General features: G+C 41.6%; 1 protein-coding gene across 5 annotated transcripts; it reads left to right on the forward strand.

Annotated features, from left to right (window-relative positions):
• The first annotated feature begins 8,428 nt into the window (after window positions 1-8,428).
• nfyc (nuclear transcription factor Y, gamma) lies at window positions 8,429-106,405 on the forward strand. Of its 5 annotated transcripts, none has more exons than XM_059954277.1 (11): window positions 8,429-8,582; window positions 37,243-37,367; window positions 41,929-42,000; window positions 54,513-54,626; window positions 60,236-60,331; window positions 76,532-76,699; window positions 77,890-77,967; window positions 82,061-82,213; window positions 89,632-89,742; window positions 92,556-92,627; window positions 101,607-106,405. In XM_059954277.1, the coding sequence occupies exons 2-11, from the start codon at window positions 37,245-37,247 to the stop codon at window positions 101,721-101,723; spliced, it is 1,104 nt and encodes a 367-aa protein (XP_059810260.1). In that variant the 5' UTR covers window positions 8,429-8,582; window positions 37,243-37,244; the 3' UTR covers window positions 101,724-106,405. The 5 variants fall into 5 exon arrangements, with proteins under 5 accessions (XP_059810260.1, XP_059810261.1, XP_059810262.1 ...); XM_059954278.1 differs by lacking the exon at window positions 8,429-8,582 and adding an exon at window positions 9,024-9,169; XM_059954279.1 differs by lacking the exon at window positions 8,429-8,582 and adding an exon at window positions 19,343-19,488.
• Window positions 106,406-144,179: the final 37,774 nt, after the last annotated feature.

The raw sequence follows: 144,179 nt of genomic DNA on the forward strand, positions 1-144,179 counted from the left end.
GCAGTCAGCAACCAGAACAAGCACCTCTGCTGGCAGGATCAGCAAGGTGATATTGTTTAAGTAGAGACATTACAGTCACAGGGAAGCCCTCTGACCCAACAAACCTGCAGCAACCATCAAACACTCAGTTTTACACAAATCCTTTCCAACATATTCCATAGAATTTCCAACAACTCCTTCAGAGTCGACCATACATATTTTCAAGAAGGCAATTTGCAGTGTCCATTTAACCAAACAGCCTCCACATCTTTGGGATATGGATGGAGACCAGAGCACTTGAAGGTAAACCCATATAGTCCCATATGCGAGTTGACTCAATGCCTGTCACTGGCAGACACTGTCAACAGAGATGGCACATCCTGATGTTTACCAACCAGCGTGCATGACATGCTCTTGATTTAGCCAACATGCTGGAGTCCTAATTCATCACCTGAGAGTGGTAATCAAGAGGTTTTCATCCCAATGCCCTGAGACATTATGGGGTCTGGAGTCAAAATTGAGAAGTCCCCAGTGCCACACACTCCCACCATATCATCCCCAGGATGTTTATCCTACCAATAGGACTGGACACATCCAGTGACTGTGGTATGCTGCTCAGTTGGCTGGCCAGTCTGTGGGAACTGATCCCCCAACCCAGGCATCAGTCCCCACGTGTTTATGAGCAGGTCTTTGCAAGGCCAAGAGGAAGGGCATTGACATATTGCAATCCAGCATCTGGCTGAATGCAGAAACTCTCTTTAGCGTAACCATCCATTTTGGTGCAATTGAATGCGGGGGGGGGAGGGGGGTGCTATCAATCACATGACGTAATGATGAGTGAGGTAACAGAATCAGGAAAGAATGTAGATTTCCTTTTCTAAAGATTACAGAGCCAGTCATAGCTGGGGTCATAGAGCCCTTCAGCACAATAACAGCACTTTGGCCCATCTAGTCCATGCCAAACTATTATTCTGCCGAGTCCCATTGACCTGCACCTGAACCTTACCTCCTTACCCCTCTCACTCATGTATCGAATTCCCCTAACTGCTGAAATCGAACCCACATCCACCACTTCTGCTGGCAGCTCGTTCAACACTCTCACCATCTCTAAATGATGCTCCCCATCATGGTCCTCTTAAAGATTTCAGCTTTCATCCTTAACCCATGCTGTCTAGGTTTGTCTTACTGTCTGTTGGTTTTCTGGTCACCACTTCTGAGACAAGCTCCCTCTTCTCACCTTTTAATTTTCAATTATTTAATTAACTGAATTAAATTTCTACAGCTGCTGCGATGGGATTTGAACTCAACTGTGAGTTTAAGCTCTCTTAATTCACAGACCCAACACCACAACCCCTCCACCCCGGCAATTGTAAATCATGGAACATTTATCAGACAAGAACAAGGAACAGGCCATTTGATCTATCACATCCAAGCAAGCAGGAAACAAGCCCCTCAGCTATCCTTTCTGCACAGGATCTGTAGCCTTACTGGTCAATGCCCTTCAAGTATATACCTAGATACTATTTAAAAGCAAGAAGAACTTCTGGAGCAGAATTAGAGCATTTGGCCCAAAGAGTCTGCTCCATTTCATCATGGCTGGAATTTCCCTCTCAACCCTATACACCTGCCTTCTTCCAAACCCCTTCATACCCTGAATAATCAAAGATCTATCAAGCTCTGCCTTAAATACACCCACAAAGCCTTTGCCTCCACGGCCATCTGTGGCAATGAATTCCACAGATTCACCACATTGGTAAATAAATTCCTTCTTATCTCTGTTCTAAATGGAAATACCTCTACTCTAAGGCTGTGGTCTTTGGACTTAGACTCCCACACCATAAGAAATATCCTCTTCACATCCACTCTATCGAGGCTTTTCAACATTGGATAGGTTTCAATGAGAACCCTCCCTCCCATTCTTCTGAATTCTAGTGAGTACGGACCCAGAGCGTCGAAGGTTCCTCATATGATAAGCCTTTCAATCCCGAAATCACTTTTTGTGAAATGTCCATTAAGGTACTATTGCAAAAACAAAACAACCTAGCTTTACCAATCCCTCCACATAGCTACTGCTTTCCAATCCTGGTAGATCTCTTTGGCAACATCTCCATTATAAAAATATCTTTCCTTTGAAGTCTTCAAGCTGTAATAATCAACCTGTATATTATTCTAATATAACTCTGATATTCTTTGCCTCAGTCTGTAATGGAAACCTTATCCCTTTCTAACCACCTTAATGACTTATCCTGTTGCCTTTACAGATCTGTAGGTATACAATACAAATTCTTCCTTTCCTTAACTTGGCTCATTATGCTTCCATTTATTGTATATTATTTTGACACTTATTATCTCACACATCTCTAAATTAAGGCAAATTTTTCATTGTTTTGCCTAACCAATCATATAGTCTGTAAACAACAACACACAAAATGCTGGTGGAACACAGCAGGCTAGGCAGCATCTATAGGGAGAAGCACTGTCGACGTTTCGGGCCAAGACCCTTCATCAGGACTAACCGAAAGGAAAGATAGTAAGAGATTTGAAAGTAGTGGGGGGGGGGGGAATGTGAAATGATAGGAGAAGACCGGAGGGGGTGGGATGAAGCTAAGAGCTGGAAAGGTGATTGGCGAAAGTGATACAGAGCTGGAGAAGGGAAAGGATCATGGGACGGGAGGCCTTGGGAGAAAGAGAGGAGGTGGGGGGAAGCACCAGAGGGAGATGGAGAACAGGCAAACAACTAAGTATGTCAGGGATGGGGTAAGAAGGGGAGGAGGGGCATTAACAGAAGTTAGAGAAGTCAATGTTCATGCCATCAGGTTGGAGGCTACCCAGCCGGTATATAAGGTGTCATTTCTCCAACCTGAGTTTGGGTTCATCTTGACAATAGAGGAGGCCATGGATAGATATATCATAATGGGAATGGGATGTGAAATTAAAATGTGTGGCCACTGGGAGATCCTGCTTTTTCTGGCGGACCGAACGTAGGTATTCAGCGAAACGGTCTCCCAGTCTGCGTCGGGTCTCACCAATATATAAAAGGCCACACCGGGAGCACCAGACGCAGTAAACCACACCAGCCGACTCACAGGTGAAGTGTCGCCTCACCTGGAAGGACTGTCTGGGGCCCTGAATGGTGGTGAGGGAGGAAGTGTAAGGGCAGGTGTAGCACTTGTTCCGTGTACAAGGATAAGTGCCAGAAAGGAGATCGGTGGGAAGGGATGGTGGGGGGGGGGGGTGGAATGAGTGGACAATGGAGTCGCTTAGGGAGCGATCCCTGCGAAAAGCAGAAAGGGTGGGGGGAGGGAAAAATATGTTTGGTAGTGGGATCCCGTTGGAGTTGGCGGAAGTTATGGAGAATTATATGTTGGACCTGGAGGCTGGTGGGGTGGTAGGTGAGGACAAGGGAAACCCTATCCCAAGTGGGGTTGCGGGTGGATGGGGTGAGGGCAGATGTGCAGGAAATGGGAGAGATGCGTTTGAATCAGTCTGTATCTTCTTGAATTTCAAAACTATTCACTCAACAGTCACATAGGGAATCTCAGAATCAGGTTTAATATGCTGTTTTGCGAAAGCAGTACACAACACATTAAAAATCAAAAAATTACTATTAGAAGTATATGTACATGAAAACATAAATTAAATAAGTAATACAAAAAGGGAGCAAAAATAGTGTTCATGGCTTGCTTCCTTTTCCATTCAGATGGCGGAGTGGAAGAAGCTATCCCTCAACAGTTGAGTCTGTGTCTTTGGGCTCTTGCATCTCCTCTTTGATGGAAGCAATCAAAAGAGGGCATGTCCTGGGTGATGGGGAACCTCAGCAATGGATGCCGCCTTTTTGAAGCATTGCCATTTGAAGAGATCCACAATGCTCGGGAGGCTAGAGCCCATGATGGAGCTGGCTGAGCTTTCACCCTTCCCCGGCTTTTTCCGATTGTGCAGTGCCCCCTCCGTACCAGACGGTGATCCAACCAGTTAGAATGCTTTCCATGGCACACCTGTAAAAATTTGGTAGAGTCTTTAGCGACATACCAAATCTTCTCAAATTCCAAATGAAATATAGCTTTCTTTGTAATTACATCAATATGTTGGGCACAGATTAGACTGTCAGAGATATTGACACCAGAAACTTCAATCTGCTCACCCATTCCACTGCTAATCCCTCGATGAGGACTGGTGTGTGTTCCCTCAACCTCCCTTCCTGAAGTCCACATAAATTCCCTGGTCTTACTGATGTGAGACCACGCGACCAACTGACCTATCTCAGTTATCGTCACCATCTGAGATTCCGCCAACAGCAGTTGTGTCATCAGCAAAGTTATAGATCTGCCTGCCTCTGCCGTCCCTAATCCACCCCTAAGTAATCTGGTGAGCTATCCACACTGGCCTAGCTTGACTTCTAGCCTGCAACTTCTGAGGCTATCTATCGGAAAGAAGAACCATCCTGGTCATTTTTGCTTTTGGAAATACACACCACTCAGTCAATTACCGTCAGATCTTTGGGTCTAGAGCCCAGCCAAAGTTTTTTTTTTGTGAATAATAGTCACTGGAATCCAACAATACAATTTTCAGGCAAGAATTCTTTCTTTCATCTCTGGCTTTTTGATCATCCCTGAATTAATCATGAACATTCAGCCATCTATGGTTTAAGCTGTGGAATTTTCACTTTAAAGCTCCATCTATCACTCTTTTCATTCCAGAGTAATCTCCTTAAAATTTATCAGCATTGACTGAGAAAACTTGTGGTTATATCGTATTTAAGGTCTCCCCAAAGCACTTTACTGCCCATAGAGTACCTTTGAAGTGTGACTACTGTTATGTGGGCCAATTTGTACACATTAAGTCCTGTAAAAACCAACGTAGAAGAAATGAGCGATCTATTATTAACATGGAGCAGTTAATCTATTATTAATGTGGGTGCTGAGTATTAAAAAATAAGGATTCATAATTAATTACAGTTTTGAGGACAATGACAAAAGATGGCAGATTATCTCAACTTTTAAATGATCTTTAAAATTTTAAGCAATGATTCAGTGTATATGTTTAAGCGATGAGAATTTCTACTATCACCCATTCAGATATTAAGTTCCGTACTCTTCCTGCTTCTGGGTGAAATGGTCATCTCTTGTCTAATCCTGCTATCAATTGCTTTGAATATATGCCCCTTGTTATAGATCATGATCAGGTGATTAGAATGTACATGCAGTACTAAATAACTCCTTTAAACAAAACAGAATGCAATCAACAAATATACTGCAGGATATATAGTAAATCAGCAATGAATTTAGAACGTTCCACTAACAAAGTGTAGCAGAAGTCTAGAAAGCCCTGCTTCAAACACCAATTGAAGGAAGGGGAATTGTTAATATGACAGCGCCCAGATTAAAAGTCTCAGTCCAAAACATTGACTGTTTATTCTTCCTTGACCTGCTGAATTCCACCAGCATTTTGTGTTAATGCTAAAGATGGGTTTTGTAGATTTAGATTAATGAAAGGAAGTATGAGAGACAAATGGCTTGGAATGTGAAATTAGGTCACAGATCCTCTTGAAAGCTTTTGGAGCACAAAATCTACACAGCTTGATGCAGTCAGATTCAGAGATAGCCTGCAGGAACAACAAAAAAAGAAGATTTTGGAAGTATAAAGCCAAAATATAACATGCTAGGCCAGGTAGGATCTGTGTGTTGTGAAAGTGAGGGGCAAAAACCCTTCGGCACAAATGGTGATTGTTTTTATTGTCATATGAATGAAAACCTTTGGTTTGCATGTCATCAAAACAGATGATGCAATGAAGCAATGTAAAAAGAAAACCGAATGCAGTATATAGTGTTACAGCTACAGAGGACTTGCAATGCAGGTAGATGAATGGAATGCAAGTGCAATGAGTACAAGCAGTATCAAGAGTTCATGTTTTAGCACAGAGGGGTCCATTCAAGACTCTGGTGAGAGCTGCCCTTGTGCTGTAGTATGTACAGTACTGTGCAAAAGTCATAGGCACGTGTAAAACATTCTGAAAAGTGAAGATGCTTTTGAAAATAATTAAATGAAAAGCTTCTCAAAACAAAGTCAAAAACATTTACTATAAAGAGTAGTAAACAGTAAAAAAAACTAAATCAAATTAATATTTAATGTAACCATCCTTTGTCTTTAAAACAACATCAGTTTTCTTATTACACTGTTGTGCAGTTTTTTAAGAAAGTTGACTGGTAGGTGTTCTTGGGGATCTTGTCACGGTTCTTCTGCAGAATCTCATTTGCTTCCAGGTTATCCAAGACAGTCTCGATGATGCTGCGATCAGGGCTCTGTGGAGGTCGTACCATCTGTTGTAAAACTCATTGTTCTTTCTCTCGCTGAAGGTAGTTCTTTATGACCTTGGCTGTGTGTTTGGGGTACAACTTTTAACAACTGTCTGCCGCAAAATTTCTGCTCCCGAAAGAGCTCGCTAATGCAGGTTAACCAGGTTGTGTCTTGTTGCTAAACTCAATCTTGCCATGGTGTAAGGACTGATGATTTGAACGTTATGCGACATCCTCACCTTTTAGTTTGGTGGTCCTCTGTCTAGTTTGATTCTTTCTGCACCCATTTCTGTTTCAGTTAATCAGACTAGTTCATTCAACTCATTATGTCATGCACCTTTGTTTAATCATGCACTGGGCTACATACCTACAAAGTAATTAATTTTTTATTTGAAAATTATTTTCTTTAACAAAATAAAAAAAAATTCCTTGTAACTTTATTTTGGAAAATTAATGTTTGGATCTCTAAAATGTGTTCTTTTATACTGATACTCTAATAATACAGAGGATAATGAATAAACATATAAAACAAAATTTATATAAAAGTCTAGGGTGCCCAAGACTCTTGCATAGCACTGTATCCTCTGCCCAACAGGAGATGGGAGAAGAGAGAAATGCTGGGATGATAGGGGTCCTGAGACCATGGGGTTTCCTCACTGGAACAAACACAAAACCACAGGGACTGGAAAATAAAACAAAAAAAAACAATGCTGTAAGCACTCAGCAGGTCGGTCAGCGCCTGTGAAGAAACAGAACTTCTGTTTCCCTCCACACAGATTCTGCCTAATGCACTAAGTGCATCTAACATTTTACATTCTTTTTTTTCAACCTTCCTTATTTGTTTCTGAGTGGACTTTTCACCTCAATAATAAGCAAATGCTTTGAGAGGCTGGACAAGGACTATATCTGCAGCATGCTACCACCCAAACTGGACTCCCTATGATTCACCTACTGACACAACTGACCGACAATTGACGCAATAGCCGCAGCTCTACACACCATCCTCACACATCTGGAGAAGAAGGATGCTTATGTGAGAATGCTGTCCTTGTACTACGGTTCAGCATTCAACACCTTAATTCCATCCAGGCTCAACAGGAAGCTCAGAAACCTCGGCCTTCACCCTGTCTTGTACAGCTGGATCCTGGACTTCCTGTCAGATTGCCAGCAGGTGGTAAGAGTGGGTTCCCTCACCTCTGCCACTCTGACCCTCAACACAGGAGCCCCTCAAGGCTGTGTGCTAAGCCCCCTCCTTTACTCCCTGTATGCCCATGACTGTATTGCCACCCACACAGCTCCAATCTGCTTATTAAATTTGCTGATGACACTACATTGATTGGCCTAATCTCAAATAATAACGAGGCAGCCTATAGAGAAATAGAAACAGTTAACCGCTATTGACATCATTGGATCTGGGGTTGAGTGGGTGAACAGCTATAAGTTCCTTGGCATCCACATTATTGAGGATCTCATGTGGACTGTGCGGTGAAAAAAACACAACAGTGCCTCTTTCACCTCAGATGGTTGAGGAAGTTGGTTTGGGTCCCTAAATACTAAGGACTTTCTGCAGGGGCACAACTGAGAGCAGCCTGATTGGCTGCATCACTGCCTGGTATGGGAGCTGTACTTCCCTCAATCGCAGGACTCTGCAGAGAGTGGTGCTGACAGCCCAGCACATCTGTGGATGTGAACTTCCCACTATTCAAACATTTACAGAGATAGGTGTGTAAAAAGGGCCCCAAGAATCACTGAGGCCCTGAGTCACCCCATCCACAAACTGTTCCAGATGCTACCAACCGGGAAACGGTACCGCAGCATAAAAGACAGGACCAACAGGTTCCGGGACAGCTTCTTCCACCAGGCTGATTAAATCATGCTGATGCAATTGTATTTCTATGTTAAATTGACTGTCCTGTTGTACATACTGTTTACTACAAATTACTATACATTGCACATTTAGACAGAGACGTGACGTAAAGATTTTTACTCCTCATGTATGTGAACGATGCAAGTAATAAAGTCAATTCAATTCAATATTGCCAGAGGGCAGAGGTCAGGACTTGCAGAGATATGAAGCTTTGGCCAAACATTGCCTTTAATGTGCCAGGAAGCGTCTTTAAGAAATACGCGAGAACGACGAGTTATCGCGAGATGTGATCCCCTCCTCCCTGAAGCGGCGCGGGAGCCATCTTGTTTGAGGACGGTATTTCCGAGCGGGGGGGCAAAAAGGCGAGTCAGGCCGGAGAAGAACGGCGGCGGCTGGCTGGAAGGAGGCAAGTGTCGGGTAGGCGGCACGCCACAGACCAGCAGGTGAGTGTGGTGCAGGACCGGGGCCGGCCGGCGACGGGAGGATATGGGGACATGGCGCCATCTTGAGCCTGCGCCTCCCGCCACTCTCATTGGTGGACACGGGTCAGAGGTGTGATTGGTCTGAGGGCCGTGGCCGCTATTGGTTCGCGGCTCCGAGCTCCGTGCACTGCCTGGCGACCGGGTGGCTGCCCACCATCCTGGGGACTGAAGGTCCCCGCCGCTGGCCGGCCCTGCCTGGCGCCGTGGGCCATGGGCCATGGGCCTTGGGCCTTGGCTAATAGCCGCGCGTCTCACTCAAACCCGCCCGAGCACCCTTAATGGGCGTGCAGCTGGGCCAATCACCAGGCACAGACCGTGGGATAGTTGGCGCGGACTCGTCTAGCCACCAATCGGTGGACTCGGGGGGCGGGTACAGTGCTGCAAGCAGGTTGGATTGTATCTTGTCCGTCTCCTAGTTGCCAACATTGTGCTTGTTGTGCGAAGTTGAGTTGTTCGCTGTCGGGGAGTTTTGTAACTGATCCTCTGCCCTGGTGGGGGAGAGATGGTCGGGTCGGGTCGGTCTTCCGTCCCGGGGAGCTGGGGCTGAGGTGGGTGCTCTGTCCTGGAGTTCGGACTGGGATTTTGGATTGTTGATGGATACTCTGGGCTGCAAGGAGCTTTGACTGGATCTTTGTAACTTCATGCTACTCTCTTTTTTTTACCTAATCGCGAGTTTGATTTAGTCTTAATAGCCTATGCCTCTCTTGCTCTGCACCCTATTTGAGTGCTGTTACAGCCACAAACTGACTCTACTTATTTTCTAACGCTGCTAATAGCATGCAATGGTCTTGAAGATAGATTGTTTCAGGCCCCATACCAGAACTTCCCGGAAACTTTATCAGTGTCAATCTGTTGGAGGAAGTCAGCGGGTGGAGTAGCATCTGTGGGGGAAAATGAATTGTAGCTGTTTTAGTTAAAACTTTAGAAAACTACCCACCAGGGATTAGAACTGAAGAAGCCTCTTGGATGAGTGGTGAAATGTTTTCTAGACAACACAGCAAGGCCAGTTACCTTGATTCACAACTGCTTGATACGGAATGACCTGGATGACTGAGGACCTTCATAGACTTCTTTCAGATGCTGCTCTACCCCAACCTCCTCCCCACACCTTGATATACAATCTCTTGTGCCTCCATTTTACTGTTCTGTAATCTTTGCAGAATGCAAATTTATTCTCATGATGGCCTACAAAAATAACAATGATCTCGTTTCAAAATGAACTTGGTGTGCAAATGAGGAAATTCTTAAAGTGGGAATTGAAAATAATACACACATACAGTAAATCATATAGTAACCAGTTGATGTTTCAACGTGCTGTTCCATAAATGCTGCCTGGCCTGCTGAGTTCCTGCGGCATTTTGTGTGTGTTACTTGGTGTGTAAATTTACAAATTAACCTGATCTATTTCTGACACCTCCCACCTCTTTCTTGATCTTTCTGTCTCCATCTCTGGAGACGGCCTATTGACTGATATCTACTATAAGCCTACAGACTCACAGCTACCTGGACTATTCCTCTTCCCACCCTGTCTCTTGCAAAAATGCTATCCCCTTCTCACAATTCCTCTGTCTCCGCCGCATCTGCTCTCAGGATGAGGCTTTTCATTCCAGAATGAAGGAGATGTCTTACTTTTTTTAAACAAAGGGACTTCCCTTCTTTCACTATCAACTCTGCTGTCAAATGCATCCCTCCCATTTCCTGCACATCTGCCCTCACCCCTTCCGCCTACCACCCCACTCGGGATAGGATTCCCCTTGTCTTCACCTACCACCCCACCAGCCTCCGGATCCGACGTATAATTCTCCGTAACTTCTGCCACCTTCAATGGGATCCCACTACCAAGCACATCTTTCCCTCCCCCCCCCCCCCCACCCCTTCCTGCTTTCTGCAGGGATCGCTCCCTACGCGACTCTCTTGTCCATTCACCCCCCCCCCCCCCCATCCCTTCCCACCGATCTCCCTCCTGGCACTTATCCTTGCAAGCAGAACAAGTGCTACACCTGTCCTTACACTTCCTCCCTCACCACCATTCAGGCCCCAGCCAGTCCTTCCAGGTGAGGCGACACTTCACCTGTGAGTCGGCTGGTGTGGTATACTGCGTCTGGTGCTCCTGGTGTGGCCTTTTATATATTGGTGAGACCCGACGCAGACTGGGAGACCATTTCGCTGAACACCTACGCTCTGTCCGCCAGAGAAAGCAGGATCTCCCAGTGGCCACACATTTTAGTTCCACGTCCCATTCCCATTCTGATACGTCTATCCATGGCCTCCTCCACTGTCAAGATGAAGCCACACTCAGGTTGGAGGAACAACACCTTATATACCAACTGGGTAGCCTCCAACCTGATGGTATGAACATTGACTTCTCTAACTTTTGTTAATGCCCTCCCCTTCTTACCCCATCCCTGATATATTTAGTTTTTCTCTCTCTGCCTGTTCTCCATCTCCCCCTGGTGCTCCCCTCCCCCTTTCTTTCTCCCTAGGCCTCCCGTCCCATGATCCTTTCCCTTCTGTAGCTCTGTATCCCTTTTGCCAATCACCTGTCTGGCTCTTAGCTTCATCCTACCCCCTCCGGTCTTCTATCATTTTGCAGTTTCCCCTCCTACTTTCAAATCTCTTACTATCTTTTCTTTCAGTTAGTCCTGATGAAGGGTCTCGGCCCGAAACGTCGACAGTGCTTCTCCCTCTAGATGCTGCCTAGCCTGCTGCGTTCCACCAGCATTTTGTGTGTGTTGCTTGAATTTCCAGCATCTGCAGATTTCCTTGTGTTTTACTTGGTGTGTGACGGATTGAGTTCTAAATGGCTATTGGTATGTTTCAGGGGATCACATTCTTGCCTCAGTTTGAATGGTGCGTTCTCAAGAAAGTAACTTAAATTGTCTAGTCAGGAAGGAATTTGCACATTAAGCTTGGTGCACCGACATCTCTCTTCCCAATTCCCGCAACTACCTTAGTTGATGTAAAATCTATCATTTTTCTTTCAAGATTACTGTATTTCTCTTTGGCGTCTAATCAATATTTTCCAGCTAATATGCTAACGATTTTCAGTTAATTTAGAGACACACTACCCATATGTCTTTAAGATGTTGGAGAAAACTCATAATCACAGAGAGAACATGCAAACTTCACATGAGGTTAACACCAAACCTGTGAGGAGGTACCTTTACAAGTAGAATCATTGTGCGGCCCTTTATAGCAGTGTAATAAAAAAAATAGTCTGGGGTGCCACAGTAGTAGCGGCCAGTGCGACACTGTTACATCTCTGGATGTTCCAGAGTTGAACTTTAATTCCAGTGCTGCTCTGTATGTCCTCCCTGTGGAGTATGTGGGTTTTCTCTGGGTCCTCTGATTTCCTCCCACTCCAGTAGGTTAATTGTCATTGTAAAAGCCAAAGTAAAAGCAAAAGAGAGGGCATACAAGGAAGCCAGAGCTAGTAGAAAGATGGAGGATTGGGAAGCTTTTAAAAACTTGCAGAAGGAAACTAAGAAGGTCATTGGGAGGGAAAAGATGATTTATGAAAGGAAGCTGGTGACTAGTATCAAAGAAGATACCAGGAGCTGTTTTAAGTATATTAAGGGTAAAGGAGAGTTGAGGCTAGATATAGGACCAATACAAAATGACGCTGGAGATATTGTAATGAGAGATGCTGAGATGGCAGAGGAGCTGAATGCATATTTTGCATCAGTCTTCACAGTGGAAGACTTCTGCCGTATACCGGACGTTCAAGAGTGTCAGGGAAGTGAAGTATGTGCCGTGAAAATTACAACTGAGAAGGTGCCCAGGAAGCTGTGGATGGATAAATCTCCTGGACCTGATGGAATGCACCCTCAGGCTCTGAAGGAGTTAGCTGTAGAGATTGCGGAGGCACTAATGATCTTTCAAGAATCAATAGATTCTGGCATTGTACCGGATGACTGGAAAATTGCAACTATTACTCTGCTATTTAAGAAAGGTGGGAGGCTGCAGAAAGGAAACTATACACTGACATTGGAGAGGGTTCAGAAAAGGTTCGGGAGAATGATTCCATGAATGAAAGGGTTACCGTATGAAGAATGTCTGGCAGCTCTTGGGCTGTATTCCTTGGAGTTCAGGAGAATGAGGGGGGATCTCATAGAAACATTCCAAAAGTTAAAAGGCCTGGACAGATTAGATATGGCATACAACACACACAAAATGCTGGTGGAACGCAGCAGGCCAGGCAGCATCTCTAGGAAGAAGTACAGTTGAGGTTTTGGGCCGACACCCTTCGTCAGGACTAACGGAAAAAAGATAGAGATTTGAAAGTGGGAGGGAGAGGAGGAGACCCGAAATGATACGAGAAGACAGGAGGGGAGGGATGAAGCTAAGAGCTGGGAAGTTGATTGGCAAAAGGGATACGGGGGGGGGGGGGGGGGGGGAGGGGAGAGAGTATCATAGGATGGAAGGCTTTGGAAGAAAGCTTTGCAGCACCATAGGAAGATGGAGAACAGGCAAGGAGTTATTGTGAGAGGGAAAGAGAGAAAATAAAATTTAAAAATTAAGGATGGGATAAGAAGGGGAGAAGAGGCATTAATGGAAGTTAGAGGAACCAATGTTCATGCCATCAGGTTGAAGGCTACCCAGATGGAATTTTAGGTGTTGTTCCTTCAACCTGAGTGTGGCTTCATCTCGACAGTAGAGGAGGCCATGGATTGACGAATGGGAATGGGACGTGAATTGAAATGTGTGGCCACTGGGAGATCTTGCTTCCTCTGACGGACAGAGCGTAGGTGTTCAGCGAAACAATCTCCCAGTCTGCGTCAGGTCTCACCAATATATAGAAGGCCACACCAGGAGCTGTGTGTCCCTCCCACTTTAAAATCTCTTACCATCTATTTTTTCCGTTAGTCCTGACGAAGGGTATTGACCCGAAACATCGACTGTACTTCTTCCTATAGATGCTGCCTGGCCTGCTGTTCCACCAGCATTTTGTGTGTATTGCTTGAATTTCCAGCATCTGCAGATTTTCTTGTGTTTAGATATGGCAAAGTTATTTTCCGTGGTAGGGGAGTCCAGGGCAAGAGGGCATGATTTAAGGATTGAAGGACGTCAAATTAGAACAGAGATGTGGAGAAATTACTTTAGTCAGAGGGTGGTAAACCCGTGAATTTGTTGCCACAAGCGGCTGTGGAGGCCAAGTCATTGGTTGCATTTAAGGCAGAGATAGATTGGTTGATTAGCCAGGGCATAAAAGGGTATGGGATAAGGCAGGGGAGTGGAGATGACTGGAAGAATTGGATCAGACCATGATTGAATGGTAGAGCAGACTTGATGGGCTGAATGGCCTACTTCTGCTCTTGTATCTTATGAGGTTAATCAGATCTGTCAGGTGTTGCTGGGGCAGTGTCGCTGAAAGGGTTGGAAGTCCCTACTCAGTGCTGTAATCACTAAATGAATAAATAAAACTGTAAATCTGAGACACATGAGGTAGTTATTTTGTAAAGAAGCAATAAGACAATACAATAAACAAGACAATATGGAATGTAAATCTTGAAATGTACCTGTACAGATCTATAGGTTTAGGACAGTATTGTTCAAAGTGACTTGTGGTTTTAGCTAGGTATATAAGAGCAGGGAGATTGTACTAAATTGGTTTACAATATTTGTTGGGCCAAGCCTAAAGTGCTGTACTTTATAATATACACTGCTCCATTCCCTCTACACTTTTGATTGGATGGGTTAGTAAAGCTCAAATGACATCATTAAATTTGCTGGTGACACCATTATTGTAGGCAGAATCTCAGATGGTGTCAAGGAGGTATACAGGAGCAAAATAGATTGCCGGGCAAGTTTTGTCTCAGTAACATTCTTGCACCAAATCTCAGTTACATAAATTGTTGAAGAATAGATTGTAGACTTCTGGAAGAAGTTGGAAGAACACTCACTGAGGAGACAGATTCTTGCATTAATACCCTGAAGCAGATGGTTGGGCAACTAAAACTTCCTTTATGATTGGCGTGACAGTGGACAATTTTCCCTCACATTTCCAGTTTTATTTTTACTTGATTTTGAACTTACTCAAGTGCTGCCTGCTATCATGGGCAGTCTTGTACCTCCCACTAGAATTCAGTTTTCTCGTCCATGTCCCAACATACCCCAACCTATAATGCCCACAGTCACGCATCAGCCACAAAATATGAGGAATTCACAATATTTTTTATCAACAAAATCTCTTTTATAGGAGAGAGTATTGCTACAGGTACTGGTACCTCTGCAGTCAATCCTATTATAAAGGTGGCAAACATGACAAAATATACAAGTATTTCTGGTTCAGATTGTAACAGGGTAAGCTATCTACTTGCTATTTCAACCCTGTTCCTCCCACATCTTTTAATAACTTTTTAGTTGTGTTTTTAATTCTGGTAGGAAAATTATTAATATATCCCTTGATACTGGAGATGCCTTCAGATGCCTTCAAACCCCTATTTAAAAAGTCACCCCTTGATAGTGAAGTACTAGCTAACTACAGGGCTATATCAAATCTTCCCTTCCTGGGCAAGATTGTTAAGAAAGTAATTTTCAACCAATTCAACAACTTTCTGAATTAGAACAATATATCTAGCAAAGTTTCAGTTAAGTTTTAGAGCAAACCACAGGACAAAACATGGCCCTTACTAAAATGCATCAGTGACCTTGAGCTTGGCACAGATGCCTACAATCTCTGTTCTAGTTCTTCTATTATTTAAGTGCTGCCTTCAACAACTGAGCACAACATTCTCCTAGATTGCCTTGAGAACTGGGTTGGCAATGCCCTTCACTTAAATATCTGGGAAATTTTTTTTGTCTGTCATGGAGACCTGTTTTCTAAGAGCTATGATGTACATTTTGGTGTTGCTCAAGGAAGCTGTCTTGGTCCCCCACTCTTCTCCTTACACGTGTTCTTGCGAGACATTAGTGAGCATAAACAGTTATGCAGGTGATCCACAGTTGTATAGCTCAGTTGATCCTGATGGTGATAACACTCTTGTCTGGCATCTGTTGTGGCTGCAATGAATAAATGGATGAGCAATAATTTCTTAAAATAAAATGAAGATAAAACTAAAGTACTTTTGGTTGGTCACAAAGCCAAAAGAGTTAAGTAATATAATGATGCTGAAAAACTAATTCACACCTTCATATCAAATAGACTAGATTGCTGCAATGCACTTTGTACTGGCATTCCAAAGCAATCTATTGACAAACTTCAACTTATTCAGAATGCTGCTGCTAGACTCTTAACTAAAACCAGGATGAAAGAGCATCTTATTCCCATCCTAGCTACTCTGCATTGGCTTCTTGTATCTTTTAGAATTGATATTAAAGTTGTCTTACTTTAAAGCTCTTAATGATCCAGGACCAGTGACTATTACATAATGGGTTTTGTTTTATAATCCTGCTCAAGCTCTCAGGTCTTCTTCCATTAGTCTCTTAAATTTAAACAATTTTCTTCAGCAGATAAATGGTGGTTCAGATTTTCTTTTAACAAAACTGTGGAATTCAATACCAAAACTAAAAGTATGTGGAGTCAGTTGACACCTTTAAACATCAACACAAAGCCCATTTATTTAACTGTTTAACTAACATCTATTTGCTTTTTATTTTCATTGTTTTTATTTTTAATTTAATTTTCATGTTTGCACTTGATCACATTGTAAAGCACTCTGAACTACATTGACTGTATTGAAAGTGCTCTTTAAATGAGTTGCTGTTATTATTGAGACCTGGAGTCATTATTATTATTATTATTATTATTATTATTATTATTATTATTGTCATTATTGACCTGGACTCATCTAGATTTGGCAAAACCCAATATGAATTTACAGTGTCTTGAAAAAGTATTTGGTGCCCGCAACTATTTTCGTATTAAAAGAAAAATTCCAAAGCATGTCAACAATTTACTAAAAATTAAAAACCAAAATTGAGGCCGAGAAAAGTATTCACTCCCTTGTAATTTCTACACCAAATTTCCTCAGGTGCAATGCTATATATTACCTTACCAATTCACCCAATTTGTTGTTGTAGAAAATTGGAGGATCACCTGTTTTCAATGAATTCATAAGAATAATTGCTCCCTCTCTCTAAGGTCCAACAATATGGTAGATTTTGAACAGACCAAACCAGAATGAAGAGGAGCATTCAAGACAAGTCAGGGAAATGATAATAGAGAAGCAAAGATCTGAGGAAGGATACAAGATCATTTCAAAGGCACGGAACATACCTCAGAGCTCAGTGCAGTCCATCATGAAAATGATGAAACCACAGCCACACTGCCTAGTTAGAGTGGTTTAAACTTTAAACCACTCTAACCATTCCCTTTAAACTTGGTTGCCAGAGAAGAATAGCACTTGTAAGATGAGGTTCTGTGATGCCAACAGTCACTGAGTGAGCTGCAGAAGCTGGTGGCTCCATTTGGAGATGAATTTTGTGGCTGCACAATTTCTATATCTTTGCACAGAAAGGATATTTATGGAAGAGTGACAAGGAAGAAGCTCTGGCTAAAAAATTGGCATATCCTTGGCAATAAAGACTTTGCAAAGAATCACTCAGCTGATACTGTTAGGATGCCGAGGAAGTTTATCTTTCAGCAGGACTATGACCCAAAGCACATTGCCATAGCAACCATGGAGTAGCTTTAGATGAAGAAAATTGATGTCCTTCAGTGGCCCAGTCAGAGTCCTGACCTTAACCCAATTGAACGTTTGGCAAGACCTCAAGATTGCTGTCCACCACCTCTTTCCAACTAACATGACACAACTTGAGCAACTTCGCAAGGAGCTATGGGCAGATCTTGCTCCATTACCTTGTGCAAAGCTATTCGAGACTTATCCAAATTGACTACTGGCTGTAATAGTTGTGAGAGCTGGTTTAACTAAGCACTGAACAAAGGTGTGTAACACTTGCCCAACAGGCTGGTAGATGTCTAGGGGAAAAGGAGATCCAGCCACTCACCAATCCCACCGCCCGTACACGCAGGTGCTGTGAGAATCAAGCTTATGCCGCACGTACACACACAATATCAAACTCACACCAAATACCGTTATGGAATACACTTTAAAGATTTTACTAAAACTAAAAGAGTACTATGCAATACAGTATATATGAAGGAAAAGAAAATAAAATAAAAGGTGCCAACTTATCAAAGTTCAGTCAGTTTAGTGCACATCGTTGGAGCTCAACCATCGAACCATTCGACCCCTCGTCACTTTCCTCTGACCTCCACGTCCTCGCACCTGGGACCACCCCAGTGGTCGACTGAGCTGTGCCGCACACGTCCACTTTCTTCGGTGTCTCCTTCCCACCTCCCCTGAAAAGACCACGAAACCCTCAAGCTCCCAGCCTCACAAGACAGAATAACATTCCCCATTGGTTAAAAAATGAATACAATCCCCATATCAGCAAGTCCAAAGCTAAACAACTGTGAGAGAAAACACTTATCAGACATAAAAGCATTCCTACTCTAGCAAACCAAAGAAGCCATTTTAATTACATATACAGTACATTGTACAGGTGGATGAGTACTTTTGAACTGCTGACATTTCAGTTCATTGAGTTTTTTATGCTTTACAATTTTCCCTTTTTTTTGGACTTTACTGTGAAAAAGAAACATGTAACAATTATCAGTTAAATTGATCAAAATCCCTGGTTGTAATACTCATCTGAACAAAAGTTTGGGGTCTGAATACTTTCAAAAGGCACTGTATATTTGGAATTTTTATGAACGTGTTACTTGATAATACTGTTGGCATTTCCTTCCTTTTGGTTGAATTGACTTTCTTTGGATAGGGTATTTTCCTGGCTGATTTTTGAAGTTGTATTGAAACAGCCTAGCATTGTGGCTCTAGAAAAGTATTCATTTCTACAACTCAAATTTGTCAGGAGTCACAGTCATTGCTACATGCAGCATGCTCAAATTTTTCTTGAAATAGTAAATCAAATTTGCTGAAAGCTGTCTCCAGTAATGAGGAGGTTTTGCTGAATTACTCACTTCACATTCTAGCTAAGGACTATTACAATCTCCTTGACTACATCACATTTTCATCCATGTTGGTTCTGTTTGCTATTAAGTACAAAAATGTTCGTCATTATGCACAAATGTATACAATGGTCTTTCAGAGCTTTGATCTGATTCATTGGTTGTAAAACTGCTTAACTTTGTCTTTAGCAAACATGTTGCCTTGCGTTTATGGGTTTGACAGCTTGCTTTTACATTGAATTTGGGTTTTGATGTAGATGGATTGAGGAAAATCAGTGATGATAATTGTGGAGTACATTATAGTTTTTTCACTTAAGAATCCAACATTCATTCGTGAATGCCAGTCTAAAGTGGCATGTATATTCTGAACCTGCCTGATGGAATATGGTATTAGTGCCTCACAAAATGCTTTTTGCTTCTACAATTATATAAACAGGAAGAAAAAAGCTAAGATAAGTCTCTATCCTGGGAATACATAATGTGAAATAGGAAATAGTTGATACTTCAGATAAACATTTTAACTGTTTTCATAGTAGGAAAAATTAAAAACTACCTTGGAATAGTAGAACACCTGAGTGCAACAGCGAGGGATTATTTAAAAGCATTCACACACTGGTGAAAAGTTTCCATGCAAATTAATGGGATTAGAGGGTGACATGTTCTGAATTTGATGAAATGCATCCTTGGGCTGGAAGAGCAATGTATTTATTATCTGTGACCTTCTTGCATTCTGAAAACCTCCCAGCAGATTGGACAACTGGAGCTATAACTCTGTCCATGGAAAGGAGACTGAAAACTGGATAACTGTATGTCAGGAAATGAGAGCCTGAGAGTCAAAGCCCTGGGGAGGAAGGGAGGCCCAGGAGTCAGCGCCCTGGGAGTGTAAACAATCGTGTAAGCAAAAATAATACAAGTTCTTTCTTCCAGGGTAAATGAAACAATAGATAATGTACAAGTATCATTGAGTTAATCAAATAAATCAAGGCAAAGGTATATATGTTTTTGACTCTTGTCTATATACTTGATGTGAGGAAGAAAGGTAGGTAAATTAAACCCTGAGCTACTGGGTGATCAAAATAGGTGTAAAATAAATTGGGGTGGGCGAGAGCACAATCAAAGGTAAAGATAAAAAAATTAATAGAGCAATTAAACAGTGAAAAGACAGGGTCGAACTCTACTATTGAGCTTAATAGCAGGTCAGTAACAAATATAAAATGGAATCAAAAACAGGAAGTGAACAGGAAAACAGCTTGTAGGAGGGGATTGGGTGCTCAGAGACTGGAAGGGAAAAGTCATAGAGGCACAGAAAATGGCTGGAGTTCTGAATGAGGACCTTTCTTTGGTGACAATGGATAGAATTATTGCTGGACTTACAGCAAAGCAAGATGAAGTTAAGATAGGGAATAAAAATTAATAGCTTATGTCCCAAAAAGTCCAGCTGCTCTTAATGGATAAATCATCTGGTACAGATGGGATCCATCTTGGGTTGTTGAGGGAAGAACAGGAGGAAATAGTGGAGCCTCTCTTCCTAAAATCTATAAGTTCATTGGCAATGGCTGAGGGCTGCAAAATTACAAAAGTTTCACCCTTTTGGAAGAAAGAGTATAGGGTAAAAACTGCAATTTGGTGGTGCCTAAAGTTCTAGAGGCATAACCAAGGACAGTTGACAGTCACTTGAACAAGTGTGGTGTGATTAAGGAGAGACCACATGTATTTGTTAAGACAAATCATATCCAATGCTTGATCAATATTATTTTGAACTGATGGAGTGTTAGTGAGGGCCATGTGGTTGATGTGATAAGTAGGGATAAAAGAAGATTGAAAACTGCAGCTTAATTGGCTTCTAATCAAGATTGAAAGCCGTAGAATAAAAGGGAACTGTTATAACAAGAAGAAACATGTAGCTATGAAACGTTGATCTTTTTCCAAATGGATGGGGGGGGGGGGGGGGGGAAGAATGTGGTATAGCAGAGTTCACACAGTTGTTACCTAAACCACTGCTTTTGTAACAGCAAAATGATACAGATTTGCTTTTTAAAAACATGTTTATTTTGGAAATCCGGAGGTGTATTTGGGGAGACAAATTCCAGCTGTTAGAATGGGCAGATAGATGGCAGATGAAATTTTGATACTGCAAAACTGGAGTGTTACCTTTTGATAGGAAGTATGGAAGAGGCAATATAAACTTGAGGGCTCATTTTTAAAAGAGGTAGAAGGAGCTCAATTTCAAGAAAATGGTCGTGAACCCTTTGCAGTTACCTAGTTTTCTATATTATTTGTACATAAAATATGCTCTGATCTTCATCTAAAATCACAATAATAGACAAACACAATCTGCCTAAATTAATAACGCACAACCAATTGTACATCTTCTTGTCAATACTAAGTATACCATTTTAGACAATAAGTCTAGGTTCAAAAAATTGTATGTGAGCCTCCGAAGTAACACCTTCTACAAAAGCCATTTAGAGTCGTGAGGTCCATTCAATAAGATGAGATTGGAGATGGGTTGTGGAGGTGCCTTGCCCTAGAGAAAAGACTCAGTCTGGTTACTGATGAGCCTGCTTTTCTCAAGAAAGACCTGTTTATGTGCACCATGCCTCGATGAAAACAACTTTCAAAGGACCTCAGAAGAAGAATTGTAGAGATACATCAAGCTGAAAAAGGCAACAAAAGGATTTCTAAAGACCTGAGTGTTAACAGTCCACAGTAAGAGAAGTTGTCTACAAATGGAGGAAATTCAGTTGCTACTCTCCCAAGGAGTGGGCATCCTGCAAAGATCACATCAAGAGCACAATGTGCAGTAGTGAAGGAGTTGAGAAAGAACCCAAGGGGAACAGCAAAAGACCTCTAGAACTTGTGAACTGTTCATGTGTAAGAAAAATACTGAATAAGAATGGTGTTCATGGAAGGATGCCACAGAGGAAACCACTGCTTTCCAAAAAAAACGTTGCATGTCTCAAGTTTACAAAAGACCACCTGGATGTTCCACAATGCTTCTGGTTCAATGTTCTGTGGATAGATGAGATGAAAATTGAACTTTCTGGCAGAAATGCACACTATGTTTGGAGGGAAAAGGGCACTGCACACCAACAGCAAAACCTCATTCCAGCTGTGAAGCATGGTGGAAGGAGCATCATGATTTGGGGCTGCTTTGCTGCCTCAGGGCCTGGACAGCTTGTAATCATTGAGGGAACAATGAATTCAAGATAGTATTAAGACATTTTACATAAGAATGTCAGGGTAGCTGTCCATCACCTGAAGCTAAATAGAAGTTGGATGATGCAACAAGACAATGATCCGAAACAGAAGAGTAAGTCAACAACAGAATGGTTTGAAAAGAAGAAAATTTGTTTTGGAATGGTCATCCAGACCATAACCCAATTGAGTTGCTGGGGCATGACCTGAAGAGGGCTGTTATGCAAGCAATCCCAGAAATATTGATAAACTGAAACATCTTTGTTTGGAGGAATGGTCTAAAATTTCTGCTTGTCATTGTGCAAGTCTGATCAGCAGCTACAGGAAACGTTTGGTGGAGGTTATTGCTGCTTAAGGAAGTTCTACTGGTTATTAAATACAGAGGTTCACATGCTTTTTCCAGTCTGGACTGAGAATGATTAAACAATGTGTTCAATAAAGACATGAACAGTACAGTTGTTTGTGTTTTTAGTTTAGGCAGATTGTGTTTGTCTATTATTGTGACTGAGATGAAGGTTAGACCACATTTTATGAGTAATTGATGCAGAAATCAGTAATTGCAAAGGATTCACCAACTTTTTCTTGTATGTGTACAAGTTTATGTGGTTATTAAAAAGTAACAGGAACCCTGAACTTTAAAATAACGGTAGGAAATGGAAGAGAAAAGAAGTGATGATATAACACTGGTATGGGCAGGTGGCTGGTGTAGTGAAGAAGGCATTTGGCATGCATGCCTTCATCAGTCAGTGCACTGAATATGGTAATTGGAGTATTGTGTATATTTTTGTTAATCTGCTTTAAGAAGGACATCATTAACTTAGAAAGTGTGCAGAGGAATTACAGCAAGGATGCCAGGAGTCCAGTGCCTGAGTTATACAGAGAGGTAGTGCAGGCTGGGGCTCTATTCCTTGGAGCACAGGAGGCTGGGCTGTGACCTTATAGATGTGAATAAAATGGTGAGGGGCATAGATAAGGTTGATGCACACGGTCCTTTTCCCTGGGAAAGAGAATCAAAAATCAGAGGGCATAGGTTTGTAAGAGGGGAGAGAGATTTAAAAGGGACCTGAGGGAGAACCCAGGATAGAGGGTGGTATGTATATAAAGGAAGTTATTGAGGCAGGTACAATAACAACTTTTTAAAAACATTTGGATAGGTACATGGATAGGAATGTTTCGACAGATAGGCCGGATGAAGGTAAATGTGTCGGGTGTGAATAGACATTTTGATTGGCAAGGATGAAGTCAGTTGAAGGGCCAGTTTCCATGCCATACAACTGACTCTATGAAATTAGTATCGAGCTTTTCTCTGTGGTCATTATTTATTTGTTGTTTCCATTATCACTTGCATTGAAGTGCAGGGAGTTCATGGATTAAGAATGATATTGTGTGGTCAACTACTTCTGCCATTTCCCTTCCCCTCTCGACCCATTGCTGTTTCGTTGCTTCAATACTGGCTCCAAATTCACACCTCTTCTTGATTTTTTTGCATTACCATCAATGTTTCCCCCCCACTATACGCTTATCTCAGATATCCCTGAAGCATTGTTTTTCACTAAATTTTGCTCCACAGCATTTCATGCCCACTACTTAAGTGCTGAATGAACAGAAATTACTAGTAACTAACTCTGCTCATCATCTTTAGATTTTAGCACAAATTCTGTCTCCCCAAACAACCAACTTATTCCTTGGTAGTCCATGGACTACTTACAACTTAGTTGATGGATGTGAGCTTGAAGAATTTCGTACCACATGTTCATATAGTAAAATGAACATTACTTGTTACCACTCTATAACATTACTATAACTCTTGCCTATGCTAATCTGCTGAAATACTCAGTTGTGCCTTTGTTACCACTAGAATTAACTGTCCCAATGTAATTCTGGCTGGTCCTCATTCTCTACAAACCATGGGTATTTAAAAATACTACCATTTCTTAAATAGCATTAGTTTCTTATTACCATAAATGCCTTGATTTCTTTTAAATGCACACCCCATGGTCTTTCTGAATCATAAACATTTGAGATTCTGGTCATCCCTGAATTTGATCTCTCTTCCAGCCTCCAAGTCCCTAAGCTTTAAAATAAGATTCTTAAGAGTTGTAGAACACTCAGTCCTTTAGCCCGCCAAGTCCATCCATGCAGACTTTTTTTGTTCAACTACTCAATTCCAATTGCCTGTGCTAGGGTTGTATCTGCCATGGCTTCCCTACTTAAGTGTCTGTCTAAATAGTGATTGTATCTGTACGTAGAATACTATCTGAAAATTCCTATTCTAAATCTCTCCTCTTATTACCCTCCTGTAAAGAATGCTTCAGATCAATCTTTTGATCATAACCCCAATAGCTCATGGTTTTTTTGTTTGGAAAATTATCGAGACATCTTGTAATCTACATGGTAGATGCTGGTAGTGTGCTTGTAATTAACGCGTCTGGCCCAGATGTTGGTTGCTCAAACATGCATTCAGGAAGTCAATGGCAAAGTATGGGCTCATATTTGTCTAAGATTAATAAATTGTACTTAAGAACACTAGGCAATATTCGAGATTTTTTTTATGTTTGGGTCACATTATAGGACCTAAGCTGACCGAAAAGTTTAGATTTGCAAAATTGTTGTTGGAGTAACGATAACTTGAAGAGTCTTTGCATATTTGAGAAGGAATCTGACTACAATTGTCAACGGAAAGGATTCTTCGGAATGACGCCAATTGTTTATATGATTGACACTGTGGGTAACCAATTGGACACGAGCGTTGTTCGAATGGAATGTTCGTAAAACAGTTCCGACCTATAGAAATGTCATTGGGGCGGGGAAAATTTGGTGAAAAGCAAAGCGGCGGCAAGTTTGCAGAAAAAGAACCGCATTGCTATTAAATTCAAGAAAAAAAACAAAGCAAGGTTAGAAGGCGGGGTGAACACTGCGATCCAAGCCTGCGCCAAAATATATTCCCAAGGGCAAACGAGTAAATGGATGGACAGAAAGTACAAGGCTTACGGATTGGCTGTATTGTAAAGTGCTACGACCTTTGTTACAATCATTCATGGTTTTTTTACACAATAAATGCTTCTGTTCGGCGCGTCCTGTGTCCAGGCCTCTCCTACTCCTCTGACCCCTGGTGTGCAGGGCAACCTAACCTGAAGCCGGAAGTGTCAAATCACGAGCCGATTGATGTAGCAGTGATCCAATCAGGTTGCTAGCTCTGAGGGAACGATGACGTTGTAGGCCAATTGAAAGATGGCCAGCGTGGGAGGTGGTCCTGTAGCGGGTAGCAGGTTGGGCTGAGTTTCAGCTTTCACTTGCCAGTGGGGGAAAGGCTGCAGGTTTGTTGTAGAGAGTTTATCACTGAGACAGGGGTCAAGTGAAAGACAAAGAAAAATGGCGATTGCGTTCGTTTACGGGGTTCTGAACAGCAAGGCTTATACGTTGCATAGTGTCCTGTCTGCAATGTACTGGAGCTTCCTTTGGGATTCTCTGAATTCGAGGCGCTTTTGATTGTTGGCTTCCTTTTTCGGAGCATAGGAGAGTCTTCCATTTCTCCTTTCCCACTCCTCCCTCCGGAGCAGGAGAGGGAAAAGCATACCGTAAACCTGGATGTTAGGGTAAGTTTGAGATTTATTTCATGCAGGATTGAATTAATGGAAATTATGGCAGTCTTTGCAATGTGTGGGATTTCCTTCTAAAAATCCGGGATTAAGAAAGGAAAGATCCCACTTGTATATTACTCCGTGCAAACATTTTTGTGATGTCCTTCAGCGTCTTGTTTCTTTACAAACCTGATGCAAGCAATCGAAGATTTTGAGACAGCCCTCACAAGTGACTAGTGGATAGGCACTGATTATTAAAGTGGAAGGGAGTACGAGTGTTTTTGACTGCTTCTCTTTTGAAGAATTCCACTTTGATTACATTTATCCGTAGTTCAGAAAAATCAACAACCATTAAACAGTATCGAAGTCCGCTAGTTTGTTGATGGTGGTGCAAATTGGCTGCGGCTTACTTTTTGAATCCTCCTATCTCCCCCTGCCTAAAACAATCTGACTGTGTTTTCAAAACTGCCATGAAAGAAGTTTACGAGGCTCTTGGGCTTGCAGTTGGTTAGAGAGATCGTATAATGTGTTCAGATCAGAGTGGCAAGTTCAACTGTTTTTTTTTCCCAGAGTATACCAAAATTAGTTAAGTCATTTTCATTTGAAATTTATTTATTTGTGAACCAGTCCGTTCAGAAATTGTTATTGTTGCATGACAAAGTCTTTGCCTTTTAGTAGTTTGTGATATTACCATTACTGGCAGTGAAAACTGGTCCTTGGCTTTCATCTTTGTTATGGGATACATTTGTAGCAGTCACCTAGAAGGGAAACAACTTGAAATTTAAATGAGAAAGGACCCAGACTACTGCCCTGTCCTGTATTTTTGGTTAGCTTGAAAATAGTGAAGGTCACTGGAATATTGGATTGAACAGCTCAGTCAGGCAGTGCCTCTCAAAGTGAGTACCGAAGTACTCACTTTGGAACAGATGGTGGGGGAGAGACACTTGCTTTTTGATTTATCTAGAAGTCTATTAGGATTCTTATCAGAAGTGTTATACTACCCATTGGCCTTGCTCCTGTAGTGAGAGGTTTGATATTGGTGTAACTGGGCCTTGAACTAAAAGAAAGTGACCTTGAGACACAGTAGTCTTGTTAGCTGTTCAGAGGGGGTTCTTAATCCATTGGATGGAAACAAGTCCAGGTTATGAAAGTATTCCACTGCGTTTGTTAAGTGTTTATAATTGTTTCAGTAAGAGTTTCCCATTTTGCAGTTTCCAATATTCCTCTGGAATTTTTGAAAAGGCCTCAGTTTAGTAGAATAACAGGATCGATAACACAGCAAATAGTAATTATATTATGATAACTTTTGAACATGTGTATAGCATTTCACAATGAAAAGTTTTGACCATTGCAGAATGAATACAAGTTTGTTTGTTTCTGGCATGATGCAACCAGAATAGTTTCTCTTGCCTTATTTTGATGCAGTAGTGACTCTGTGCAAGGTATAAAATAGTGTAAAAAAAAGTTAATTTGAATTGTTCATTCACCCATTATCAACACCTTTCTACAAGGTTGGATGTGAGAGGTGACATTGAGCCATTTAGTGAACTTGTTTGTGTGATTACAGTACTTCCATGGAATATGTTGCATCATATGTTTCTTCCAATGTAAAGACAGTGTGGTTTATATTGGCACACATATTGGGGATGGCAGCCCTCAACCATAAGACCTAGGAGCAGAATTAGACTATTCGGCCCATCAAGTCTGCTCTGCCATTTCTTTATGGTTGTTTCTTTTCCCTCTCAATACTATTCTCCTGCCTTTTCCCTGTAACCTTTCACATCCTGACTAATCAATAACCTATCAACCTCCTCCTTAAATGCACCCAATGACCTGGCCTCCACAGCTGCCTGTGGCAACAGATTCATCACCCTCTAGTTAAAGAAATTCCTCTTCAACTATTCTGAAACAACATTCCCCCTATTTTGAGGCTGTGCCCTCTGGTCCTTGACGCCGCCTCCAGAAGAAACATTCTCTTGACGTCACTCCATCCAGACCTGTAAAAATGCAATAGGCTTCAATGAGATCCTCTCCCCTCCCCCCCCCCCCCCAATTCTTCTAAATTCTTGTGAGTAAAGGCCGATAACCATCAACCCCTCCCTATAAGATAAGCCTTTCATTCCCAGCTTCCTTATTGTGAGCTTCCTCTGAATCCTTTCCAATGTTAGCACATCCTTTCTTAAATAAAGGGTCCAAAACTGCTCTCAATACTTATCTTTGACATCGAGAAACTGTGTTGTTGCTTCTAGATGGGAGTTGAAGAGCAGCCATTTTGTTAACAGAAACTTGTTACAAATGGGAAAACCACACTTTTTGGGGATAGGAAATGGATCATAATGCTTAATAAGCAATTATTTCAGATCAGCTCAATCTACTAATACTCTTGGTTTATTTTCAAATGTATGTAATCAGTTCAAATCTTTATGTTGATCCTCACTTTTCTCAGAAACCTCCAGGCCTCTTAATGAGAACATCCCACTTGGTTTTACCAACTGTTATTTGCCCACTAGTGTTCCTATTGCTCCATGGCCTTATTTTATACAATGCAAAATTGTTGATACCACTGTGGAACTTCCATTGCTTGCTCTGTAAGGATGTTACCAAAAGTACATTTAATATTTGTGAAATAGAAGTATGTTATCATGTTAGTAGTGCTTACAGTTCTGAAGAAATGCCTTCCTGGTCTGTGCTGAGCATACATCCTCCTTATAGACAGAGTTGTAGATGGTGTCCAGAGGACATGCACAAGTAAAGCTTAATGTATTAGTGTAGTTGAGTTTACTGGTGGTTTTCCATAAGTCATAGTAATTAACAAAACCCATATCTTGCATACATTTTTCAAGGCTTATGAGCAAAGAAAGATTTACTAATATTTGTAGGTTAAGGTTTTACTTTATGGAGTATCTTGTATTTTAAGTATCTAGGTTACTGTTGCATATTTGGAAGGAATAATAGCTCCATTCCTTCCAAAGTATCAAGCCAGTTTTTGTCAGTGTAAGTTAATTGGTGTTGTGGGAGTAAAGATTTGTGCTGTTTTATTGAAAAAGAAGGGGATTATTTTCCATGTGCCGAAGTGTAACCACCTTGCGTGATCTTCCCAGGTCACAGCCCAAGCAGTGTGGAGTTCTTCTTGGTATTGTGTACATTAGATGTGCTAAGTGTTTCAACATTAAATATTGTGAATACACACACTTTGCTGTAAAAATTGTGCTTTCAGGTTTCAGTCTTCAGTCATGTGACATTGATTAACTCTTTCTCCTCCATCCAGTAATGTGAACACTTAAGTAAAATGCAAGCCTGCTGGTTGTAACTGCCATTTGTTTGGGATTTAAAGGGTAAGAATAGCAGTTGTTGTTGAGAGTGGCTGAGATATTTGAAAGTACTCATAATATTTAATTTTACTGGTTTCTCAGTGTTTGACATTGAAATTGGAATGTGGATGCTACATAGTAGTAGAACAAGTAACAGTTTGGTTGTATTGACTAGTGCTTCTGTCTCAGGGGGGATGATAAGTTTCAGACCACATTGTCACCCGAGTCCAAGCATTGACGAAAGAGCTGCCCTTCCTGTTAAAGGCAGTATTTGACCCCAATATGATATCAATGGGAGCCTTGAGCATATCCCGTTGGTTGCTAAATCTTGTAGTCATCGGAGTCACAGGATATCACTGAGTTTTATGATGGACTATGCTGGGTCCCACCATCTTTAGCAGCTTCTTCATTGATCTTTCATCAATAAACCAAAAGCAGTGGTATTCGCTTAATACCACTGTTGTCTGCATGCACAACTTAACAGCATTGAAACAAGTGGCAGGCAGTGTTCATTTCCAATGAGGAAGCTAGAACAGTCACTAAACTACCAGTGGCTTTGTCAGAGGCTGGGCAGTTACAGCGAATGGTCTCCATTGTTATTAAGCATTAACTGGAATACTCCTCAGCTGGATGATTCCAGCTCTAATAATCCCTCAGAGGAAATCTCTTGATTGGCACGTTATGCTATATTCTAAATGCTTACCTTCACCACTGTTGCAAGTGTGTGGCATTGGCATACACTGTCCCCTAACTCCAGGACTTCAGCAGTTAAGAAAGATGAGGGCACAGGCCCTTTGTCACCATTAAATGTAAGGAAACTTGTATCTCCAAATCCAGTAGCACTAATGAGAGTCCCTTCAGAAAATGTGGTGCTTTAAAATGTGGCTCACAGTCATTTTTCACTGCTAGTTAATTTGAACAATAAAGGATCCTGTTGTGCTCTTTGTAGAAAGCAGGAAGTTCTTCTTCTACAAAAGCATTAGGATGCAGTGAATTCTTTAAAAATACAAAAACTGAACATGCCAGCCAACACATGGAAGGACAAATACTTAGTTTATGATGAGACAATTCTGGTGAAAGGTCCTTGATTTAAAGTGAAGATACACTTTGAGATACTTGACACCAAGGTACTACATTTTGGCATTTCATTTTGGGACTAAACAATGAGATCTAATTCATAAGTAAAATAAATTTGCTTCAGTTTCACCCAAGTCCAAGACAGCACAAAATAAATTTCAATTAGGATTGACTTGCTTCTTTTAGGAAGTACAGCAACTAATGTGAAAATGCAACTGTCATAGTGCAAGAAGGGTTAAAGTCCAAGATGGATCTTTGGTATGCAATTATCTGATGGGTGTAATTAACTAGATGCTATATTTAAAACATTATTTACATATTATACACTAGGCAATATGTTTGGATCCAAGATTATTGTATTTATGAAATAGCTTGCTAATGAATATTCTTAATGTATATAGCTATCTTAAAAAGATGAAATTACAGTTAAATGTTTCTAAAGTGGAAAGTTTGATTCACTGAAGTTTTGTCAGAAATTGTTGTCATCATAGCTTTCCAGTCTGACCTTTTTGTTTATATCAGTTTTGTGTTTGATCTACTGAAGGCGGTTAAGTAGCATATTGTATCTTTAACGTGTAAGTATAAAGTTAAATAAGCAGTTACAATTGAGCAGTATGTAACTGAAAGCCTAACTGTGCAGTTGTCAGCCAAGCAGTATAGAATAAATTCTTGTTGGACAGAGCATGAGCAACATCACAGGATATGTTGTGTGACTGAAAACTCAGATATATGTAACAACCTGATGATCGTGTGATATGCTGTCTCACAATACTAAATTTCTAAGAGCACAGACTGAAAGAACCCTACATACAGTTGTAAGAAAGTTTGTGAACACTGCAATTACCTGGTTGTCTTAATTATAAAATGTGTTCTGATCTCAGTCACAATAATAGACAAAGACAATCTGCCTAAACTAATAACACTCAAACAATTATACTTTTCATGTCTTTATTGAACAGATTTTTTAATTCACAGTCCAAGTTGGAAAACGTATGTGAACCCTTGTATTTAACCTCCTTTAGCAGCAATAGCCTTCATCCACCAAACATTTCCTGTAGCTGCTGCTCAGATTGGCACAATGGTAAGGAGGAATTTTAGACCATTCCTCCACAATAAACTGTTTCAGTTTATCAATATTTTTGGGATACTTTGCATGAACAGTACTGTTTAGGTCATGCCACAGCATCTCAATTGGGTTAAGGTCTGAATCATCCAAAACACAAATTTTCTTTCTAAACTGTTGATTTGCCCTTGTGTTTCAGACCATTATCTTGTTGTGTCATCCAGCTTCTGTTAAGCTTAATAACTGTCTTGATACAATTTTGCATTTATTGTTCTTCAGTGATTGCAAGCTGTCCATCCCCTGTGCCAGTAGAGCAGCCTCAAACCATGGTGCGCCTTCCATCATGCTTCACAGCTGGGATGAGGTTTTGGTGCTGGTGTGCTGTGCAGTGCCTTTTTTCCTCCAGAGATAATGGTGTGTATTTCTGCCAAAAAGTTCGACTTTTGTCTGAGCTGTCCACAGAACATTGACCCAGAAGCCTTGTGAAACATCCTGGTGGTCTTTTACAAACTTGACACGTGCAGCAGTGTTTTTATTTTGGGGAGCAGTGGTTTTCTCCCTGGTGTCCTTCCATGAGTACCATTCTTGTGCTGTGCTTTTCTTGTAGTGGGTGCATGAACAGAGACTTTAGCAAGTTCTAGAGATTTCCGCAGGTCTTTTGCTGTTGCACTTGGCTTCTTTTTCACCCCCTTCAGCATACCTGTTTTGCTCTTGGTGTGATCTTTGCTGGGCACCCTCCTTTGGGAGAGTAGCCACAGTACAGAATTTTCTCCATTTGTAGGCAGTTTTTCCTACTGTGGACAGGTGAACACGTGGGGCTTTAGAAATGTTTTTGTAGTACTTTCTAGCTTGATGCATCTCTACAATTTTTCTAAGGTCCTCAAAGTTGTTTGGATTGAGACATGGGGCACACAAACAGATCTGTTTTGCAAAGAGTTGCTTCTGTCTGTTATCTTTGTCTTTTTTATAGGGCAGGGCACTTCTACAACCTATACATCCAATCTCATCTCATTGATTGGAACAATCTAATGTAGAAGGCATTACCCCAGAGGTTCGCATAGTTTTTGGAATTCTGACTGGTTGTATTGATGAGAAGTACAATTATTTGTATGCTATTAGTTAAGGCAGATTGCATTTGTCTATTATGAGTTGGGTGAAGGTCAGACCATGTTTTTGAGTAATTAATGTAGAAAGTCAGGTGATTGCAAAGGGTTCACAAACTTTTTCTTGCAACTGTAGAACACTGGAATTACACTGTGGTTTGGGTCCTATTTGTGATCTGTATCTTGTGAGTGCAGGTTATAAAAGCAACTGTTGTATCTAAACCCTTTTATCATTAGTACTGGGCAGGTAGGATCCCCTTTTATATTAAAAAATGACTCTTAATGTTTCATGTAATGGTAATGTATGTTTGTCCAACTTATTCAAGGTGGATATAAAGATGGAAGTCCATGCCAAGGGTCAAATGTCTTCACAAATTTCTCCATAGCGATAGGTTTGTGATATTTTACAATTCCACTTGCATGTTATAGGAACACTTTCTTGTATCATATTTATATTAGTGCATTATCTCTAGAAGCACTAATGGCCATGAACATGCTTCAGGAAGCATTAATGGTTTGTTTCCGGAATTGTTGTGCAGTCTACTCCCTGGTGCTACGTATCATTGGATATGCAAATAAGCTGCTTTTGATGGCTATCTTGGAATTTGACTTCCCACCCTTAATCTGAATGCTGGGAAGGCAACTTGCCTCCACCTTAAGTGAATATCTATAATAAATATTGCTGAATTCCTGCAAAAGTTATGGAATGAGTATTCTGTGACAGGAGGGTGAGAACAATAAAAGTTATATTTTGACCAGTAATTTGCTGTATTCACCTCAAGTTGTGTACTAGAGTAATCTGTTATATGTAGAACTGTTTCCAAAGCACTGCACTCCCTTAATTTTATTTTCCTTTGAGCATGATCAAGTTAGCTCGGCAAATGTCAGTAGAAGAACTGCACTCATTAAATTTATTAAAGTTATTTTTTAAACTTTCATTTAAAAATCATTTGGTAAGATCTTTGAACCATGATGTGAGATGGGTAGGAGACATTTTAATGACACATTTTCAGATCCAGATCCTATTGTCCACTCTTACAGGAATCTGTCTTAGATTCACAGTATTCAGAGATAAATCCCTCACTTGTACCTTCACTTTTCTAACTAACCTTTTTTCACAATTCACCCTAATTAGTGGTAGTATTTGCACCTTTTATCATTGGTAAGAGATAAAAGATAAAAGTAGAAATGCTGGTATAGTTGCACGAAAAAGTTTGTGAACCCTTTGCAATTACCTGGTTTTCTGCATTAATTACACATTAAAGTATGATCTGATCTTCATCTAAATCAATAATAGACAAACATAATCTGCCTAATCTAATAACACACAGACAATTGTACTTCTCGATAATACGGAGTTATACCATTTAAACAATCACAGTTGAAGTTCAGAAAAGTGTGTGAAGCTCTGCCTTCTACAAAAACTGGTTGGAGTCAGGAGTTCCAGGCAATAAGATGAGTTTGTAGGTATGGGTGTAGAGATGCTCTGCCCTAAAAAAGACGCACACAGTCAGGTTACTGACAGAGAAAGAACTGTTTATGTGCACCATGCCTTGACCAAAGCAACTTTCAGCGGATATTAGAAGAATTGTGGAGATGCATGAAGCTTGAAAAAGCAACAAAAGCATTGCTAAAGACTGTAGTGTTCATCAGTCCACAGTAAGAGAAATTGTCTGTAAATTGGAGAAATTCAGTACTGTTGCTACTCTCGCAAGAAGTGGGTGTCCTGCAAAAATCACATCAAGAGTGCAACATGCAATTGTGAATGAGGTGAAAAAGAACCCAAATATAACAGCAAAAGACCCGCAGAAATCTCTAGAATTTGCTATAGTGGATACGTGAACAGAGACTATAAGAAACACTGAATAAGAATGATGCTCGTAGAAGAACACCACAGAGGAAAGCACAGATCTTCAAAAAAAAACATTGTTGCACATCTCAAGTTTGCAAAAGACCACCTGGATGTTTCACAACGCTTCTGGGACAACGTTCTTGGGACAGATGAGACAAAAGTGGAACTTATTGGCAGAAATGCATGTCACTGTTTGGAGGAAAAAGGGCACTGCACATCAACATCAAAACCTCATTCCAGCTGTGAAGCATGGTGGAAGGAGCATCATGGTTTGTGAACTACTTTGCTACCTCGGGGCCTGGAAAGCCTGCAATTGTTGAGGGAACAATGAATTCAAAAGGGGAGGAGTATGTCAGGGTAGCAGTCCGTCACCTGAAGCATTATAGAAGTTGGATGATGCAACAAGATAACAATCTGTAACAGAAGAGTAATCAACAACAGAATGGTTTGAAAAGAAGAAAATTTGTGCTGAGGAATGGTCTAAACTTTTTGCTTGTCATTGTGCAAGTCTGATCAGCCGCTACAGGAAACGTTTGGTGGAAGTTATTGTTACTAAAGGAGGTTCTACCAGTTATTAAATACAAGGGTTCACATACTTCTCCAGCCTGGAATGTGAATGATTAAACCATATTTTCAATATTGACATGAAAAGTACAATTGTTACTAGTTTAGGCAGATTGTGTCTGTTGTTATGATTTTGATGAAGATCAGAGTTTGTGTAATTAATTCAGAAAGCCAGGTAATTGCAAAGGGCGCAGACTATTTCTTGCATGACAAGAAGAGTCTGATGACTTTAAATCATTGATTTCATGTAAATTTTGGATTTTAAAGTATCCTTGATTCTTGGTGTACGTACCACAAAAAAATTATTTCAGAACTTACTGTATTCTGCCTGTCAGCGTAGCCTTGCAATGCAGTTCCTACTTATTCTGCAAATTAGATTATAGCCTGTGACATTAAAAGCGTTTTAATTGGCAGTTATTAAATAATTATTTTGTTGTTACGAGGAATGGGATTCCCATTTTCTCATTGTAAAGGTTGAGTTGCTTTGGTATATTAGATTAACTAGAAATGAGAATATACTTTCATCTTGTTATCTTTTAATGTAGAAATGTTGCTCACATGCTGAGCCTTGTTAAGGTATAATCAGTCATACTTGCTCAGACACCAACTTCACTAAAGTGTTTGAGGAACCTCGTCATTGTACAAGACATTTGATCACTTTGGGATGATGCACTTGGTTCATTCTAAAAGCACATAAATGGTTCCATTGTATTTTGCCAATATTTCTAGGAGCTGTATAAAGCAGTAGGAAACATTTTTGTTTTGTCTTTTTTTTAAGCATTTACAAATCCAGATTGGAGTTGATTAAATGCATGGCAGGTCAATCAATTGTATTCATTTTCAAGTTCAGTGAGTTGTGATCATTTGCATGATTAAGCAGGTTTGGTTAATATAAATATTTTCATAAAAAACTTGGTCCTTGTGTCCATAAAGCTATTGCTCTTGGAGATAATTCATTACCATGTACTGAATGGTTGGGTAAACTGAGTTAATGCAACACTTCCAGAGTTCAAACTGCCAATTGAATTAGTAACCAGGGATATTTAGAAATTCTAAGATATGACTTTTTAATTAGAATTTCCTGTTCAAAGGTAAATTTTTGGTTTAATTTTGCTGAGTTGGACTGCTGAATGATGTACTTTTACCAAGAAGGTGTTGAGACTTATTGCTTCATCAAAATATTACTTCCACTGTTCAGAATGTATATTTTCTCATTTGAAAATGTTGCCTTCACAGTGGATTTGATCCTGAGAAATGGGATCTGAGCCTTTCTACATTGACATTTACTTGTGATATTGAGTAGTGTCATAAATTTCAATGAAATGTAATGAATCCAAAAGTTTTCGCAATATCTCCCCTTGGATTGTGCATAGCAAGCAGTAACAAAATACAATATTTTTTCCTGGTGAATTTACTTTGTGGGGAGAACTTTGATCCAAGAATAGTGTCCTTCGAAGAACAGGGTAATCTTTGACAGAACTCTTAACAATAACTTTAGGGCAACTTTTTAAAAAGAATTATTCATGTATGAGATATTGACACTAATGGTAGTGTTAGTGTGTAAAAAAAAGTTAGTCCTAACGAAGGGTCTTGGCCCGAAACGTCAACAGTGCTTCTCCCTATAGATGCTGCCTGGCCTGCTGCATTCCACCAGTATTTTGTGAGTGATCTATTGTTTGACTACAATAAGACTTTCCGGTGAAGATGCCATCACAATGTTAATTGAGTAGGAATTTCCAGAATTTGGGATAATGATTATCGGGTTTCAAGTGGAGGTAATGAAGTAGAGAAGTACCTGTGATTCATTTGTTTCAACCTCTAGTTTATACTTGTGATCACTGTAATTATGGGGTTAGTTTCTGGTCACTGGTGATGTACCTTTTGTCTCTGTTCTACCCCCACCCTAAGGACTTCATTTCAGTAATGTGACTAAGTGGCAAGGGCAAATTACCATTTTTTGTAACGCTTATTACCTAGAATTTGTGTGGCATAAATGTCATTTACTGTGGGCTGGGGAATTTCATTTGCTGAGGAGTTGTGTGTACATAATGGAAAACTGTAAACATCAATATTTTTAACCTTTTAGCAGCTAACTGTGTACTCAGAGGGGGTGGTGCGATTTCGCAGAAGAACTCTTGCAATAAATACTTGTCCAAAGATGCCTCGATACTTTATAACTTTTAGAAGCTTTTGATTAGTTATCACTATAAAAGCAAGAATAGTTTTAAGACAAACTTTGAGATATTAAGGGAATCATGGAAAATGGGATTCATGCAGAAGAATGGCAACAAGATTAAAGAAAATCCTATTAATGGATCAGGATGATCATATCTATTTCTGATTCACCTGAATTCTAATATGTACGGGATTAAAATGTTTCCTTTGTATTGAAGCTACAGATCTCTTGCTGAAGTTATTTAGCAAAATTAGTAGTTTTAATTTGGCAGAAACTTTAATGTTATCCTATCTTTGTGCTGATTTCTAATATCTTTTTGATCTGAATAGTGCATCTAAAAGCATTTCCTATCAATTTGGATGGTAAGTCTGCTCCAGCGTAGTACTGAGACACTGCTGCACAGTTAACATCACAGTATTTTAGTTGAGTCACTAAAATTTGAGAATATTTATTCTCGCGGGCAAATATAAATGATGCTGTAATAATATTTAGAAGAAAAGTAATTAATTTTTGGGCTTGTTAATTATTTATACCACAGTTAAAACTTCTGGAAAATAAAGCATCCACTCCTTTTGAAATTGCTGTTTGTGGAGCTTGCATTGTACAAATTGGTTTCCAAGATTTCTACATCCGTGAAGTAATTTAATGGTGATAAGTTGCTGAGGGATATCCTGAAGACATGCTTGGCGCTAAATAAGTAGAATTGTTTTTGTTTTTTTTTAGGAATGTCTGCCACTGCAGATAGTTCATTTAGTACAGCCTCTCAAGGCGGTGGAAACAGTGAAGCCCAACATTTGCTGCAGACATTTTGGCCACGTGTCATGGAAGAGATTCGCAACTTAACACCGGTATGTCTCATTACTTGTTTGAATGTTCACTACAAGTTCATGAAATTCCAACTGGCTGAAATCTGGTTTGTAACTACTTTTCTTAAGGAGAAGAATGTATTGTAAATATGTACGAATAAAATTTCTTAAAGCATCAGGTTGAGCTTTTAGTTGTTAAACCACCAAAACTGGGCTCTACCTAAGTCATTGGTAATGTGGACAGGAATACGACCTGCACCAATCTCTGAGTGTGTCATACACACAATGCAGGAGGAGCTCAGAAATCCAGGCAGCATCTATGGAACAAAGTACAGCTGACATTTCGGGCTGAAACCCTTGGGCAGGATTGGAGAACTGAGTCTGTGTCTGGGATAAGATTAAAAGCATTAGACTTGTGCTTGATAATGTTCAGAATGTTCAATCTATTTCTTCCTTTACACAGTCTCAGCACCTTGTATGAGGGTGATAGTGGAGCCTTTCCCTTATAGGGGCAAAGGCGGGTTACTGGCACCTTAAAACCAGTCGCTTTGGGCAGATGGGGCTCATCAACTGTTGTTGGGTGATCATCTAGAAGGAAAATTCTGACCTCAAACCTCTGCTACCTTGCAGCTCATGTGGAAAGATTAGGGAGTAAACCGGGGGAAAAATCCTGAACTGAAGTCCCCACGGCAGTCCTACGTTGATTTCAACACTGACCGGCAACTCCTGTGATGCTGCTGGTACAAAGCTATATCGGCCTTAGCTAGGACACAACATCCTCAGTCAACCCCTGACCGATTTTGGGGGGTGGGGGCACTCGCCCACTCGCCATTTGATCCTGACCTCTAATATTGCCTTTGTGGAAGTTGTACGTGTCTTTGTAGGTGCATGAACTTTCTGGTGCTCCATTTTCCTGCCACATCCCTAAAATGTGCAAGCTGGAAAGTGCATTGATCTCTGTAAGCTGCCCCAGTATAGATGAATAGAAGGATCTGTGGATTTAGAGTTGATGGGAATCTAGGGAGAAAAAAATGGAAACTAGCTCTATCAGTTCCCCTCAAGCTCAGTCTCTCTGTGATGAAACTCAAACATACTTAGGCTCGTTAGCAAAGTTCAAGGCGCATAGGTTAGGGATCATTCTATTTTGTCCTTCCTGATGAACATCTGGAGTTGAGAGAAGAATCTTTTTCCACATATAACCTCTGAAGCCCTAGATTTTCCATGAATAGTTCAGCAATTTATTATGGCTGGGGCCAAATAGCATAAAACCTTTAAGGCAGCCACCTGTCACCTATCCTACCCATCCAATCCTAAATATTCTGATCATCACATTCATAGTTATTTAGTTATCAACACTGGAGGACATTTGCCAATCAATTAAAGCCAGATGCAATTTGTAACTCCTGGAGGTTCTTGCTGCATTTGTTAGAATTAATAATCACCAACCGAAGAGCACCCAATCTTGTGACAGATCCACTAATGAGAGATTGTCTAATTTTAAATCACAATTTGCTTTCAATGTACAGTTAATTAGTGGCCCATTTTGTGTTATCACCAGTCTTAATGAGTCTTAATTTTTGCACAGTCATTTCAACGATATCTAATGGGAAATGTTTTGATATCAAACAGATTAATTTTTTGAATTTAGTTATTTTGATAGCAAGAAAAATCATACTTGTCAAAACTGTCATCTCTTTTCTGAAGCTGTTGAATATTCTGCTTATGTTTGAAAGTTTGAGATTTGATCTTGTATTTAGTGAAATATACCTTGTGCATGCTTCTCAAACCATCCAGTTTTGAGAGTATTGAGGAAACTGGGATCTTTGAGTTCTGTCACAGATGGACAGGAAGTGGCTGATTGAGTGTCTGGATGTTTTGCTCTGTTCCTGATGAATGCACTCCAACCCATCCTAAATGTTCCTTTTTAACTTGGAGTGACCATGGGCCACTGAAGCCAGTGGGGATTTTACAATTGTTTTGAGTAGCTTTGGAGAACAACAGTATTGTAATCTCTTGCCATGAGAATTTGCAGTATCTGTTTGAGGACTTTGGGCAAATCTTCCCATTGGAGTAGGCTGAATATAATTAAGACTTTTATACTGGGATGTAGATTTGGAAGTGGATACTGACATTGGTTCACTTAGGCTGATTTAGATGATTTTTGCAAGGATGATATTAATGGCATACCTCCGGTGTTTTAATGCTCCTGCTGTAGCTTCTGCACGACTTGTATACCAAAAGGGGGTAGGGAATCATTGTACCCCGTGATATTTGTGCTGGTTTGTTCCTTATTTTTGATCTGTCTTTGAGATGTAAGAAAGTAGTAATGTATTGCAGGACGTTTTCCTAGACCTTTGTTATTTTGTTGTTTGTTATTTGTAGTAGGTTCATCCTCTGTATGCTTCAATGAATGAGTTGACCATTCATTCTCCAAGCAAGCCAAAATGCAAGTGGCATCCTGTGTACAGCAATTTAACTAAAATTTGGAGTGGCTGTAATTCTGACTAGAGGTGACTTGCAGTAGGTTGAAGAATTCTTCCATAGATTGGCTCCATTCTATTGGGTAGTTTGGAGGTGAATTGCCCCATCATGATCAAAAAGACTGGTACAACTTTGAGGTGAAGCTGCTGACTTGAGACCAGTGTAAGCTGAGATCTGAGCTTGTTGCAGGCTTGCTCTTCAGGGTCATGGCGTTCATTTCATTGTGTATACATGCAAGTTGGGAACCTAGAAGTTGCCCTAATTTCTAGTTCTGTAACTTAATGCTAAATTTTATTTGCAAGCTCTGTGTAGTGCCTTAGGGCACTTGACTCCGTTACCATTAAGACCCTATATAAATGCAATTTAGCAAAGAGAGCACATTTGGTTGGGCATTACCAGCTACTGTGTGTAATTTCCTCCCGTGCTCAAGAATGAATTAAATTGGCCTTGGTATTTTTCCCACCTCGAGCTGCTTTGAGCCTAGAGTACACCTCCCTCAAAAACAAACATGCTTTATCTTCATTTGCTCTGCAAAGGGATGATCCAAGCATTTGAACAGACAGAATTACATGCAAAAATAATTACTTTAAAGCTGAGTTCCCAACTTAAACTATATTTGTTTTCTATTCGGTACTGTTTGTGATGTATATAATTGACCTGAATGAAAATGTAGATGTGTGGGTTAATAAGTTTGTAGATGATACAAAGATTGGTGTTGTGGATAATGCAGACAACTGGCAAAAGTACAGTGCGATATAGATCATTTGTGAATATGGGTGGAGAAATGGTAAATGGAGTTTAATCCAGGCAAATGTGAGGTTGCACCTTGGTAGGTCAAATATAAAGAGACAGGACACTTAGGTTAAGACCCTTAACAGTGTTGATCAGAGGGATCTTGGAGTCAAAGTTAATAACTCCCTGAAAGTGATTACATGGTTGAAAGGGTGGTTAAAAAGGCATATGGCATGCTTGCCTTTATTATTTGAGGCATTGAGTTCAAAAGTCAGTAAGTTATGCTGCGGCTTTATAAATCTCTAGGTAGGCTGCACCTGGAGTACTGCATATAGTTCTGGTTGCCCCATTGTAGGAAAGCTGTTGAGACTTTGGAGAGGGTGCAGAAGATGTTTACCAGGATGTTGCCTGGATTAGAGGGCATGTGCTATATAACAAGAGGTTGGCTTGTTTTCTCCAGAGCGGTGGAGGCTGAGTACAGATCTTTTAGAGGATTATGAGAGGCATAGATAGAATAGACAGACAGTATCTTTCTCCCAAAACCAGACTGCATGCATTTAAGGTAGAGGGGGTCATTTCAAAGGAGATGTGAGGGGCAAGTTTTTTTACACTGGACGGTTGGTGCCTGGAGTGGTGGTAGAAGCAGAAATATGAGGGACTTTTAAAATGTGTTGAGATAGGTGTACAAACGAGAGGAAGACTATAGATGTTGTATAGGCAGAAGAGCCATTTGTATACTAATTTAATTGGTTTGTCACAACACTGTGGGCCGAATGGCCTGTTCTTGTACTCTGCTGCTCTTTTTTTTTACAATTTTAAAATGTTTTGTTTCAGTTTGAGAGTTACTAATCTCTGTTCCTCCTTTTCCAATTTATTTTAGCTGTTTTTGTTATTCCCTATGTGGACATTTCTAAATCATTTGCTAAGTGCTAAAATTTACTTCTAAATTATACAGTTGTGATTTCATTTCATTATAAAATGAATCCCTGTGTGTTATGTGCCAATATTTTAAAATGAATTGTCGGAGGGTTTTTAGTGGGTGGCAGATTGTAATTGGGACTAAATAATTCCACAGTTAATTCTGATTTAAGTCCAGAGCAGGGCTTTTAATTTTGGCCCAAATGTGAAAACAGTCCAGAAACAAGGCTTGTGGTCTTATTTCAGTGGTGATTGTGTAATTAAGAATCCAGTTTGGAATGTGCTGTAGTTATTACTCAATGAATTTTAAAAGATTGAGAGCAGTGCACAGGCCACCCATGTAACATTATATCTAGAATAAATGCAGCTAGTAGAATTACTAGATGTCGTGTTCAGTCTGTATGTTTTAAAACCTTTTACATTGTGTTTTAAACCCCTCTTTCTGGCCCTCTTTTCATATTTGACCCAACAGAATGATTTCAAGATGCAGGATCTTCCCTTGGCTCGAATCAAGAAGATTATGAAACTCGATGAAGATGTAAAGGTACTGTGTTCATGCAGTAGTAATAGGCAATCAATGAAGGTTGCACAGGAGCACTGTTTCACTCATGCATTTGGACCCAGAGCTAATATAAGTGGAAAATATTTTTCCAGCAAATTGGAGGGCTTCTGATGACTGGTGGCAATTAACCAATTATAGCTCCACTGTTCCCACAGTGGTTGAAATGCTTTCACTCAGATCTAGCATTGAGCTACCTTAACTGGACAAGGTGTATGTGTATGGGCAGTCGCTCATGCATGTTAATTTTTATAAAGGGATTCAGTATCATTGTTCCCTTTTTAGATATAATTTATCACTTGTTCCAGTGTTGTTATTTTTCTCGGTGTAGGATCTAAGCAACCAAATCAAAATGTCATAGAACTAGGATTTGTATTCTTGCAGTTCAGAGTGTTTTTTAAAAAAAATCAACAGCTGACTGTTACTTATTCTCCTTTAATTCTCCTCAAAAAGTTCATTTTGATTATAAATTAATAATCCAATTATTTAATGTGGTTTTATTAACAAAAGATCTGAGTTAAACTGCAGGGTGTTTTTTTAATAAAGTCGGTGTATATAAAGGTATCTGGGGAAACCTGATACCTTTTGTGGGTTCTTTGGTGCTGCGAATGTCCAAAATGCAGTTTTTAAAAACCATACTGTTCTTCAGATACTCTATGGTGGTGGAGTGGCTGAGACAATACAATGCTGTGAGCATCATTCAGTGATACATTTAAACTGTAAAATACAAGCTGGCCATTGAAGCTGTGAACCTAGACACTTGGGTCAAAGATGGTGGTAATCTGGTGAATTTACCACTTTGTGTTCATGCAAATTCAGAAAAATGGAGTAGAAAACTTTAATACTGTACCTGATGGTGTAGTTGCAGTTATGTTATTGAACTAATCCAGAAGTCCAATCTACAATCTGGGACAGGATTTTTAAATGTTTGAATTTAAATTCAGTTAAACAATTGAACATTATTTTTCCCTGGAATTTTATTCAGAATTAAATAAAACACTGTTGAAAGTGACTCTGAAATTACTTGATTATCGCAAGAATTAATCTGTTTCACTAATGTTCTTATGGTAATCTACCTTGTGATGCCATACACACAGCAATGTCCAGTTTAACTCTTGTATCTTGGAGCAAGCCTGACAGATTCAGAATCAGGTTTATTACCCCCACATGTGTCATGAAATTTATTAACTTAGCAGCAGCAGTTCAATGCAATACATAATACAAAAGAAAAAATAATAAATAAGTATATCAATTATAGTATATGTATATTGAATAGATTAAAATTGTGCAAAAAAACAGTAATGATATATATTAAAAAAGTGAGGTAGTGTTCAAGGGTGCGATGTCCTTTTGGGACTCGGATGGCGGAGGGGAAGAAACAGTTCCTGAATCACTGAGTGTGTGCCTTGAAGCTTCTGCACCTCCTACCTGATGGTAACAGTGAGAAAAGGACATGCCCTGGGTGCTGGGAGTCCTTAATTATGGACGCCACCTTTCTGAGACGCGCTCTTTGAAAATGTCCTGAGTACTTTGTAGGCTAGTACCCAAGATGGAGCTGACTAAATTTATAACCCGCTGCAGTTTCTTTCAGTCCTGTGCAGAAGCGCTCTCTCCTCCCCCCCCCCCCCCCCCCCACACCAGACAGTGATGCAGCCACTAACTTCAAGTTTAATTGGGTATATGTCAGTAAAAGGTGGCCATGAAACATTATTGGCAAAGGATGATATTTACTTCTTCCAAGATAGAAATTCTTTGGTAGGGAAGCAATTTATTGCTCAAAGTATACTAACTTCAGTTCAATTTTTCCTGAAGTCGAAATGCTTGTTATGTCTGTCTATGTAGTTAAGATTGTTTATTAGGGTATTTATATAGCTGCTTAACATTGTAAAACAACCTGCAGGAATTTTACTTCTTTGTGACTAAACTTTGAACCTTTTTATTGCAGCTTCTGTCACCCACTATGTGTAGAAACCAAAATCTGATGTGTCGTTACAAGCACTTTGAATAATAAAGTTTGATACATTGACAACATGGTGTACTTTTACATTGAAAAGTCCTGTTAGTTTGACAACTACAATAACCACTCCTCGGCAGTGGTTAGGGCAAAATCCTAATGCTTCAGTTTTTTAAAGTCTTGGTATACTTGGGGTTTCTCTTGTCCATGTAATTAACATTGCATTCTGGATTAAAAGCATTTTGTTGGAGTTATTCCTATTTTCCCAAAATTTAACTTTGCCGATCTGTTGTCTTCTCAACACCGCACACGTTTTCATTCCATCATCCCACTTTGACACCTCCCTTGCACTTCCATCCAGGTTGTTTAAGTAGATCATTGAATGTATTGACTCAGTATTAATTCCTGTGGGACGCAACTGGTAATCTGGCTCTGAGCTGATCCACATTTGTAAATAATTTACTGCTGAGAAGTTTAGCCAACTGTTATTCTATTGTAGTAGCATCATAGTGGTTCCACTAGATTGTGTCTTGGAGAATATCCTGCGTGATGGTAAAAGAGCAAATGCATACAAGAGTGAATGTTCTCGGACTATTGCACTGTTTTCAATTCTTTCGCACAGACTTTGTGGGCTGATGAGTGGCAACTAATGTTTGTACTACTGAAGTGCCAGACAATATCCTTTTCCAGCAGGACGGCCACCTACCTTTGAATTTCTGTCATTGGGACTTCCTGCATTAATGTACTGGAGGTCAACATTGTTATGGAACTCAGTTGGACTGGCCATATATGTCCTATGGCTGAGAGTTGATCAGAGCTTTGGTATCCTGCAAGAAGTATCTTGCCTCTGTCCAAAAACTTTCCACCATCTATTTATAAGGCATTATTTTGCCTCCTGTGTTTTAAGTGTAAATCACTAATGATTGGAGCAGGGGGCAGGGATTCAGATTTCTGGATCATTGGGATCTCTTCTGGGGCAGGTGTGGCCTGTACAAAAAGGACGGGTTACACTTGAATCCTAGGAGGACCAATGTCCAGGTGGGAAGGTTTGCTAAGGCTACTGGGGAGAGTTTAAACTGGAATTGCTGGAGGGGTGGAACCAAACTGAAGTGAGGGAGCAAAGGGAGGTTGGCTCACAAATAGAGAAAGCTTGGAGACTCCGAAAGGGAGGATTAGCAGGTGATAGAGAAGGGACGAGCTCAGTCCGGTGGTTTGAGGTGTGTATATTTTAATGCGAGGAGTATCAAGAATAAAGCATATGAGCTTAGAGGGTGGATCAGCAATAGACAATATACGCAGGAGTAGGCCATTCGGCCCTTCTAGCCAGCACCACCATTCACTGTGATCATGGCTGATCATACACAATCAGTACTCCGTTCCTGCCCTCTCCCCATATCCCTGGACCCCGCTATCTATAAGAGCTCTATCTGACTCTCTCTTGAATGCATCCAGAGACTTGGCCTCCACTGCCTTCTGGGGCAGAGCATTCCACATATCCACCACTCTCTGGGTGAAAAAGTTTTTCTGCATCTCAGTTCTAAATGGCCTACCCCTTATTTTTAAACTGTAGCCTCTAGTTCTGGACTCACCCATCAGCGGGACCATGCTTCCTGCCTCCAGCGTGTCCAATCCCTTAATAGTCTTATATGTCTCAATCAGATTCCCTCTCATCCTTCTAAATTCCAGTGTATACAAGCCCAGTCCCTCCAATCTTTCAACATATGACAGTTCCGCCATTCCAGGAATTAACCTTGTGAACCTATGCTGCACTCCCTCAATAATAAGAATGTCCTTCCTCAAATTTGGAGACCAAAACTGCACACAATACTCCAGGTGGGGTCTCACCAGGGCCCTGTACAGCTGCAGAAGGACCTCTTTACTCCTATACTCAATTCCTCTTGTTATAAAGGCCAGCATGCCATTAGCTTTCTTCTCTGCCTGCTGTACCTGCATGCTTGCTTTCATTGACTGTTGTACAAGAACACCTAGATCTCGTTGTACTTCCCCTTTTCCTAACTTGACTCCATTTAGATAGTAATTTGCCTTCCTGTTCTTGCCACCAAAGTGGATAACCTCACATTTATCCACATTAAACTGCATCTGCCATACATTTGCCCACTCACCCAACCTGTCTTAAGTCACCCTGCATTCTCAAAACATCCTCCTGACATTTCACACTGCCACCCAGCTTTGTGTCATCAGCAAATTTGCTAATGTTACTTTTAATTCCTTCATCTAAATCATCAATGTATATTGTAAACAGCTGTGGTCCCAGCACCGAACCTTGCGGTGCCCCACTGGTCACAGACTGCCATTCCGAAAGGGACCAGTTAATCGCTACTCTTTGTTTCCTGTCAGCCAGCCAATTTTCAATCCATGTCAGTACTCTGCCCCCAATACCATATGCCCTAATTTTGCCCACTAATCTCCTATGTGGGACTTTATCAAAAGCTTTCTGGAAGTCCAGGTACACTACATCCACTGGCTCTCCCTTGTCCATTTTCATAGTTACTTCCTCAAAAAAACTCCAGAAGATTAGTCAAGGATGATTTTCCCTTCGTAAATCCATGCTGACTAAGACTGATCCTTCTACTGCTATCCAAATATGTCATAATTTCATCTTTTATAATTGACTCCAGCACCTTTCCCACCACTGATGTCAGGCTAACCGGTCTATAATTCCCTGTTTTCTCTCTCCCTCCTTTCTTGAAAAGTGGGACAACACTAGCCACCCTCCAGTTAGCAGGAACTGTTCCTGAAGGAAAATGATTACCAATGCATCCACGACTTCTAGAGCCACCTCTTTAAGTACCCTGGGATACAGACCATCAGGTCCCGGGGACTTATCAGCTTTCAGACTCAACAGTCTATACAACACTGTTTCTTGCCTAATATAACTTTCCTTCAGATCATCCTTTACCCTAGTTCCTTTGACCACTATTACATCTGGGAGATTGTTTGTGTCTTCCCTAGTGAAGACAGATCCAAAGTACTCGTTCAACTCATCTGCCATTTCCTTGTTCCCCATAATAAATTCACCCGTTTCTGTCTTCAATGGTCCAATTTTAGTCTTAACTATTTTTTAGCTATTCACATACCTAAGAAGCTTTTACTATCGTCCTTTATATTCTTGGCTAGTTTACCTTCGTACCTCATTTTTTCTTGGCGTATTGCCTTTTTTGTTATCTTCTGTTGCTCTTTAAAAACTTCCCAGTCCTCTGGTTTCCCGCTCATCTTTGCTATGTTATACTTCTCGTTTATTTTTATACTGCCCTTTACTTCCTTCGTCAGCCACGGCCGCCTTTTACTCCCCTTAGGATCTTTCTTCCTCTTTGGAATGAACCGATCCTGCACCTTCTGCATTATTCCCAGAAATACCTGCCATTGTTGTTCCACTGTCTTCCCTGCTAGGGTACTGTTCCATTGAACTTTGGCCAGCTCCTCCCTCATAGCTCCATAGTTCCCTTTGTTCAACTGTAATACTGACACATCCGATTTTTCCCTTCTCCGTCTCAAATTGTAGGTTAAAACATAACATATTATGGTCACTAACTCCTAATGGTTCCTTTACCTCGAGGTCCCTGATCAAATCCGGTTCATTGCACAACACTAAATCTAGGATTGCCTTCTCCCTGGTAGGCTCCAGTACAAGCTGTTCTAAGAATCCATCTCGGAGGCACTCCACAAACTCCCTTTCTTGGGGTCCAGTACCATTCTGATTCTCCCAGTCTACCTGCATGTTGAAATCCCCCATGACAACTGTATCATTACCTTTGCGACATGCCAATTTTAACTCTTCATTCAACTTACACCCTACATCCAGACTGCTGTTTGGGGGCCTGTAGATAACTCCCATTAGGGTCTTTCTACCCTTAGAATTTCTCAGTTCTATCCATACTGACTCCATCCCCTGATTCTATGCCCCCCCCACGCAAGGGACTGAATATCGTTCCTCACTAACAGAGCTACCCCACCCCCTCTGCCAGTCAGTCTGTCCTTTCGATAAGATGTATATACTTGAATATTCATTTCCCAGGCCCTGTCCGCTTGAAGCCATGTCTCTGTTATTCCCACATTGTACTTGCCAATTTCCAACTGAGCCTCAAGCTCATCTACTTTATTCCTTATACTTCGTGCATTCATATATAATACTTATAATTCATTACTCACCTCTCCTTTCATATCAATTCCTATTTCACTTGGCCATACTGTATGATCTCTTCTTGAGCTTTCTACTCCATTGATTGGAGATAGACTTGGAGCTATGATGTTGTGGCCATTACCGAGACGGATGGTGCAGGGGCAGGAATGGCTACTTCTAGTGCCAGGCTTTAGATGTTTCAGAAGGGACAGGGAGGGAGGCAAAAGAGGTTGGGGGTGTGGCACTGCTGATCAGAGATAGTGTCATGGCTGCAGCAAAGGAGGAGGTCATGGAGGGGTTGTCTATGGAGTCTCTGTGGGTGCAAGTTAGGAACAGGAAGGGGTCAATAACTGTACTGACTTTTTAATAGACCACCCAATAGTAACAGGGACATCGAGGAGCAGATAGGGAGACAGATTCTGGAAAGGAGTAATAAGAACAGGGTTGTCATGGGAGATTTTAATTTCCCAAATATTGATTGACATCTCCCTAGAATGAGGGTTTAGATGGGGTGGACTTTGTTAGGTGTGTTCAGGAAGGTTTTTTGACACAATATGTAGTTAAGCCTACAAGAGGAGAGGCTGCACTTGATCTGGTATTGGGAAATGAACCTGGTCAGGTGTCTGGTCTCACAGTGGGAGAGCATTTTGGAGATAGTGATCACAATTCTATCTCCTTTACCATAGCATTGGAGAGGGATAGGAACAGACAAGTTAGGGAAATGTTTAATTGGAGTAAGGGGAAATATGAGGCTATCAGGCAGAAACTTGGAAGCATAGATTGGAAACAGATGTTCTCAGAGAAACATATGGAAGAAATGTTGCAAATGTTCAGGGGGTACTAGCATGGGGTTCTGGGTAGGTACATTCCAATGAGACATGGAAAGGATGGTAGGGTATAAGATCGGTGGTGTACAAAGACTGTTGTAAATCTAGTCAAGAAGAAAAGAGCTTAAGAAAGGTTCAAAAAACTAGGTAATGATGGAATCTAGAAGATTATAAGGCTAGCAGGAAGCTTAATGAAATTAGGAGAGCCAGAAGGAGCCATGAGAAGGCATTGGTGGACAGGATTAAGTTAAACCCCAAGGCACTCTACAAGTATGTGAAGCACAAGAGGATAAGATGTGAGAGAATCAAGTGTGACAATGCAAAAGTGTGTATGGAACCAGATGAAATAGCGGAGGTACTTTGCTTCAGTATTAACTACGGAAAAGGATTATGGTGATTGTAGGGATGACTTGCAGCGGACTGAAAAGCTTGGGAATGTAGATATTAAGGAAGAGGATGTGCTGGAGATTTTGGAAAGCGTCAAGTTGGATAAGTCGCTGGGACCGGATGGGATGTGCCCCAGGCTACTGTGGGAAGCGAGGGAGGAGATTGCTGAGCCTCTAGCAATGATCTTTGCATCATTAGTAAGGACAGGAGAGGTTCCGGAGGATTGGAAGGTTGCGACTGTTGTTCCCTTATTCAAGAAAGGGATAGTTCAGAAAATTATAGGCCAGTGAGTCTTACTTCAGTGGTTGGTACGTTGATGGAGAAGATCCTGAGAGGCAGGATTTATGAACATTTGGTGAGGCATAATATAATTAAGAATATTCAGCATGGCTTTGTCAAAGGCAGGTCATTTGTGCCTTATGAGCCTGATTGAATTTTTTGAGGATGTGACTAAACAGATGGATGAAGATCGAGCCATAGATACAGTGTATATGGATTTTAGCAAGGCATTTGATAAGGTACCCCATGCAACTTATTATTGAGAAAGTAAGGAGGCATGGGATCCAAGGGGACATTGTTTTGTGGATCCAGAACTGGCTTGCCCACAGAAGGCAAAGAGTGGTTGTACATGGGTCATATTCTGCATGGTGACCAGTGGTGTGCCTCAGGGATCTGTTCTGGGACCCCTACTCTTCGTGATTTTTATAAATGACCTGGATGAAGAAGTGGAGGGATGGGTTAGTAAGTTTGCTGATGACACAAAGGTTGGAGGTGTTGTGGATTGTGTGGAGGGCTGTCAGAATTTACAGCGGGACATTGATAGGATACAAAACTGGGCTGAGAAGTGGTAGAGTTCAACCCAGATAAGTGTGAGGTGGTTCATTTTGGTAGGTCAAATATGATCGCAGAATATAGCATTAATGGCAAGACTCTTGGCAGTGTGGAGGATCAGAGGGATCTTGGGGTCCGAGTCCATAGGACACTCAAAAGTTGCTGCACAGGTTGACTCTGTGGTTAAGGCATACGGTGTATTGGCCTTCATCAATCGTGGAATTGAAGTTAGGGGCCGAGAGGAAATGTTGCAGCTATATAGGACCCTGGTCAGACCCCAGTTGGAGTACTGTGCTCGGTTCTGGTTGCCTCACTACAGGAAGGACGTGGAAACTATAGAAAGGGTGCAGAGGAGATTTACAAGGATGTTGCCTGGATTGGGGAGCATGCCTTATGAGAATAGGTTGAGTGAACTTGGCCTTTTCTCCTTGGAGTGATGGAGGATGAGAGGCGACCTGATAGAAGTGTTTAAGATGATGAGAGGCATTGATTATGTGGGTAGTCAGAGGCTTTTTCCCAGAGTTGAAATAGCTAGCATGAGAGGGCATAGTCTTAAGGTGCTTGGAAGCTGGTACTGAGGAGATGTCAGGGGTAAGTTTTTGACGCAGAGAGTGGTGAGTGCGTGGAATGGGCTACTGGTGGTGGAGATGGAAACAATAGGGTCTTTCAAGAGACTCCTGGATATCTACATGGAGCTTAGAGAAATAGAGGGCTAAGGGTAAAGCCTAGGTAGTTCTAAGGTAAGGACATGTTCAGCACTGCTTTGTGGGCCAAAGGGCCTGTATGTTTTCAGTGTTCCTATGTACATCACAGAAAGTAAGAGACTTAATGAGCCTTGCAAACCAGCGAGGTTTAAAGTGGCTGAAGGACTGACAAACTGTGTTCAGGTAAGGTGGAAAATGCTAACTGGGTAAGTTAGGAGTGGAGTATGTTTCAGGACTGAATTGTCTGGGGAATGATTTAGATGGACTGACAATCAAAAACAGGGTTTTGATGTTGGAGATGGAGGCCCGATAAAAGATGCTGATGCTTTGCCTATTCTGCCAGAGATTCAGAGGATTTTAAAGAGGTATTTTTGTAGTAGCTCTCTAATGCTTTGTTTTAACTGCTCTACATGTTCATCTCAAAAAAAATATCATAGGATGGGAGGCATGAATGCTGATGGGTAGACTGAACTTTTTGATATACTCTGAAGAACCACACTAACAGCCTTCTAATAAAAAAAATGCCCGCTTTTCTCTTTGCTTTCTGACACTGGGCCAGTTTTTGGACTAACTTGCTATTATTCCTTTCATCCCATTTTTAACCAATTCTAATGATGGACCTTGTCAAAAAAAATTAAAAATCCATGTGGACTGCATCAAATGCACTGCCCTCATTAGCTCCTTGTTTTCTCAAGTGTGGCTTTCTTTGTGAATGTTTGTATTCTGCACTCACTGTCTTGGAGCACTGTAGCACAGAAACAGACTTTTGGTTGCATCTAATCTATGCCAGCCTGATTTGTCTTGCTAGTCCTATCTACCTGCAGCTGGACCATCCACCTACCTATCCAAACACTCTCTTAAATGTTAAAATTGACAACTACCACTTCATCTACCACTTCTGCCACCAGCTTATTAAATACTTGCACCACTCTCTTGAGTAAAGTAGTTCCCCTTCAGATTTCCCTTAAACATTTCACTTTTCACTCTAAACCATCACCTCTAGTTTTAGTCTCACCCACCCTGAGGACACAAAAAGCCTGCATGCATTCACCCAGTGTTTACCTCAAAAAGATTTCCCTTCATTCTTGTGCTTTCCAGGAAATAATGTCCTAACCTATCTAACCTGTCCCTGTATTACAATTGGAATTGTATTTCTTACATCCGCCTCACAACATGAGGGAGTAAAAGTCTTTATGTTGCGTCTGTGTCGCTATATACAAGCAATAAGAAAGGGAAATGTGGAAGGATATTGTGCAAGCACTAGGATTGTATACATAATTGTTTTGTGTACATGTATGTACGGTCAGATATGCAAACAGATCATGTGTATTGATAAACCGATGGCCTGGTGAAAAGAACTATCCTGTAGCCTGTTGGCCTTAATGCTGCAGTAACTTAATGTTGTAACTTGGGTCCTCAAGCTCTGGTAACATCCTTGTAAATTTTTTCTGCTCTCTTTAAACTTATTGATGTCCTTCCTGTGGGTAGTTGACCATAACTGCATACAATACTTCAGCATCTTGTACAATTTTAACATCCTACTTCTGTACTCTGGTCTTCATAAATCATAGCACTATGTGCCCAAATGACCCCATCTACCTGTGCTCTCACTTTCAAGGAATTATGGATCTGATCCATCTTAGAATGGATTGTAGTAAAGTACACACTACTAAGATTAAACAAACTCTAAAATTACATGTATTCCAGCTTTCCTTTTGAAATAATCAGTATTAGTTGTCCATCAGTCATTTTGGCATAATTCATGCGGCAAGAAGAAATAGAAAAATAACAGTTCAAACCTTTGCAATTTCTACCGTTGGTTCTTTGAGCAGTCTGAGATGTGTATTTCATTTGACAAGTTAACTTACCTACTTTCAAAGATTCTAAACTTCAGACTTTGCTTATCTTCTACAGTATTTTGCAATGTTCTCTACCAATAACATTGACATGAACCTCTCACCTTCCACTCTCCTCTTTGAAGACAGTTGCAGAGTATTCATTCAGAATCTTATGCTGTGCAGGTTACTTTTTACCCCTAATAGACCCTACCCTATGGTTGGGGTGTCAGTGGGAAAGCATTAATTGGATGCTGGTGATTCAAAGAATGAGGATGAATGTTTTTTTTAGATATAATATCAACTTCAATAAGATGATATGATTTGACAAAAATGGTGTGGAAATAGCTTCTTCAAGGTAAATTAGTTTTGGAGTAGTGAGAACCATTCCAGGAAGAAGTTGCAAAAGTTTTATACTAAATATGTTTACATTAAAAGGATGAGACTCTCTAGATAGTTGAAGTATCTGAAAAAGATTGTTTAAAGAAACAAATGGTCATATTTTGGAAGAATGGAGCAAATGGGATAAGCAAAGATGAAATAAAAGCTATGAGAATCTATAGATGCGTAATGAATAAAATCTGTAATATAGAGGAAAGTAGAATTGGGGCCTTTGGAAACTATGAAAAGGTAATCAGCTTATAGTAAAGGTTAGAGAAGGATATGAGTCCAACTCTGTTGAGCAGCTTGGTTGGCGTTCATGAGTTGGGTCAAAGGACCTGATTTCCATGCTGTTGACTCTACATAGCAATGGAAAATATAGATATGGTTTTAGATGAATGCTTGGTATCTGTCTTTACAAGAGCTGTTGTAATAATACAGGTATCAGTTTTTAAAAAAGTTTGAAATTCTTGTAGTAGCCTTGGTACTGGTAGAGTAGAAGGCTGATATGGTACCATTACTCAAAGGAGAAGAGAAAAGGTTGAGTAACTACTAACCAGTCAATCAGCAAGCAAATTATTGGGAAAAGCTTCCAACGGCAGCATAAATCTGTATTTAGTGCAGAAGAGGTTTATCAAGTACAGCAAGACTGATTTATTGAGAGAAGGTTGTGTGTGACTAATTGAATCATGTAAAGAGGATTAATGGAAGTATGGCTTTTGAGGTAAATCTATATGAATATTAGCAGGATGTTTTTGAAATTCTTGCATGTAGATTAGTCACTAAGTCTACAATTCAAAGAAAGGTAGAGAGTTGGAATGAAAATGACTCAGTGGAAGAAAGCATAAAGTAATCCAGTCTTGCTCTTATTACCTTTTTGTTTTAATTAGCTACCAAGCAGTACCAGCACAATGTACCAATTGTATATTCCACAATGGTGTTTAAGTGCAGGTAAATATCTCATGGTTTATAAGACAATCACCTCAAGTCAGTTCAACAATTATGTAAAGTTTGCATGTTTGTCCACATAGTCATTTCCTGGTAGAAGGAGTAGCAAAAAAGTATTTTGAAATGTTGTCTATTAGCATATTACTTCCTAAATTATCTATAAATTTGTAACTAAAACCCAGACTGCAAGTTGGTCAGTTTCAAATTGTATAAGAACACTAAATCAGGGATCGGTCAAGAGTCCTTGCCTTATCCAACCCCCATCCTTCCCCGCAGCTACAATTTTCCACTCTTGGCAGCTTTTTCGTAACTTTCCTCTGGACTCTCTCCAACACAACCACATCTTTGGTTGTGAAACCTTCTGTAAGCACCAAAGCCTTTGTTATTTATTAGAAATGTAGTGCTTTGATTGGCCTGTTATATAAAGGGCAAATGACAGGAGAATTTTTTTTTTCAATATAATCTCCACATGCTCTTTTTCTCTTGCAGATGATCAGCGCAGAGGCACCAGTGCTCTTTGCAAAAGCAGCTCAAATTTTCATTACTGAATTATCCTTACGAGCATGGATACATACTGAAGATAACAAACGCAGGACCCTGCAGGTACTTCAGAAAATTAGGTTTGTTAAATAGCAAACTTGAGTGAGGTTAAGTCATATTGTGATAGTCTAGCAAGTAAGTTCAGTTGAAGGGGGCTAAGAATAGAAATACTAGCTCTTTCTCTTCACACAGATGCAACCTGATCTGATGAGTATTTCCAACATTTTCTGTTTTTATTGTGATAATCCAGTATTGGATAAGATTGACCAAACGACCGTGCTTCAACTGATCACTTTCTTCAGGACAGGATTCAGATGTCAATTCAACCGGATTCATAAAGTAATATAGCATTGAAGCTGGCCCTTTAGCACTGATTTAAAAAAAACAACTTAGTTAAGCCTTTCTGCCTTCATTCGGCCCTTACCCCTAAGCTATTCCTATCCATGCATCTGTCCAAACGTGTGAATGTCCAGCATTTCTGATCAGTGTGAAAGACAGGAAATATTTCAGAATTAATCCTTAAAAGTGGAATTTTATTATTTCAGACACTGTTTACATATTTTTATTAATGAAACCCCGTTGGTTTCCCTGGCTGCACAAGTCTAGGAAAGATGCAGTCCGGTTTGTGTGGATGCTGTAATTTGCTACCCCATTACAACTCAGTGCCAACAACTAACAGACAGCACACTATACAGACAGACATTGATCCCTAGGGAAATTGGGTTTTGTTACAGCCACGCGAACCAAGAATAGTGTAGAAATATAGCAATATAAAACCATAAATAATTAAATAATAATAAGTTAATCATGCCAAGTGGAAATAAGTCCAGGACCAGTCTATTGGCTCAGGGTGTCTGACACTCTGAGGGAGGAGTTGTAAAGTTTGATGACCACAGGTAGGAATGACTTCCTATGACGCTCAGTGTTGCATCTCGGTGGAAAGAGTCTCTGGCTGAATGTACTCCTGTGCCTAACCAGTACATTAAGGAGTGGATGGGAGATGGCATGCAACTTGGACAGCATCCTCTTTTCAGACACCACTGTCAGAGAGTCCAGTTCCACCCCCACAACATCACTGGCCTTACGAATGAATTTGTTGATTCTGTTGGTGTCTGCTACCCTCAGCTTGCTGCCCCAGCACACAACAGCAAACATGATAGCACTAGCCACCACAGCCTCGTAGAACATCCTCAGTATCATCCAGCAGATGTTAAAGGACCTCAGGAAATAGAGACGGCTCTGACCCTTCTTGTAGACAGCCTCAGTGTTCTTTGACCAGTCCAGTTTATTGTCCATTCGTATCCCCAGGTATTTGTAATCCTCCACCATGTCCACACTGACCCCTTGGATGGAAACGGGTCACCGGTGCCTTAGCCCTCCTCAGGTCCACCACCAGCTCCTTAGTCTCTTTCACATTAAGCTGCAGATGATTCTGCTCGCACCATGTGACAAAGTTTCCCACCGTAGCCCTGTACTCAGCCTCATCTCCCCAGCTGATGCATCCAACTATGGCAAAGTCATCAGAAAACTTCTGAAGATGGCAAGACTGTGTTGTAGTTGAAGTCCAAGGTGTAGATGGTGAAGAGAAAGGGAGACGGGACAGTCCCCTGTGGAGCCCCAGTGCTGCTGACCACTCTGTCTGACACACAGTGTTGCAAGCGCACATACTGTGGTCTGCCAGTCAGGTAATCAATAATCCATGACACCAGGGAAGCATCCACCTGCATCACTGTTAGCTTCTCACCCAGCAGAGTAGGGCGGATGGTGTTGAACGCACTGGAGAAATCAAAAAAACATGACCCTCACAGTGCTCGCCTGCTTGTCCAGGTGGGCGTAGACAAGGTTCAGCAGGTGGACGAACCTTATTAATATCCTTCCTGTAATTCGGTGACCAAAACTGCACACAATACTCTAAATTCAGTCTCTCCAATGCCTTATACAACCTCACCATAACATTTCAACTGTTATATTCAATACTTTTATTTACAAAAGCCAATGTTTCAAAAGCTCTCTTTATTACCCTATCTACCTGTGATGCCGCTTGTAGGGAATTTTGTATCTGTATTCCCAGATCCCTCTGTTTTACTGCACTCCTCAGTGCCCTACCATTTACCTTGTATGTTCTACCTTGGTTTTTCCTTCCAAAGTGCAGTACCTCACACTTGTCTGTATTAAACTCCATCTGCCATTTTTCAGCCCACTTTTCCAGCTGGTCCAGATCCCTCCGCAACCTTTGAAAACCTTCCTCACTGTCCACTACACTTCCAATCTTTGTATCATCAGCAAATTTGCTGATCCAATTTACCACATTATCATCCAGATCATTGATATAGATCACAAATAACAATGGACCCAGCACTGATCCCTGTGGCACACCACTAGTCACAGGCCTCCACTCAGAGAAGCAATGATCCACTACCATTCTCTGGCTTCTCCCATTGAGCCAATGTCTAATCCAATTTACTACCTCACCATGTATACCTAGCGACTGAATCTTCCAAACTAACCTCCCATGTGGGACCTTGTCAAAGGCCTTACTGAAGTCCATGTAGATAACATCCACTGCCTTCCCTTCATCCACTTTCCTGGTAACCTCCTCAAAAAGCTCTAATAGATTTGTTAAACATGACCTACCATGCACAAAGCCATGTTGACTCTTCCTAATAAGTCCCTATCCATCCAAATACTTGTAGCTTCTATCTCTTAGTACTCCTTCCAATAATTTACCTACTACCTATTACAAACTTACAGGCCTATAATTTCCAAGATTACTTTTTGAGCCTTTGTTAAACAACAGAACAACATGAGCTATCCTCCAATCCTCCGGCACCTCACCCGTGGATACTGACATTTTAAATATATCTGCCAGGCCCCTGCAATTTCAACACTAGTCTCCTTCAAGGTCCGAGGGAATACCCTGTCAGATCCTAGGGATTTATCTACTCTGATTTGACTCAAGATAGCACACACCACCTCCTCTTCAATCTGTATAGGTTCCATGACCTCACTACTTGTTTGCCTCATTTCCATTGACTCCATGCCAGATTCCTTCGTAAATACAGATGCAAAAAACCCATTTAAGATCTTCCCCATTTCTTTTGGTTCCATACATAGCTGACCACTCTGATCTTCAAGAGGACCAATTTTATCCTTTACTATCCTTTTGATCTTAACATACCTGTAGAAGCACTTAGGATTATCCTTCACCTTGACTGCCAAAGCTACCTCATGTCTTCTTTCGCCCTCATGATTTCTTTCTTAAGTTTTTTTTGGGCTTTTTATACTCCAAGCACCTTATTTGCTCCCTGTTTCCTATACATGTCATGCATCTCTCTCTTCTTCTTTACCAGAGTTCCAATATCCCTAGGGAACCAAGGTTCCTTATTCTTATTCACTTTGCCTTTACTCCTAACAGACAAACTCTGCACTCTCAAAATTTCTCCTTTGAAAGCCTCCCACTCACCAACAGCATCCTTGCCAGAGAACAACCTGTCCCAATCTACGCTTTTTAGATCCTTTCTCATTTCTTCAAATTTGTTTTTTTTCCACTTTAGAACCTCAACCCGAGGACGACATCTATCTTTATCCGTGATCAAGTTGAAACTAATGATGTTATGATCACTGGAACCAAAGTGTTCCCCTACACACACTTCCGTCACCTGTCCTAACTCATTTCCTAACAGGAGATCTAATATTGCATCCTCTCTAGTCGGTACCTCTATATTTTGATTTAGGAAACTTTCCTGAACACATTTTACAAACTCTAACCCATCTAGACCTTTAACAGTATGGGAGTCCCAATCAATATGTGGAAAATTAAAATCCCCTACAATCACAACTTTCTGTCTCCTGCAGTTGTCTGTTATCTCTCTGCAGATTTGCTTCTCCAATTCTCACTGACTATTGGGTGGTCTATAATACAACCCCATTCATGTGGTCATACCTTTCCTGTTTCTCAGCTCCACCCATATGGCCTTGGTAGACAAGCCCTCTAATCTGTCCTGCCTGAGCACTGCTGTAACATTTTCCCCGACTAGCAGTGCCACCCCCTCCCCCCACCCTTCATTCCTCTGCCTCTATCATGTCTGAAACATCGGAACCCTGGAACATTAAGCTGCCAGTCCTGCCCCTCCTGTAGCCAAGTTTCACTAATGGCTACAATGTCATAATTCCACATGTCAATCCATGCCCTCAGCTCATCAGCCTTCCCCGCAATACTCCTCACATTGAAATAGACACACCTCAAAAGATTATTACCACCACACATAACCCTTCTATTTGTGACTTTGCATGCAATTTTTAACATAATTTATTTTCACCCCCACTCCACTATCTACTCTGTCACTCTGGTTCCCATCCCTCTGAAAATCTAGTATAAACCCCCCCCCCCCCCAAAAACCTCCCTGCAAGGATATTGGTCCCCCTCTAGTTCAGGTGTAACCCGTCCCTGTTGTACAGGTCCCACCTGCCCCAGAAGCGGTCCCAATGATCCTGAAATCTGAAACTCTGCCCCCTACACCAGTTCCTCAGCCACGTGTTCATCCTCCAGAGCATCCTATTCTTACCCTTATTGGCACGTGGCACAGGTAGCAATCCTGAGATTACTATCCTCGAGAATCTGCTTTTTAACTTCCTACCAAGCTCTCTATACTCACTCTTGAGGACCTCCTCACTCTTTCTTCCTACGTCATTGGTACTGATGTGTACCATGACATCTGGCTACTCACCCTCCCACTTCAGAATGCTGTGCACGTGATCAGAGACATCCCTGACCCTGGCACCCGGGAAGCAACAAACCATCCAGGAGTCTCTGTCACAATCACAGAACCTCCTATCTGTACTCCTAACTATCGAGTCCTCTGTCGCTATGGTTAGGAGCTGTACTTCCTTTCTCTCACTGCACTGTTTGCCTGGAGTTGTTGCATTGATTTGCAGCTGCAGTGAATGAGTTTGAGAAATCAGGCCAGTGTATAGCTCTAAACAGACTTTCCAGTTTCTGATTTACCCTCTGCCTTGATTGCTGAGGGGTGCAGTTGAAAGAGGGTTCTATTATTTTTGTGTTTTAATTCTATTGGCCAAGGATTTCAAGTTTTTAGATGTTGCCCATTCTTTGGATAAATAATATTTTGAAGGGGCCATTGTTTATAATATAGTATAATTGTTGAATACTTAAAACAATTTTTGACCTGGATGACATGTTGAATTTATTACCTGGTTTTATTTTTGATTTTTGAGTTAATTACATTAAAGCATTTTATTACTGATTGATTATATGCCAGAGAGAATAATGCCAGCCTGGTTTCTGTAGCGTATAATTGTTAAAATTTACAGGGTAAAATTTTCTTAGAATTTTTTTTGTACATTCCTTAGAATGTAATGGACTGCACTCCATTAGTAAATCCCAAGCTGGGCATTATTTCAGGTGCTGAAAGTTTTGCTTTGATTCTGAAAGTGAGGTGAAATGTGGAGTGAAGATATTGTGTTTGGTAAACCTGTAGAAACCTGATCCTACAAATCCTAAACCTCCTCACTTCTCTTCACTCCATCACTCCCAATAAATTGACGCTTGTTGGGAAATTTCTCCTTCCCTGTCAGCATATTGGTATTGTATTGTTATCAGTATTGTGGCTTTGCCTGCTTCTGAAGTATTTTTTATGTTTCTCTTTTTACAGAGGAATGATATTGCTATGGCCATCACAAAGTTCGATCAGTTTGATTTTCTAATTGACATTGTTCCTAGAGATGAGCTGAAGCCCCCAAAACGGCAGGTAAGGAGGAGAAACAGGGTTATTATAAATCAAATTTGCACTTCTCAGACATACTGAGCTCTCAAATCTATTAGTGTAGGTTGTGTATCATTGATCACTAAGAATGGTGGTGGCTGAATGTTTATACTTGTTCCTTTAAAGTTGGCGGTTGTGGCTATGCACCACTTAACCCTTTTAAAGAATGATGATATTTGGTGGCATCTTGTCCTTGTACATTGTGTGTTGGTGTAAAGTATTGGTGGTGGGAATGCCAGGGTGTCATGCTGTCCTAGGGAGGAGTCATTTTCGGTCACTGTCTATTGAACATTTGTTTTTTCTTCAGTAATACCCAAGTGTCTTTTGGTGACAAAACAAGTGAACAGGTCTTTTAAAATGCCTTCTACTTTTTGATAAATGTGACAGTTTGTGTCTTAGTTTTTTTTAGAAAAAGTGAAAATAGAATTATTTAATTTTGTTCTATTTCAAGTATTACAGAAATGGATTGTTTTGTTGGGCTTATTTAAAAGATCAAGATGCTACTTATTCTGAATTCTATTTCACAGGGAATTAAAAATTCACTGAAATATTGTTTTTTTTTAGGTTTTCTTAAAAGTACTGAATTTTGGGTAATAATCTGGACCACATGTATTTTACCCACAGATAAAGCTTAGTTAACAAGTGATTGGAATTTAGCAGTTTCAGTTGTCCTTCAGTTTTCTTAAGATCCAAATAAGTATATGAGGATTTGTTATTTTGCTTGTGTGCAGTGTGTTTCAAACAAAACAAATCCGTACTGAACTGGTTGTAAATTCTTGCCCAAGCGTTACTACTTCAGTGTTCCTGGCAGGCAGTTGATGGCTTTCACTATAGTTACTGACTGGCTTTCTATGTTTCAAATTATGTCTCTGTCCTCTAATAAGTATAGTCAAAGGTGGGCATTTGAAAGAAATGTCTCTGTACCCAAATGGCTGGATGGTATATGCTTGATTTTAATAGTCATCTGTTTAATTTTAAAATTGTGCTGGCCATTTTCTCCTTGGTACATACATTTGCAGTCTAGTGCAGAGGTCATGTAAACATCTTTAACTGAAAGCTTGATGTGATAAGTACGGCTTTCAGTTAGATGTTTATGTTACCTTGTCACTAAAAGTCTCTGAATATCAAGTCTCTGGACAATCCCAAAGTACCAATTTATTTAAAATTCACTATCTTCTCACTCGTTCTTGTCATGGTAGTTCAGAAAGGGAGTAAATGATTGTTGATTAATTGACTGAATTGAATTGATTAAATTGAATAGAGTTTCTTAATGTTGTTTGACTTTTATGAGCTTGCATGAATGAATATCAGTATCACTTGAAATGTACTGATTCAACCTTTGTACAAAAATGAGTTTTTAATTAAATCTTGATTGCATACTTAGGACTACTATTACAGAGGTAATATTTGATAGTTAAAAGAGAATAGGCCTTTGTTTATTGGAATCATGCACATTCTAAAAAGGCATTCTTAATGGCAAAATGAACAGTGCTACATGTATTGTATTTGGTTATGCTGTAACAGTACAGGGTACTGGTGAATACTACATGCAGTTGTGGCGTCTGTACTTGAAGAAAGACATACTGGCTTTGGAGGCATGCAAAGGCGGTTACCCAATGAGGAGAGATTGATCGTCCATGACTATATTTTTCTGGAATTCAGAAGAATGAGAGGGGATCTTATTGAAACATATAAAATTTGAACAGAGCCAGGAAAGTTGTTTTCCGCTGGTGAGACCAGATCTAGAGGACATAGCTTTAAGATTCAGTGGGATATATTTAGCATGGAGATGAGAAGAATCTGCTTTTCTCAGAGTAGTGAATCTGTGGAATTCTGCAGCTGGGGAAGCAGAAGAGGCTACTTCATTAAATACATTTAAAGCGCACATTAATTTTTGCATAGCGGGGAGTTGATGGTTTTGGGGAAAGGCTGATAGATGGAGTTGAATCCATGGCCAGATCAGCTATGATCTTACTGAATTGCAGAGCGGGCTCAATGAGCCAGATGGCCTACTTCTGTTCCTGTTCCTGTGCGTTTTATGTTGGATTATATTTCTGTAGGCTAAGGTAGCCAAATCTACTGGTGTTTGGAGCTGCAAGTGATCACTTTAAGAAGTTGAAGAGATTCAATGTTCATGGTGTTATACCACACTTTACTGGCAATGTTTTGAATTAATAAAGAGAAACAACAAATATTTGCTGCATCACGGCTAGTTAATGTTGGGTCTGGAGTTGTGTTCATTGTGTGCATTGTGTCATCCTATTTGTCCTTTAGAAATCTGATGTGTTGTCATAATGGAACTCAGTTGACTTGGTAAGAGTTGCACAACATCTTAATTTTACCAACTTCATCATAGTAATGTAAGAAATCAAAATCTGCAGCACACTGGTCCTGGGGTTTGTTCCTGGCAGACTCTGCCACAAGTTGGATGTTGACTCTGGTTTGTGCATCACCTTCAGTCTGATTCTTCTAGAACTCCATTGATTTTGTTTCTATGGTAGATATCTCTGTAGCTATAATAATGACACAGCATTTGTGATCACTCCCTTCCTGAAGATCTTCACACATGCACTGAAAGGCATCAACCATTCCTAAAATTCCTAGAGTTTGCATTTTCCTACTTGGATTTTTGGTCATTTGTTTGCCTTACCAAGATAAGAAAAGTGAGATTTCTTGATACTATCTGTAGAAAGATGAATACTCTTTAAAGTGTGATTATAATCTTATTCTTCCCTTGCAGTATCCATTTGAATGTTTCCAGATGTCTGATAACAGTAAAAATTAACAGATCCTGCATACATATCAAGTTGTGGAGAGAAGTTTCCCATTTTTGTAAGGAAAGCAATGATGTGTTCCAATAGTTTCCACAAACATACTTGTGATACTGCTGGCAGATAACCACCTTGCTGTGGAGGAGTTCCACTTCTAGGTGATTTTTTTTTTTGCCTCTTCCCATATAAACAGAAGAAATTGATTTCTAGGACTATTTTTATATTTAGCTTCTGCTGGCAGAATGTTCATGATGGATGATGTGATGAGTGGGAAAATATTTTGGATATTTGGGACTGTTTCAAGAGTCGGACAAAGACTACTTTTATCCCATCTTTTCAGGTACCTCACCCACTGCAACACTGAAAAGTTTCCATGCTGACACTCTGGCATTTTCCACTGTTTTGTTAACTGCTTTCTTTATATCAAAATCAGTTTGTTTCTTTCAGCAAAACTGGGTCCACCATTTCTTCCTTCAATTAATATGCAGAAACATAGTTGGCAAAAAGTTATGACTTGTCTTTCAACTGTACTCAATGAGAGCAAGCCTAATTATATAAAAGAAAAGCCATTTTGCATCCACCTTGTGACATCACTGAATGGATAAATATTCTAACATTCCACAATTGAAGTTTGCTTTATTCATTGCTGAAGTTTTGTCATACAAATTTTAAAAAAAGTTAATCTCTTCATTTCCTAATCACGTGCAATGTTGCATGCAGTAACCAAACTCACTTCTGTTGTTCTACAGTTTTCATGCTGAAAGTTGGTGCTCGTTAGCTGTTTGGGTTTGACTTTAATGTCATAATCTTGCCTTTTCCCTTCTGCTTCACTTTCATAGTGATGTTTCCAAGTTGCTTATGAATAATGAGTAAATGAATAATGCTTTGCAGATACCCATAGGAGATAGTGGCTTGCTATCTTCCAACAGTGAACACAGAAACATCTTTCCACTGTGCCTTAAATTGTCATGTAGCTAATATAGGGCTATGGATGATTTAAAATGTAATTTACAGTCCCTAAATTCTTGAGAAATGTTCTCCAGAGAAATCGCCTCTAACACATTGATCATTTCAGCAAAATGGCTGAATGCTAGCTGATACCATTTTGTGAAATTTTGTACAGTATTTTATGGCATTTCTTCTGAGGTTGGAGGACCAAGTGTATTGGGCATTGTTGCACCCTGATCCACTTCTGATGAACCTGTCATGTTTATCATTAATCTTTGAGAGCTGCGTTCAGGCTGTAGAAGCCGTGTGCAGCTTTCAAGCTACAATTAGACCACCTTCTGAAATGGTTGACTGCAATATTCTGGATCTGCCTGTCACACAAGTCTGGAAATATCTTTTGAAGAGGGTTCTGGGTTCTTGTCCCAGTCAGGCACTGTAACTTCTTAGTCATTGAATGACTTTGGATGTCTGAGAGTGGTCTTCATGTTTGTTGCCTCATTTTTGGGATATTTGGTGACTCTAGTGCTATCAAGTTGATCAGATCAGGACTCCTGTATTGTGCTGATCAATTCTAATTTAGTGATTTCTGATTTTTACAACTTGGTTTATTAATCTTTTTAGTCTTGATGGATTTGGTTACTGGCAGTTTATACTGTTGTAAACATCCTTGACTGGAAGCTGTGCAGCAGTTAAAGGGCTTTCAGTCAGATGTTTGCAGCCGTTGACTGCTGATTGCTTCAGTGAATTGTGGCTGCTCAGAAATTACCTGCAGTTTTAAGAAGTCTGCTATCCTGTGCTTTATGACATGCAGTAATACTGATTTTTAGAGTGTAGTATTGTTTTTGAAGGTTATGAAATACTTCATGTTATTACAGGTTCAATAAACATTTGTCTTTTTCCTTTCTGTCTTCGTCACCCTTGTACCCTCCCCCCCCCCCCCGTGCTCATCTGTAACTTAGCTAGCATGTATATTACCTCATGTGGGTCCTTTCCATCACTTGACACTTGCAGCACTGATTTAGGAAATAAACTGACTCTACATTTATTTTGAAATCTTTGTCTGTTCTGTACAGATTTTTTTAATATAAATTGGAACTTCTCAGTTCATTAAGTTTTATCGAAGTATTTTCATGTTCTGCTGCCTTCAAGGTACAATTGAAATTCTCTTAAGGTGGGTTTGTTTTGTATATGTGTCTATATAATATTAGACATTCACATTTACTCTTGGCATAATTTGTCCTGAATAGAGTCCTTGGCTATGATCTTAGATTCTACACAGATCAGTTGGTGGGGATATTTGCAGAAATGTTTTAACCTCTTCTCCACTTCAATCTGGGGTTCCTATCTGTTCTAAGAAGACCACTACCATCCAGCTATGCAAGGGAAGCGAGATAATATGCCTTAATGGCTACCGCATGGTGGCTGGCATTCACCATCAGAAAGTGCTTCAAGAAGTGGATTATAGCTGACATTAACTCCAGCCTCCCAGAAAAACTTGATCCACTGCAACTTGCCTATTACCAAAACAGATGGCAGACACCTCCTACCCTGACCTAACAAACCTCTGGAGCATCTGGACAGTAAAGACACCTGCATTAGACTTTATTGACTGCATCTATGCCTTCAGTGCTCTAATTCCAAACAAGCCCATCTCCAACCTCGACCTGAGACTTATCACCTACTTTTACAACTGGATTCTTGTCCAACAGACCTCATTAATAAGGACAGCAACACCACAACAATTATCCTCCATCCTGGTTCCTCAGCCCTCTGCACTAATCTGTATACCCTGACTGCATGGTCAGATTGTGCTCTGTCTACAGCTTTGCAGATAATAGTATTGCAGTGGGCTGATTCTCAAAGAACGGTGAGCTGAAATGCAGAAAGGACATGGAGAGCCTGGTGACATGGTGTCATGGCTCGATATTCAACATGGCATTAAGGTGACAAGGAGAAGACAGGAGAATGGGGTTGAGGAGGATAATAAATCAGCCATGCTGGATTGGCGGATCAGGCTTGAAAGGCTGAATGGCCTAATTCTGCTCCTATGTTCTCATGATTTCAGGACCATTGACGTAAACAGGAGCTTGCCCAATGCTTCCCAGTTTAAAATCAAACAGGTCTTGTGTTTTGCTGAATTGAGCTCATAAGACCTGTTTGATTTTGAACTGGGGAGCATTGGGCAAGCTCCTGTTTATGTAAATGGTCCTGAGATCATGAGGGTTGAGAGCTTCAAGCTGCTAGGAGTGAACATCACCAGTAGCCTGTCCTGATCCAAACTTGTTGACACCACTGTCAAGAATGCTCACCATTATCTCTACTTCAAGAAGCTAAATAAATTTGGCATTTCCCCTATCGATGCTTGCCAATTTTTATTGATGCACCATAGAAACCATTCTATTCAGTTGCATCACAACTCGGTATGGTAACTGCCCTGCCAGTGATTGCATGAAATCGTAGAGAGTTGCGGACGCAATTCAACACATCATGGAAACCAGCCACTCCTCTATTGACTCTGTCTATGATTCTCACTGCCTCAGTAAAACAGCCTGCATAATCAAAGACCCCAGACATTCCTTCTTCACCACCTCCCCATTAGGTAGAAGATACCAAAGCCTGAAAGTACCTACCACCAGGCTCCAGATCAGTTTCTATTCTGCTGTTACTAGCCTATGCTATTAGGTCTGTCCTGCTGTTCCCCAAATTATTGAACGCTTGATCTACCTCATTATGACCTTGCACCTATTGTTTGCCTGTGTAACTATAACACTATTCTGCATGTATGATATTCAAGATGTTTTTCCTTGTACCTTAGTACCTGTTACTATAATGATAAACTAACTTACTATGTTTAGATTTTTGCTCCAAAATTCACTTGCATTTGTTACCATTGAATTGTTAATGTTCCATTAATTATTGTAAGAGTTTACCGTTCCTGGGACATTCAACAATAAAGCTGAGTTTTGCTCTGCCCTTTTATTGAATTGGATGCCAGTAATAACAATCTACTTGGGTGCACCGACTCTGCTATCACATTGGGAATTAACATCTGTGTAGTTCCACTTGAAGATCAATATGGTTATCTGTTGATGGAGCTGAAAGAGATGGGGGAGAACTTAAGTTGATTTTTTTTTTCATCTGTATACTCAGACCCCGCATAACACTTCTCTCAGAGGTGGAATTCTATGTGAATCAGCACTATGCAGGGTCATTATAACACTGGACATGTGTGCCTGATTTTTAAAAAATCAAACCTGATGCATGATATTTTATGTATAAACAGTAATTCACGGAGTAACAAACACACAAATAGGTCAAACCTGTACATCAGTGGAGCAGCAACGAAGGAAACTAGGTGGTGGTTACATCTTAAGAGGGACCAGGCTGTGGGTCGTCCTTTAACTTTGGCTTCTTCAAGTCGTTGTCGAGATTTGACTGCCTTTTCTTAAGTTTCCCCTCATGAAACAGTTCCTTGTAGCAGGAAATCATTGAGAACACCTCTCTTTGCCTTGTTGCTTCACTCCCAGTTGGGGTCATTACCGATGAACTGATCCATGAAGTGTGTGATCGTGGTGATGCTAGTGGTGAGATTTCTTGGCAGTGTTTCCTCTCCTCCATCGTTGTCCTCAGATTCACCCAAGATGTAGTGCTCTGCCAATTCTCGAAGTTCTTTGTTGTTAAGGCTCTCACCGTGAGAATGCAGCAACTCTTCAATAACACCATCATTTACATCCTCTAAACTCGCTTCATTGGAATCATAGGATGTTGTTGCTTGCTTCTGGCCATAGCTTCTTCCACACTCTATTTGTGCAGTTTGATGTTGCAGGCCATTTTCCAGAGATGGGTGAAAAAAAGGAATAAATTGATGGGGGAGCAAGAACGTTTACGGAGCGTGAACTAACATGAGTGGCTTAGAGTGTGTGTAAAACACTCTCATTGGCTGATTGAATGTTTACTGTAACGGCAGCCCCTCTTGAGTTTTAAGTGTTCTCTGGAATGAGTTTTAGTCATTTAAAGATTTTTAATGAAGTATTGAATAACTGCATTGTAACGCATCAGTGCCATGTGTGGTAGCATTATGTGGGGTCTGAGTGTTTTTATTTGGGAGTCGGCACAGTCTATGGAATTGATGTAATACAACTGTGAGGTCATGAACTGTATACAGATTTCGGAGGAGGACATACTTAGGGTGGATAAATCCCCAGGGTCAGACCTTGTGGGAGGCATGGCCAGAGGTATTAAAAATATGCTTGGAGATGGTTGAGGTGCAGGAGGATTGGAGAATAGCTAATATTGTTTTATCATTTGAGGAAGTCTTTAAGAATAAGCCAAAAATTAGATAGGGACTGCTTTTTGCTTGATAGATCGTGCCTAACCAATCTTTTAGAATTTTTGGAGGAAGTTAGCAAGAACATTGATGAAGGAAAGGCAGTGGGTATTGTGTGCATAGCAAGGTCTTTGGCGAGGTCTCACATGAGAGGTTAGTCAAGAAGGGTCAGTTGCTTGCCATTCAAGGGGAGATAGTAATTTGGATTCGACTTTGACTTCATGGAAGAAGCCAGAGTGGTGGTAAACTTGATCAGTGAATGTCGTCAACTTTGGGGGTCCAGTGGGCAGTGAGGAGGCTATTGAAGCTTGCAATGGGATCTGGAGCAGCTGGAAAAATGGCAGATAGAATTTAATGCAGGTATGTTTGAGGTGTTGTACTTCAGGATGACAGACCAGGGTTGGACTTGCACGGTGGAATGGTAGACCACTGTGGAGTGTGGTAGTACAGAGATCTGGGAATACAAGCAATACAATACTTTTAAAAGTCATGTGACATGTAGACAGGATTGTAGTGTTTTTGGCACATTGGCTTTCATAAATCCAAGTATTGTGTACAAGAATTGGATGTTATGTTGACTAAGATGTTGGTGAGGCCTACTTTGGAATATTGTACAGTTCTGGTCACCTTCCTACAGGACAGATTGAAAGAGTACAGAAAACATTTACAAGGGTGTTGCTGGGTCTTGAGGACCCAAGTTGTAGGGAAAGTTAGAGTAGGTTAGGACTTAATTCCCTGGAGCATAAGACAAGGAGGGGATATATGATAGCAGTAAACAAAATTGAGGGGTATAGATAGTGTTAATACAAGCAAGTTTTTCTGCTGGGATTGAGTGATGCTGGAACTAGAGGTCATGGGTGAAAGCTGAATGTTTTTAAGGGAAACAGGAAGGGAACTTCTTCACTCAGAGGGTGGTGTGACTGGAAAGAGTTACCAGTGGAAGATGTGGATTTAATTTCAGTATTTAAGATGGCAAGAGTATGGAGGTATCTGGTGCAGGTACAAGTCAGTGGGACTGGGCAGAATAACTTGATGGGCTGAATGGTCTGTATCTGTACTCTGTGACTCTAGTTCTCCTTAGCACATCTGAAAATTGCCCAAAATAGAAATGTATTTGTTTTTTTGCCATTTCCTGTATAATGAATTACCGTCCTCCTCCCCTCCCTGCCCCAGTACAGTACCATAGAATAGATCACCTGTATTGCCAGTTGTGTGCATCTTAGCTGACAGTAAACACAGGAATTACAAAGTAAAAATTACTTTTGCAAAATTATGCACAATATACCTATTTCAATAATTTTTGTGAAGTTGTTCATGTGTCAGTGCTTGGATTTGCAGTGTCTCAGTAGGTCACTATATTAAATAATTTAGAGACATAATTTTATGCAAGAGCCTTCTCCTCTTAGCACTGGAATAATTCCCTTTCTTGTACTTGTCCAGTTCTCCTTACAATGCTGGCACATGACATGGCAAATGGTAGAATCTGGACTGAAAGCAGGATTTCCACCTGGATCATCAAAAATTACTTTACCTCTGTGGATATTGCTCGACCCACTGATTCTTAAGGCAGATTGTACCTCCCTTTTAAAATATTGCTATTTTCACATGTTGCTTTGCCTTTGCCTTTTTCTTTAATTCTCTGATTCTTGACCCTTTATCAAAGGAAGAGAGGTTTGCTGTATTTACTGTCCAGACCCTTAGTAATGTTAAATATAAGGTTTGCCGTCAACCTCCCTTATTCCAAGGAGCACAAACTTGACTTGAAGAGTCTTCTGTTGAATGTGAAAATGGGCTTTCTGAAGCATCAAGCACTTACTTACAGTAATCCAATACTAATCGCAGTTGAAACTTCCCACAGATGGTCAGCACCCCTTCCAGCACCCACCTGCATGCTAAGGGTAATTTTTGCAGCCAGTTAATTTCATGTCTTTGGGATCTCAAAGAAAACTGGAGCACCTGCAAGTGACCCACATGGTCAACAAGAAAAATGCAAATTGGACCCAGAAAGTAGTGGAGATCAGAATTGAACTCTGATTTCTTGTCCAGTCACCAATAATCTCTTCTTTACTGGGGTGTGTAATACTGGGGGTATTGCTTTTGCTGCAATTGGATTTTTGTTTTGTGAATGTTAATCAAGATCCTCTAATGTTTTGATGCTTCTGTTTGTAAAGCCAAAGTTTCTGTATGCATTTCGGGTCTTTTTCTTCATCTGACCAGCTCTTTTCATAATCCCATGGAATCGTACAGAGATACAGAATGGGAGGAGGTCTATTGGCCCACCATCCATTTGGCCCATCAGTCATCTATTTGCACTAATCCTACATTAATCCCATTTTAATTTTCAATGATAGTCTAACCCTGGATCATTAAATTGCAGTAAGAGTTGCTCCTTTCAATTTACATTGTTTCTCCTCATTCTTTATACAAAGCCATAATCCTTTTCTGCATTGTTTCATCAACATGCCGCTGCTCATTCCACCAACCTTTCCTTTTTAGTTCCTTGTAGTCTGTTTCTATTCTGGTCACATTTTACTATGCCTCCAAGTTTTGGGTCCTGTGTAGTTATGGATATTGTTCCCTGTTGATCTCTAGTCCAAGGCACTATGAAGCTGTTCAACTCTGGCCCTAGTTCCAACTGTGGAAAGATTCACTATCTACTAGCCTGAAATAAAATGTTTCATTACTAGTTTACTTCCATTTAAGATTTGTCTCCCCCCTCCCCCTTCTCTCCTCTCCCCCCCCCCCCCCCCCCAGCCCCTAGACTCCATGGGCTTCAAGTTTGACCAGCCTATTATAAGACCATACGATATAGCTGCAGAATTGGGTCATTTAGCACATGGAGTCTCTTCTACTATTTCATTATGACTGACCCAATTTTCCTTTTAGCCCCACTCTCTTGCCTGCTCCCTGTATCCCTTCATGTCCTGTCCAATCCAGAACCTATTAACCTCTGCCTTAAATATACATACAGATGGCCTCCACAGCTGTCTAGTAATTGTTGCACCTAGATATGTAAATTGACTTGTAACAACTTGGAACGGAAATTTGGTATTTGATGACATTAGGTCATTTAAAGGAAATAGCTCACTTTTATGTAGGTTCAGCTTATATCCTGAAAAAGAACTAAACTGGGAAATTAAAGAAAGAACCAAAGGTAAAGAAGTTTCAGTGTTAGAGGTTAAAAGTAAAATATCATCAGCGTATAATGAAATTTTATGAGTCATACCTTCCCTTAATATACCAGAAATGTCCTTAGATTCTTGAAATGCTATTGCTAAGGGTTCTATAGCTAAAGCAAAAAGTAAAGGACTAAGAAGGCAACCTTGTTTAGTTCCCTGCTGTAATTTAAAGGGCTTAGAAATTTGGGAGTTAGTAATAACCTGAGTGGTAGGAGACAAGTAAATTAATTTAACCCAATAAATAAAATTAGGCCCAAAATTAAACTTTTCTATGGTCTTAAAAAGATAATTCCACTCAATCCTATCGAAGGCTTTTTCTGCATCTAAGGATAATATACAGTCTAATATTTTTTTGGATGGTGAATATATCACATTCAATAACCGACATTTATTAAAATGTGAGTAACGATTTTTAATAAATCCTGCCTGGTCATGTGATATAATAGATGGTAAAATATTTTCAAGTCTTCGAGCTAAAATTTTGGATAACATTTTTGCATCAGCATTTAATAAAGAAATCGGTCTGTATGAAGAGCACAGCTGGATTTTTTTTAAGAATAAGAGAAATAAAAGCCTCATAAAAAGATTGAGGGAGTTTACCTGATTTAAAGGACTCTGATAAAACAGGATAAATAAGGTGTAAGTAACGAAGTGGAAGTTTTATAAAACTTTGATTCTTTAGATTCAATTTTAACATTTGGAATAATAAACAAGCTCATTTAAGTAAAGTTTACCTACAAAGAAATAAAGAGATGGGTGGATTAGCCCTACCCAATTTTAGGTTTTACTATTGGGCTGTCAATATAAGGAATATTACTTTCTGGTCCTATTTTATTAATCGTAAAGATTGTCCATCATGGGTCTCCTTAGAAGTTAATTCTGTAAAAAAAAAAATTCCTCTGTTGTCTCTTGGATCATACTCTTTTTCAGCAAATAAAAAAGTATATTTTGATCAATTTTATTACAATATATGAAAAGTATATCAGAAAATGGCCTCCTGCCATTCAGCCAATGTTTTATCCATGCTAGAATCTTTCCTGTAATACCATGGGCATGTAGCTTATTAAGCAGCCTCATGTGGCACCTTGTCAAAGTTCTTCTGAAAATCCAAGTACACGTCAACCGTTTCTCCTTTGGCAATCCATGCCTACTTTATCATAAAGACAGGAAAATTTGCAGATGCTGGACATCCTAGCAACACACAAAATGCTGGAGGAGCTCAGCAGGCCAGGCAGCATCTATGGAAAAGATGAAGGGTCTTGGTCCGAAACATCGATTACTTACTCTTTTCTATAGATGCTGCCTGGCCTGCTGAGCTCCTGCAGCATTTTGTGTGTGTTGCCTATTTTATCATGTTTCTCCAAGTACCCTGAGACCTCACCTTTAATAATCAACTCCAATATCTTCCCAACAACTGAGGTCAGACTAACTGACCTATAGTTTCCTTTATTCTGCCTCTCTCACTTCTTAAAGAGTGGAGTGACATTTGCAATTTTTCCAGTCTTCCTGAACCATTCCAGAATCTAGTGATTCTTGATAGATCCCACAACCTCTTCAGCCACCTTTTTCAGAACCCTGGGTCTGGTACTTACCTTCAGTTCTTTCAGTTTCCCAAGAACCTTCTCTCTGGTAATAGTTCACACTGTTCATGTCCCCTGACACCTGGAACTTCGATCATGCGTCTTCCACTATGAAGACTGATGCAAAATACTTATTTAGTTTGTCTGCCATTTCCGTGTCCCCCATTACTACCTCTCCAGAATCATTTTCCAGCAGTCCAATATCCATTTTTGACTCGCTTACACTTTATGTATCTGAAGAACCTTTTATATAGTCTTTAATATTATTGGTGAGCTTGCTTTCATATTCCATCTTTACCTTGATTACTTTTTTTAGTTGCCTTCTGTTGGTTTTTAAAAGCTTCCTAATCCTCTAACTTCCCACTATTTTTTGCTCTATTATATGTCTTCAATTTGGCTTTCATGTTGGCTTTGACTTCTGCAGTAGAGTTAAAATGACTTGGTTGGAAGCCCTATGAATGCAGATACCTCAGTCCCTCTCCACAACCAATGTCAGTTCGATTAGATGCATTTTGCCTTCAGCAAATTCACAGTAGCTTTCCCTAAACATTCAAATTGATGGCTAGTTTTGTCCCTGGTTATTGTTACTTTGCTCCCATCAGATTGAACCGAGTTAATAAGGATTTAACACTTGCAGTTCTCCTGACAAGTAACACCACATTTAAGCTTGTAGATTGTTGGAAGATTATAGCAAGTATCATTGAAACTTCCTAATTTATCTAGGCATCTTGGAATGCAACAAATCCACTTTAATTACCCCTTTTACTGCCACTTATGTCAATCATTAATTCATTTTCTTTTTCAGCTTCCTATTCTTTTGAGACATCAGCAACATCTTCGTAGTGATATGCTGGGTTGACTTGATGTTAGCCCCACCTCTTTTGTCAATCCTTTAATTTTTGCTATTAGTCTTCTCCTGCTTTTTTGTTCTTTAGCTATTAAAGCCTTAATCAACCTGGTTCACACGTGTTATCAACCTGCTATCTAATCCCCTTCCTTTTGCTTTATTATCCTCTTTTTTTTAAATCATTCCCAGTGCTTTGGCTTTAATTACCATAACTTTTTTCCTCCATGGGAATGTACCTTCATTGTACTTGAATTATCTCTACTGTAAAGACTTTAGGTTGTTCAATTGCATTAATTCCACTTTTCCAAGACCTCACCCTTCTCATCTCATTGCAATTGGCATTTTTTCAGCTGCCTGCTTATCTTGGAGTGCTGCATATCCTTTCACAAACCTAAAGTAAACTTCACACTAAAGTGGTACCTTAAATGTTTATCACTAAGGTGCCACAGAAGCAAATTTGACAGTGCCTGTAGTCAGCTTGTCTGTCACTAAAATTCTCCTGAATATAATGTGCATCTCAGTGAGGCCACCAGGACATGTTGCTGTTCAACAAGCAGTTATCCCTGTCCAGTGCAGCCACTGAAATGAGAGCTGATTCCAGCTGAAGCTGAAATGGGAATGTTACAGCCTCTTTGTTCCTTTGTCATAGCTTGCTTGATCCACCAAGCAACTGCTGATAGGTCAGCACATTTGTTGTGTCCATGAGTGTGTTGAACACTGGCACAGAGGAAAATCTACACTAGATTATATTTTGTTATTGCCATTAAGTAGCCTTCAGGGGAATGAATAAATATGAAGTCAGACTTAAATTTCCATACCTTCTTGTGGCTTCATGATGCTGAAAGTACTTTATAGCTAAAAGAGCACTTTGCTCTCCAGTGTGGCAATAAATATGGCACCTAGTTTATATATAGCAGAATCCCATAACAGCTTTGTGATAATAATCAACATGTTTTAGTGATGTTAGTTGTAGGATAAACATAACCAGGGCACTGATAATTCTCCCTGATCTTTTTTTAAACTAGTGTTGTTAAATGAGAGCACTAAGCATTTCAGCCAATACTGTGCTCCATCAATGCTGGACTATGCTGTTACTTAAATTTTTTACTTTCACTTCTTTGATTTCCCGGCCTTGGTCGGAGGTGAGACTGTGCGAGAGGAATGTGCACTAAATAGTGGGAATTTTGTGTATGCAATTGGATATTGGACAAAATATCTTTCCAACTTCATCTGTAGTGTTCACTGTTTTGTAAGGTGACAACAAAAGATGCCCAACATTGAAATAAAAACTGGTGATAATTGTATGAAAAGTTGGATGAGCCAATCTGTACTGAAGTTAAAAACCTTTTGTCAGAGTTCTCTGCCCTGTTCAAGGGGTCATAGTATATTAGACTTTCATTCATTGAAGTGCATTCAGTGTTTGTTTTCTGTTTTGTAATTCCTTTTCTTCTAGCTCTCGTTTGAAGATTTAATTTTGATGCAGAAGAATCTAAGACCCAGCACTGTGCTCTAGTGTGTAAACATCCTACACTCTCAGCTGTGGTCTGACTGAGCTGGGAGAGGGATGTTTGCTCATTCTGGCACAGACTAAGCAGCATCAAGCCATCAAAGTGTGCACACAGATTAGAGGTTCTGTTAATCTTCTGCTTACATTGACTTGGGCGAGGGGGTGAGAGCAAACTATCTGTGTTGGAAGTATGTGGTGGAACCAGTCAGTATCTGAACATGAAACCAATCATGGAGTGTAAATGTTACAAAAGGCTGAAAATTAAGTCACCAGTGATTGGAACCAGATCCTTCCCAGTTTATTTCTTGACTCTTTTTTTAAATGGGGAAACTATTACCAGGTAATCTAGCTCTAGAAAGCAGTTGCCAAATACCCTTTGAGTTTTAAGGATTTATATGTACATTAGAATCCTAGGTGAAGGATAACACAGGATGCTAATGGGTTTATGTTTGGCATGCCTGATACTCCAAGAAAAGGGGTTATGCACTATTGTGCCTGGGGTACTTCTTTCCAGTATTGCAAAAAGCCAAAATGCAAAAACATGAAAACAGGTGAATGAATAGTAATCAACATCAGACAGTTATTCTGTTTATTGAACCAGTAGTTTTCCTGGTCATTTTTTAAGTGATGTACTTCAATAATGTTGCAGAGAATTTAAGCTTTTGTCAGCAAGTTACCATTCAAGTGATGAAGCCAAGATCCATATTCTTTTGTTTGAGAATATGAAATGGGTAGTTTGCAGCTGCTGATGCTCTTGAGTATCACGTTGGAAGTATGCTGTATGAGGAGGATGTTCCTCAGGTGAGAGCAATGCTTTGTAACCAATTGGTGTGGTGCTGGATATAGCAGCCATATTGTGCCACCATTTTAAGTTTTATGATTGTCACGTGAAAGGAACAGTCAGTGATATGCTACTTTCACGTTTGTAGAACAAAACACCTTTTTATTTTGATGACAGTAGCTTTATTAACAAAAATAGCAGCTGTTCTAACCTCTAAATGTATTTTTTGGGTTTTTGTATGACAGGAGGAAGTCCGCCAGGCAGTTCCAAGCTCTGAGCAAGTGCAGTACTATTTCACATTGGCCCAGCAGCCAACAACGGTGCAAGTACAGGGGCAGCAACAGGGACAAAGCTCCAGTGGCTCAACCATTCAGCCAAGTCAGATCATCATTGGGCAACCACAGCAGGGTCAGGTAGGAAGCAATAAGGATCAGCATAATACTTTGTTAATCAAACTCTTCTAGTTATGATCAGTTCTCCAAAGATTCATTTGAGCTTCAACTGTTTATGATTGTTAATTGTGATCTCATCTCCAGAGCTATTTAGTGACCTTGGTATCTCAGAGATTTGGGGAACTAAGAGTTTGGATTCTTTCTGTTATACTTTTGGAGACCACTACAGAGCATGTTCAATCAACTGAACTCTTCGAGCTGCAGGAACTTTCTCTGCCATTTTGGACTTCAAGTTCTGTGGTTAAAATTGTTGGCATAAAATGCCTCAATTTATCTTAATTTTAATGACTTTCAAAATTTAGTTCATTGATAAGGCCAAATTTAGAATATTGTGTGCAGTTCTGGTCACCGAATTATAGGAAAGATATCAATAAATTAGAGAGAGTGCAGAGACGATTTACTAAGTTGTTACCTGGGTTTCAGCATCTAAGTTACAGAGAAAGGTTGAACAAGTTAGGTCTCTATTCATTGGAGTGTAGAAGGTTGAGGGGGGATTTGATCGAGGTATTTAAAATTTTGAGAGGGATAGATAGAGTTGACGTGAATAGGCTGTTTCCATTGAGAGTAGGGGAGATTCAAACGAGAGGACATGATTTGAGAGTTAGGGGGCAGAAGTTTAAGGGAAACATGAGGGGGTATTTATTTACTCAGAGAGTGATAGCTGTGTGGAATGAGCTTCCTGTAGAAGTAGTAGAGGCCAATTCAGTTGTGTCATTTAAGGTAAAATTGGATAGGTATATGGACAGGAAAGGAGTGGAGGGTTATGGGCTGAGTGCGGGTAGGTAGGACTAGGTGAGATTAAGAGTTCGGCACGGACTAGGAGGGCCGAGATGGCCTGTTTCCGTGCTGTGATTGTTATATGGTTATATATATTTGAACAGCTTGTCATATTCTCATTTTATTGCACCCTTGTATACGTGAAAATCTAAATGATAATTCTTGCATGGACTGTTATTGTTGGCTCAGGAGCTTGCAGGTCACAGCAGATGTCATCTGATCTAACGGAATCTAACATGAGGTCACACTTCACAGGTTAGGTTTACTGGTTGTATGCCATCAGAACCGCAGTATGTGTAATTTCATAAGTAACAGTTTGTTTAAAAAGCCCTTTGGTCTCTGCTGCTCAATGGCTTGAAATGTTGCATCTACAGGTTGTGCAAGGAGCCACTGTCCAACAGTTGCAGCAAGTGCAGGTCGCACAGTCTCAGACTACTGCATCATCCATCACGGTAATGTCCAACTGTAGATCATGTGAACTTTGTTTCTAGCCATAGTTTATGCTGTTATTTGTCTTGGTGTATACATAGCATGGTCCTAATAGATGAATTTCCAGTTTGCCACACCACTGGAATACCTTTCCCAGACATTTTGTCTCCTCTTTAACACAATTCGTATGCTTACATCCGTGAATTTAAATTACCAGTCCTAGAGTCTTGAATTTTCAGATTAGTCTCAGTGCTCCTGTGATTAAGTGTGTGCATACTGGTAAATTATTGTATTTTACAGGTACAGTACCTTATTTATACGAAGATTTGGGTTCAGACATTACGGTGATGCCTATAACCCTCTTTACAATGTTATTTTTAAATTGCACACAACATGCTGAAGAACTCACCAATTTGGGCAATATCTACAGAGGGAAGTGTGCAGCTTTTTGAGTAGTGTTCAATTGACAGCCACCAACTGATACCCACTGTAACAAGCAGACATTCCTACTCTTCCAAACAGGCTGTGTACCTAGAGATCGCAAGTGGAGTTATGGATAGTTTTGTGAATTGTACTGCTACTGAGACATTAAAAGTTTGGTGAGGAGGCAGTAGCTAATACAAAAACCATGCATTAGGAGAAGGGCCTCGGGCTGAAACATGGACTGTTCACTCTTTTCCATAGATGCTGCCTGACGTGCTGAGTTCCTCCAGCATTTTGTCTGTTGCCATATGTATAGGCATTGACATGCAATCCAGTCAAAAGTAGTTTTTGATGAATCAGCACTTTTGGAAATGCATTATTAAATTTTAAATCTGATTTACAAAAACATCAAAATTCAGTTTGAGTTGAGCTGACTAACAAGTGTAGAATTTTAGAATGAGTGGATGACAGAAGCTAGGAAATGAATGAGAATCCTACAGTATGTTTGAAATAGTTAAGCAGTTTCCTTTTTTATTTGAGCATGGAGGTGGATACGATAGGGTCTTTTAAGAGACTTTTGGATAGGTACATTGAGCTTAGAAAAATAGAGGGCTATAGGTAAGCCTAGTAATTTCTGAGGTAGGGGCATGTTCGGCACAACTTTGTGGGCCAAAGGGCCTGTGTTGTGCTGTAGGTTTTCTATGTTTCACTACAGCAGAGAATCAGGCCCTTTGTTCCATCTAGCTCATGGCAGAATAGTACTTCGGCTAGTCCGTCAACCCGCACCTGTACTATAGCCCTCTTTACCTCTTCCATTCATGTTCTTATCCAAACTTCTCTTAAATGTTGACATTGAATGGCACCCACTGCTTTAGCTGGCAGCGCATACTACACTCTCATCACCTTCATAAGAAGTTCTCCCTCATGTTCCCCTTAAATATTTCACCTTTCACCCTTAACCAATGGCCTAGTTCCACTCTCACTGAACCTCAGTGGAAAAAGCCTGCTTGCATTTACCCTATGTATATGCTTCATAAATTTGTATACTTCTATCAAATCTCCCCTCATTCTTCTACACTCCAGGGCATGAAGTCATATCCAATTCAATTTTTGTCTATAACTCAGGTCCTCAAGCTTCTGCAACATACCCGTAAATTTTCTCTGTACTCTTTCAATCTTACTAATATCTTTTCTGTAGATAAATGACCAGAATTATACACAACTCTTAAGTTAGTGGTTGGTCATGTCTAGACTGAACTCCTGCCTCAGCAAGGACCTAAACCCACTGCAATTTGCCTATTGCCACAATAGGTCAATGGCAGACGCAATGGCTCTTCATATGGCTTTAGACCACCTCGACAATACAGTCACATGTCAGGATACACAAAAATTCAACTGTACATGCTGTGGATCAAAGAATACGTACACAACGCTGGAAGAACTCAGCAGGCCAGGCAGCATCCGTGAGAAAAGAGTAGCCAACGTTTTGGGCCGAGACCCTTCTTAGTGCACTGCTCTACACTCTATATACCTATGACTGTGTGGCTAGACACAGCTCAAGTATCATCTATAAATTTGCTGATGATACAGCCATTCTTGGTAGAATCTCAAATAGAGACAAGAGGTTGTACAGGAGTGAGATGTACCAACTAGTGGAGTGGTGTCACAGCAACAACCTTGCACTCAGCATCAGTAAGACAAAAGAACTGATCGTGGACTTCAGGAAGGGTAAGACAAAGGAACAAATACCAATCCTCACAGAAGGATCAGAAGTGGAGAGAGTGAGCAGTTTCAAGTTCCTGGGTGTCAAAAACTATGATGCAGCTATAAAGAAGGCAAGACAACTTTATTAGGATTTTGAAGAGATTTGGTATGTCAACAAAAACTTCTATAGATGTACTGTGGAGAGCATTCTGACAGGCTGCATCACTGTCTGGTATGACGGGGGTTGGGGATGTGTGGCTACTGAACAGGACCGAAGTAAGGTGCAGAGGATTATAAGTTTAGTCGGCTCCATCTTGGGTAGTAGCCTACAAAGTCCCCAGGACATCTTCAAGGAGTGGTGTCTCAGAAAGGCAGTGTCCTTTATTAAGAACCCCCAGCCTCCAGGGCATGCCCTTTTCTCACTGTTACCATCAGGTAGGAGGTGCAGAAGCTTGAAGTCACACACTCAGTGATTCAGGAACAGCTTCTTCCCCTCTGCCATCCGATTCCTAAATGGACATTGAACCTGTGAACACTACCTCACTTTTTTTAATATGTTATTTCTGTTTTTGCATGATTTTTAAAAATCTATTCAATATAAATATACTGGAATTGATTTACTTATTATATTTTTTCTTTTCTAGATTATGTATTGATTGAATTGCTGCTGCTAAGTTAACAAATTTCACAACACATGCCAGTGATAATAAATCTGATCCTGATTAGGCCTCACCAAATTTTGATACAACTGCAACAGAACTTCCTAAGCTTCTAATTGTATTTAAAACAAAATATGCTGGAAATACTCAGCAGGTCAGGTAGCACCCACAGGAAGGGGAAGTGGAGTTAACTTTTTGATGAGAATCTCTCTCAAACAATGCTGGTTGATCTAAGTATTTCCTGCACTTCCTATGTTAAGACCAAGCGCGGCATTGTAGCATAGCAGTTAGTGTAATGCGTAATGCTTTATGGTGCCAGCTGTAAGATCAAGGTACAATTCCTGGCATTCTGTAAGGAATTAGTATGTTCTCTCTGTGAGCAAGTAAGTTTCTTCCAGGTGCTCCAGTTTCCTCCCACCTTGCACTGAAGTATGGGTTAGGATTAGTAAGTTGTGGCATGTTCTGTTGATGCCAGAAGCATGGCATCAAGCTGCAAGCTGCCCCAGCATATCACAACAACATATTTCACTGTATCTTTTGATATTTTGATAAAGTTAATATTTAATCTTTAAGAATAGGTCACCTAAGAGTTGGCCATTTGTCTCCTGTTCCATTGGCTCTTTGACATCATTCCTTCACATGATTCTATCACCTGTAGGTATATAGCTACTTAACTTCCCTCAAACTGTGATGTAACAGTAACCACAATCTATTTTTGATTTTTATTAGGCGATTAACTATTAATCATTATAGCATGGGCTATTTGCTGCTTTAGCATTCCCCTGTAACCAGCTTGATCCCTGATTTGATATCTTATCCAAAAAACAGCATTTCCAAAAGCATCATACTCTGTTGGGGATGACACTGGAATATCAACCTTGATTTTTGTGTAAAGTCCTTTGTAGTGGGGCTTAGGTCTACGGTTTTCTGCCTTCAATTTCCAAGAACTGAACCACTGTAGATACCGAGCTGGAGTTGTTCGTGATGCCTGTGATGTCTGGGATGGAGGTTCGCTGTAGCAATGTCTGGACCATACTTGAAGGTGATTCCATGTCATTAGCAGCAAATGCACACCTATAGAATCTTTGAGCAAATAGATGTTGTCTGTCTTTTTAATTGGTGAAGAAATTGAAATATCCTTTAAGAGTTTTGGCCCATTGTTTATTCCTCTCTTTAGATGCTACCTGACCTGCTGAGTTCCTCGAGTATTTTGTATCTGTTGCTCTGGATTTCCAGTATCTGCAGAATCAATTGTGTTATTTAAAACTACCTGCTTAAACCTTCTTTTCAAAACCACGTACAATGTAAGTAACTTTCTGCCCTGTTACAGAGTGCCCCGGTGACGATGCAGGTTGGAGATGGACAACAGGTGCAGCTTGTGCCGGCACAAAACCAGACGCAGCAGGCTCAGAGCAACTCTGGGCAAACCATGCAGGTGATGCAGCAGATCATCACCAACACTGGAGAGATCCAACAGATACCGGTAAGCACAGTTTTCTGGAACCACCGGTAAAGCAATAAAATAAAGTGATTCTTGGAACAGTTGCTTTCCCCAAATGTCAACAACTGGCAAGATGATTTGCAGTTGGCTTGTATGTGTGGATGAAGGTAGGTAAGATGTTACTTGGTGCCGTGGATTGATGAAATACCAAAGTGGGCACAACCTGAAACTGCTTTTAAGTTACTTCCCATGTTATTGGAGAAGATGGAACATAGAGCAATTTATTTTTGTGCTTTCTCTTTACATGTGTCCACTCCTGAACATGCATGCATAGTAGATGTGCACATGCAGACATAAGTGTATAGACTTTTTTTAAAACCATTCTGAGGTTTTTAACATTGAATTTCCCTGTAAATAAATATTTTTGGGAATGTATAAAAGATGGAAGTAAAGCAAGAATATATAAAAGATGATAGTAAAGCAAGAATATATAAAAGATGATATTACAATCCAAAAATGAAGAACTACATATTTCAAAGTAGAAATATCATTGATGTAGTGTTTACAGTGCTAAATACTTTTTAAAGAGCTGTTGCAATGTGGTCGATTTGTGAAATGCAGACTTTCTCTAATAGCAGTGTATTAGTGAGCAGATAATCTGAGAGAAGCTTTGGAGAGGATGCAAGGGATAGTTCCCTGGTATTTTCTGAAATAACCTCTTGGGACCTTTTACATCCTCATGGAGTAGAGGACCAGATTTCAATTTAATCTCTCATGTCTACCAGTGTGGCACTCCCTAGCTGCTGGGGTGCCAAGATAGATTTTTTTGTGCTAGTCTCAAGTGAAATTTGATCCCACAAACTTTTTGACTTTTGAGGGTCTGCTAATAACTAAGGTGGAACAAAATATTAGATCAATGAGATGAAAGAACAGGGAATGTGACTCTGGAAAAATGAATGAGGAGGAGTTGGCACAGCTCATTAATAAAAGGGCAGGATCAGGACAGTCGTGAGAAATGATCTTGAGTCAAAAGTAAAGATGTAGAATCGGTTAAGCAAACCAGCCGGTTTACTTTGTAGAACCAAGATGATAGCCCAGATTGTAAATCAAAAAATGGGGTCTTCTAAGAATGGTACCACAATAGTCATAATTTTAATCCTTCCATAGATTGGAGAAACCAAATATTCAAGTGTGGTTTTGAAGATTGGTTCGTGGTGTATTTGGTACAGTTTCTTGGGACAATACTTTGTGAAACTAATTGAAGAATACGCCATTTCAAAATCTGGTTATGGTTAATAAAACAGAACAGATTAGTAATCTCCTAGTAAAGGATCCTGGAGAAATAGTGAGAGAATTCTGTTTTGGTTTGGCAGTGAAAAAACTTGGGCAAAATAAAACAGTAACAAAGGAGAAAAATGTGACCAAGAAATATAAAAATAGGTATGGAAGCTTCTGGAAGAATGCAAAAAGAAAGGTAGCTAAACTAAGAATTCACCCCTTCAACGATTACTAAAGAATTAATAAAGAAAGATTTTGTACAATTATTTTGTCTTCCATTACAAGAAAAAATCTGGATGCAAAGAGAGGGAGGAACTGAAAACAATTGTTAGTAGTAGAGGTAAAACTGATGAAGCTGGTTTGATAGGCTGCATGCATGGATTTTAACAGAAGTGGCTGCAGAGAATGTGAAGAGTTCTGCGTTTCTGAAGTTCCCCAGATGAAAGTTGCGGCAGCTTGAAAACTTCAGGTGTGATATTTCCTCTCAAAAGAGGAGGCAAAAAAGCAAAATACACTGCAGTCTCTCACACAAAATACTAGAGAAACTCGGCAGGTCAGACAGCATCTATGGAAGGAAATGAACAGTTGACATTTTGGGCCAAGATCTTTCATCAAGACTGGAAAGGAGATGGGCAGAGTCCAGAAGAAAAGGGTGGAAGTGGGAGCACAAGTTGAGTGATGTGAATTGAGGTTAGCAGGAGAATGCAGGAAGGTGGGGGAGGAGTGAGAATCTGGACTGTAATAGATGGAATAGGCAAAGGCTCTTCTAGGAGAGGACAGCAAGCCATGGATTAAAGGGAAAGGTGGGGAATCAGAGGGAAGAATGTGTGGGTGATGGGTGAATCGTGATTACAGGGGAGATTAAGGTAGTTACGAGGTGTTCACGAGTCAGCAAAGGGAAATCGCCTGCTGGTCCTGTAACTTGACAACTACTGTAGATAACCAGAATCCTAGACCGCAATTTAAAGATTTGAACGCAGAACAGTACAGCACGAGAACAGTAATCCTCAACGTTAGCACTGAACCTGATGCCTGAAATTAAACTAAATCTCTTCTGTCTTTTTAAGATAAACATCCCCCCCATTCCCTGCACACCCATATGTCTGTCTATAACATCATAAGATATAGGAGCAGAATTATGCCATTTGGCCTATTGTGTCTGCTTCACGACTCAATCATGGATGAATTATTGGCCCTCTCAATCCCATTGTCCTGTCTTTTCCCTATAACTTTTAATGCTCTGACTAATCATGAATCTAGCAACCTTTGCTTTAAATATGCCCAGTGGCTTGGCCTCCACAGTCATCTATGGCATGTAATACAGCAGATAGATTACCCAATGGCTAAAGAAGTTACTCCTCATCTCTGTTGCTTGTATGCTGAGGGTGTGCCCTCTGGTGTTAGACTCCCTCACTATTGCAAACATCATCTCCACTCCCTGGGCCATTCAATATTCAGTAGCTTTAGTGAGATCTCTCCTTGTACTTCTAAACTCCAATAAGCGCGGGGCCAGAGCCATCAAATATTCCTCATTTTAACCCTTTCATACCTCTTAAATGCTAATATTGTATCTGCTTTCACCACTTGCCTGTTCTTTAAAAAAAAGCTGCCACACACTTTAAACTTTCCGCCTTCACCTTAAAAGTATGTCATCTGATATTTGGCATATCTGTCCTGGGAAAGCATCTATGCCCCTCATAATTTTATGAACTTCTATCAGGTCTCTCCTCAGCCCCTAACACTTGAAAGAAAGCAACCCTAGTTTATCCAAATTTTCATTATAACTCCTACCCTCTAATCCAGGCAGCAATCTGGTAAGCCCCTTCTGCAATCTTTCCAAAGCTTCCATATTCTTCCTGTAATAGGGTAATCAATATTGCGCACGATAAAGTGTGGCCTAACCAAAGTTAATTGCAACTGCAACTTTCAGAGATAATGGACCTGCATCCCAAGAATCCCCTGTATATCAATGCTGTTAAGGATTCTGTAGTCTCACTACTTTTCCCTTGCATTTGACTTCCTATGTACAACACCTCACACTTGCCCAGGTTAACTTTCTATCTGCCATTTCTCTGCCCAGATCTGTAATTGTTCTATATTCTCCTGTATCCTTTGACAACCTTTTTCCTCTGTCCACAGCTCCTCCACTCTGTATACAGTCCAACTGAAATATATGTGTATATTACAAACAAGAGGTCCCAGTATAACATCGTTGGCCAAGGACCATCAGGCAGAGCAATACCCTTCTACCCTTGCCTGCTGGAAGCCAATTCAAATTCAAATTCTCATAGAACATAGAATAGTACAGCACATTACAGGCCCTTTGGCCCACAATGTTGTGCTGACCCTCAAACCCTGCCTCCCAAATAACCCCCCCACCTTAAATTCCTCCATATACCTGTCTTGTAGCCTCTTAAACTTCACTAGTGTATCTGCCTCCACCACTGACTCAGGCAGTGCATTCCACGCACGAACCACTCTCTGAGTGGGAAAACGTTCCTCTAATATCCCCCTTGAACTTCCCTCCCCTTACCTTAAAGCCATGTCCTCTTGTACTGAGCAGTGGTGCCCTGGGGAAGAGGTGCTGGCTATCCACTCTATTCATTCCTCTTAATATCTTGTACACCTCTGTCATGTCTCCTCTCATCCTCCTTCTCTCCAAAGAGTAAAGCCCCAGCTCCCTTAATCTCTGATCATAATGCATACTCTCTAAACCAGGCAGCATCCTGATAAATCACCTCTGTACCCTTTCCAATGCTTCCACATCCTTCCTATACTGAGGCGACCAGAACTGGACACAGTACTCCAAGTGTGGCCTAACCAGAGTTTTATAGAGCTGCATCATTACATCGCAACTCTTAAACTCTGTCCCTCGACTTATGAAATCTAACACCCCATAAGCTTTCTTAACTACCCTATCTACCTGTGAGGCAACTTTCAGGGATCTGTGAACATGTACCCCCAGATCCCTCTGCTCCTCCACACTACCAAGTATCCTGCCATTTACTTTGTGCTCTGCCTTGGAGTTTGTCCTTCCAAAGTGTACCACCTCACACTATGGGTCCCATGCAACTTAATATTCTGGATCACCATTCCCTGAAGGACCTTGTGAAATGCCTTACGAAAATCTATGTAGGCAACACCTACTCTTATTGATCACCTTCGTCACTTCCTCAAAAAGTTCAATCAAATTTGTAAGACATGACCTACAGTGCACAAATTAGACCAAGTGTAAATCCTATTTCTAAGAATACTCTCCACTATTGATATAAGGCTCACCATCTGATAATACCCTTGATTATCCCTGCTTCCTTTGTTAAACAAAGGAACAACACTGGCTAAAGTCCTTGGGGACCTTGCCTGTTGCTGGTGATGATCCTAAAGATCTTTATTGAGACCTCAGCAATCTCCTCCTTTGCTTCTTTCTATAAGATAGGGTATATTTAATCAAGCCACAGGGAGCTATTTGCATTGTTGTTTAAAGACCTAGCATCACCATCTTCTAAATACATTAGCACATTAGTGTGCTCTACACTATTCTCACTAACTTCCATGACATTCTCCATGGAGAATGCCAAGGCAAAATACAATAGTCACTCATCCACATCTTCGGATTCCAAGCACAGATATCCCCCCTTTATCCTTGTGTTCCTACCCTCTCTGTTATACTCATGTCTTTAATGAGAATATAAAATGCAAAATACAAAGTATTGGAGGAACCCAACAAAGCTAGTGGCATCTATGAAGGGCAATGGACAATCAGTGATTTGGTTCAAAATCCTTTATCAGGACTGAAGCCTTGTAAAAGGTTTTTGTATCAATGAGGACACCTCATTTTCAGCTTCAGAGTATAAACCAAATCTTAATTTTTCCTCAGAGCAAATTTCGTTCTAACAAACAATCCCATGAATCTTTGTTATAGTCACTCCTTTAAAATACACTCAGTGGTCACTTTATTAGGTACACCTCTTATATATGCTCATTAATGTTAAAAAAAAACAACTTATCTGTCTATCATGTGGCAGCAACTTTACATATAAAAGCATGCAGAAATGGCCCAAGAGGTTTATTTGTTGTTCAGACTAAACATCAGAATGGAGGAGAAGTGACTTTAACCAAGGAATGATTGTTGGTGCCAAATCGGGTGGTTTGAGTATTTATCAATCTGCCGACTCTTGGGATTTTTATGCACAATATTCTCTTGAGTTTGTAAAAAAAAAAAGATAGTGACAGTTCTGTGGGTAAAAATACTTTGTAAATGAGAGGGGTCAGAGGAGAATGGCCATACTGGTTCAAGCTGACTGGAAAGTGACAGTAACTCCAACATGAGCATCTCTGAACACACTACGCGTCGACCCTTGAAGTGGATGGGCTACAGCAGCTGAAGGCAACACTGGGTTCCACTTCTGCACCTAATAAAGCTGAGAGAATAGACCAGTGCATAGCATTTAAGGTACAGACTATAGGACCTGTACTAAATTCTCTCACAGTAAGCTGCAATATTCCATTTGTTTCCAAATTGTTTATTGTGCCTGTGTGTTAACATTAATTTCTAGTGAGTCACGTACAGAAACATTTGAGGTACTTATGAAAACCAACACATTTCAGACTACTAATTGCCTGTTTCATCTACCACATTTTCAACTATTTTGTGCTCTAATCCCTTTCAATTAGAAGTAAGATAACCATGTGCCTTTTCACAGTGGTTCTGGCTAATTGGGGCACATTGGGACCAGTACATTTTGGCCCAATTCAGTGGCTGCCTCAGTTAGCTGAAGTTTCTTGGAAATGGTTACAAAGTATAAAAATACAAAAAAATTATGAATTTAAGTGATATTTAAAAAAAAAGGCTAGCAATACTACTATAGTACTATAATGCTGTATTAGTTCCTAAAATTTAGTGACAGCGGTGTTCAGCCAGTGTACCCTGCTATGTTCTTTTGACTGTAAATAAGCAAAATCAGCACACACCAAGTGCAGATTGCTACCTCTGAACCTGATAGTGTTGCATTTTTTTTTCTTTAAGAGATGTCCCAAATAGCAGCTGCCTTGATTAACTGATGGCCCAATTAACCAGAATCCATTGTCTTTTCAATTAACAAGATCTCTTGGTACATAAAGTTACTATTCTCATTTTATAAGCAAAGATGCTTCTGTTCTTTCTGTAAATCAATGGTATGGATTCCAAAAATTGACCTCAGCAAATTAAATGCAGACAATTGTAGACACAGAACACATCATGGAAACTAGCCACCTCTCTGTGCACTCTGTCTACACTTCTTGCAACCTCAGTAAAGCAGCCAGCATAATCAAAGAGCCCATCTATCCCCGGCATTCTCTCTCTCCCCTCTTTTACGGAGCAAAAGATAGAAAAGCCGGATAGCATGTGCCAACAGGCTCAAGGACAGCTTCTACTGCACTGTAAATAGATGTATAAATAATTCCCTGGAACATTAAGTGGACTCTTAACTTCACAATCTATCTAATTATGATATTGCACCTTACACTGCTCTTTCTCTATGCTGTTAGAGTTCGTTCTGCATTGTTTTACCTTGTTTATTGCATTGTTCATGATTTTATCTGTATGGACAGTATGTAAAGCAAGCTTTTCATTGTATTTGTGACAATAAAATGCCAATTCCTAATATTGACTGGTCTCCACATCTGTCATATGGAGTTAGACAAAAAGATCTTTGCCTTGGTTCAGTAGATTTTGCCCAAGCTTGCGTATGTGAGCATGGGACCACAGAGGTCAATGCCCGTGGAATAGGATCCCAGCAAAAGTATTCTGTTCAGACAAGAAATCTAACATGTATCTCAAAATACTTCTACATGAAGTTCAAGTTACTGCAGGAACGCTGCTGCCTTTAGTAATGAAACGTATGAGAATTGTGGATTTTTAAGGGATGTGTGTGCTAAATTGCTCAGAAGCTCTGGACAGAAATAATAGTTACCACAAATATTTGACTAGTATTTCATTAGATCATACAAAAATGGTCTTGGTATGTAACAGCAGAATATTCTAAACTGGATGTTCTGAGAAAATTACAGTTTACGATTTGTTGCATTTAATAGAAAGATATTTTGAAATGTTAGTTGTGTTTAGTTTGCAAGGTACTGAATTTGTCATCTTCTGTTAAGCTGACAACAGAATTGAGTTTCCATCCATTTGTGATCCTCAGGTGCAGTTGAATGCCGGGCAGCTGCAGTATATTCGTTTGGCTCAGCCTGTATCTGGAGCTCAAGTGGTACAGGGACAGATCCAGACTCTTACCCCAGGCAATCCACAGCAGGTAGGCGTGTGGTTCATAATGCCTCCTAGTCTTGGTGACTGAATGTTTTGTTATAGGCAACCAGATGTGTTTGTTAATTGACTTTATTGGAGCTGATTGCAAACAATACCATTCCACAATGTTGCAGAAAAAATGCTGGACTTTAGACTTCTGATTTCAGTGACACTTCTGTTGGCATCATCGGAGTTCCTGATCATTAAGAAACAATTAGTAAATGTAAAAAATTGGCATATTTTCTGGTGTTCACTTTGTCAAAAGGAAAAATGGTGGCCCAGGTTAGTTCTAATGTATTTATTATTGGAAACCACTTCTTTCCCAGAGTATTTAATATGATTATTGTCCTATGGTTCTGAAATTTGTACAAGCCATTCCCAGGTTTTGAACCCTCAAGATGTGGACACCCCTACATACAAATAAGCATCCACGATGCTGTTAAATTCAAAATTTGTCTCTCTCTTTTTTGATGACACATCTTACAATATTTTGGAGATATGGTCATAGGTTGTAGGATAGAGTGTATACTTTCCAATTTATGGACACAATCAACTTGTGGACATTTGTAAAATCAGATCTCACTTGTTCTTTGGGAATGACTTGTAGTTCTGTTAAAGGCATGATCACTGACCATGGAGCTTGAACAGTGAAATTTTACCTATGGTTTCTGGAGTGAATATAATTGGACACTAATTATATCTATGAAGCTTTTAACATTTGGTTTATAGGGACACACGAGCTTTGTAACTATTTTCTCAGTGTAATTAGAATCATTAAGCACAGAAATAGTCCCTTTCATCCTACCATTTCTATGCACATCATTGTACCTATCTATACTAGTACTGTTTGTCTTCATTGACTCGATAGTCTTCAATGCCTTGGCTATCTGTGTGCTTGCTGCAATGTTTCTTAGATGTTGCCTTCACCATGTCCCCTCTGGTAGCATGTTCCAGATGTCAATCACTGTGTGGGAAAACTGTTCTAAATCTCGTTTTCACTTTAAACCAAACGTATTGATGATAGACAGGAATGTTTGACAAGGTTCCCCTGACTGCTTTCAATGAAATTTTGTCAAAAGTGAGTGGAGAAACTGTTGGCTCTTCTTCATCCAGTAGAGTAAACTACCGTAGCATTGTGGTTAGTGCGACACTATTATAGCTAAGGGCATCTGAGTTTGGAGTTCAGTCCTGGCGTCCTCCCCATTGGAACACATGGGCTTCCTCTGGGTGCTCAGTCCAAAGACATACCAGTTTGTAGGCTAGTTGGTCATTATAGATTATCCCATCATTAGATAGGTATTGCTGGTGGCACAGCTTGTATAACTAGAAGGACCTATACTATACTGTATCTATAAATAAATTTATTAATAAACAGCACAGTAGATGCTAGAAATCTAAAATAAAATTGCCAAATGTTGGATGCTTTGAGCAGGTCAGTCAGCAAATCTGGAAAGTGAACTGGTTAACACTTTGTGTTGAAGACTCTTGAAACTAACTAACTCTCCCAGTGCTTTAGATCTGATTAAGTTCCAGAGTGAAGGGGGATATGGATAAGACAAAGGCAATGCCACGGAAAGGGTGAGGCTGGTGTTGCCAAGGAAATATGCTAACAGAGTTATGTTTGATAGATATAGAATGCAGAGGCAGTTAGAAAGGAAGCAAAGGGAGGGACATGTACAAGCTGTGAATGCAAATCAGAACTCTTATAGAGAACCAAAATCAAGGGGAGAATGCTGAAAATAAACAGCAGATCAGACAATTAGTGGAGAGAAATACTGAGTTAACATCGGAGATAATCTTACAGGCTTTTTGTAAATAGCATTTCACAAAAGCTTCACCCTAGCAGTTGTATGCCTTTTATTCTAATCATCCTTTCTCTACCTTCCCTGCTACTTAAAAGCCAGGTTGTTTTCTCATTTTCCAGTTCTGATGTGTGGTTCTTGACCTGAAGCATTAACTGTACTACTTCTACAAATGCTACCTGGTTTATTGAAAGTTCACAGCATTTTGTTTTTATTGTCCTTAAGATAACTAAACATGTGCATTTGTTCCACGTCTATAATCCTGAGGTCGAAATGATTAAATAGAAAGAATAACCTTGGCAATTGGCATTTTGGGTAATAAATCAGCTTGCAAATCCAAGGAATGCTGGCAATATTATTTTGGAAGGAAAAATGATTACAGACAAAATAATTAGTAAATGATAGAAATTTACTGTGCTTTTATTACATTGTATTTGCCTGTGCTGCTATGCACCAGTAAACGGTGATGCTTGCTTCATTGAACATTGTAAACTAAAATGGTTTTTCTCTGATTTGCTAGCTCCTGCAGGAAACTAATTGCTGCAATTGAGAATTTCCTGCAATTAATGATTTCCTAACTAATGTTCACGTTAATAGGCCTGAGATGAAGGCCAAAATCAAAGTTCATGAACTTTGAATTGTTGAGTTTACTAGTCACAGAACTACTAGTGCTTTATACCAATTCCCTTCCCATCATTGAAGGTGAGAAAGAAAAAAACACATTCCTTCCCTGAAGATATGACAGAAATGCCTGGCTCTGAGGTGATTACAAAGATGAATGCCTGGCCTTGTAGTGAGTAGGTGTTTCCCCACAGGGGAATTGCAGCTAAATAGATACCCTGTTTGTGTATGATCCGCTGTTGAGTGAGGAATTGGGTCACCTTGGTGCTATGCAGCAGAATGCTGTTTAATCCAGAGGACTGGTGAATAACTATAGAGTGTAAACAGAAATCTTGACTGGCTGCTGCTTTCTCTATTTGTATCCTGCTTAGGTAATTTGTTCTCACTTGTATTTTAGGTTGGTCAAGCAGAGGTTCAACAGGGTCAGCAGCAGCAGCAGCAACAATACAACCAGTTTACTGATGGGCAGGTATGCTGATATGCTTACTGATCAGGGTTAACTTTATTTCCATGAATTGTATCAGAAACATAACTTGCAGCCATTGTGTTTTGGTGCATCCAGCAACATATAGTCCCACATTTTCAGATGGAATTTAAGTATCACAGATCTTTCTGTACTAGAGTTCATAGTTTTACAACTGTTTTGAAAGTTAGAGTCACAGATGATCTGAAATGTTGACTGGCTGCTTTTTGTGTTTGTATTTTGATTGTTACAGGTCAAAAACAATTAATTAATGCCTTTCCTCTTGATCTGTTACCTAATGTGTAAAGTTCTCACCTTGTAAGAATTGTGAGGATCGTTGCCTGAAATGCAACAGGATAAGAGCTATTAAACTTGTACAGAATTATTGTCACACACAAATGAGCTTGCTATTTACAGTGTTAGGAATAAAACTGGATTTGCCATTTATAATATGGTAACAACAGTCATCCCCCTTCCCACAGCATTAAAATTGTGAGCTGCTGCCCTTTCCTCCGTCGTGATTTTGTGAATGAACTCATTTGAGTTAATTTTGTGTCTGAGGATATAGTCAGTCATGTACTGGAGCAATAGACTGTGATGGGATTCTCATGGCATTTTGGAACCACTCAAACAAGCTACTTCTGTGGTCTCCATTACAGCCTGATGTCTTTCCCCCAGGGCTTCTCCCATGCTGTACAAATAATGCCTGTGAAGTACTATAACATATTACTCTCTTGTTGACCCTGTTTTGTTTTCTCTTTCAAATAGTGAACAAGGTACTTAATCAGTGATTCAGTGTGATTCTTAAACTTCCTGTTTTCCACTACTTCCGGGTACATAATCCAAGTCAACAAGATGTGTTCTTAGTCAGTGAGAAAGAAGGACTTGCACTGTGCTTGTAGTCCACTTATTACCAACCTAGCAGAATTGTAAAACTTGAAATGTCACATTTCTAATACTACATGTACATGTGCTCTGCACACGTGCGCAGTGCAGTGACATTCAGGTCTGGTGACCAGGTAAGATACAGGAGGTCCAGGTATGATCTCTGGAAAACTACCTTCTGTGTAAAGTACCAATTCCATATCAAGCTTGAATCACTCAAAGATGCTCGACTACTGTGGCAGGACTTGAATGCTGTTACCTCTTTCAAAGTGAAACCAAATGACATAGGTGACAACAAGACTTCACTCCCAGATGAGCTCAATGCCTTCTATGCTCACTTGGACTGTCAAAACATGGAGGAACCATCAACAGTTCCCACAACCCCCAATGACCCTGAAATTTGAGTCTCTGAGGCCAACATGAAAGCATCCTTTAGGAGGGTGAACTCTCAGAAAGCATCTGGCCTAGATGGGATACCTGGCCGAGTACTGAAGACGTGTGCTGATCAACTGGCTGGAGTGTTCACCAATATCTTTAACCTCTCACTTTGACAGTCTGAGGTACCCACCTGCTTCAAGGAGGCATCAGTAATACTGGTGCCTCCAAAGAATGTGGTAACCCACCTCAACTGCTATTTTCCAGTGTGATGAAGTGCTATGAGAGATTATGAAGCTTATCAACTCCTATCTGACAAGTGACTTGGAGCTACTCCAATTTGTTTACAGTCACAACAGGTCCTCAGTAGATGTCGCTTAATTGGCTCTTCACTCAAACCTGGAAAATCTGGATCCCTTTGAACAAATCAAAGTTGGTGTTATCAGTATATAGGAGGGAGAGTGAAAATCTAGCCAAATGATGCAGAACAACAATCTCTAACTCAATATCAGCAAGACCAAGGAGCTGATTATTGACTGCAGGAGGAGGAAGCAGGAGATTCATGAGCCAGTCCTCATTGGGGGATCAGAGGTGGAGAGGGTCAGCAACTTTAAATTCCTCAGTGTTATAATTTCTGTTATAATGTTCTGGGTCCAGCAAGTAAATGCTATCATAAAGAGAGCACGGCAGTGTCTATTTCCTATGGAGTTGGTGAAGATACGGTATGACTTCTAAAACTTGGACAAACCTCTATAGATTTGTGGTGGAGTGTGTATTGACTGGTTGCATTACAGCCTGATATGGAAACAACAGTGCACTTGAATGGAAAATACTATGAAAAGTAGTGGATGCAGCCCAGTCCATCACGATGTCAAAAGTACATCAGGATGTACTTCAGGACATCAGGATGTCCCCACTATTGAGCACATCTACACAGAATGTTGTCACAGGAAAGCAGCATCCATCATATACAACATATCCATCATACATATATATCTCTCTAAGGCATTGAAGACTTTTTGCATAGTACTGTATTTGTCAACATGGAGCCCAGACCTGCATTTATAAATCTGGCAGAGCAAAGGCTGTTAGGAATGGTAAGGGTGGGACAGATGTGAGACAGGTACAGACACACCCAGCCATGAGACACCAGACAAAGGTCATTTGTTTCCAAGCATTTGGTTTATTAATCATGGAATGTCTGTCTGGTGCTTCCTGCTCCCTTCGCCCTTCCTTTCCCTTTTTCTCAACTATGATTCTCCTCTCTGTCCACACACACATCATGAAATTTGTGTTTTATTTTTGCTGCAGTACAGTGTAATACATAAAATTGCTACAGTACTGTGCACCCTACCTATATGTATGTGCCTAAGACTTTTCCACAGTACTGTATCTACTTTATAATTTACTTTGAACATGTGACAAGTGCCCCAAGCAGCAGTCTGACCATAACTAGATAATATATTTTACTGTTTTTACTGGGACGGAAAATATTAGTGAGGACACCAATTGTAGCTCTTCAAAATATTGGCCTGGAAAGGACAGATGTGACCTTAGTTTAAAATTTCTCCAAAAGACTACACCTCAGATATGTAGGAATCCTTCAGTGTTGACTGATCAAGAACTGACAATTGAGTCTCTGGAATGGAAATGTTACCCAGTAGTTTCTTGTTCAAGAAAGACAGCTTTTATTTACTACTTGGGATGTAGGCATTACTAACAGGGCTTGTCTTTTAATTACCCTTGTAGGTGGTTTGGAGCTGAACCACTGTTTTGAAATGTTGTGGTTCCACAAGACAGCTGACATTTTTCAGAGCAAATCCCAACCATTTTTTCTGGGCTTCATCTTGTAAACTTGATGAAAGAAGTACTTGGATAGGGATAGGAATAGGAAAGGCCTAGAGGGATATGAGCCAAACATGGGAAAGTGGATATTTTAGCCAGTTGGTCCAAAGGGTCCATTCCGTGCTATATGACTTTTAAGTTTTAAGTACAAGCTGTTGATCTGATATTGTCAGCAGTAAGAAAGAACTTGGAATTACAGGGAACCAGTCATCACTTTGGAATATCCCAAAGTTCAACGGTTCATTTATTATCGAAGTATACATCTCTGAAATCCTTCTTCTCCAGGTAGCCATGAAACCAAGAAAGAAAAGAATCATCAACCCCAAATTCCAGCTCCCTGCGCAAAAAAAACAAAAAGCAAAAACTGAGCAGACTCATCAAACCCCAAATCCTTCCTCCTGCACAAGAAAATTAACAAAAACAGGCAGGCACATCAACCCCCAGATCACTTCTCCCTGCACAATAAAACGAGAAAGATTGGGTGAAAAACGCAGTATATTAAAAAATCTATAGACTGGAAAAAGAATTCTATGGTCCAAGTCCACATCCAAAACACAGAAACCCTGGGCAGCGTTCTCAGGGCACAACAGCAGGCTCTCCTCGCCTTCTGTATTTGCCTCGATCCTTCAATCTCCCTCATCGCTTTAGTCGATGCACAATGGAAGCTTTAATAAGTGAAATAGAGTCTTAACATGGGCTTGCACCCTGTCCCGCAGCCTGCCTGCTACGAGGTATGCACAAGCTACCTCTGTTTCCCAGAATCATCTGGGAGACTGCAGAGCACTGGAACTGGAGCACCCAAACCATCTCTGAACTTCCACATTCGTCTTAATGTTTCAGTCTTCCTGGTAACTTTAATCGGCGAAGTGGAGTCAAACATTGGTTCGTGTGGAGTCCCACAACCTGCTGCCTGAGGTTTTCTCACTCTGCCTCTGTCTCCCAAAATCTTCTGGGAGACTGCAGAGCACTGAACCACCCAAACCATCTCTGACAACAAACCACAGGCCTAGACAGTTCCCGAATCACATTCAAGATGAAAAACAAACGTAGAAGACATAAAAGAAGTGAAATATATGGTTTCATGATCTATCCAGAAGAGATATTAATAAAATGTAATGACAGATCTTCACATAAGCAAAGCAATTCAGATAATTGTGATAAATACAGTGAATTGGTTATCAGGAAACCAAAGTGCTGGAAGATCTGTTTCTGTCTAAACCACCCAACTGGCCCGTGAAAATTATGATTCCCACCCAGGCTAGTCCCATTTGCCTGCATTTCTTCATGGTTTAAAATATCATCCAGAAGGGGAAACACAAGAGTTTCAACTGAGAATGTTTTTGTGCAAGTGATTGTTATAGGTGTCAAATTCTTCAACTTTTGAATCTGGCATAAGAACTACCCACTGCACTTGAATTATATCTGGTCTCCCAAATCCTTGTTTTTTTTCCTGATTAAGAATTAATTTGTAGGTATGACAGTTACCTGAATTGCTTTGTTTATGTGAAGTTTTGAAACACTAACTTTCAAACTGCCATTCAGGATAATATTCAGCAACTGCTCCGCAGGGGTGGGTGATAGATGTAAATGATTGACACAAAAACAACTTGACCTCCACAGAATTGCATTCCTATGGGGTGAGTACTAGCAGCAAATCACCAGTTATTAACTGTGTGTAACAATGCAAGCCCCTTGAAGTAAACAGTTGGAAATTTCCAAAAATTATTTTTTTCTTTGCTGTATTTAAATGAAATGAACATTTTAAAAGTAGCCAGCAAACACTGAAACCTCCCTCTGTTGTTTTTTTTCATGCGCCACCCTTTCTTCCCTACATACCCAGTTTTCAAGGATTGAAAGGGCACCTGCCCATGGTTCCATATTGTTCTGTGGCAAATTTCACTGTTTTCCAGTGTCCTAGTGACAGTCATCAACAGGTCTGTCATCACATTAATTCTTTCCATGATCTAGTTCCATCCTCTTTTAAGAAATGTATGTTCTCTACATATTCTCAGGTGATTTTGCTCAGGGTTCTCACACTAACTGAGTGGGAGAAGCCTCTGGCAGTCAGGGTCAATTTATGGATATTGCATCTTAGCTGTCTGGACACACAACCCTGGGCAGTACAATATGGAGAGCAAGTCCCCCTCTCCACACATCTGGTGAACTCAAAGGAAGTCCAGAGACCAGCAGTGTCGCAGGAGTTGAACTCAATGCACGGCTGCCTTAGGGTCTCCAGCTCCGGGCTTTTCCCTCTCGGGTTACTCCAGAAGCTTTCCCAATGAGTGAGTATACCATGGCCACAAGGCAGCGAATGTTTGAGATTGGAGTTCTCCTCCTAGATGAGGTGTCAACCATTTCTGATGTTGCCCATTTGCCCAAAGCAGGTAACCGACCTTTGCCCCTTCTCCTGCCAGTAGAAACAATTCTGCCAGGCTCAGTAGCTAAGCCACTCGTGAAGGTCAGGAGCTGGACTTGGTTGTCAGAGGCTGTTTGAGGCCCTTGCCATTGAGAGCATTTAATGGGTAGTGTGAGCTTGTCCCTATTACCACCTCCAGCTATGACAGCCATGAGGAACATTAACTGTCAGTAACAGCTAACAGTAACCAGCCTTTGCACCCTTTTAATGAAATAGAAATGGATGATTACAGAAGAAAATACAATTACTTTGAAATAATGCAAATGTTGTCAGTAGCTAACCTTGTCCATTGCAGCCTGTGTAGGCTGGAGGAACAGCCCTCTAAATTCATCTGAAAGTTTCCTGATGATATACAGATGAGTGCCACTGTAAGTTGTGAAGAGCATGCAGAGGAAATGTGAATGACTAAGGTTACAGCAGTGGAAAATGAAGTAGGAGGTGATGACATTCAGTTTGGTAGAAAGACAGTTGAATGAGCAAAGGTGGCTGTGCTCAGAGGGACTTTGATATTGGACACAAATCACAAAGTTAACAAATAATGAAGAAAGCAAGCAATATGTTGGTTTTGGGTATCAACACACACAAAATGCTGGAGGAACTCAGCTGACCAGGCAGCAAGTATGGGGGGAAAACTACAGGTGTCATTTCGGGCCAAAATGTCGGCTGTACTTTACATAGATGCTGTCTGGCCTGCTGAGTTTCTCCAGTAGTTTGTGTGTGTTGCTCAGATTTCCAGCATCTGCAGATATTTCTCTTGTTTGATGGTTTAGGGTATGAAAGATTATCAGCACACACGCCTGCACCTGAAATGTGTGCAGATCTTAGTCCTACACAAAGTGGGGTGTATTTGTGATAGTGTAGTGAGCTTCTACCAGATTGATTCCTGCTGTGGATGGGGGCAGAGGGCAAGGCACATAGCCTGTAGGCAGTGAAGGCAGGTAATGCTATCTCACTGGCTCTTCACTCAGTCCTGAAACATCTGGACAGTGAAGATGCATAGACCTTGAAGTTCTTCATTGACTACAGCTCAGCATTCAATGCTGTTATCCCCTCAAAACTAATCAATAAGCTTCAAGACCTTGGCTTCAATACCTCCTTGCAGACCCCAGTCAGTTCGGATTAGCAACATCTCCTCCACAATCACCAGCAGCACAGGTGCACCACAAGGCTAGGACCTGGTTCCAGCATGCAAGAGCCATTACAGAGATAGCATGGTAGTGCCTCTGTTTTCTTAGAAGTTTGTGAAGATTCAGTATGACATCTAAAACATTGACAATCTTCTATAGGTGTGTGGTAAAGAGCATATTGACTGATTGTCACAGCCTGGTATGGGAACATCAATACCCCTGAACAGAAAAACCTACAAAAAATGGTGGATACTGTCCAGTCCATCACGGGTAAAGCCCTCTCCATCATTGAGCACATCTACACGGAGCACTGTCATAGGAAAGCAGCAGCCATCGTTAAAGACAATATACAGGAGCCTCTGGACCCCCACCGCCAGGTCCAGGAACAGTCATTACCTCAGCTCATGAACCAGAGGGAATAACTTCATTCAACTTCTCTCATCCCAACACTGAACTGTTCCCACAACTTATGGACTTATTTTCAAGGACTCCTCTCATGTTCTTGATATTTATTGTTATCTTTATGTAACACTTGCCCAACAGGCTGGTATATGTCGAGGGGAAAAAAGTCCAGCCGCTCACCAACCCCCTTCTGCCGTATACGCAGGTGCTGTGGGAATCAAGTTAATGCCGCGTCACACAAACAGTATCAAACTCACACCAGATACTGTTATGGAATAGATTTTAAAGATTTTACTAAAACTAAATGAGTACTAACAATACAGTATATAAGAAGGAAAAGAAAATAAAGTAAAAGGTGCCAAACTTATCAGAGTTCAGTCAGTTTAGTGCAAATCGTTGGAGCTCAGCCATCGAACCATTCGACCCCTCGTCACTTTCCTCCGACCCCCACGTCTTCACATCTGGGACCACCGAGCAGTGCAGTGCACGTCCACCTTCCTCGGCGTCTTCTTCCCGACTCTTGAAAAGACCGCGAAAACCCCTGTCCCAGACTCACAAGACAAAATAACATTCCCCCATTGGTTAACAAATGAATACAATCCCCATTATCAGCAATTCTAAAGTTAAACAACTGCGAGAGAAAACACTTATAACAAAAAAGCATTCCTACTCTTAACAAAACAAAGAAGCCATTTTGATTAACATACGCAGTACATCGTACATTTATTATTTCTTATTTTCTTTATGTATTTGCAATTTGTTGTCTTTTGCACATTGGTCATCTGTCCTGTAGGGTGCAATCTTTCATTGATTCTATTGTGTTTTTTTGGATTTACCATGAATGCGCATAAGAAAATAAATCTCAGGATTGTATATGGTGACATATGTACTTTGATAATAAATTTACTTTGGAAGTTGAACTTTGAAATGCTTTCTTTAAAATGTTTTTCATGGTTCTTGACAGAGTAAAAGGATTAATGTCTTCCTCTGGCTGGGGTCTCTAGAATCTAGGTTTTTTTGAAAACATGGTGTTTGCTAGTTTGGAGGACCACAGCCTTGTTGTGGTTTGAAGGTTTGCATCCCTCAATGACCTGAAGAGCTATGTTGGTTGGAATCGGGGCTTTATGTTTTGGCTCTTGGTAGGGTCACCCATGCCAAACAGGTCCAAGGGTAGAGGACAGGCCAAGAGTGGTCCACCAACCCTCCAGGTTTGTGGGTTCAGCTCAGTGCTAACAACCTGACTGGTAAAGCAAAACTGTTACAGAAGTAGCAATGACTTCTGAGTGTGATAGTATTCCGGATTCTCCACCTGGAACTTGCATGACTGACAGTAGTGAAAAGCAAGCTACTGACATGCTGAAGGAAGCCCTGAATGCCATCAGAGAGGGAAGATATTCATTGCTGCCTTATATGCGAATGGCATAACAGGTAATAGGTAGGTTGGCTCTTTGGGAGATAGAGATTGTTTACTCAGAGGGTATTTGGAGTTGCCTACCCAAGGGCGCTTTGGAGGCTCTGACAGTGAGTATATTAAAAGAGATTGATGTATTTTTGGATATGGCGAGGTGGCCCTGAAGCAGAAGGTGATTTGTGATGTTATTCACAGGTATTGACCTCTGTGGGGGCTTTATTCTGTTTATATTTCTGTATCCTTCCATAAATCAAAGTCAGAAGTTACCTTATTGTTTGCAACAACTGCCACTTTGGCCTTTGGCTTTGATTCTGAATAGTTTGTGTCTCATTGTGATGCTGTTCGGGTGATATTAAAAATGGCAGGACGAGGTTGGTATCTGGTTTGGACAAGTTGAGCCATGTGAACTATTTTCTGGTCATATACCTAGAAAAGGTGTTGAACCTAAGTGTCTTGTAGAATATTGCTACTTGATCTGCGAGGGGTCTAATTGTATTGACATTATTTTTTCTTGATCTCTGCAGCAGCTGTACCAGATTCAACAGGTCACCATGCCAGCCGGACAGGACATCGCCCAGCCCATGTTCATCCAATCCACTAATCAGACTGCAGATGGACAGACTGCCCAGGTCACGGAATAGTCCAACATGATGGAGAGGTGGAAGCAACTGTCACAGAAGCCATTGTATAAATAGTACAGTAACTAAATAACTGGGATAGAAATTGAATTTTTAAAGTTTTTTTCACCATTGCATTGTGTTAAGTAAAATTAATTGTACATATATAAAATGCAATAAACTCCTTCTGAGAAGCTTTGTAACCCCAAATACAAGAGTCGATGGAAGGAGAATTTTTGTCTGTGCTGATTATCCAGTACCATCACTGACCATATTGCTGTTCTCTTGTTCAGTTGTACAGTGTTGTGCCTGACCTTTTTTTATATAAAGAAATGCAACTCATGTTAAAAATGGAAGTAACCTAGACAACTGTGTTTCTTGCTGAATTAATAAGGGGTAGTTTAAGTCACAATTTTGTAATAATAGGTTTATAAACAAGTATTCCCTCTCAGTCTTAATCATCGAAAGATCTTTACATGAACATTGGCTAGAATTTCAAGAATGGATCATTAGGATGCATTTGTAGTGTCAGATTCAACTTCCTGCAAGAGGATTTCTTTTGTGGCTCTTGGGTTTGCCACAGTAAATGTAAATTCTGTGGAATGCTAAATATTATTTGCAGGATGCATTCTCAATAACTGTTGTCGTGTGTTTTAGCTGTTGGAAAAAATGTTTTTTTTCTCTTATGTTTAAAACGTTTCAATTGTTTTTATAAAATACTGATTGTTCACATGAAATAGGTGTTAAAGTAACTATACCTTGGATCTAGCTACGTAACTGACTGGTTAACTGCTTGGGGCCGTAAAGCTGAACAGGTTGGTCAGGGATTGCGTTAGGTGTAGATCTATTCATGAAGGATCTCTGATTAAATTTTTCCCAGTTCTGCAGCATGCTGCAAGTCTAGTAATTCCCTGGAATGCCAAGGTAAATCAGCTGCCTTCCAAGACATGTATTGCATTTCTCCATACTGCTCGATAATCTGAATGAGGGGGATCCTTTCATCCAACTAGCAATAAATCTTGCACTGTACCTTCACTGCAACTTCTAACTTGCATTTTGATAACTCTGGGATTTTTGCCCATGTTGATCATTGCATGAAGAATATTCTGGTGGCAGTACTGCAGCAGGCTGTTGTTCCCTGGGACCCATGTACAGTGGACAGTTACCAAAGTATTCTTTGGCATCTGGTGGTCCTTCATTTTAAACTGGAAAGATCTAATTTCTTCAACTTTTCTCATAAGAAATCCATGACACTGATTTTAGAGCCCATGGGTGTTTTCTGCTTTGTTTCAGTGTCGCCTTTTCTGTTTTGCTGACCAGAGAAAGAAACTGTAGTAAAGAATGTAACAGGACTTGGCAGAAGCTGCTTGTTACATGTGTTGTTGAGCATTGAATCAGCTTGTTAGTTGCTCCTCTGCACAGTATTATGGCCATTCTCAGGCTATGAGTGATGCTGATTGAGCCAGCTTTTATCACTCAGCCCTGATACCCTGGTGAAATAATAGACAGCCACCTGGAATTGTAATCATCGTGGTGAAGATGGTCTTTCAGTCAGAACTTAGAAACATGAGAAGGCCGTAAGTCCCTTGGGCCACTTTTGCCACTTTGTGAGATCACAGCTGATTTGTTGCTCTGTATACCTATTTTTTTCAATGTAACTCTTTGGTTAATAAAATCCTACAATCTCAAGTTTATCCTCTGGCTTGACAAAAGTTGCCATGTGCCAAAGAGAGTTCCAATTGTTTGTCACCATATGTGAAGAGAAATACATTGGACCTGCTTATTTTTTCCTTTGCTCCCAAGGGGGAAGATATGTCCCAGCAGTTATTGTTCCCTCCTATGTATCCTGTCAGATCTCCGTAATGCTTCAAAAATGTTTAATCAAAGCACTCTTTAATCATTTGAATTCCAGGAAAGCAGCCATCGTTCCAGGATATTGACCTAATGTTTGGAGCTATAATTGACTTTTAACAGAGCTTCGTATCTCTATTTTGACAATGTGCAAAGAGTAAATGCTGCTGTATTCCTCCTGTGAGGCAGATCTGCCAGTATTGCTTCATCTTGTTTCTGCTTTAGTTGGAACAGTTTGCCTCACATTTTCGCAATTTCCAAAATTAAATGCATCCTCTCAGTTCTACTGCCTGAATAAGATAACGTCCTGAAAAAAGTTAAAAACGTGCAATCGTTGCTGTATTTCCAAACATAATAGAGAGGTTACTGGAAGGTTTTGGGTGGTCCATAGAAAATCCATAGTCCTTTCAAGTTCCTGTAATTATTAAATCTAAATTAATTCATGTTAATTGTACAGTAATCTTTTCTATTATCTTTGGAGAACATAGGGAGTAGAAGATGAATTGGCCTCAAGCCTGCTCTATTAGGAAGTTGGTTGATTTAATCTTTGATCTCAACTTTCATTTCTTTCCAGATCCCTTTTATCACCACCCACCCACCCACCTTCCCCTTCTCGTGCTCTCACATATCACCCGCCGGCTTGTACTGCTCCTCAAATCTTTTTGTTCTGGCTTCTGCAGCCTTCCTTTCCAGTTCTGATGAAGGGTCTCAGCCTGAAACACCCCTCCATAGATGCTGCCTGACTTGACTTCCTCTAGCATTCTGTGTGTATTCCCCGGTTTAGTAACTTACTATTGAGAGACAGTGTTCTTGACTTTGAAGCACTGTAGGGAAGAAAAAAATATTTGCTTGAAAATTTTAAAACTTTCTGTAACCCATGTAAACAGTTAAAGATTAGATTGCCAGAGCAAGGCCGATGCTAGTCTCATGTCATTTATTGGAAACCTTCTCTGTTCATCTAACCAGCAGGGGCCAATTTCCTAATTGTACTGCAAGCTGTTCATTGGTTATGAACAGCAATCTGTGGACATCTGTACATAGATAGATCTAACTTGTGTACATGATGCTCATTCCTACACATGGCAGAACTGGTTTCCCCACTTTTAGCAACTTTCACTTCTGTGTACTTTTGTTGCTGTGTATTGCAAAACTGCTGGTAAATTTACCACATCAAACAATTTTTGTATATTTTCCAATTTATAGACAAATTGGATATCTGTAACAACAGAACCTGTTTGTTCCAATGGGAGAACAGTCCATAGGATAGTGCAGAAGGAAGCTATTCAGTTCATCTAGCTGATGATTGCTATTTTGAAAAAATATCCAATTAGGGAGCCAGTTAAGTACTTGAAAAGATGAAATTTTGCAGAGCTTTGGAGAGAGGTGGGATTAGCTGGATTACTGTGCCAGAGAGTTGCTACTGATCCAACAGATTGAGGAGTCAGTCTCCTTCAATGCTGTAACTTTAATATGATTACATATGAAGATAACAAATTATGAACAATCCCTGCTTTGTCATTTAATTAGTTCACAGCAGGTCTGATTTCTAGTTTTATTTTCTTACCTGTTTGTCATATCCCTACAAACTCTTAAAGGATTGGTCCTTGATCTGTTTGCAAAGTTACAGCATCTGTTTCCACCACCCTTGGGGTAGTACCTCCCAAATTATAATGTCCAGGATTATTTTCCCTTGCATAAAAGTTTTTACTTTAAATCTTTCATCTCTAACATTTTGGAATATTCCAGGCCATGGAAAAAAATGTTCTTGCCTAATGCACTTGGGATTTTGAATGTGTCTACCAACTTTCCTGCTCACCTTTTCTGCTAGGGCATAAAACTGATAACTAATGTGATATCTAAGGAACCAGATATTTTGTGTTTTAGTGTGCACCTCCTCCTGTAGCATGGGGTTTATTTTCTAGGCAGTACACTGACATGGAATAATCTGACTTGGTGCTGATAGTCCACTCCTTCCAGAAGTCAATGGCACAGAACCGAGAAAGTTCTTAGGTGTTGTTTATTGATCTTTTAAAGAATTGGTAATACTAATACTGGAACAAAACTGGAGGAACTTTTTTGCCCTAGGGAGTGAGCTGAAACCAGCTGTGTCCTTGTTTAGTGTCAGTGAAAGCTGTTTCTATGTCAGAAAATTTTATCATCCCTAAAAATGATTTCTCCTTTGTTGAGCTCTCACTTTGGGTGCGCCTGAGGGAACTATGGTTAGTTTTTTTGTATTATGTGGGTAAAAACCATTTTCTTTGGGTCTGTGACAATATAGACATCGTGAATAGATTTAGGCGGGTGTCAAGATGATGCACACTTGAAACTGCAGTATTCAGACCTATCTGTGAAGTGTCATAAGCAGTCATAGATCATGGCATTTCCAAAGTTGTGATTGGCATTATGAACCTCCCTTTCCCCATTCCTATTCCACCCCTTTCTTTCTCCTCTTTTGGAATTATTCTTATTTATTATAGCCCATTTCCAGTAGTGGATTTTATTAAATAATTGCCTGCAGCCTCAACTGAGATGACAAGACGTCCACACAAGTCATGTTTCTACTGAGCTTCTGCATCCGTCCTTTAAAAAGATGGGGTTAAGGGTTTAGAAGGTGCAAACTTTGCAGCCACTCCTGGAGGTGAAATCCTCTCCCTGAAATGGTTGAGTGCCATTTCCAGGGTGCAAATCTGGTATGCTGGGTCTTGTGCTACACAATGTTTTGCACTTCTCCGACGCGTGTGATACACTGGGTGCATTTGTGAAATTGTCTTACAGATTTTCCGATATCCAGAATCTTTGATATTAGCCCAGTTATACTTTATATACCTTTAGAAATAAAATGTTTTTTGTTATAACACTTGGATCAAGTTTTATTTAAACATTGATGAAGTGTTGGGGGGTGGGGTTAAAGAAGCTTGCAGCTCAAAAGGCTTTTTCATTCTTTCTATCTTTGCAGCACAAAATTAAAGCTCCTCTGTGGTTTCTCCATAGCCATCTTTCATGCCTTCAAAAATGTAATTACTTCTGTGTGAGTGACTTTACTGTGTGCATTATAGCTACTGTGTGTTCCAACATAATAGCAATTAGACTTACAAAGTGGTTGTAAAGTTTTCAAGGTGCCCTGAGGTTATAGGTGCTGCATAAATGCAGATTAATTTATTTAGGCAATTGCCTATTCCAGTGCAGATCCTGTAGCTCATTACTATTGATTCCTAGGGGCTGTTAACTCAGTGACTGTAGAATATATAAGTGAGGTTAACATTTGGTATGGCCAATGTCACTGAAGGACAGAAGCATGCAGAAATGTAACTTTAGCAATCCTTTGCACGTGCAGAGTAACCCACATCATATATATCCAACAAACATATGTTCACATCCTACAATTTTTCTAGTGTTACCTGCTGTATTACCTGGAAGATCTAACTCTGGAATTGAATTTGCTTTCCCACCTATTCAGTCACCATAATTTCAGATTACTTTGAACTCGGCAGTCGTGCCAGTTTATTTCAATATCATTTAATGGAGTCCATATCATGTTGTTGGTACTTATTTCCCCTTAACTGGTGGCTTAACATAAATGACAGCAGTTCTGCAAAACCTGCATTTATTTTTATTTCCCTTCTGGCACTTAACCCTACAAGCAGCAGAAGTGCTTCAGCTGTCCATTTACCTCTTCCCTCGCCTCTATTCAGGGCCTCAGACAGTCTTTACCGATGTGGCAGCACTTCACCTGTTATTACCAGTGGAACCTCCTCTACACTTGTGAGAACTGACGCAGATAGGGCGACTGCTTTGTCGAGCACCTCCACTCCATCCACAATAAGTAGATTTACCAGTGGCCAACCCGTTTCAATTCCACACAGGTCAGCCATCTCCTCCTCTGTCATGATGAGGCCACTTTAAGGTTTGCACCTTGTATTCCATCTAGATAGAACATCAATTTCCCTGACTTCTAGTAATATTTTTACCCCTTCCCTCTACTTTGGTTCCCTCACTGGCCTCTTTTCTCCTCACCTACATATTGGCCTGGTGCCCTTCCTCTTTCCTTTTCACCCATGGTCCACTCTCCTCTCCTATCAGATTCCTTTCTCTCCAGCCCTTTATCTTTTCTATCTATCACCTCCCAGCTTCTTACTTCATTAAGACCATAAGAAAGAGGAGCAGAAGTAGGCCATTTGGCCCATTGAGTCTGCTCTGCTATCCAATCATGGGCTGATCCAATTCTTAGTCATCCCCACTCCCCTGCTTTTACCCCATACCCTTTGATGCCCTGACTAATCAAGAACCTTCTATCTCTGCCTTAAATACACCCAATGACTTGGTCTCCACAGCCACAACTGGCAACAAATTCCACAGATTTACCACCCTTTGACTGATGTAATTTCTTCGCATCTCAGTTCTAAAGGGACGTCCTTCAATCCTGAAGTCATGGCCTCTTGTCCTCATGGAAAATAACTTTGCCATGTCTAATCTATTCAGGCCTTTTAGCATATGGAATGTTTCGTTGAGATCCTACCTCATTCTCCTGAACTCCAGGGAATACAGCCAAGACCTGCCAGACGTTCCTCATACAATAACCCTTTCATTCCCATCTGACTTAACCTACCCCTTCTGGGTATCCTCTTGCCCCCGTCCCACCTTATTCTGGCATCTTTCCTGTCCTAATCAAAGATCCCAACCTGAAATGTTGACTGCCTATTCACTCCCATAGATGCCTGACTGACGGGCTGTGTGTTGATCTGAATTTCCATCATCTGCAGAATCTCCCATGTATTTTTATTTTGAATGCACTGTTCTCTAAGCTTTTCTCGTATGTATACTTTCTGATTCTTTTTGCAATAACACTGAACTGATTTAGTGAATGAGAAGAACAATTATAGAGCTGGATTGAGGAACCGTCAAGCGGAAGATCTGAGATAGCTGATTTATTGAGCATCAGGAGTCTGTTGTTTTCTTACATGACAGGGGGTGGAGTTTCAAGATGGCGACGTAAACATCTGCCTTTTAGGCGCTCTTCTTACATGACAGACAAGTACAAGCTGTCAGTTATCAATTGAGTCATCAGTCTTGGGTTTCTGGATAATACTCTGAGGTAAGATCCTGGATAAGCCTTTGTACTTGGCCTGGAAACTGATATCACCATGTGTCTCGCAGATGTTGCAGGCCAGCTAACTTGCTTTTTTTTGGACTTGATAATCAATGGGCTTTAGCCCATTGATTGTAAAGGTGGTTAAGAAAATCACAAACACATGATTTTCTTATTTTTTTAAACCAAACCCCTGTGTTGGGTCCCATAGCTGATGGGACAGAGGGCAGAGATATTAGTATGAGCAATTATACAATTCCCATGGGTACTAAAAATGAATATTTCTCTGCAGCCTACCTGTGGTTTTAATAATGAAATCACAGCCTACCACTCATTTTGCATCAGTCATCAAAGTATGGAGCCAGCACAACAGAGCAGCCACATGGTGGTCAGTGTGGTGCTTTATAGCGCTAGTTGTAAGATCAGGATTCAATTTCTGTTGTCTGTAAGGAATTTGTACATTCGCCCCGTGACCATGCGGGTTCCAGTTTCCTCCCAGATTCTGAAAGCATGCAGGTTAGGGTTTCTAAATTGTAGGCATGTTTGACACTTGTGCGCTGCCCACCACAAACCTCACTGATTTAATTTGTTGCAAATGATGCATTTCACAGTGTTTTGATGGAATGCGACAAATGAAACGTATTTTTTTCTCTTGTCTTTGAGGGAGTATATAATTTTAGCAAAGACATGCCCAAATATTAATATACAAAGTGTCTTGAGATTTATTGTTTGGAAAATTTTCAGGCATCTTTGATCTTAAAGAACACGGAAGGTATGGGTAGAATGAAAGGATAAAGTTGTATTCATTTACGTTGGTTTGTTTCCAGCTCGAGTGATCTGATTTCGATCCTGCCATCTAGTGCTGTATATGTGGAGGTTTTGCAATTCTCACTATGATTACATGGGTTCCCTATGTGATAAGATCTTGTCCTGCACCCCAAAGGCATGTGAATCTGTAGCTTATTTAGTCTCTAGTGTGTAGCTGAATGGTGGGGAGTTGATAGGAATGTGAGGACAGAATAAAAGGAAATTGGTAGAAATGAGGCCTGGTGATTGGCACAGACTCAGTTGACTGAAGAGACACCTTCAGTTTTTGAATGAGATAATGCGGTAGCTGGTTTGTGCATACATGTATGTCAAAACCGAAACTCGTTTAATGGCCAGAGAATCTGTTTTGGCGGTGTAGGTTAGGTGATGAGAAAGCACCATTGGATATGGAACACTGCGTTCAGAGAGTGAATACACTGGGGCTGAATGTCTGGGATGCAAGTCACTGAATGGTGCAAAGGTGAGAGGAATGGAGACTATTTGGGGTGAGTGCTCCAGGGCTTTAAGGGTAGGGGGCCACGAATATAGGAACTAAGGAAAGGGAAAATATGGCAGAGTAGGTAAACTGGGTACTTTCTCCTCCGCTCTGTATTTCACACTCTCCATATTCCACTAATACACAATCTTTTTTCCCTAAATTCCCACTGACCCATTTTCTTAGATACAGTTTGCTCATCCACTCTTATTCTAAATACACATTCCACCTGTACATCTGTTCTCTCCATTTATATTCTCTTCCCCCACACACTCCTGCCATTTAACTTCATACCTCCACACAAGTTAACTCTTTGCTCAGTGTCTTTTTCTCATGCTGTCCCCTTAAACTGATATTTTTACAAACACTTAATTTTCTTCATGTGATCCCTTGCAGCCCATGTTGCTCTCCCCATTTTCATCGTCCTTCCAATTTCCTGCAATACTCATCCCAAATTCTCTGTCTAACTCTATAACCTCAATGTACTCTGTTCCCTCCCTCTCCAACAATCACCTAATGTTTCCTATCAGCTTCTCTACCCTCTACTCTCAGCTCAGAAGGAAAGGGGGGAAAAGAGGAGAGCAGTAGTGATGGGGGATTCGATAGTTAGGGGGGACAGATAGGAGGTTCTGTGGAAGAGATCGAGAACCCCGGATGGTCTGTTGCCTCCCTGGTGCGAGGGTCCACGATATCTTGGATCGAGTTCTCAGTGATCTCGAGGGAGAGTGAGCAACCAGATGTCGTGGTCCACTTAGGGACCAATGAGGTGGATAGGAAGAGGGAGGAGGTCCTGCAAAGAGAACTTAGGGAGTTAGGTGCAAAGTTGAAGGACAGGACCTCCAGGATTGCAATCTCAGGATTGCTACCCGTGCCACGTGCTAGTGAGGCTAGAAATAGGAAGGTAATATGTGGCTAAGGAGTTGGTGCAGGAGAGAGGGCTTCATGTTTCTGGACAATTGGGCCTTGTTTCAGGGAAGGTGGGACCTGTTCCGACAGGATGGGTTGCACCTGAACTGGAGGGGGACTAACATCCTTGTGGGAAGGTTTGCTAATGCTGCTCTGGGGGGGGGGGGTTTAAACTAGATTTGCAGGGGGAGGGGAACCAGAGTGTTAGAGCAGATAGTGAGATGGAGGAGGATGAAGGTCGTGCAAGAGCTGCAAGTATAGTGCATGGAGTAAAGCCAGATCTAACATATAAAGAGGATTTGAAGAAAGAGAAACAATAAAGAGTGTAAAGGTAGTAAGGTAGAAGGGCTAAAGTGTGTGTACTTCAATGCAAGAAGCATCAGGAACAAAGGTGATGAACTGAGAGCTATGATGTAGTGGCCATTACAGAGACTTGGCTGGCACCAGGGCAGGAATGGATTCTCAATATTCCTGGATTTCAGTGTTTTAAAAGGGACCGGGAGGGGAGGAGGGGTCGCATTACTGGCCAGGTATACTATTACAGCTACAGAAAGGGTGGGTAACATAGCAGGATCCTCTTTTGAGTCAGTATGTGCAGAAGTCAGGAACAGGGAGGGAGCAGTTACTCAACTGGGGGTATTCTATAGGGCCACCTGGTAGCAGCAGAGATATCAAGGAGCAGATTGGGAGGTAGATTTTGGAAAGGTGCAATAATAGCAGGGTTGTTATCACGGGTGACTTTAACTTCCCTAATATTGATTGGCACCTGATTAGTTCCAATGGTTTAGACAGGGCAGAGTTTAAGTGTGTCCAGGGCAGGTTCCTGTCACAGTATGTAGACAGGCTGACTAGGGGAAATGCCATACTAGATCTAGTATTGGGTAACGAACCGAGTTAGGTCACAGATCTCTCAGTGGGTGAGCATCTGCGGGACAGTGACCACCGCTCCCCTGGCCTTTAACATTATCTTGGAAAAGAATAGAATCGGAGAGAACAGGAAAATTTTTTAATTGGGGAAGGGCAAATTATGAGGCTATAAGGCTAGAAATTGCAAGTGTGAATTGGGATGATGTTTTTGTAGGGAAATGTACTATGAACATGTGGTCGATGTTTAGGGATCTTTTGCAGGATGTTAGGGGTAAATTTGTCCTGGTGTGGAAGATAAAGAATAGTAGGGTGAAGGAACAAGTGAGGTGGAGAATCTAGTCAGATGGAAGAAGGCAGCATACGTGAGGTTTGGCGGGGGGGGGGGGGGGGAATCAGAATGTGAGTGCAGGGATTAAGGTAGAAGGATAAGGGCATGATGCTAAGAGTTCTGAGTTGATGAGGAAGGACAGGCAGGGGACAGAACATAATTGTAGCCAGTTAAAGGGATTGAAATGTGTCTATATCAATGCTAGGAGTATTAGGAACAAGGAGGATGAATTTAGAGCATGGATTAGTATGTGGAACTATGATGTTGTGGCCATTACTGAAACTTGGAGGAAGGGCAGGATTGGATGATGCAGGTCCCGGGGTTCAGGTGTTTTAAAAGGAATAGGATGGGGTTTAGAAGAGGTGGGGGGGGGGAGTGGCATTGCTGGTCAGGGATAGTATCACGATTTTAGTATCACGATGCTGCAGAAGGAGTGTCCACGGAGTCGGTCTGGGTGGAAGACAGAAATAGGAAGGGATCAATCACTGTGCTGGGAGTAGTCTATAGGCCCCCAAATAGCCCTTGGGACACCGAGGAGCAGATAAGCAGGCAGATTTTAGAATGGTGCAGGAAATACAGGGTAGTAGTTATGGGTGATTTCAACTTCTCTCATATTGACTGGTACCTCCTGACTGCAAGGGGGATAGATGGGGCTGAATTTGTCAGGTGTGTTCAAGAAGGATTCCTGACACAGTATGTGGAATGGCTGACGAGAGGAGAGGCTATACTGGATCTAGTTCTGGATAATGAACCTGGTCAGGTGACAGACCTCTTGTTGGGGGAGCATTTTGGTGAGAGTGACCACAACTCCCTTAGCTTCAGCATAGCTATAGAAAGGGATAAAATCAGATGAAATGGTAAAGTGCTTAACTGGGGAAGGACTAACTTTGAAGGGATGAGGCAGGAACTAGCAAGAGTAAATTGGAAACAGATGTTCAAAGGGGAAAGCACAGAAGTAACGTGGGAGAAGTTTAGGGACCACTTGAGCTGGATTCAGGATAGGTTTGTTCCACTGAGGCAAGGAAAAAATGGTAGGAAAGGGGAACATAACAAAACATGTGAGGCAACTCAGAGAGAGGAAAAAGGAAGCATATGTTAGATGTAAGAAGCAGGAAGGGCTTATGAGAAATATAGGGTAGCCAGGAAGGAGCTAAAGAAAGGACTTATGAGAGCTTGAAGGGGCATGAGAAGTCCTTGGCATGTAGGATTAAGGAGAACCCCAAGGCGTTCTGTGCGTATGTGAAGAATAGGAGGATGACGAGAATGAAGATGGGACCGCTAAAGGATAAAGAGGGCAACATGTGCCTGGAAGCGGAGGAGGTTGGGGAGTCTTAAGTGAATACTTCAGTATTCACAAGTGAAAAGGATCTTAATCAAGATGAGGTCGAAGTAGAGTGTGCCTGGGTGCTGGACTATGTGGAGATTAAGGAAGAAGTGCTGGATCTTCTTAAAAATATTACGATTGATAAATCCCCAGGGCCAGATATGATACACCCCAGGTTGTTGAGGGAATTGAAAGAAGAGATTGCAGGAGCATTAGCTATGATCTTTGAATCCTCTTTGGTTGCAGGGGAAGTGCCGGAGGACTGGGGAATGGCAAATGTAATTCCCTTGTTTAAAAAAGGTGATAGGGAGAAACCTGGGAACTATAGACCGGTGAGTCTTACGTCAGTAGTCTGTAAACTGCTGGAAAGGATTCTTAAGGATAGGATCTATGAGCATGGATAGTCAACATGGCTTTGTGAAGGGAAGATCGTGCCTCACGAGCCTGATTAAGTTGTTTGAAGAGGTTACAAAAGAAATTGATGTGGGTAGGGCAGTGGATGTGGTCTACATGGACTTTAGCAAAGCATTTGACAAGGTCCCTCATGAGAGACTCATCCAGAAAGACAAGAGGCATGGGATAAGTGGAACCTTGGCTGTTTGGATAAAAAAATGGCTTAAAGGAAAAAAGCAGAGGGTAGTTGTGGAAGGAAAGTATTCTGCCTGGAGGTCAGTGACTAGTGGAGTGCCACAGGGATCTGTCCTGAGACCCCTGCTATTTGTGATTTTTTTTATATATATAAATGACCTGGATGTAGAGGCAGAAGGATGGGTGAGTAAGTTTGTGGATGACACGAAGCTTGGAGGAGTTGTGGATGGAGCTGTAGGTTGTCAAAGGTTACAAGAGGATATAGACAGGCTGCAGAGTTGGGCAGAAAAATGGCAGATGGAGCTCAATCCAGACAAGTGTGAGGTGATGCAGTTTGGAAGGACAAACCAGAAGACTGAGTACAGGATTAATGATCAGTTACTTAAGAGTGTGGATGAACAAAGGGACCTTGGGATTCAAATCCATACATCCCTCAAGGTTGCTACACAGGTTGATAGGGTAGCTAAGAAGGCCTATGGGATGCTAGGCTTCATTAACAGGGGGATTGAGATCATGTTGCAACTCTCTAAATCCCTGGTAAGACCCAATTTAGAGTATTGCGTTCAATTCTGGTCACTTCATTATATGAAGGACATGGAAGCTATGGAGAGGGTGCAGAGGAGATTCACCAGGATGTTGCCTGGTTTGGAGAACAAGTCCTATGAATCAAGGTTAGCAGAGCTGGAACTTTTCTCTTTGGAGTGTAGAAGAATGAGAGGGGACTTGATAGAGGTCTACAAGATTATGAAAGGCATAAATAGGGTGGATAGTCATTAACTGTTTCCCAGGGCACCGATAGTAAACACCAGAGGGCATATGTACAAAATTAAGGGAGGGAAGTTTAGGGGAGATATCAGGGGTAAGTTTTTTTACATGGAGGGTTGTGAGTGCCTGGAATGACTTGCCAGGATGGTGGTGGAGGCTAAGACATTAGGGGTATTTAAGAGCCTCTTGGACAGGCACATGGATAAAGAAAAATGGAAGGTTATGGGGTTTAGTACTTTTTTAAAGAATTATATGGGTCGGCACAACATGGAGGGCTGAAGGGCCTGTACTGTTCTGTAGTGTTCTATGGTTTAGAAAGCAAGGACCAGATGAGTTTATTGAAATATATAGGGTAGCAAGAAAGGAGCTTAAGAAGGGGCTGAGAAGAGCAAGAAGGGGGCATAAGAAGTCCTTGGCGAGTAGGGTAAAGGAGAACCCCAAGGCATTTTTCAATTACATGAAGAACAAAAGGATGACAGGAATGAAGATAGGACAGATTAGAGATAAAGGTGGGAAGATGTGCCTGGAGGCTGTGGAAGTGAGCGAGGTCCTCAGTGAATACTTCCCTTTGGTATTCACCAATGAGAGGGAACTTGATGACGGTGAGGACAATATGAGTGAGGTTGATGTTCTGGAGCATGTTGATATTAAGGAAGAGGAGGTGTTGGAGTTGTTAAAACACATTAGGACGGATAAGTCCCCGCGGCCTGACGGAATATTCCCCAGGCTGCTCCATGAGGCGAGGGAAGAGATTGCTGAACCTCTGGCTAGGATCTTTATGTCCTTGTTGTTCACGGGAATGGTACCGGAGGATTGGAGGGAGGCAAATGTTGTCCCCTTGTTCAGACAAAGTAGTAGGGATAGTCCAGGTAATTATTGACCAGTGAGCCTTACGTCTGTGGTGGGAAAACTGTTGGAAAAGATTCTTAGAGATAGAATCTGTGGACATTTAGAGAATCATGGTCTGATCAGGGACAGTCAGCATGGCTTTGTGAAGGGCAGATTGTGTCCAACAAGCCTGATAGATTTCTTTGAGGAGGTGACCAGACTTATAGATGAGGGTAGTGCAGTGGATGTGACTTACATGGATTTTTGTAAGGCATTTGACAAGGTACCACACGGTAGGTTTATTCAGAAAGTCAGAAGGCATGGGATCCAGGGATGTTTGGCCAGGTGGATTCAGAATTGGCTTGCCTGCAGCAAGCAGAGGGTCATGGTGGAGGGAGTACATTCGGATTGGAGGGATGTGACTAGTAATGTCCCACAATGATCGGTTCTGGGACTTCTACTTTTTGTGATTTTTATTAAAGACCTGGATGTTGGGGTAGAAGGGTGGGTTGGCGAGTTTGCAGGCAACACAAAGGTTGGTGATGTTGTGGATAGTGTAGGGGATTGTCAAAGATTGCAGAGAGACATTGATAGGATGCAGAAGTGGGCTGAGAAGTGGCAGATGGAGTTCAACCCGGATAAGTGTGAGGTGGTACACTTTGGAAGGACAAACTCCAAGGCAGAGTACAAAGTAAATGGCAGGATACTTGGTAGTGTGGAGGAGCAGAGGGATCTGGGGTACATGTCCACAGATCCTTGAAAGTTGCCTCACAGGTAGATAGGGTAGTTAAGAAAGCCTATGAAGTGTTAGCTTTCATAAGTCGAGGGACAGAGTTTAAAAGTTGCGAGGTAATGATGCAGCTCTATAAAATTCTGGTCAGGCCACACTTGGAGTACTGTGTCCAGTTCTGGTTGCCTCACTATAGGAAGGATGTGGAAGCATTGGAAAGGGTACAGAGGAGATTTACCAGGATGCTGCCTGGTTTAGAAAGTATACATTATGATCAAAGATTAAGGGAGCTAGGGCTTTACTCTGGAGTGAAGGAGGATGAGAAGAGACATGATAGAGGTATACAAGATATTAAGAGGAATAGACAGAGTGGACAGCCTGCGCCTCTTCCCCAGGGCACCACTGCTCAATACAAGAGGACATGGCTTTAAGGTAAGGGGAGGGAAGTTCAAGGGGGATATTAGAGGAAGGTTTTTTACTCAGAGAGTGGTTGGTGCGTGGAATGCACTGCTTGAGTCAGTGGTGGAGGCAGATGCACTAGTGAATTTTAAAAGACTACTAGACAGGTATATGGAGGAATTTAAGGTTGGGGGTTATAAGGGAGGTAGGGTTTAAGGGTCGGCACAACATTGTGGGCCGAAGGGCCTGTAACGTGCTGTATTCATCTATTTTCTATGTACATATTCTCACTGCCAGCATTTTGTTCCAACCCTTTCCAAGTCTTCCCCCACTCTTTTTACTCACTTTGTTTCTCTTGTTCCAACTCTAAACTGGTTTTAGCTGCTTTCACTCTTACAACTAAATTTAAAGGACATCCTGTTACCACGACATTGAACTCAGTAATTTTACATTATCAACTTTTCCAGTTGATCAACATAGGAACTGCAATAGCAGGAATAGGCTATTCAACCCCTTGAGAGTTTCTATAACAGTCAGATAGAAAATATTAAAGATTCATGAACCATTATCCTGGTGGTGACTTTCACTCTTCTGTCAATTTGATAACCAACATCAGATCCATGGATTTACCCCTTATTTATTCTACTAGTCAGAACCCAAGCATCTTTCTTTCATAAACTTGTATTGACACTTCAATACTATTACTATTTTCAAGATTTTCTGTTATTACATCCTTTAGTGTAGTGTCCAGCATTTTCTCTACCACTGGCGTTAGGCTTACAAGTCAGTAGTTTCTCTTTCCCTCCTCTCTTAATGAGGCTGCATTTGGTATTTTGCAATATGCAGAAGATTCCAGTTTGTGTAGACTATTGGTAGATGATAATCAGTTTGGTTCCTCTCTAGATGCTTCTTTTAAAATATGTTGATGTTGATTAACAAGTATCTATGTAATTCCTTTGTCATTTTCTTAATCCCATGTAGTTTCTTCCACTTCTATCAGGTGCCAATATTGGCCTTTGCTAGTTACCTTCCCAGTCCACCCTACACCCATTTTACATACCAATGGAAGCATAAACATTTTTCTTTATTTTTCTTCTTGGCAATCAATCTTACTTTCCTTTAACAATTTCTTAGCCTCCTATGAGTTTACAGCTGTTCCCAATCCTCAGGCTAAGGCTGACTACTATAAAAGCTTCTTCTTTGGATTTAATTCCGGCTTTAATTCCTCGTCCCCCATTTGTCGGATCTTTGGGCCTGAAGTAAATATGCAGTACTTCTTAAAATTATGCCTAATTTCTCTAAATGCTGGCCTTTACCTATCCCATCACAGCTATCAATATGTTTTTTAGTCAACCAAAGCCAACTCTTCCCCCATCCCTACAACTGTTTCCTTTGTTTAGATTGTGTTGGAACTGACCAGTTCTGACAAGTGTCTTCAATCTGTGAGATAACTTGGTATTTATCTCTCACCATACATGCCTGCCTTGCTCAGTATTTTCAGCATTGACTGTTTTACCTCCAGCAACTACAGTCCTATATCTCAAAGTACCAGCCTTGTCCTTTTCTCTCTGTTCCCATTCTGTTCCTTCCACAGTAAAACTCCAATAATGCAACATCCTCTATCTTCAGCAGATGTCTCAGGCTATTAGATGTTACTGCTACTAACACACCCAATCATTTTTAAAACATTCTTTAAGTATAAATGCATGATAAATGTTCCAGTAAAGTGCATGTTTAGAGGGAACATATGAAATGGGGCAAGAAGTGTTTAACTGGAATCATGGGAGCTGGGACCCAGGGAGTGCTAGAAACATGGTCACAGTTAGCTTAAGGTAGGCACAGGGAGCAACAGGTTGAGCTAGCTGTTGAACTGTGAGGATTTCCAAACTGGGTTGTTAGAGTTTTACCTCTTCCAGATAGATCAACAGCAATTACCAAACCACTTTCTCTCAGCAGGTACTCACTCACCCTCACAACTTCCATTTCTTCAGCCTATCACATGTGTTCCTTCTGTTCTCTATGGCACTACCAAAAATTATTAACAAGTGCAAAAACACTTAAAAACACTTGCATCTTCATTTTCTCCACTATGGTGGCCCTTCATCGTCTGAGCCTCTATCGTGGTTCTTTGTCTCCAATGAGACTGTAGTGATTTCTTCACCATAAATACCACAGCACCAATATGGAGACTCATGCCCATCTTCTCCAAGACAACTGGTGTGTCTGCAGAAGAGGTCAATAGAAGGATCCAGAGGATCTTCAGTTCTTGCCTTTAACAGGTGCAAGGTTCTTGCTTCCTGTTTGGATGAGGGTAGAGACTGCTGAGAGAATGTGCCAACTGTCTGTAACGTGGGAGGCATTCAAGTGGAGGACAGTAAAGAGAAATATACGGTGGCCATAAAAGGATTCACCTCCCTTGGAAGTTTTCATGTTTTACTATTGAATCACAGTAGAATTAATTTGGCTTTTTTCAACGATCAACACTCTTTAGTGTCAAAAGTGAAAACAGATCTCTGCAAAGTGATCTAAATTAATTACAAATATAACACATTAATTGATTGCTTAAGTATTCATCCCCTTCATCTCGGTATTTAGTAGATACACTTTTGGCAGCAATTACAGCCTTGAGTCTGTATGGGTAGGTCTCTATCAGCTTTGCACATCTGGATGCTGCAATTTTTACCCATTCTTCCTTCCAAAGCTGCTCAAGCTCTGTCAGATTGCATGGGGATCCTGAGTGAACATAGCCACAGAGACACAAGAAGAAGATTTCCACTCCCACTTTGTGAGATGAATGTAAGAAATTTTAATTCTAATGAACAGCCCTTTTCAAGTCCGGCCACAAATTCTCAATTGGCTTGAGGTCTGGACTCTGACTTGAACGTCCAGGACATGACTCTGTTTTTAAGCCATTGTTGTGTAGCTTTGGCTTTATGCTTGTGGTCATTGTCTTGCTGGAAAACAAATCTTTTCCCAAGTTGCAGTTCTCTTGTAAGATGAAAGCCTGGAGGATGTGGAATCGATATGGGTAGAGCTGCATAACACTAAGGGGCAGAAAACGCTGGTGGGAGTTGTGTACAGGCCACCTAACAGTAGTAGTGAGGTTGGGGATGGCATTAAACAGGAAATCAGAAATGCGTGCAATAAAGGAACAGTAGTTATAATGGGTGACTTCAATCTACATATAGATTGGGTGAATCAAATTGGTAAGGGTGCTGAGGAAGAGGATTTCTTGGAATGTATGCGGGATGGTTTTCTGAACCAACATGTTGAGGAACCAACTAGAGAGCAGGCTATTCTAGATAGGGTATTGCACAATGAGGAAGGGTTAGTTAGCAATCTTGTCGTGCGAGGCCCCTTGGGTAAGAGTGACCATAATATGGTGGAATTCTTCATTAAGATGGAGACTGACATAGTTAATTCAGAAACAAAGGTTCTGTACTTAAAGAAGGGTAACTTTGAAGGTTTGAGACGTGAATTAGCTAAGATAGACTGGCAAATGATACTTAAAGGGTTGACGGTGGATATGCAATGGCAAGCATTTAAAGATCGCATGGATGAACTACAACAATTGTTCATTCCAGTTTGGCAAAAGAATAAACCGTGGCTGACAAGGAATATTAGGGATAGTATCAAGTCCAAAGAAGAAACATACAAATTAGCAAAAAAAAGCGGCACACCTGAGGACTGGGAGAAATTCAGAGACCAGCAGAGGAGGACAAAGGGCCTAATTAGGAAAGGGAAAAAAGATTATGAGAGAAAGCCGGCAGAGAACATAAAAACTGACTGTAAAAGCTTTTATAAATACGTGAAAAGAAAAAGATTGGTCAAGACAAATGTAGGTCCTTTACAGTCAGAAACAGGTGAATTGATCATAGGGAACAAAGACATGGCAGACCAACTGAATAACTACTTTGGTTCTGTCTTCACTAAGGAGGACATAAATAATCTTCCGGAAATAGTAAGGGACCGAGGGTCTAGTGAGATGGAGGAAATGTTAGTAGGGAAGTGGTGTTAGGTAAATTGAAGGGATTAAAGGCAGATAAATCCCCAGGGCCAGATGGTCTACATCCCAGAGTGCTTAAGGAAGTAGCCCAAGAGCTAGTGGATGCATTAGTGATAATTTTTCAAAACGCCTTAGATTCTGGATTAGTTCCTGAGGATTGGAGGGTGGCTAATGTAACCCCACTTTTTAAAAAAGGAGGGAGAGAAAAACTGGGGAATTATAGACCGGTGAGTCTGACATTGGTGGTGGGCAAAATGCTAGAGTTGGTTGTCAAAGATGTGATAACAGCACATTTGGAAAGAGGTGAAATCATCGGACAAAGTCAGCATGGATTTGTGAAAGGAAAATCATGTCTGACAAAACTTTTTGAAGATGTAACTAGTAGAGTGGATAGGGGAGAGTCAGTGGATGTGGTATATTTAGATTTTCAAAAGGCTTTTGACAAGGTCCCACACAGGAGGTTAGTGTGCAAACTTAAAGCACACGGTATTGGGGGTATGGTATTGATGTGGATAGAGAATTGGTTGGCAGACAGGAAGCAAAGAGTGGGAGTAAATGGGACCTTTTCAGAATGGCAGGCAGTGACCCCTTGTGGGGTACCGCAAGGCTCGGTGCTGGGACCCCAGTTGTTTACAATATATATTAATGATTTAGACAACTGAATTAAATGCAGCATCTCCAAGTTTGTGGATGACACAAAGCTGGGTGGCAGTGTTAGCTGTGAGGAGGATGCTAAGAGGATGCAGGGTGACTTGGATAGGTTAGGTGAATGGGCAAATTCGTGGCAGATGCAATTTAATGTGGATAAATGTTATCCACTTTGGTTGCAAGAACAGGAAAACAGATTATTATCTGAACGGTGGCCGATTAGGAAAAGGGGAGATGCAACGAGTCCTGGGTGTCATTGTACACCAGTCATTGAAGGTGGGCATGCAGGTACAGCAGGCGGTGAAAAAGGCGAATGGTACGTTGGCACTCATAGCAAAAGGATTTGACTACAGGAGCAGGGAGGTTCTACTGCAGTTGTACAAGGCCTTGGTGAGACCGCACCAAGAATATTGAGTGCAGTTTTGGTCCCCTAAGAAAGACATTCTTGCCATAGAGGGAGTACAGAGAAGGTTCACCAGATTGATTCCTGGGATGGCAGGATTTTCACATGAAGAAAGACTGGATCGACTAGGCTTATACTCACTGGAATTTAGAAGATTGAGGGAGGATCTTATTGAAACATATAAAATTCTAAAGGGATTGGACAGGCTAGATGCAGGAAGATTGTTTCCGATGCTGGGGAAGTCCAGAACGAGGGGTCACAGTTTAAGGATAAAGGCGCCTTTTAGGACCGAGATGAGGAAAAACTTCTTCACACAGAGAGTGGTGAATCTGTGGAATTCTCTGCCACAGGAAACAGTTCAGGCCGGTTCATTAGCTATATTTAAGAGGAAGTTAGATACGGCCCTTGTGGCTGAAGGGGTCAGGGGGTATGGAGAGAAAGCAGCTACAGGGTTCTGAGTTGGATGATCAGCCATGATCATACTGAATGGCGGTGCAGGCTCGAAGGGCCGAATGGCCTACTCCTACACCTATATTCTATGTTTCTATGTAAACTGCAACAGGTTTTCTCCAGGATTTCCCTGTATTTTGTTACATTAATTTTACCCTCTATCTTCACAAGCCTTCCAGGGCCTGCTGCAGTGAAGCATCCCCACAGCGTAATGCAGCCACCACCATGCTTCATGGTAGGGATGATGTGTGGTGTTTGGCATACACCAAATATAACGTTTAGTCTGTTGGCAAAAAAGCTTAATTTTGGTTTCATCAGACTATAAAATCTTCTGGCTGACTTCAGAGTCTCCCACATGACTTTTGGCAAACTCCAGCTGAGATTTCATGTGAGCTTTCTTCAACAGTGGCTTTCTCTTTGCCACTCTCCCATAAAGTTGCAACTGGTGAAGCACCCGGGCAACAGTTGCTGTTTGCACTGTCTCTCCCATCTCAGCCACTGAAGCTTGTAACTCCTCCAGAGTTGTCACAGGTCTCTTGGTGGCCTCCCTCACTAGTCCCCTTCTTGCACGGTCACTCAGTTTTTGAGGACGGCCTGCTCGAGGCAGATTTACAGCTGTGCCATATTCTTTCCATTTCTTGATGATTAACTTAACTGTACTCCGAGGGAAATTCAGTGACTTGGAAATTTTCTTGTATCCATCTCCTGACTTGTGCTTTTCAATAAACTTTTCGTGGATTTGTTTAGACTGTCCTTTTGTCTTCATGGTGTAATTTTTGCCAGGATAATTACTCACCAGCAATTGGACCTTCCAGATGCAGGAGTATTTTTACTACAGTCAATTGAAACACCTTGACTGCACACAGGTCTCCAAAAACAGATCTCCATTTAACTAATCATGTAACTTCTCAACTCATTTGGCTGCACCAGTGATAATTTGGTGTGTCATATTAAAGGGGGTGAATATTAAGCAATCTATTATTTTGTGTTTTATACTTGTAATTAATTTAGGTCACTGTGTAGAGAACAGTTTTTACTTTGACAGGAAAGAGTCTTTTTCTGTTGATCAGTGTCAAAAAAGCCAAATTAAACCCACTGTGATTCAGTTATATAAAACATGAAAACTTCCAAGGGTGGATAAGGATGAATACTTTTCATAGGCACTGTAGAATTCATAATGGATTGTATAGTGTCCATTCCACACCTGTTCTCCGCAGCAAGTTTAGGGAGTCCTGAAAGCTGATTTGCCTACCTGACGCTAAGGGTTGGGGCTGGAATTGGTAGCAGAGGATCCAGTTAGTTAGGTCTATGTGAACACTAATGACGTAGGACTAGAAAGAGGTTCTGCTCAGGGATTATGAAGAGTATGGGGCAAAATTGAAAAGGGGTGATAATTTCCAGATCAATACTTGGAATATGAGAACTGGCAAAATGTAAGTAACATTAGAGAGGTAAATGGGTGACTCAAAGTGTGGTGTGGGAGAAATGGGTTAAAACTCAAGGGATACGGACACCACCACTTTTGAAGGAGACATACGATCCTTCGCTTTGGTCTTTATCTGAATCATGACTGGCATAAACAGCATTGTAGAAAGAATTTCAAAAAATAGTTGGGAACAGGGCTGGGTGGAATGGGGGAGGACTGCAAGAATGGGACATCTAATCAATTAAGAGAAAAAATTGTGCAGTGTACAGGAACAAATCAAGGGGAGAAGAGGCAGGGTAATGTTTTTAATCATGATGTAGAGACGGTGAATGATGTAGAGACGGTGAATAATGTAGAATTGGTTTGATTTAAAATCCGGACTATCAATGGAAGAATGACACTGGTGGAAGTATCTGTGGGTCAAATCCACTTCCATAGGGTGGACCATGAGCTGAGAAATACACTGGGCATTATTGAAGGGTACAACATTGTCAAGGGAGATTTTAATCTACTTTTTGATTGAATGAACAAAATTGGCAAGGATATTGTAGAAGGATGGCTGGAGCACATCTTTTTTTAATTTTGTTTTCTTGGAAAAGAAGCCTTCTGGGAAGAAGATATTTTAGATTCGGTCATGGGTAAATGAGGTAAGATTAATATGAATTTGTGTTCAAAGATCCTCCAGGAAGTGGAGACCATGATATAATAGAATTCCAGGTGTAGTTTGAGGGTGAATGCCACCGGGCTAAAATCACTGTCTTCAAATTCAATAAGGGCAATTAAAATGGTATGTTAGCTCCAGTGAACTGGGAAAATAAGTAGAGGTAATGTGGTGGGTATTCAAACAACTGGTCTATAATAGCATGCATTCATCCCAATTAGAAGGAGAAATTCCATGAGAAAGAGGCACAATGTGTGGTTAACAAAGGAGGTGCCTGTGAATCATGGTGACGTTCTGTGGGCCATGTAGAGTACTTTTAAATATACCTCTTTTAAATTGCTCTCACTGCCATCTGCAGCATGTAGTTTCCCTTTAAGTAATGTACTTTCAAACCGACTTCAATGAACTGTGGATTTCATGATCTTTTGAAGGACCCAGCAGACTGGAGCAAGCAGGTACGGCACCTTTGGGCATATGTAGGTTTATCATCATGGCTGGAAACAAGCCTGGGGAGGAGGGCTGAAACACAGGAATGAGACCCCCTATACCCAGCATCTTGTTATCAAACGTGCAGTCACTGCAGAACAAAACTGAGGACTTGGCTGTATCAAGGGAGATGAGAGGTGGTTGTGTTATATGGCTTGCTCCCAGCACACCAGATATGGCATTCAAACCTGCGCTGAACCATTTAAACCGCCTGGTCCCATTGACCTGTACCGGGACCACAGCTCTCCATACCCATCCCATCCAGGTACCTATCCAAACTTCTCTTGAATGTTGAAATCAAAATTGCATCCACCACTTGTGCTGGCAGCTTGTTCCATGTTCTTATCATCTTCTGAGCGAAGGAAGTCCCCCTCACATTCCCCTTAACATTTCACCTTTCACCTATGACTTCTAGCTGTCTTACCCAGCCTCAGTGGAAAAAGCCTACTTGTATTTACCCCTTGTAGTTTTTTACACCTCCATCAAATCTCTCCTCAGTCTACCATGTTCTAGGGAATAAAGCTCTAACCTGTAGTTTCTTTCCTTATAACTCAGGACCAGTCCTGGTAGCAGCCTTGTCATTTTTTTTCTCTCCTCTTTCACTCTTATCTACATCTTTCCTGGCCTCACCAACATCTTGTATAACCTCAACATAACACCCCAACTCCTTTACTCAATACTTTGATCTATGAAGGCCAATGTCCCAAAAAAGCTTTCTTTATGACCCTATCTACCTGTGACACCACTTTCAATAAATTATGGACCTGTAGTCCCAGATCCCTTTGCTCTACCACACTCCCCAGTGCCCTGCGATTCACTCTATAAAACCTTCCCTTGTCGGTCCTCCTGCATTAAACTCTGTGCCATTTTTTCCAGCTCCTGTGGCAAGCTTTGCCCACTACACTCCCAATCTTGGTGTCTTGCACCAATTTGCTGATCCATTTAACCACATTATCATCCAGGCCATTGCTACTGGTGACAAAAAACAATGGATCCAGCACCGATCCCTGTGGCACTCCACTAGTCACAGTCCTCCAGTCAGGGGCAACCATCCACCACCACCTTCTGGCTTCTCACACAAAGCCAATTTCCAATACAATTTTCAACGTCATCCCGAATGCCAAGTGACTGAACCTTCTTGACTAACCTCCCGTGAGGGAAGGACATTGTCAAATGCTTTGCTGAAGTCTATGTAGGCGATATCCACTGTCTGATCTTCATCAACTTTCCTGATAACTTCCTCAAAAACACTCTATTTGATTAGTTAGACACGGCTTATCATGCACAAAGCCATACTGACTGTCTGCAAACAGTGCCTGTCTCTCCAAATACTCATATATCCAGTCCCTTAGAATACCTTCCAGTAACTTTCCCACTACTGATGTCAGGCTCACTGGCCTATAATTTCCTGGTTTACTTTTAGAGCCTTTCTTACTCAGCGGGACAACATTAGCTATCCTCCAAACCACCTGTCGCTGAGGATTATTTAATTATCTTTGCATTTCTTATAATAAAGTACCTCCTTTGTTCCTACCTGCTATGCACTTCTTTTTTTTCTTAACCAGGGCCTGAACATCTCTCAAAAACCAAGGTTCCCCAAGCCTATTATCCTCGCCTTTTACTTTGACAGGTACAACCTTGCTTTGTACTCTCAAAATTTCACTTGAAAGCTTCCCACTTACCATGTACATCTTTGCCAGAAAAAAAGCTTATCCCAATCAACACTTGTCAGATCCTTTCTGATATTATCAAAACTAGCCTTTTTCTAATCTAAAATCTCAACTCAAGGACCAGACCTATCCCTTTCCATAATTACTTTGAAACTAATGACATTACGATCACTAGATGTAAAGTGTTCCCCTACACAAACTTCTGTCAGCTGCCCTGTCTCATTTCCTAATTGGGAGATCAAGCATTGCACGTTCTCTCGTGAGTCTCCTATGTGCCGATTGAGGATACTTTCCTAAACACATTTGACAAACTCCATCCCATCTCACCCTTTTGTGGTATGGGAGTCCCAGTCAACAAGTGGAAAGTTAAAAATACCTTATTTTTAAAATCAACCTTATGTTTCTTGCAACTGTCTGTGATCTCTGCAAATTTGTTCCTTTAAATCCCACAAACTTGTTGGGTTGTCTGCACTATAGCCCTCATTAGCTTGCTCATACCTTTCTTATTCCTCAGTTTTACCACTAAAGCCTCATGAGACAGGTTTCTCAGACTGTGCTGACTGGGCACTGCTGTGATATTTCCCTAATGAGTAACACCACCCCTCCCACTTTAATCGTTCCCGCTCTATCATCTCTAGAACAATGGAACCCCAGAATACTGAGCTGGCAGTCCTGCCCCTCCAGCAAACAAGTCTCAATAATGGTGACTATAGCATAATTCCAGGTGTTGATCCATGCCCTGAGCTCATCTGCCTTTCCTACGATCCTTCTTGCATTGAAATATAAGCAGCTCAGGACATTAGTCCCAATGTGTCAACCTTTTGATTCCTGTCCTCCAGGTCTTACCAACATCTGTCTCCACTACTGTATCTGTTCTGGTTCCCATCCCCCTCCCCTTCCCCTGCACGCAACGAAGGGTGCTGGACAGTTGTGGCAGGCCTTGACTGCTATCACCTCTTAAATTGAGTAACAAAGGGCTTTGCTTTCAGAGTCTATGCTCACTTTGACTGTCGAAGCATAGAGGAACCATCACCAACTCCCACAGCACCCGATAATCCTGTGATTACAGTCCCTGAGGCTGATGAGTGAGCTTCCTTCATGACAGTGAACCCATGAAAAGCATTTGCCCTAGATGGGGTACCTGGTCAAAACTAAAGAGTTGAACTGATCAACTGGCTGGAGAGTTCACTGGGATCTTTAAGCTCTCACTTCGGCAGTCTGAGGTACCCACCAGGTTCAAGCAGGCTTTACTTATACCAGTGCCCAAGAAGAAACTATCTCAAAGACGCTCATCCACAGAATTGAGGGGTTGTGATGGAACATATCAACTCCCGCCTGAGAAGCAACTTGAATCTGCTCCAATTTGTGTATCAGATGTCATCTCATGGCTCTTCACTCAACCCTGGAGCATCTGGACAGTTGAGATGCATATGAAGCCCTGCTGGTTTCCTTGGCTGCGTAAGTCTAGGGAAGACACACTTCAGTCCCACCAAACCCCTGAGCTTGAGACGCTCTCCCACCCCAAACCCTGGCTTGTGTAATCTGCTACCCTGTTACAACTCAATGCTGAGAAGTAACAGACAGCACACTGCAAAGACTAAAGGAATTACATTTATGAAACTTGCTTAACTAAAGGGTTAGTAAAGAAAAGAAAGAACAGACAAGAATTATAACTATAATTAAACAGTTGAATGTGCAGAAGTTGGAGCTCATCTTGAACTTCACTGTTAGTCAGTCACTGGGCCCTTAGTCTGCATAAAGCACGCACCACCCTCCGAACATCCCTCACAATCCATTTTGAACAGACAGGTCTGCTCACTGGGTTGTATCCTATGACTGGTTCTCCCCAGCATTTTCTCTCCCTCTCTTGCCAAACCAAAAGTTCCAAGACTAACCTTAGTGTCCCTCACCAAAAAAACCTCCCCCAAGTTCCACCATACTAATTGGGTGGCACACATTCCTCATCGTCCCTTATAGAAGCAGAGAAAACCTACACCACAATACAGGCCCTTCAGCCCACAAAGCTGTGCCGAACATGCCCTTACCTTAGAAATTACCTCGGGTTACCCATAGCCCTCTATTTTTCTGACCTCTCCAGCAGTCTCCTATTGTATCCACCATCACTGGCAGCCCATTCCATGCAATCACCACTGTCAGCGTTTTTTAAAAAAAAAACTACCCCTGACATCTCCTCTGTACCTACTTCCAAGCACCTTAAGACTGTGCCCTCTTGTTCTAGCCATTCCAGCCCTGGGAAAAAGCCTCCGACTATCTACACAATCAATGCCTCTCATCATTTTATACACCTCTGTCAGGTCACCTCTCATCCTCCATCACTCCAAGGAGAAAACGCTGAGTTCACTCAACCTATTCTCATAAGGCATTGCTCCCCAATCCAGGTAACATCCTTGTAAATCTCCTCTGCTCCCTTTCTATGGTTTCCACATCCTTCCTGGGGTGGGGTGACCAGAACTGAACGCAGCACTCCAAGTGGGGTCTGACCAGGGTCCTATACAGCTGCAACATCACCTGTCAGCTCTTAAACTCAATCCCACGATTGACAAAGTCCAATGCACCGTATGCTTTTTAACCACAGAGTCGATCTTCAACAATAACCCCAACAGGCTGAAAGCAGAACAGAATGCTCTGACAGAACTGCTAAATGAAATACCTACAGCATAACAGTAAAGATGTGAACCAGGGTGTTACACATATGTCAGGATGCTCTTCATTGACTGCAGCTCATTCAATACGATCATCCCCTCAAACTAACCAATAACCTACAAGTCCTTGGCTTCAATACTTCTTTATGCAATTGGATCCTTGATTTCCTCACTTACGGCCCTTGGTCAGGCCGGCTTGGCAACTTCTCCTTGTAAAGGTTCACCAGAAGGCTGTGTGCTTTACACGTATGGTCAAGCACAGTTCCAAGACCAATTCAAGTTTGCTGGTGACACCACTGACTCAGGACAAATCAAACGTGGTGATGAATCAGCATACAGGAGGGAGACTGAAAATCTGGCCGAGTGGTGCTACAACAACAACTCAATGGCAGCAAGACCAAGGAGCTGATTATTGACATCACGAGGAGGAAACCAGAGCCAATGCCCTTGTAGGGAAAATCCTACAAAAAGTAGTGGATATGGCCCAGTCCATCACAGGTAAAGCCCTCACCACCACTGAGCACATCTAAACAAAGCTTTGTCACAGGATATCAGGGACCCCACCACCCAGGCAGTGCTCTCCTCTCACTGCTGCTATCAGGAAGAAGGAACAGGAGCTCAGGATTCACACCACCAGGTTCAAGAACAGTTACTACCTCTCAGCCATCAGACTCTTGAACCAAAGGGGATGACTTCAAATCAACTTCACTTGCCCTGCCATTGAAATGTTCCCCCAACATATGGCCTCAATTTCAAGGACTCTTCATCTCATGTTCTCGATATTTATTGCTTACTTACTTATTATTATTCTTTCTTTCTTTATTTGTGCAGTTTGTTGACTTTGCACTCTAGTTGAGCACCCAGTTAGTGCGATCTTTCATTGATGGTTATTTTATTATGTATTTATTGAATATGTTGCCAAGAAGAGGATTCTTAGCATTATATATGGTGACATATATGTAGTTTGATCACAAATTTACTTTATTTTTGACCTCTGTTTAAAATTCAATGTTAAATTGAACAGTATTGAACAATTGAACAAGGATATTACTGGGAAATTTCTAGGATCCAGCAGCAAAAGATTAGGCAGTTCAAAAGATGAGAGGAAAAGTGGCACAGCTATTAAATCAAGTTTTTCAAACAATTTTCACCGTGGAGAACACTGCAAGTATTCCTATTCAACAGATGGGCTAATTTCAAATAACACAGAGGAACTTGCAGAACTTTCAAATATGAAGGATGATGTTAGAGAAACTCACATCACTAAATCCTAGGGTTTAAAGGGAAGAGGCTGCAAAGATTTTGGAGACACCGATCTGAAAATTTTCAAAGCAACTTTAAATTCTGGAAGAATACCACAAGATTGGAGAGCAGCTGGTGTGACCCCCTTCTTTTAAAAAGGGAGGAAAATGGAACACAGGAGCAGTAGACGGCTAAATGCTAGGATTAATAATCAAAAAGGAGCTGGCTTGTCCTTTCGCTCATAATCAAACCTAGTCAACTTGTTCTCCATGAGGGGTAAGGGATGTTTGACAAACTTGCTTGAATTCTTTAAGGATGTGAAAATGAGTGTTGATAGAGTGGGGCTGTAGACGTTTATTTACATGGCATTTGGGAAGATGTCACATAAGAAGCTCTTGCATAATTTAAGAGCCTATGGTGTTGAAAGAAGTTTGTAAGCATGGATTGAAAACTGGTAGGCACATAGAAAATAGAGTTATAATAATGTGTGGACGATGTAACTGGCGGAGTACTCAGAAAATCAGTTAGTTTATTTAATTATCAGTTCATTTTATTTGCTTTATTTGTTTATCTATTTATTTATCTGTTTGTCTGTTAGTTTTTCTGTTTATTTACCTATCTATTGTGCTGTATCAGTCAATACAGCATGGTAACAGGTCCTTCCAGCGCAACAACCCCCATCACCCAGTTGCACACGTGACCAATTACCCCTCTATCCTGCACATTTTTGAGATTTGGGAGGAAACCACATGGTTGCAGGGAGAGCATACAAACTCCTTACAGACAGCAGAGGAATTGAAACCTAGTCACCAGTGCTGTAGTACTGTTACGTTAATCCGTACCTGGCCCCCCATTTGTTCTTGGCCCTCAATTATTACATTAGTGGCCAGTAAGGATTTCAGATTTACCATTAATATGACGATAGGTGGAAGGATGTGTTGTAATGGGGATGTTTTGATTTGACAACAGTTTCCAGATAGAATGAGTGACTGGGTGAAAACCTGGCAAACAGATTTTTCACATTAGTAGGAGGAATCAAAACAAGAGAAAATCTGCAGATGCTGGAAATCCAAGCAACGTGCACTAAGTTCCTCCAGCATTTTGTGTGTGTGTTGGAGGAATCAAAAGATGGATTATTATCTAAATGAGGAGGGACTAAAAATAAATGGTGTTCTAGTGCACCCTCACAAGAAATTATCAGGCAGCTCCAACAGGTAGTCAACTCTGTTATAGGCAGACATTCACTGCGTGAATTCTGGAGATTGAATAGTTGTCTTAACAAGGGAAATTGTATCTGTATCATTGCAAGATTAGAAGAATGAGAAGTAACTTTATTAAAGTAAGTTCCTAAGAGGGTTTGACAGGGTGGATGTTGAAATGTGTTCACTGGTGGGATGATCATGAGAAAGAAAATATAATTGCAATATAAATACTGGTCATTTAAAATTGAGGCGTGTAGTGAATCCCTGGAATTTCTACTGCAGAGGATGGTGGATATATTGAAGGTGGAGATGGATAAGGAATCGAGGGTTTAGTGGGATCAGCCAGCAAAGCTTCGAGACCTCCTCCTGCTCCTTTTCTCTTACGTTCAATACACAGAGGGTGAGGGGGGGGGGGGAGAGAGAGGGAACACTAACCTTGCTCTGGATGGGGCACCTGGGGCCAGCAGAGCCATGGGCAATGGAACGATCACGCTGAGAGTCTTGTGGACTATGGTGAAGGGAGACCAATGCTTGAGGAGACTGAAGGAGATTGCAGAAGCTCTGGTGTTGGAAGTCTCTTCACTGTGGCAGGTGTGGGCTGATGGTGGATATTAACCCCTTGAGATGGAGATGTAGACACCAAGGGAGGGACTAAGAAATGCTTCATCTGAAAGTGGACAGAAATTGGTAGGCAAGGTGGCAGAACTATTGAGTTCTGTAAGAATGTGAAAGTAGTGACAGTACAGCTATCAACGTCCCAGACTAGGTCGAGGTCTGAACAGGGCTAGATGAAGGAATATTCCTTTTATCTCACAGATGTGATTGGCTGGGGCTGCCGCTTCACTGCTTCAGCCAGCCAGCTTCCTTGGTAACGTATGTTGGCGTTTGCAAACTCTCCCTGTGTCTGGCCTGGTGAGATTCCCCCAGAGTTCACTGAATCGTTGAGTTTAATTCATTATCGGAACAGCCCCACCATATAACCATATAACAATCGCAGCACGGAAACAGGCCATCTCGGCCCTCCTAGTCCGTGCCGAACCCTTAATCTCACCTAGTCCCACCTACCCACACTCAGCCCATAACCCTCCACTCCTTTCCTGTCCATATACCTATCCAATTTTACCTTAAATGACACAACTGAACTGGCCTCTACTACTTCTACAGGAAGCTCATTCCACACAGCTATCACTCTCTGAGTAAAGAAATACCCCCTCGTGTTTCCCTTAAACTTCTGCCCCCTAACTCTCAAATCATGTCCTCTAGTTTGAATCTCCCCCACTCTCAATGGAAACAGCCTGTTCACGTCAACTCTATCTATCCCTCTCAAAATTTTAAATACCTCGATCAAATCCCCCCTCAACCTTCTACGCTCCAATGAATAGAGACCTAACTTGTTCAACCTTTCCCTGTAACTTAAGTGCTGAAACCCAGGTAACATCCTAGTAAATCGTCTCTGCACTCTCTCTAATTTATTGATATCTTTCCTATAATTCGGTGACCAGAACTGTACACAATATTCCAAATTTGGCCTTACCAATGCCTTGTACAATTTTAACATTACATCCCAACTTCTGTACTCAATGCTTTGATTTATAAAGGCCAGCATTCCAAAAGCCTTCTTCACCACCCTATCTACATGAGACTCCACCTTCAGGGAACTATGCACTATTATTCCTAGATCTCTCTGTTCCTCTGCATTCCTCAATGCCCTACCATTTACCCTGTATGTTCTGTATGTTCTATTTGGATTTCCATGCCCACACCAAGGAGTGGGCACCCATCTCCATTCGTCCTATCTCTCAGCACTTCCTCAATTCCAGTGCCCATGAGAATCTGCCAGTGATTCTGATTCCCGCACTCTGTCCGGCAGTGTGTTTCAGGTACTCACTGTTCTCTGGATGAAAAGGACCCCTCGGATCTCTCCTGAAGGTCTTACCCATTATCCTAAATGTTTGTATTTTTACTTGGAGACAAGGGCGTATCTACAGAAAATAGCGCCTATGGCAAGCACTGAAATTGCGCCCCTGACCAAACATCTGACACCCATCTTTTAGATAATTTTACCATGATCAAGCTCATTAATCTTTTAATTAACAACTTATGGCACTACACGAAAATTAAAGCTGCACCTTCTATGCTTTCACTGATGTAAATTGGTCTATGATGTGATCAAAGTCAGTTTCTTCTTTCTAAACTCAGCAGAGCAAGATCCCAGAGTCTGCCTTGACCCATGGAGGCTCTCAACTACGAAAGTATTAGTTTTAACTTGCTGAATGATCTCTCACAGCTGGCGATGAAAACTGCGATGGTTAACATTATCTGAATAGCAATGCGAAGATTGGGGAAGACACTCTCATCTCCATACTGAACAATAAATTCAAGAAGCTCTTCAGGTCTTGATATTTTCATGTTGACCCGCCTTGATAGCAACACTCTGCATTCCAAAATTTCTTCATATAGCTGCTGTCCATCAACATCAGAGCCGTACAATTCACCCAAATGTTCGCACTTCTTCTTTGGGTCGTTACTGTCGGCGCCGTAACACAGTCCCTCGACATCGAGAAAGAACCCGAACTTGGTGTCAGTGTTGTGCAGACGAGCAAATCTTTCGTCCATTTCTCTGTGAAGATGGTCGAGTGTTCCCTTTGTGACTCTTTCCATTTCTTCCTTAGCTGTTAACCCAGCATCTCTCGAGGTCCCATCAGCCATTCATTTCTTTCGTCTCTTCAACTTCAATATTCCATTCTTGACAGAGACCGACTCCTTCTTCAAGTGACTCACTGACCAACACTTTTTTTTCATCATAAAAATGATCTCAGAGGGCTTTCAAATCCAGGGCAGCATTGTGGAAGTTCATACTAGAACCCTGCAGCCTCTTTTGAATACGGTCAATGCGAATGAGTACTTTGTTCCACAATCCTAGCAAAATCAGAAAATGGTAACTCAACATGCAGTTGTTGCAGTTGCCTTGCATCACTTCTTGTTTCACTGGTCTTGTTTTCATTGTCTATCATGTCCTGGAGAACTTGAAGTATCTCCTCAAGGAACTTGTCACGGGCTTCACTGCTTCTGTCCTTGCACTCCACCTGGTTTCGGACTCCGACTTAACAACCACAGGCACAACATTTTTGAGTTTTTTCCAGCGCTGTGTTGAACGAGAGAAAAACATGTAGAGAGCTTCAATGATTCCAAAAAAACGTGACCATCATTGTATCTTGCTTGGCCGCATGTACACCCACCAAGTTGAGTGAGTGATTGTCATTTAAAAAGGCGACTACCATATCCATCGGGCAGTGGAGTGAGAGGGAGCTGAGTGGGACGGCCTTGGCTCAACAGGCTTCAGCATGAACAGGCAGAGGCGAGGGTAGGTTCCGGTGAATTTTATTTAGTTTGTTTAGAGCAGAGAGAATGCGAGGCAGGATGTTGGAATGCTGCTCTTGCAGGATGTGGGAAGTCAGGGAGACCTCCAGTCTCCCTGACAACGATACCTGCAAGAAGTGCATCCAGGTGCTGCTCCTAACAAACCGTGTTAGGGAACTGGAGCAGGAGCTGGATGACCTCCGGATCATTCAGGAGAATGAGGAGTTTATAGACAGTAGTTTCAGGGAGGTAGTTATGCCAAAGGAGCAGGGCACAGGTAATTGGGTTACCGTCAGGAGAAGGCAGGGGCAAGGGCAGGCAGAGCAGGGCTCCCGTGTGACCATTCCCCTCAACAATAAATATACCGATTTGGATACTGTTGGGGGGGATGACTTACCTGGGACAAGCTGTGGCAGCCGGATCTCTGGCACTGAGTCTGGTTCCGCAGTGCAGGAGGAAGGGTGGAAGAAGAGGAGAGCGGTAGTGATAGGGGACTCCATAGTCAGGGGTACAGACAGGGGGTTCTGTGGTTGTGATGGAGACTCCCGGATGGTTTGTTGCCTCCCAGGTGCCAGGGTCAGGGATGCCTCTGATCGTGTGCAAAGCATTCTGAAGTGGGAGGGTGATCAGCCAGATGCCGTGGTACACATCGGTACCAATGATGTAGGAAGAAAGAGTGAGGATAGAGAGCTTGGTAGGAAGTTACAAAGCAGAACCTTGAGGGTAGTAATCTCAGGGCTTTTAATAGGAGTCTTGTTAAAGGTTCTCAGAGAAGTTTCACCTGACAATGAGATTGGGCTAGGGAGGGAAAGGTGGTGTCAGGAAACAGCATTTGAAGATAGCTGGTCAATCACTTTCCCAGGACATGCTTGTGTCCTTGTCTACAGTGGACATTTTGATCACCTGGTTATGCCTGAAATTCTGGAGCACATTGTTGCCCAACTGCTGATGGAACTTCAGAGGGCTGTGAGCTTGCTGGGACATCCCCGAGTTCAGCCTATTACAGTGCCGATGTCAAAAGAGGAGTCGGTCCCGGTTCCGGGCAAGGCACGTACACCTTTTTAATTAATCTCTATCAGCTTATCTTTTTTTTGTTTCCAAGTAACTTTTTTTTCAATTATTTCAGCTAAATTTCAATCTCTTAGCCCTCCCCTTGCAACCGGATCCTTGACTTCCCGACTGATAGAGCCCGGTGAGGAGAGCAGGCAGCACCACTTCCCCACGCAGTTTCACCCTCAGACCCCTACTCTACTCCCTACGCACTCGGCCAGATTCCGCTCGAAACCTATCTCCACCCTCACAATGAGCCTCATCTCAGGTGGCAACAGGCTAAGAAAGAAAGCTTAACAACAATACAATCTCGGTCTTTGACTTCAGGAATAGGGATGGTCTGTATCTATAGTTCTGAGGTCAAGAGAGTTGAGAGCTGCAACTTCCTAGGAGTGAAATAACTTTTCCTGGCCCAACCACACTGTGACCCAGGAAGCTCAGCAGCACTTCCACCTCCTCAGGAGGCGACAAAAACTGCAGTTCCTCATGAATCCTCATTTGATGCTCCATAGAAACCATCCTATCCAGATACACCATGGCTTGGTATAGCAACTGCTCTGCCCTTGACTGCAAGAAACTTCAAAGAGTTGTGGGCACGGCTCAGCACATTATGGAAACCAGCCTCCCCTCCGCAGACTCTGTCTATTCGCCGTGGTAAGTCAGCCAGCATACTGTAATCAAAGATCCTGACATTCTCTCCTCTCCTCTCTCTCATTTGGCTGAAGGTAAAAAAGCCTGAAAGTAGGTTCAAGGACAGATTCTTCCTCATTGTTATAAGACTATTGAACTGTCCCTGCATATGCTAAGATGAACTCTTGACCTCACAAAGTGCCTTGCACCTTACTGTTTATTGGCACTGCGCTTCCTCTGAAGCTGTTACACTTTATTCTGCATTCTGCAAGGTAAAACTGCATGTTTTACCTTGTTCTCCCTCGAAGCATTGAGTAGTAACTTAAAGTATTTAGTATGCAAGATAAGCTTTCCACCATATCTCAGTACATGTGACAATGATAAACCAATTTCAATTCCAACAGCCAGGAGTCCATCTCAGGATCCTCCCAACATAGACTGAGCCCTATGCACAGATTATCTAGTAATACACCAGACAGACATACTTTATTGATCCCGAGGGAAATTGGGTTTCATTACAGTCGCACCAACCAAGAATAGTGTAGAAATATAGCAATATAAAACCATAAATAATTAAATAATAATAATAAGTAAATTAGTCCAGGACCAGCCTATTGGCTCAGGGTGTCTGACACTCCGAGGGTATATCAATACACTGCAATCTATCAAAATACTGGGATCAATCAATAGATTGTATTTCTTTATATATTTTTAAATTAATTTTTTATAAGTTTCTACAATGCAACAAAAAACAGTAAAAAGGAGGTTTAAACAGTGCAAAACAAATGTATCAAATGTACAGTTTATAACAGTTCAGGAAAAGCACCCGTAGCAGAATCATATAAAGTTAGTTACCACCCCACCCTCACTACCCAACTCCAAGCCAACCTTACGATATATAGAAAAGTTAGTCAGAACTTTTATCACCACCGAGCTGCATTTGTAAATAAAAAGTATGTTGCCTACTACCTGAGCTATAATATGTTTATACATTAAAAAAACATAAATCTTAACCAAAAGAAGCTGGAAGTAAGGGATTTAAATGCAAAAGAAAAAAGGAGGGATGAACTCTTAATCTAAATGGGAATTATGAAAATATTCAAGAAAAGGTCCCCACACCTTTTGGAACTTTATGTCTGAATTAAGAAGTGAATAATGAATCTTTTTAAGGTCTAAGCAGGACATAATGTCTCTGAGCCATTGAGCATGAGTGGGTGGGGCAAAGATTGTATTGTGTTAATGACAAGGACCTCTCAATACACCAGATTTTATTAATAGAATGAGACTTATGATACTCTGGGTCCTGTCAGAGAGGCTAAAATTAGGGAAGCGAATTGCTGGGCTGGATTTTCTCAAATTACTACTGCCACCCTCAGGCTGGAGGAGCAATACCTTGTATTCTGTCCAAGTAGCCTCTAACACAGGCATGGGCAAAATATGCTTTTTAATCCGGCCCGCAGAACTTGATGAAATTATATTAATAAACCTTGTTAACGTTTTCTCCCCGCAATTCTGGCGTTTTCCCAATAGATGACGCACTCTATATACATTGACCTTTGTTGAGGTGCAGCGTATTACTCTGTGGCGGCTCATTTCCTAGCGTATGCGAACCGACTCACAATTAGATAGCCTACGGGGGTTTGCGAGCACAGAGCTTTGGAGCCTCTTCGCCATGGGGGGCCGGTTGACAGAGGCTTAAAAGTGAGGCTGAAGTTTTCGAATAAAGTTTTTCCTTCGACTGCAGTTACCGACTCCGTGTCGTAATTTTAGCGCTGCGTGTAGCACCCCGCTACAATTGGTGACCCCGACGGTCCAAACGATTTTTGGACCAGAAATGACCGACGCCGCCTCTGTTCATGCGGTTTCGTTGAAACTGCCGGGTTTCTGGACACAGCGCCCGGACCTATGGTTCCAGCAAGCCGAAGCCCAATTCCACGTTCGCCGGATCACCTCAGAAGACACCCGCTACTACTACGTGGTGGGCTCCCTCGACCAGGACACAGCTGCCCAGGTCGCGGAGTTCGTACAGTCGCCCCCGGCAGACGGCAAATACACGGAATTCAAAGCCCTGCTCATCAGGACTTTCGGACTCTCACGGCGAGAGCGGGCTGCCCGTTTACTGCACCTGGATGGCTTGGGAGACAGACCTCCATCGGCTTTAATGAATGAGATGTTGTCTCTGGCCGGCGGACACACACCCTGCCTCATGTTTGAGCAGGCATTCCTGGAGCAGCTGCCCGAGGACATACGCCTGCTGCTGTCCGACGCGGATTTCAGTGACCCCCGGAAGGTGGCAGCCCGGGCGGACTTGCTGTGGAACGCCAAAAAGGTGAGCGGGGCGTCCATCGCACAGATCACCCAGCCACGCTCCCGGCAGCAAACCAGTCCAGGCCCGGCCGCAGAGCCCACTAACCCCCGGCCCAATGACCACTGGTGCTTCTACCACCAGCGGTGGGGCGCAGAAGCCCGCCGTTGCCGCCCGCCCTGCAAGTTCCCGGGAAACGCCAGGGCCAGCCGCCGCTGATGGCTACGGCGGCTGGCCATCGGGATAGCCTCCTGTATGTGTGGGATAGCAGGTCGGGACGCCGCTTTTTGGTCGATACTGGGGCTGAGGTCAGCGTTTTACCTCCGACAAGTTACGACACTCGCAGCAGGGCACCGGGTCCCCCCCTGAGGGCCGTGAATGGCAGCACAGTAAGGACCTATGGCACCCGTCAGGTGCAGCTACAGTTCGGCCCCAGCCAGTTCACGTGGGACTTCACACTGGCCGCCGTAGCCCAACCGCTTCTGGGTGCGGATTTTTTGCGAGCTCACAGCCTGCTGGTTGACCTGCCCAGGAAGAGACTGGTACACGCCGAGACCTTTCAGACGTTCTCCCTGGGCGCGGCCCAGTTGCCAGCCCCTCACCTCGGCTCCATCACGCTGTCCGACAACGACTTCACCAGGGTCCTGGCGGAGTTCCCATCGGTTCTGGCACCGCAGTTCACAGCAGCCATGCCCAGGCACGGCGTACAGCACCACATCCCGACACAGGGACCACCCCTCCATGCCCGTGCTCGGCGGCTTCCCCCGGACAAGCTCCGACTGGCGAAGGAGGAGTTCCAGAGAATGGAGGAATTGGGGATCATCCGGCGGTCCGACAGCCCCTGGGCTTCCCCCCTGCACATGGTGCCCAAAGCGACGGGGGGCTGGAGACCGTGCGGCGACTACCGCAGGCTGAACGAGGCTACCACACAGGACCGCTACCCTGTGCCGCACATTCAGGACTTTGCGGCAAACCTGCACGGCGCCCGGATCTTCTCCAAGGTCGACCTTGTCCGAGGGTACCATCAAATCCCGATGCATCCTGACGACGTCCCCAAGACGGCTCTCATCACCCCGTTTGGCCTCTTCGAGTTCCTCCGCATGCCGTTCGGCCTGAAGAATGCCGCACAGACGTTCCAGCGGTTAATGGACGCGGTGGGACGGGACCTGGACTTCGCGTTCATCTATTTGGATGACATCCTCATAGCCAGCGGCAGTCGTCAGGAGCATCTGTCCCACCTCCGTCAACTCTGCGCCCGACTGAGTGAGTACGGTCTTACAATCAACCCTGCCAAATGCCAGTTCGGACTTGATACCATTGACTTCCTGGGCCACAGGATTACTAAAGACGGGGCAACCCCTCTGCCCGCTAAGGTAGATGCGGTCCGCCACTTCCCCCGACCCACCACGGTCAAAGGCCTTCAGGAATTCGTAGGTATGGTCAATTTCTACCGCCGCTTCCTCCCTTCAGCTGCCCGGATCATGCGCCCCCTGTTCGCCCTGATGTCGGGTCCGAGCAAGGACATTACCTGGGACGAGGAGTCCGCCGCCGCTTTCGTTCAAACGAAGGAAGCTTTGGCTGACGCCGCAATGCTAGTACATCCCAGAATGGACACCCCTACCGCCCTCACAGTGGACGCATCAAACACGGCAGTCGGTGGGGTGCTGGAGCAGCTCATCGCAGGTCGCTGGCAACCCCTGGCGTTTTTCAGCAAACACCTGCGGCCACCCGAGCTCAAGTACAGTGCTTTCGACCGGGAACTGTTGGCGCTCTACCTGGCAATCCGGCATTTCAGGTACTTCCTAGAAGGTCGGCCCTTCACCGCGTTCCCGGACCACAAACCGCTTACCTTTGCGTTTACGAAAGCATCCGACCCCTGGTCATCCCGCCAGCAACGCCACCTGTCCTACATCTCTGAATACACAACGGATGTCCGGCACGTCTCGGGTAAGGACAATGTCGTGGCGGATGCGCTCTCTCGCCCTACCGTTCATGCCCTTTCCCAAGGGGTAGACTTTGAGGCACTGGCAGCGGCACAGCAGGTAGATGAGGAGATTCCGAGTTACAGGACTGCAGTCTCTGGTTTGCAGCTCCAGGACTTCCCCGTGGGCCCAGGTGAGAGGACCCTACTCTGTGACGTCGCCACCAACCAGCCCCGTCCGGTCGTCCCCGCAGCCTGGCGGCGACGTGTTTTCGACTCCATTCATAACTTGGCGCATCCCTCCATCCGGACAACTGTCCGGATGGTTTCCAGCAGGTTCGTTTGGCACGGTCTCCGCAAACAGGTCAGTGAATGGGCCAGGACGTGCATGCACTGCCAGACGGCCAAGGTTCAGCGGCACACCAAAGCCCCACTGCAGCAGTTCCATCCCACCCACCGGCGTTTCGACCACATTCATGTGGATATCGTGGGCCCCTTGCCAGTGTCGCGCGGAGCGCGTTACCTCCTGACTATCGTGGACCGGTTCACAAGATGGCCAGAGGCGGTCCCGCTCACCGACACCACCTCCGAATCTTGCGCCCGAGCCCTGATCGCCACCTGGATATCCCGCTTTGGTGTACATTACCTCAGACAGAGGCGCCCAGTTCACCTCCAGCCTGTGGTCAGCTATGGCCAGCCTTTTGGGGACTCAGCTGCACCACACCACTGCCTACCACCCACAGTCGAACGGGCTAGTGGAGCGTTTCCACCGTCACCTGAAGTCGGCCCTCATGGCCCGCCTGCGAGGAGCCAACTGGGCGGACGAGCTTCCCTGGGTCCTTCTCGGCATCCGCACAGCGCCCAAGGACGACCTGCACGCCTCGTCGGCCGAGTTGGTATACGGCGCGCCCCTGGCCGTCCCCGGGGAGTTCCTACCAGCCCCGAGGGGGCAAGAGGAAGAACCCGCTGCAGTCCTGGGCAGACTTCGCGAGAAGCTCGGTAACCTGGCCCCCATACCCACTTCACAGCATGGGCGGCACCCGACCTGCGTACCCAAAGACCTACGGAACTGTAAGTTTGTGTTTGTACGAAGGGGCGGGCATCGGCCACCGCTGCAGCGGCCATACGAGGGGCCGTTTACGGTGCTCCGGAACAACGGGTCCACGTTCGTGCTGGACGTTGGGGGGAAGGAGGAGGTTTTCACGGTGGACCGCCTCAAGCCGGCCCATGTGGACCTGGCGCAACCGGCCGAGTTTCCGGCGCCTCGGCGCAGAGGCCGACCTCCCAAGCAGGTTCTGGCCCAGGCTGTGGACATTGGGGGGTGTATCGCCGGTTCTGGGGGGGGGTTATGTGGCGGCTCATTTCCTAGCGTATGCGAACCGACTCACAATTAGATAGCCTACGGGGGTTTGCGAGCACAGAGCTTTGGAGCCTCTTCGCCATGGGGGGCCGGTTGACAGAGGCTTAAAAGTGAGGCTGAAGTTTTCGAATAAAGTTTTTCCTTCGACTGCAGTTACCGACTCCGTGTCGTAATTTTAGCGCTGTTTGTAGCACACCGCTACAACTCCACATTTGCGCTTTTTTGTTCGGCTCGACCTATTTGTGTGAACAGGTGTTCAGCGTCATGAACATCAACAAAGCCAGCCACAGATCCAAGTTAACTGACCAACACCTCCGATCCATCCTGAGAATCGCCACAACAAAACTAAATCCAGACTTTGATGCGCTGGCTAAAAAGGGAGACCAACAACACTGTTCCCACTGAAATTAAAAATAAGTTTCTTCGTTGTGTTATGTAAAAAATGCATCCGAAAATATTTTTTTTAATAAGCCTTACATGTTACATGTCATTTCTGTTAAGTGATGGACATGAGTTGTGCGCAGGTGCATGTACGTTATCAAAATAAAAAATGCGCTCCAGATCAAATAACGCGCTCCGCATACTGGCGAGCTGTCACTGTTCTGTCCTTGTGCTGGTCGTTGTTGAGTTTTGGCACAGGGGACAATTGAATAAGAAGGAGCAGGACAAGTAGACCTGCATCTCCTACCGTTTTTGAAATAAAGACAGTCAGGAGGAGAGTGATGATGATAATATCTTGAAGGATAACAGAATTTTCAGAGCTTTAAAATAATAACTGTTACTATTAAAAAAAGCTGTATTTTATTCATTTAATTTTCAGTGTTTTAAAAGTCATTTCAATAAATAGCTAAATACCATGGGACTTCAAAGACAGATATTTTGTTGTAATGCATTTGTTCATTTTCAATTGAAATTAAAGCACATGTTTTCTACATATCCCATGATATTTTATTTTCTCTTATGAGGTGTATTACCAAAACACTCCGTCCATCTGCTCCTGTCAAATTTTAGAACCCTTTGTGGCCCACAAGTCAAAAAGTTTGCCCACACCTGCTCTAACATGATGGCTGCATTAATTTCTCCTGATAATTTTTTCCCCTCCCCTTCCCTCTTCTTCTATCCCCCACTCTGGCCTCTTAACTCTTCTCCTAATCTGCTTATCACCTCCTCTGGTGCCCCTGCTCCCCTTTCTCCCATGGCCCACTCTCCTGTCCTATCAGATTCCTCCTTCTTCAGCCCACGACCTTTCCCACCCACCTGGTTTCAGCTGTCACCTTCTAGCTTGCTCTTCTTCCCCACCCCACCTCCCCCGGTGTCTTCCCCCTTCCTTTCTAGTCCTGGTGAAAACATCGACTGTTCACTCTTTTCCGTGGATGCTGCCTGACCTGTTGAGATCCTCCCGCGTGCTGTGTGCGTCGTGTTGGATTTCCAGCACCTGGGCAGTCTCTTGAGTTAATAGCAAAGCAGGCCTTTTGTTTTCAGTCCAAGCGATGACATCTTCATAAGCAATATTTGGGAAGAGCCCAGTCAGAACTGTGGTTTCTCCGCGCAGTGTTTCCTGGTTTTCTATGTTGATGGTGTAACATAATAAATGAGTGGTTGGTCTGAGACTGGCGTATGGTGTCAACAGGATGAGATACTGATCATCAACATATTCTGAAGATTGAGGAAAGCTAGTAAAAAGATCCATTTGTCATTAAGAAACCCAAATCCCACTCATAGAAAAACATTTTAAGTGTGTGTAAGAAATCAGACTGTTTCATTTTGTATACCATTTACATTTGGAGATTAAATTTTCAGTAAATAATTATGACAATAATTTCTATTTCTTGCTGATCATTTACACTATCATTGTTATCTTGAAACCGCAAAACCAGAGTTTGAGTGACGGATGTTTAGTATGTTGAGAATATTATGATAGCGGCTGGTATAAATTAGAGCTGAGAACATGTGCATAAAGGGGTATGGAATGCAGATCAGAACAGCTAGAAATAGATCACGGCTGTGGCTGTATCTTTTTGA

Source organism: Hypanus sabinus, chromosome 30 (genome assembly GCF_030144855.1).
Source record: "Hypanus sabinus isolate sHypSab1 chromosome 30, sHypSab1.hap1, whole genome shotgun sequence".
Taxonomy (NCBI): Eukaryota; Metazoa; Chordata; class Chondrichthyes; order Myliobatiformes; family Dasyatidae; genus Hypanus; species Hypanus sabinus.

Coding starts and splice junctions, on each gene's coding strand:
- nfyc (XM_059954275.1), top strand. CDS start 31,151: ATGGTGCGCCTTCCATCATGCTTCACAGCTGGGATGAGGTTTTGGTGC. Junction 37,368..41,928: donor AGATTCGCAACTTAACACCG/GTATGTCTCATT, acceptor TTGACCCAACAG/AATGATTTCAAGATGCAGGA. Junction 60,332..76,531: donor TGAAGCCCCCAAAACGGCAG/GTAAGGAGGAGA, acceptor TTTGTATGACAG/GAGGAAGTCCGCCAGGCAGT.